We start from the raw sequence: 141,576 nt of genomic DNA on the forward strand, positions 1-141,576 counted from the left end.
TAGGCCTTATCGTCTGGGAAGACTTCTGATTCTAATTGGTACACCTGTTATCAACCGTCAAAGCGATCGTATAACCGTTATTGGCCACTTATCGGTGTCTTCTATCGGCTTTTACAATCGCCCAATTTTTGCAGAATCGTAATATCTGGGAACTGGAACCATTCCAAAACAACGATGACACATATAAACAAAACAAATATTTGCGACATGATTTCACATTCTTGAGTTGCTAGAATATAGAAGAGCCTTGGCTTATATAAAGTACAGTGGGTATTCGAGAGTATGAACTGATATTGATATAATCCATATTTTAGCTGGTATTATATTTCTCAATTTCAGGAATTCATTTGATTCAACGATTTTATCCATCTCAAGTATACTATCCAATCGAGTGTCTACTGTACCCTTAACTGATAAATTGAAAATGGGGTATATGACCTCAATTCGCCTTGGCTACTAATTCGACTTTACCACATGGCTATATTGTCTTCGGTTCAAGGCTTCAGCGAAAGTTCACAGGCTTATATAACTAACCCTGAGATAAGAGGTTAGTTTATAGCTCTTTATTGATGTTTTCAAGCAATATTCAGAGTTAATTGCCGGCAATGTCGATAAGTGAGCCATAACTGTATAACTGTGATTTCAGTATATGTATACAGATGTATAAGAAATCGTTATAGCTTTGCCCCAATTGCGGAGTCGCTTCATCATCTTCCCTTTGCATATATGACATTTATATATACCATAATTTAGCCAGAAAGAAAATTCTAGTCGGGGTGCCTGAGAAGGAAGCAGGTAACTAATGCAGTGGCATATACAATTACAAAGGCAACATAAATAATATTTAATGCTAATTAAGATTCGTAGAATATGGTAGAATGCTCGCATAGCAACATAGAAAACGGTCCATGCTTGTTTGAGTGTATGTGTGCACATGCACAAGGGAAACACTGCGTTTCTTTGCTTGTCGCCCTGATCAAGAATTTACATAAATATATCCTCTATGGGTCTGCCACGCCTCCTTCTATTAGTTCCATTACGTATAATAAGTATGTGATGAAAGAAACACATTCAAGATGCTCCCAGCAGCAGAGACTGTTCTGATTGGTCAATTAAAGCTCAACTGCTTGCAGCCGAGGTCTGCCTGTCTGATTATATGACTCTCTGTTTCTCTCTCTCTCTCTCTCTCTGCCTAACAACAGAAAGAGCTACAGAAGTATGCAGCAGTATTCATTTCGTATTTATATTCAAGTAAAACGAACGGCTTGTAGCCGCAGAGTGTTCCCATTGGTCACTTGTGGCTCGGCTGCAACGAGCCCTACCTGGGGTCGGGCTCAGCATTTGAACGCACCTCACTGTGTAAATGAGAGTAGCCCTATTTAAAGGGCAGCAGCTGCAGCATTTCTTCAGTCGCCCAGGCGCAGTGGTGGTCAGTTGTACAGTGCAGTAATGTGAGGTGCAGTAGTGTGTGTATATATTCAATGTCCATTCAGCTAAGCATTAAAGGAAATTTTCAGAGGAAACATTTAAGAAATACTTAATGGAAATACATTGAGGAAATATTTAGCAGAAATACTTGGAGAAAATAGAAGCAATAAATTCGTTTATACCATTTCCAATTTATATTCTGGTGTATGTCTTGGGTACCTGAAGAAACCAGCACATTTTGGTATAAATAAATAGTCAGGATATTCTATTCTGCTATTGCCTGAATTCATGATTGGTTTATGTCTTGGATAAGCCAAGAATGCAATATATTGCAATTTTGCTTGTAAAATAAAATTGTCCAAATAGAAATTTATAGGTTGGTGTGTGTCTTGGGTACGCGAGCTGCGAGCTAAATTCTAGGTATAAATAACGACAAATACGTCGAAGTATAATTTAATATTCCGGTTTGTGTCTTGGCTAATCATTTGATCTCTTAGGTATAAGCTTTAGGCTTGAATAAAATACCAACAAACAGGTACCAAAATGTACCAATTGATGTTTTGGTGCATGTCTTGGATAATCCGTTTATCAATTTAATTAGTTTGTGCTTATATATGTATATGTAGCCTAGCAAGGAACAACTTTGGTTTAATTGAATATTTGGCTTCGTTTCAGTTCAAAATGTTCAGGCCTCTTGGCTTTCACTCAAGCCTCTATGGAGTCGACCTCCACTGGCACGACAGGAACGGGAGCTGAACGTGCCATTTCCTTCAGCATGTTGCGGCCCCAGTAGATGCTCACATCGGCGCAGTTCTTGAAGGTCTCTTGGGGACCACAGCCCAAGGCGCCAGTGCCATTGCCACAGTTGCCCCAGTTGTTGGCTGCACAGATGTTAAATTGACATACATACATATATCTCTATGATATATCTGCAGCAGAGCAGCACACTTACCGCCTACGTAAGTCCAGCGGAGCACGCAGTGCTGACAGGTGAGACCCTCAGGCAGGATGACGGTCACATCGAACTCGCCAGCCTTGGTGCCGATCTCAAGCCGATCGCTGCCGTCGGGAAAGCGCAGGCGATGCTGATCGAAGCACTCCTCGGACTCCCCTCCAAAGGCATCCAAGTTGCACAGGTGGAACTCAAAGTGGCCCAGATGATTCGTGGTGATCTTAACGCCAACTGTGATGGCATTGGCGGCTATGTAGCTCTTGGTAATGACACCATTGCCACCAATCTGGCCGCCGATCTCGTTGGGGCGCGGTTGCGCAGCCGAGAAGTTGTCGCCGCACAGGCCGCATCTGCCGCCATTGTTTGCCTGGGTCTGCATGGCTGAAATGAAAATTGTATAAAGTGAGCTTTGGGCAGGGAGCATTTATCCGGCTGGTGGCGCGAGACCTACATATAAGCCACCGCAGAAGAGCTCGTTGTCATTGTAGTTCTGGGGCGCAGATCCATCGAAGCGCCAGCGCGAGGACCGACTCGGCGGGCTCAGCATCATGCCGTGCGCCTCGATCTGCTGCAGACCGATGGCCAGAAGGAGTACGCCGCTTAGCAGGTACTTCATCATATCGTCAATTTCACTTTCACTGTGTCCGTCCCAGGCCGTGCGCAGGCCTTATATTTCCCAGGCCGCACCATTATCTGGATCCCGATTATCGAACGGAGAGTTTTACGACAGCTCTTCAGCTGCCACCCGACGCACGTTATCATTTTGAGGGCAACACGCAGCCCATGTATACGCAAATAATAATAACATTAATTTGTTTATTTTGGCGACCACTGCGACGGGGCGTCTATGCCAGCGAAATCCGCTTAAAGCCCGAATAACCATCTCTAATTGGCATCGTAAAGAGCGCTCATAAAAATGTCAATTGTATGCAAAGAATTTGCCACATTTGTATTTATAAACATCTTTAAGTACTTTCTGGGGGGGCCTCAACAGATCAATTGGCTTATCAGAGATATATGTATGTACATAAATATGTATGCATGCGTATATATACATACATCTGTTGTTTTACTCATACTCTTATCAGTTATCAGATTTCAAAAGTATTTCTTGTATTTGCATTGACTTTTGTTTTTCTTGTGAATGAACTCTTCACATTCCCGATCAATAATTGCTTGAAAATGAATGAATGAATGAATGAATGACTGATAGAGTGACCTATTGAGCTTTAACAGAATTGGAGCTATACACAATTAGCCACCAACAGATTTTAGCATTGAGTCCTGATCTCTGAGTCTCTCATTTTCACACTCAATGTTTATTATATCAAATGTTTATTTATGTTACCGTTATATTTTCTGTGGAGCCTCAAGCAATCTCAAAGAAACTCAAGCTCGAATAGAGCACTCAAATTTGATATCTGGTTTTGTTTACCAGCCGCGGCCAATCTGCATCTGGCTTTGTTCAAGTGAGGATCGATCTAGAAATGTCCAATCTGGAGCAACATCTACAGTTAATGAACATCAAGTTTATAAATATTAATGCAAATCGAAGATCGTACACCCATCACTATGGCAGGCTACGTGATCAGTTTTATTCCATGCTAAAGCAGGAGGAGCCACTGGATAAATGGTTATGCGGACATAAGCTAGGTGGTTCGTGGTCTATAGAAACGTTTATCATCATTTCTCGATGATATGCTTGCCTTATCGTTAATCTTACGTCTCCCCTCTGTATCCTACACGCAGGAAGTTACGCAGATAAGCTGAAAGTGGCCAAGCCCGATGAGTTTGATTTGGTAATGCACTTGACGTTTCCAGAGAATGACAAGATTATTGTAAGAAAGGACAAGAATAATGCTGGCCATGTAATTCTGGACATGACGAATGTGCTGAAAGTGCTGCACAAGCAACGCCATAATAAAGTTGCCTTCGTACATTTAAAGAGCATCGTGAGTCGTCAAAATTTTCTGCTCGAGAACAAGTTGCAGGACTTGATAAACGGCGCTGTGACGCGAGCTCTGAATAGGATGAATAACCAAATCGAAGTCGACGGAAAAATGACGCCACTCGGCTATAGGCGATGTGGGCCGGCACATACGCTGTTCATTAATGACGGCAATATGAAGTATTCTGTGGACTTTGTGCCAGCCATCAGGCTCAGAGCAGAGCAAAATGTTTTAGCCCAAGAGCATTTGAAATACTTTCGAAATATCTCTCATTGGAACGCGATCCCGAAGCCCTCAAAGGGATCCCAGGACGCCAATGTGTCCTTTAGGACTTCCTACGATGAGGCCGAATGCGCCATGCTGAAGGGCAGATATAAACTAAAGGACGTTATCAGGTTTATGAAAAAGTTTCGCGACTCAAAGCAAAATATCAGCACCCTGAAGAGCTACTACATCAAGACCCTACTACTCTGGCAAATAGATGCCAGGCCAAAAAATTATTGGAAAACGAAACAACTCAACGAAATATTGATCGATGTGAGGATTATACACATATCACTAAATATACATTTGTATATATATTTTCCCATCAATTCAATCTTTTTCTGCAGATGTTCAGAGAGCTGGAGAATTGTTTGGCACCGAATGGCAAGAATGGAGAGCTTTTATATTTCTGGGACTCAAAACTGAATTTATTTTCAGATTTGACAATACATCAACGAAACGATATGTTGAATTGTATTTCAGCTGAGATCGCTAAACTTACCGCAGGAGCTAACAATTTAACAGATGCCATTCGTCAGGATATAACAAACTCTCTTAGTATGAACAATAAATAAAATTAATTATATGTATTACTTAATATTTATTCATTTTTATTTTTGTTTAGCCAATCGCTTGGAGCGGTCTGTAGAAGATAAAGAGGAGAGCGAGTAGACAACCAAATCGAAGCTACATCCGAATCAACAGTTATTAAAGTTAGGCAATTATTCTACGGATCCATTCGGCACCCAAAACTTATCTTACGATACAAGGCGCTGGACCAGTGTAAAGACTATAAAATATAATTTTCAAATTTTGGACATTTAACGGTTCACAAAATACATGCAAAATACACAAAATACATACATGCATACCTAAATATGTGCATACAAATACTAAGTTTGATTTTCAAATACGTCATGTTTAAATTCAAAAGGGAGATTTGTGTCACCGGCATATAGAAACAATCATCTAGTCGTCTCAGGTCATCAAAAATTACTCAGCTCATATTAAATCAATCTTTTGTTTGGAGCGGTTAGTGTTTTTAATTTTAATTTTAATTTTTATTTTTTAATACAAAGTTGGTTCGCTACTTCATTTTTTGTGTAAAACAACAAAGATTGGGCTGGCATGACAAATTAACTCCGTCTTGTCGTTCCGTCGTTGTCATACAACTAATTCGACATTTTTATGCTTTCAGGATGCAGCCACACCGATTGTGAAGGTAATCGATTCACTTGTACAATCGACATCCCACACGGCTAATAAATAAGCTATTCGAATTTTGTCTAAAAATCAATGAAATCGGTGAGAAATTAATGTAAGTATTTGCTACGTGGATGATTTATAGTAACCTTACTTCATATACAATATTCTTTGGTATTCATGTTGGTTACTTTATTGAATTTTCCACAAAACATGACGCATCTGCATTTGGATACGCCTTTCATTTATGCCGGACACACACGCACACACACACATACACCAAACAACATTTGTGAAACACTCGCACACGTAAACACGCAGTGCGTACTGCTCAGACACACACACACACACACACAAACCAACAAGCAGAAACAGGCATCAGCAGTCAAAATAGATACGAAATAGTCGCCACCAGCAGCAGCAGCAGTAGCAGCAGCAGCAGCAAGTGCACCTCCTACACAGTCGAACACACATTGGAGACATGGCGCACATAGTGGAAAATCAATTGTTTGCTGCGGCGCAAGCTATTGAGCAGCAGTTGGATCAGGAGATCGATCGTTTGGACAGCTTTGACTCGGATGATTTGAAAGCCCTGCGAGAGAAGCGCATACAGGAAATGAAAAAGTTAAACAATAAAAAGCAGGAGTGGTTAAGAAACGTGAGTCGTGAAGGAAGCCCATCTGTTTGTTTTTTAATTTTAATTATATGTTTCTTCTAGGGTCATGGCACCTATTCAGAATTAGCCGATGAGAAGGAGTTCTTCGAGGTTTCCAAGAAGTCGCCAAATATTGTGTGTCACTTTTATAGAGATAGCTCTGAGCGCAGTCGCATTGTTGACATGCATCTGAAAATACTCGCTGCCAAGCATATAGAGGCCAAATTCTGCAAGGTGAACGCCGAGAAGACTCCATTCTTGACACAGCGTCTACGCATCAAAGTACTGCCAACAATAGCTTTGGTTAAGGATAGTAAAACCAAGGACTTCATCGTAGGGTTCACCGATTTGGGTAACTGCGATGACTTTTCCACAGAGATGCTTGAATGGCGCATCGCCCACTCGGGTGCCATTGAGTACAAAGGTGATTTAATGCAGCCACCAGATGTTAAGCGCAAACCGTTCATAAATCGCGCTCAGAAGACAATACGCGGCGGCTATGACTCCGATGATTCCGATATTGATCTCGATGACTAACGTGGCGCCCACAACAAACGACAAAATATTAACAAACACAGCCACAGAGTAAACACTAGCTGCTTGGTACTTGGTTGCGCCGGGACAAAAACAATCAAAAAAAAAAAAAAAAAAAAACAAAAAAAAAATCAAAACCTAGCACATGAATGTAGGAATCCAATTAGGCATACTTTATCGTTATTTATTAAATTGTATAATTCCAATCGAGCTACTGCTACTAACCCTAACAACCCTCACCCAAACTCCTATTGGCATATAGATGGGCTCACTAAGAGCTTATGTGGTTGCCTTTCCTCCATTTATATTTAAACACACACTAGTGCCCAGCTAAAAGCCAGCCCTCCCTCTATATTATACGTTCTATAAAGGCCTTGAGGCCTTTGGCACAATATGAATAGTAGTACTTTTGCATGGCATTCGTCGCAAATGAATGTGTGAATATAAAAAAGACATAACTGGCCTACATACATACATATACATATATATATTTTTAAAAATATTTGACATTTGGCAGTGATGCATTTCCTATTGTAGAAATAACTAACTCACATGTACAAGTTTTTTACATTTATTTTTGTAATTCTACGAATACGTCAACATGAAATCGTCTTCACATTAAATGGCAAGTACGGAAATGAATTTCCAAATCGGGGTCTTTTTGTATGAACTGGGCAAGAGTGCTGTTGAGTAAGATATACCCATGCAGTTACATATCGATCGTTAATGTTATGTTGATCTTCTTTAAGGCGATGATTGGTTTAATGGGAGACTTGATCATCTAATCGTTGGCTTTGGACAGAAGATACAGAGGTCCAAAACTAATCTGCGACAAAAATATAGGACAAGTTTCGGGCCGAACGATTTTTCGTTGTAGGTCAAATAGAAACCGTTATTACCTGCTTGCAAATGTGGGTCATAAAACATGTAGTTAATCCCCGACAGCTTGCACGTCATAAACCCAAGCAGATGCAAGTTAAACTTAAATTTACCTGCAACTACAAACAGATATAAACATATATAAAGATGCCGCTGAGTCTGAAGCTAAGGCAGTTGATCTTTGATTTTGGCACAGCCAACAAGTCGCGATGGTGCTCGATACTGTGACGAGGAACATTGTAAAGTCATTGAAGGATAACTATAGCTACGAGGAAATCGCACAAATGCTGGAGTGCGATGTGGAGAGCGTGGTCAGCTGCATTACGGAGACGGAGCTAAGCAACAGCAAAATGCCAAAGCTAAAGCTGAGGCCGTTGCCGGAGTTACAGAATAGACGAGAGGTTGGACGGCCGAAGGTGTTCGAGAATCGCAAATTGGTGGAGCAGATGCTGAGAGAGCATCCACACTACACATCCATAGATGTGCAGCGCGAGCTAATAAGTCGATTTGGCATTGAGGTCAGTCGGCGCACTCTACAGCGGCGCATCAGTGAGATTAGGGCGCGCCAGTCTCCGGCAAGGAATGGGACCCTGAGTGCGACTGTTCGGCAACGGCGCTTGGAATGGGCGCGCGCTCATGCGGAGTGGACCGTGCAGGACTGGCGCAATATCTTCAATATGGACGATCACAAGTCTACGATGGGCACAATGCCCAAGGAAATATATGTGGACACATTGCTGGGACCGGACTGCGGTGATTGCAAAGATTTGAATCTGTTGGAGCAATTAATGAACATATTACAGCCCAAGATACAGGATCAGGCACCTCAGAATGTCAGCGAGTTTCGATCGGTGCTCTACGACATCTGGCACAGCGATCAGGAGCTGGTCAACAAGATTGAGCAGCTATACGAGACGATGGCATGGCGTGTGGAGGCGGTTCTCCAAAACGGCGGCGCAGAGATCGAATCTAGCTGAATAGATGCAGCGATTTGAGATACATTTTGTGATAACATAGATACATAAACCTTAATTAATAGGCGAATATATTTTATTAAATAGTTTAGCTTAGACTAGAGTTTAGTTTTATAAGACATAAGATTGACACATATTTGTATAGCGAAGCAGGTTTGCAGGCGTCATATATTGAATTTAAAATTAAACTATCTGCTGCGTGCACACACACATTGAAACGTACATATGTATGTATATTGGAATTATAAATAATTGTGATATAGGAAGTTACGTTCTACGTAGAAAGAATCGTCGAATTGCAGCTACGACTCCATTTACTAACACCTAACTACCCCTAACAAATTGAAATAAAGGCATTAGTCAACTCGTGTTAAACCATTTGGTTAACTGGATAATCTTTGGCGTTTGCTGGGCGACACGAGCACAGCTGCAGGCTGGTTCTGATGCGCACCAGAGATTGCGTCAAAAATGCTAGTCTCAGACCGCTGATATTCGCTGCCTATGTTCTCTAAATTAAGATCCGCATTCAGCACAAGAACCTAGAAAAATAGAAGCCATTTAGCAAGTCTTATGACAATGTGAATAGGTTCGTCACTAATTCACCTTGCACTGTTGTGGACGACGCTGGTGTATTAGCCAATCCTCGTGCAGCTCGTGCAATTCTTGTAAATACTTTAGGGGCACGCAGCTCTCTTCGGATCGTGCACGCTGTCGTATACGCTCGTATGCCACCTCAGGCGAAGTGCGCAAATAGATGATCAGATCAGCTTGCACGTGTATCGACTCGGCAATGAATTTGTACCACTCCTGCAGCGTATTGTACATGCCAAGCTCCAGGGATCCATTGCGATACATATTCTCAACGAAACAATACCTGCCACAACAAAATAAAGTTGGGTTAAAAATCCTACTTAGAGTTCGTCATTTACGGCATACCGTGAACTGAAAATGGAGCGTTCAATGATTTTCAATTTTTTGTCAGTGGCTGCCGTGTGGGCTTGAAGCATCGTTAGTGTGACGTATGACTGAAAGGGCATGGCCCATTTATGTGGATCATTGTACATTTTTTCGAGCAAATTAACACCGTTCACATTACGCCACTTCTCAACGGGCTCTGTGATAAGGCAGACGTCCTTGTCATATTTCTGAAAGTGATTCAAGAATGTCGTCTTGCCGCTCCCAATATTTCCCTCAATTAGCACTGTGAAAGGCTGCGTGCCCTCAGCGAACTTTCGGCCATTGGATGCGCTTGCTTTTGCTGTGGCCATCATCGCTGCCAAACTAGAATCTGTGCGTAAAAATGTAAGTATTCTATAAGTAAATCTAAATACAGATCTTTAAAAGTCGACGAGTCAATGGTGAAACTCGTGAAAATGCAAAAATGACGAAATGCAGTTGCAGTACAGTAAAACAGATTTCCCGAACTAACACGCCGCCGAGTGATCACGATCTGTGTCGAAAATGGTAAAAGAGCGGGAACTCTCTTTGAAATGGCGGAATTTTATAATGTTTGTTTTGGTTGTTGGTAACAGCTGTTCGATTAACAATTTGCATATTAAATAAGAATCGATAATTAATAAAAAAGAAATTACATATGTGCTTGATGACTTTATTTGACGCTATCATATTTTACAAGATTATCACATAAGCTAGGAAGTGCGATTTGTTATGTAGTATATTTTATTTTTAGCCACTTTGTTTTTATTTGAGCTGAGTAGGGTCGCAAACTGGAACGCAGAAAATACCGGACACATTCATAAGACTGCCCAACACTGGAAAGTAATGCGGTGTAAGTTGTTTGATATTAAATTCTTAATGTTTGCCTCTGGGTTCAAATTGTGTTCATGTTATTGATTTATAAGCTGTATAAACAAATTAATGTCAGAATGAAAAAGACTTAGTTGATAACGGCCCACTATCGATAAGTGGAAGTCGAAGTAAATAAGCTGCACCAGATAGATATTGATGTATGGCCACACTTTTTGTTATATTGCAGAAGGAGAAAAACGTAAATTGGCCTAATTTTGTATTAAAACTTTCCGTTTGCACTCCACACGGATCGTTTCCCCTTTGGATTAGCCCGTCATATCTGATAGTAAGGAAAACGGTAAGTTGATAAAAAACAAACGTCACTCTATCAATAAATCAAGCTCAAATTTTAAGACCCAGCTCTGGATTGAAGTCCACGAAGTTTCCCCACGAAGTTGATAAAAATATCCAATATCCACACAAAAACCTTGAAAATATGCATATGAGAGGAAATAATCTAATGAATGTTAATTAAATGGCATAAACAAACGTGGACATATTCCAAGGCAGTTCTTAGAAACTTTGTTTCTTTTTATCCTAAAATTTTCTTTGCCCACCTGACGCATTTGGCGACGAAATTTGTTGAAGGTCTTATATAAAGGTTTAAATACTTTAATTGCCACTTAAGCGCTACTGCTTACAGCAGTATTGCTTGTTGCTTTCGCCATATCTCACTCCACTTTCCTGCCCGCCCCGACCACTTTAAGTTTTCAACTAATAACAATACAGGTGCGAACATATATACACGTGTACTTGTATATATACATACGGATGAGACTAATTATATGCGGAACAAAGGTCGTATTACTGGGATATTTGTAAGATGTAAATTTTAGTGTGTTGATGACTTTTCAACTCTCGATTTAGAGTGATAGTGTAAATTTTAGATGTGTGCGTGTGTGTGTGTTCTGTGTATACGAATTTCTAATAAAAAAATTTCCATTTAAAATTTTGTCTTAAATTTTAATAATACCTATATTTGTATATATTATTCGTTCATTCAGCTCATTCGTTTAGAGGCCAAGACAATTGTGATGGAGTCCTCTGCAAATCTGCTGGAGCGCGTTAGCACTGGCAGCGATAAGGAGACGGCCAGCAACAGCATCAATCCCAGCGGCAACGATCAGGATTCGGGTGTGCCTTCGTCGGCAGAGATGGCGAATACACCTGTGGCGCAGAGCGCCGCTGGCGATGATGTGGATGAGGATATTTTCGAACAGGTGACAATGATACTACGCAAACGACGGGGCTGGGGACCACAGGACTCTCTCAGCCCCAGTGGCCTTGATCTAGATTTGCTCGAGGATGACGATGAGCTCGTTGAAGAAGATGATGCCGGTTGCCCGCTGCCCTCGACGCCAGAGGACACTCAGCTGATAGAGGCCGAGGTAAGTTGAATGTCACAGCCACAATCAGCTGTGTGCAAGACTAAATTGCCCCAGCACGCGCTCTGTTATCTCCGTCTGACCCAGTGGCCACTGTTGCCTATGCAAAATATATAATATATATCAATATTCATGTATACATTTGAACATTCGTATTGCAATCGATTGCTCGCACTTTGAGTGCCGCGACCGAGCTTATCATATCGTTGAACTCGCCAGGCAGCCACCTGTGTGTTCTCCTCAACGAAACACCCACCCACACCTGTATACACAGTTAACAAATATATATACATATATATATATATATGTATTTATAACTTATTACCGTCTGCACGCCTTGTCGGTTCAGGTGCGCATTGCGCTACGAGCGCTGGATTTGGGCGCTAGTTGCCGACAAGGCACAAAAAAAAAAAAACTAAAAGCAAATACGTAAAATTGCTATACAAAAACAAAGTGACGCAGATAAGAATTTTGCGTTCAACTATCAATTTTGCTCACTCTTATCTTATCGCGTGCCTCGTTCGCCTTTCTCTTGTTCCGTTTTAAGTTTGTACACAATATTAAAAAAACAGTAGGCGAGCGAGAAGCGCGTCAAAGTACAAACTTGCCTTTTTGTGCAAATTATATTCTATTTGTTATTTCGAATCAAATTTTATTGGTTGCCAAATGGCACAGTCGCGGGTTGAATTCGACGCTGTCATTAACGTGAGCGGAACTCAAGAATCTGAATCAATTGAGCAAGAACCCTATGAAGACTCAAATCAATTAAAATCAAGCGAAATCAATGTTAGTCGAATTGCTAAATGTATTTAATTTTAAGCCTTTTAATCAGTCTTCGATTGTGCTGCAACTTAATCACCTCCATTTATTTTTTAGATGACCGAAGTCTTAAAGGCAGGTGTACTATCGGATGAGATCGATCTGGGTGCGCTGGCACACAATGCCGCCGAGCAGGCCGAAGAGTTTGTGCGCAAGGTAAGCTGAAAGCTAAAGCAAATAAAAACTGGCTGTTTGTTTATCTTTTTTCATTTCATTTAAAATGTAAATTTTAATCATTTTGTATCTACACATGGAACTAAAGCATGCTCACCGTCTTTTTAAATAAATATACTTATATCTTAACAAATTGTTCTAATTTCTTTCAATCTCATTTGCCTAATAAGTATAAATCAATTATATAAATACAATTTATACAGATTTTCGTGATTCTCATAAACATTTTGCTTGTTCGCAGGTCTGGGAAGCCAGCTGGAAGGTTTGCCATTACAGGAACTTGCCCAAATGGCTGCAGGACAATGATTTCCTGCATCGCGGTCACCGTCCGCCGTTACCCTCGTTCCGCGCATGCTTCAAATCAATATTCCGTGTCCACACAGAGACTGGCAACATCTGGACACATCTGCTTGGTTGCATTGCTTTCATTGGCGTCGCACTCTACTTTGTGTCCCGTCCCACGGTTGAGATACAATTTCAAGAAAAATTGGTATTCGGCACATTCTTTATGGGCGCCATTATTTGCTTGGGATTCTCGTTCGCTTTTCATACATTAAGTTGCCATTCTGTAGAGATTGGAAGACTGTTTTCCAAGTAAGCCCCAGACACATTCGCTCTTATCTATTAATATTTATTAATTGAAATTTAATTTGTATTTTAAGACTGGACTATTGTGGAATTGCGTTACTCATAATGGGCTCCTTTGTACCGTGGCTTTACTATGGCTTTTATTGTCACTACCAGCCAAAGGTGATATACTTGTCTGTGGTTTGCGTGCTCGGCTGCTTGTCTATCATTGTCTCGCTGTGGGATAAGTTTTCGGAGCCCGCTTTGCGTCCGCTACGTGCTGGAGTATTCATGAGTTTTGGACTGTCTGGCGTCATTCCGGCCATTCACTATAGCATCATGGAGGGCTGGCTAAGTCAAATTAGCCGCGCTAGTCTTGGCTGGCTCATACTAATGGGTAAGTACTAGAAACGGTAATTTATTTATGAGTTTACTAAATTCTTTATTTGATTTCAGGCTTGCTTTATATACTGGGCGCATTATTGTATGCTCTTCGCGTCCCTGAGCGCTGGTTTCCCGGCAAGTTTGATATTTGGGTATGTGTGTTTGCTCTTCGCTTTTGTTTTATATTGTTAATGGATAGTTTCACGAATGAATTCCCTTTAACAGTTTCAGTCACATCAAATTTTCCATGTGCTCGTAATAGCGGCTGCCTTTGTGCATTACCATGGCATCTCGGAAATGGCTATGTATCGTGTCACAGTCGGCGAATGTACCGTGCCAATCGAGCCTATAACATTCTAAAGAATCTAGAAACTGCAAAAACTACAATCGTCACATACAATCATACACGAGCACTCGCGAGAAAACAAACCATTTGCACATACAGGCACCAAAAATGAGAAATGTAGCGCCGTTTGACAATGCAACCATTTTAGCGTTCGGTACGCCTTTGTTCTTTGTTAATTGGATTCATACAAAAGCCAACATTCATGATGGATGAAGAATAATCTATTTCCGGAATGGTGATTGCAAAACTTACGTTATTAAATACTTAGAAAAACCACATTTATTATAATCGAATGAAATCTGCAGTAGCTTAATATAATTATTTATAAAATTTATCTTTTACATATTTTTATTTAGAATTATACGACAATCTTTGAATATTTCGTAAACATTGCTGATAATGCTGTAATTTGCTATTTTATTTTATTTATTTACTTTTTTTTTTCAATTTGGAGTTATCGCAAAGGAAATTTAAGAAAGCATTTAAACATGCGTTGCGATCAGGGGTATAAATATTATAAACTATATACGGCCAAGCTAGCAATTTAACTTTAAGCCTTCAAATCCAGAAACTAAATAAAATCATATTTGAAGCAATAGTATTTCCGTGAATCAAAATATATAATAATAAATATTGTTATAAAAGGCTTTGCTTATTTATTATTTTTATCAATATATGCAGTGTCTGACTAGATTCTATTCCATGCCTTGTCTATTGTTTGTTGTCAATATAATTCGAATGGAAATATTGCGTTCTGCATGCATTAAAAGAGTTTTGGCTAAAAGCTGGTTCGCTTTGTTAGGTTTTGCTTCTAACTGAAGTCGCTTAGGCTCTCAAGGTGAAGTATGCCCTGAGATCACAACGGGCCAGAACGCAGGCGAGTTTCCTCATCTAATGCTGATGTTCTTAATTGATGCTCTTCATTACTTCAGTTTAGTGCGCATCTTGCAGCTTCGTCGTATCGAAATCTATCGCGGCAAGCGCGACCGGGTTACTAGTTTAGTTTGTTTATTTTGGTCTTGGGTTAGACAGCGAGGGCAACGCGCTGCTTGCTAATGACTGGCAAAAATTTGGCTCAAGAGTTGACTTTGACCCGACGGATCGACTCGATCGACTGCGTTAGATCTGACTTGCCTGTCTGTTATTATTCAGCTCTTTTTGGTTCTACTTCAAGTTTTTTGTCTTTCTTGACACTATGATAGATCATTAAGCATATACATATATTTTTTAAACACCATTCTTAATTATGCAATTATTATTGTCTTAGTAACAGCTACTTACATGTGTATCAAAGAATTTAGTTTGTATTTCTTTTATATTTCAAGTTCAGACTTTGAAAAGAAATAGAGAAAACAAATGCTGAAAGCTTATTCATACAGAGAGATTTGTATACAAACTACAGTTATTTCATCCGATTGAAATTTTTATTGCGAACGATTAGCCCCATTGATGCATAAAACATTTTCGTTTTGGGGCTTAGGTATTTCTTTTCGGTTTTACATACAGGTCAAACATGAAGTTAAATTTAGAGTCGTGTTTGATCTTATCTGGGACATCGCCTGCGGCGAAGGGCGAACATGTTCTCGGCCCCTTATAACTATAATAGTTATAGCTCAGCATTGTATTGTGAATCTCGTGCTGGTCCATGTTGTAAGTGGAACCGCGCTTAACACATTGCAATTTCCCAAAATTTTTGGGCTTTCACTTTCAACTAAGTTGTACGAGATATGCGTGAGCTATAATTTTGTTCATTATATTTAATGCGACAATCAAGTGGGACCATTATATAGACCTAAAATTGGGCAACAAGACTTAGTCATGCTGAATGCGTCTAACTTGAAAATGTGAATGGAATAAAATTTGATTCAAGAGGAATTCAGATGTGTCTGATTATCAAATGTATTAGCAGGTCTATTAGTAGCTCAATTAGCAGGTCTAGGCACACATGAATATCAATTTTCAATTAAATCATATCAATTTTCCCCAAATGATTTCCTTGCATCTTGTATGGGCTTTTACTCATTCAGAGCATGGCATATTCGTTGTGTTTAATTCTGATTATATTTTATATTGAATATGCTTTCTGAGCAACTCGGAAGCTGCACAGATCTTCAATGCGTAGTTCAATGTCGGTATCTGTGCATGGAGTTCAAGACCCTCTGATTTCATTGATTTTGTGATTTTATTAATGGGTTTTCTTCAGCCGATTTCATGCGTCTAAATCAATAATACAGACAGTCAGAGGCAACGGTAATCAACTTGTGTCTTTCAAGGTTTTTGGCGTATAAGTGTTATGGTCAAGGCTGAATAGACCCCAAAGTCGTTGCATGCGTGTACCCATGTGTGTGTGTGTGAGTGTGTGTGATTTCTAATCAGCGTGACAATTGCGAGTTGCTTTTTTTTTCTCTATTATTTTTTTCACTCCACTGAATCACGCCATTTAATGTGGCTCATAAATTGAGTTTTAATGTAAACTCAATTAGTGCGTTCATATTAGCAAATGGGAAACAAGAAGTAAAGCCAACAGAAGACAAACAAAGGGTACAGAATTTTTTTGTCGGCCGCCTAATGAGCAGATACTGTTGTGTTGATTCTTGCAAACAGCGGACATTGAATCCCAATCATTTTCATGCAAATTATGCTATCTTGCCAAGTTCAAAAACATTAAAAGCGTATAATAGACGGACGGAGCAGTAAAAAGAAAACGCCTCGGAGCTGCTTCGAGCTTGGCAGCTTGCAGACTGCCAATTTTTGTCCGATTCGATGTTTTGTAAAGATGCTATAAAATATATGGGTGTATACATATGTATGTGTGAGTGTCGGTGTTTATTTAAATAAACTAAAAAAAACTCACTAATCGTATGAGTCGTTATACCAGAGTACAAAAAACACATACACACACACACACACACACGCATGGAAGCTTGTACACAGGTTTGTGTCTTAAGTCTTTTGTTTCCAACGTGTGACATTGAGTTGAAAACTGATTTAATTGATGCTCGATTAGAGCACAACATATGCAAATGCTGTAAGCGATTTTCGATATTAAACCAACTCGAGTTGCCATAGACCAGTGTAGATGATTCAATCAGGCTTCTATGATATTATGATATTGGTCTAGTGATACTACTAGCGGCACACTTTTAACTTAGGCGCACTGATTAAGCAGCTGAGGCACGCGTCAAAATTCGTTCACCTATAAATGGTATTATGCGCACATTGACGACAAAAGTGTGACTAGCAGCTGTTTGGTAATTGAAATGAAATGCATGTACGACGCCAATGAATCGCCCCCGCCCTCTCTCTCCCTCTTTGAACTGGGCAAACGCACGATCATACACACACACACATGAGCAAAATAACACACACGCGCCAGGCATAATTAACTTGGGCTTCACCTTCAAAATTGCGGAAGCTGAAACGTAACCAAAATCGGATTTGGGCGCTGCTCAAAAAATCTGTGAATGAATCGTTAATGAAATCGAAATTAAAAGTAATGCATTCAAATTCTTGTTTGTGAAGTCGACACATCACATCAATCAGCAGCCGCTCTGAGCTCTCTGAGTTGTTAACACCAACGGGGACCAAGGCAGCTCCGGCAAGTGCCAAATTGCAGCATGCGCCGCATTGTGGCTGGTGGCAAATGCCAGCCAGCTTGTCAGCCCGCCTCTGGGCTCCATTGTGGACTTGTCTTTGTTTTTAGTGTGCTGGCTTCTAATGGGCAGGGCCCGAGCACTTCGAGTCGCAGTCATATTCATGCCAGCGCCTACATAATGACACCGTGGCCCAGCTTGATGATGACGTTGCTTAAAGTTGCAAGTGGCCACTGGAAGTTTTTGGATTGCCTTGTCTGCGGTTTCACCTAGTCGCCGTCAGTTTGGCTTGGTCTTGTGGTTGTGGCCTTTTGCTGCCATTAAATTGCACAATAATTTGCACACTCAGCTTCATATGGGTCGCCTGTGGGCGCTGCCTGGGCCACTCGACGGCAGCCCAAGAGTAGGGCTCGGAAGCTGGCTGCCGCTACTTTGTCAGCGAAGATATATGACAAAGTTATGCCATACCCAATCAGTCGAACGCCAGCAAAATTGCAATAAAATTATACGAAAAAACAAAAAAATAAAAAACAGACTCATTGAAGGCGTTGATAATTACAACGTTCGACAACAATAGATAGAAATTATTGCTTTCTAATAATAACTTATGTATGTGCATATACTTAACGCTAATCACCGATCGATAATTACCTTCTAATACTGTGTGCTGCTTAGGGTCTGATCGATTAATATTATAAAATCCTAGAACACATGCCCTCAAAAACATGCAATGCCAATAGCATAACCAAAGACAATCACACATACACACACACACACACTTACTCACTGGCTATTATACAATCATGCACACACACACACGCGAGCGATTACCTTATACAGAACTGACGCGATCGCCACATACATTCTTGTGGCTAAATTAACGAGCTGGTACAGATCGACGATCGGCGATCGGCTTCGGCCCTCGTCTCGTGTCCGATCGATCGAGTCTGTGTGTGCGTGTATTTGTGTGCACCTGTGTCTGTGTGTCGGTGTTTGCAGCGGCGCATAGAAGACGGCTTGTCGCGTCCGGATGTCGCTTAGTTTGTTGCCGGCGCTTTAACCGCAAAGTAAGCGCAAAAGCGTGAAGTTGGCCCCACTGGCAAAACTAATATCCCTCATATTGCTGCTGTTGTTGTGAAGCGCCGCGTGTTCCATAGAATTTAGAATAGATATAACAAATTTATATAGTATTGTGCGAGGATAACGAAAAGCGCGCTTAAGGATTTCCTGTGCTCTCAAATAGTGCCGTGTGCAGTGTCGTGCCACTATATACATATATCAATCGATACACATATATATTTATATAATACAAATCCGAATACAGCAAAAGGCAAGTGCAGAACTTACAAGAAAAACCTAAAATATTAATATTAATTTTGAAAATATGAATTTAATATGAATACGAGATGCGTTTAAATCGAAATTTCATATCAACAATGTTTCAAAACTGAGCCAGTTTTTTTTTCTTTGGTTCATTGCGAAAGAGTCGCGCGTGTTTGTGGACCAATTTCGAGCTCCCCTGAAAATGTATTGTATACAAAAGAGAAACACCAAAAATAACTCAGCTTGGGCATCTCCGAAACCAGATTACAACATGAACTAAAGTTTTAGCTGTAATACATATGTCGCAGAGGAGTATAGGTGGGCTGGCTTGGGGCCCGAGTCGTGAGCTGCAGCCGAGTCAATCACTGAAGTCAATCACTGATATGTAAATGATTTTCTTTTTCTCTCCGGTGATTGATCAACTGAAATGAGCTGCGCCAGATGATCGTTAATCGTCGATCGTCGACTGTTGACTTACCTCGATGCAGCCACGCAACAGTAACAACCTGATGTTAATGTTGTAAATACATACTTGGGCAGATGCCAATTTCCTTTCAATTCATTATATCATCGTGAAAAGCGACAATGAAATATATGTAGGCATACATCTTTCTTTTGGGAGCAATCTGGTCGAAGTTTGTGAAAAAGCGGCCAGCAAGTGCTAAACGGCAAGATACACTGTTTACTCAGTACGCAAATAACTGCGTGAATGTCTTGTCTGTACCCCCATATGAAATCGAAACTTTTGGGCCGGACTGTAACCAATTTCTCATATTTGTAAAATCGGCCGAGTGCCCTTCAGTTTCAGCTTCAGCTTCAGCTTCAGCTTCGGCTTCGGCTTCAGCCTCAGCGCTGACGTCGCGCTGGTAACGCATGCGCGCAATTTATTTATTTATGATTTTATAGCTGTTGTCTTGGCGTAAACAGCACGACCGCCAACCTGACGGGCTAGTTAAATTATCTTACTATCATGCAGGAAGGGAGAGGCAGAGGGAAAGACTCCCAGAGAGAGGGAGAGGGAGCTAGTGAAACCGAAAACTAAAACAAATAGCTAAAAACTAAGATCTGTGCTGCACATCCGTTCGCACGTTGGCCAAGTACAGCGCTGGGCGACATAGTTTCTTATGTGTAGCTTGTGGTCTTTTTGGTGACATCTGGCTCAGTCTCTGGCTCTGGCTCTGGCTCTGGCTCTGTGACATAGTATTTTTAATTTTGCGTCCAATTGGGGTCACATGCGTGGTCGGTCACACCTTCGCGCAGAAATCATCTGCATTTCAACTATGTTTGGGTTTCTCAATTTTGCTTTTTTTTTTTTTTTTATTTTGTTTGTGGCCGGCTGATTTTCAAATTCGACTTCATTTGCCTAAGTGGCCACGGTCGTCGCTCAACATTTTGATAATAATGGCAAGGTGAAACGCCCAAAGAGAGCAAGGGAAGCTCGCTGGGCAGAACGTCACGGCAACGATGACAGCGCCAAATATTGGAGGCCAGAAGTTTGGCTAATGTGAAAAGCACATATTAATATATATTTATTTATATATTGACATAATCCCGCCCACCCCCTCTCCCAAACCCATTCGATTTAACTACGTACTGCGCATGACTTGGTCAATCGCTACACCCTTGGTATTGAGCAAATGATTTGTCGAAATGCAACTGCAAAGCCCCAACCGCCAACTTAAACAATAATAATAATAACAATAATAGATAGAGTTGATGATGATGATGTCGCCAGCAGATAGATGACTGTTCATTAAAGCCAACTTTTGATTATGGCTGCGATGTGCCTTTGCATTCGCACTCCCTTTGGAGCAACTAATAATTGTGTTTTATTTTGATAGTTGCTTTAGGCACGGTTGTAGGTTCTAGATGTTTGCCTTTAGCTGTGTCGCAATTAACAGCTATTTACTGTTAACTTATGCAAATTGACAGCTAGCCAATATTAAACGAAAGACTGAGGCAACGAACTCTGAACTTGTTGAGAGTGCGCAATGTCCATAATGTTAATTATTTGGGCATTAATTAAACGCGTAATATATTCTTGAGAATAGAATGTTTTCAAATTTTAAGCAACAAATCAAGTAATGAAAATTTAAAAATAAAAGTGTTCTATAATTTTTAATATATAATATATAATATATTTTAATATATAATATAATATATGTATATTTTTTATGAATAGCGGGCATGAATTATTTTTATTTAACGGGGTTCACTTAATAAATTATTAGCACAAATTAACATCCTAATTCATTTTGAAGGTGACAAACAGTATTAACAAATTGATTCTAATTACAGCTAGGCACAAAGCAAGGGAGCAAAGATAAATCAACAAAATATAATAAAAATTTGGCAGGCTAAAGATTAGAGATCTCTAATAGGATTTGTGGAATTTCAAAAGATTTATGTAGATCAGTGGGTTAATAATTAAGCTAATTTAATGTACAACAAAAAAATATACGAGATTCGCTATTGATATTCATAAGATCTTGATAGGAGCATACATAAATTTCTGTAAAATATATTCTGTAAAATGTATGTATTGTAAAAACTGGATTTGTAGCTGATCGTTCGATTGACAGCTTTACGATATATGCTTCAAAGTAGCTTTTATAATAAACAGAATGGAAGGCGGAAGTGAGAACTCAATGTCGCCTGTCGATTGGAGGAATTTCGTCCGCTTCCTTGCATCAATTTCGGTTTTGGAGAGACGACAGCTAGCTGTAAAATTTAGCCAAATAAATAAAAGGCAAATTAGATTAGCCGGCAACAATAAAATCTTCGTTCTGCTGAAACAGCACTTAGTGAAACATAAATAACATATTTAAGCATTGACTGAGCAGCTGCGAGACCTTGCATCTATTAGGAATTTTTTCCAGCTCATTATAAATACCATTTAGAGCGCATGTAGTAGATACTTACTTGGCTAAAAAAATGCGATTAGATTGTTGCATTAACCCCACACGGAAGTGTTAACACTTGACATCGTTTATGGACTGATATATACTTAAATATGAGTGAAAGATATGTTGGTATTTGTTTAATTCATTATTATTTATTATACTAGTTTTAGCCAACGTATACGCACTAGTTCAAGGCGACGTCGGCGCGCTACAATGAAAAAAAAGGAGAAAAAACTAAGCTAATCTATATAGTAAATGCTATAAAAATCAAGTTTCAATAAGACGTCAATAATTTGCATAGAGCGTTGTCAATAAATTTGGATTCTCTTTGTAGGCTGCTGCTGGCCAATATGGCCCAAACGATGTTGTAAATCATATGTATGATAATGGTTAGAGGGAGATCTTAACGATGGAGGTATCTTTGGCAAAAGGCCGTTGGCCACACACCATCAAGGGGAGAGACATACGCCGATCAGTTTGTCTCGATTATGTTTTGTTTCCTCAAAATTGAACGACCTTGTCGATTTTTAGTGCGTTGCCATTGCTGGTGCGGCTGTTGATGTTGCTGCTGTTGCCCATAGCTAGCATTGGCAGCAGCAGCAGCAGCAGCACCAATCTTTGGCTGGCCTCTTGATCGTTTCATATGTTGCTGGTGCCCGACACTGACATTGTGTCTGTTGATTAATTTTATGCGTTGCACTTGTTCGTTTTGTTGATTGTTGTATTATACCCTGTACAAATGAAAAGCAGAGCGTATTGGTTGTATGTGCATTAAGTGTATAGCAGCATCTGTCATGTCTTCTCTGGCTAGTCAACAATGCTATGTTTCTTTCGATTCCTTGCACATCTTTAAAAATTCTTCACAATGTAAAACTTCAACTTCAATTCTAATTACTGGGTATCTTCAGTTGACTCTACTACTCTGTGTTGTTATTGTTAATTGTATTCAATCAACTCCCAATGACTTGACGAGATTTCGTATCAATAGAGAGCGACGCACGTAACAGATATGCAGCCTTCGCTTTAGCCTCTTATCAATTGAATGGCTCGAGCACTGGGCCGCCATCAGAGCTGAATGGCTGAAAGCCATGTGGCATGTGCGCCACTGCCAAAGCTGGAAGCACGCTTTGAGTGTACATAAAAGTCCGAGAAAACGAGGAAAAAATCAGAATATTAATATAGGTTTGGTTCTTTTGTGCGGATGCGTGTCTAGAATTTATCGCTCGGTCTCAAGCCCGGCTGATTATCGCATAATAAGAGACGTCGCTAATGACGTCAGCAGCCGCAGAGACAGTAGCGAAGGCGGGCAATTTGGTATCGAACAAAACTCCTATTTACTTACATTTTCAAGATTAGGCAATAGCCACGCTAATTGACGTACCCATCTCTAGGCCGCGATCACTTCGTGGCTTGTTTGCAGCATTATGCAAAGCACCTGCAAATATTTATAGAGCATCGTGTGGTGGGCGGGCTAGCGCATGTACCCTCGGCACCACCTTTCGAAAATGATCGGGATGAGCAAATTATTGAATTCATATGCAAAGCAGCAGCTTTGACTATTTTGAGGCGTTTAAGCATTCGGGATCGACGCACGCACACACACACGCACGTACACACACACTCATACATACAATGAAATTAATTTGCATGTGAACGTTGCTCAGGTTTAGGAAATTAATAGCTAAATAAATAAATATGCAAAATTTACAGCATAAGTTCTCGGAGGTGTTTGCCTAGAATGAGCCATCAGTCTGTGTATTTACCGACAAATGTGTGCAGTAAATATGTATACACACATATGTACCAGTATGTGGACAGGTTTAGAGTTGATTTATACAATGATGATAGCGTAGACGATGCCTTTGAAGAGCTGAACGACAAGACAAGACAGGTCCACTCCCGAAAGCAGTCAGCTTTGTCTTCTGCAAAATGGTAACGCCTAGAAGCTTTTGGCAATAAATGAGACTTATAGCTCTCGGCTTTATTGTGCAATCATTTTTTAACATTTATATTCAAATTGTCTGAAATATCAATACCTATTAGGGCAATTTATCGAGTAAATACTTTGAGCTGCTGATCATATGGGCAGCGCTCCCTTCACCAGCCTATATCTATATCATTCGAGCCAAGCTCTAATAATATTTGTTCCCTATATTTTTGCACTTCCTCTCTCTCTCTCTCTTTCTCTCTCTCTCTTGTTTGTTTGTTAAAGATATCATGGGGGAAACAAAAGTAACTCTGTATCTCACTATAGAAGCTAATAGAAAATAAAATGAAATAATTTGCTAAATTTCTAGAAAATAATTAACTTCATCGCACAGATGTGCAGTCTACACTAAGAGCACTTCACTTTTTTATTAGATTTTAGATAAAACAATTTTGGCAAAAGCTTAATGATTTATTATGATAGATAAATTAACATAAATAATACGCATTTCTGGATAATGAAATAATTAGTATATTTGTATCCTACTAATTGCCTACCTTATTTTATCATCCTACTAACCAACTAAAGATTCGCATTTACCTTAATTGGCAATCGTGAAATATTCATTTATTTTTTATTTTAAAAGATATTATAAACAGAAAACATAAACATACATATTTAGAAAACAAACTTAAATTGAGTAAAGCACCGTTTTAGAACAGTTAGCACCATTATTTAAGTTATGTTTTTACCTTACTTCTTCATTTCTTCAACTATTTCTTTCATTTTACTTCATTCCATTTGTTATTTTTAATTCAGTGAAATGAGCTAAAGATCAAATGTGACAACGCCTGTTTTTAATGTAGAACCAAAAAAATAGCTTGAAGACCATGTTTATCCGTATTCCGGTTTGGCCATGATATCACACATATTTCGCACTGACCAAAAAGTCGACAACTATAAATGGAATGGGGCATGCACTCTTGTGAGTGGGGATTTTCGCAACACTTAACTGATTATCGATTAACTCTTGCCAATATGATGTGAACTCTGGGGCTGCCTCAAGCTGCTTGCAGCGGATCAAATTCGATTAAGGCTGCCTAATTCTCTCGATATCCGATGGAAGACCAATCGCCTTTGTGGTAGCAGACAAAGTGCAGACACAATGCACGTGTCGGCTCGGGCTGATCGGGCGTACGCCAACAAAGTTCTCGCGGCTTGCCAAACAAACGATGACTGGCCACAAAAATGGGGGCCAACTCGTTTCGATTGGGCTACGGTCTGATACGTTTCAGTTAGTTCAGAATGACGGGCACATTTGCATGAGTCGCCCGCCGAGTGTCAAGAGCCGAATTGCAGGCGGCAAATGAGCGTGCCGCGTAATTAGAACGGCAAACGGCATTAGGCATTAGGCATCAGGCATCAGGCACCAGGCACTACTAGCATGATAATTTCTCAGCAAATATAATAGAGTTTTGTCACAACTGCTGTTTACCCATGATACATGGCAATTGTTGAGTGTGTGTGCAGCTCTTGCGCCATGGCATGGTATGCAAAGTGCGACTGCAAAGAACAAAAAAACCAAAACCAAAATGTGTAAACAGTTCAAGGCTGTGGTAAGCTCAATTTTGGTCGCCCGATTGCAGCTCTGCAGCGCCGCAAATTGCCCGGCTGGCCGCTAACCGCAGTGCGTGCAAAACTGCAGGCAATCAAAGCAGTTGAGTCAGCGAGACAAAGGACCTGTTTGAGCTCTTATCTTGCATCTAGCTAGCTTATAATTATCGTGCCCCTTCTGCCACATATAGATGTGCCACTAACAGGTTTCCCTATTCATCTCTCTCACTCTCGCTGGGAACAATGCCTCGAGCTTGTCTGCCCTTGAACTATCCTGCTCCTGACGGCAGCTTCTGCCACGATTCGCTGGGTTTTCTGGAATATCCCCAGCTTGCACAAAAACTAGATGACAATAAAAATCGACGTCCAGCGGCAACAATGATAATTTGGCATACGACTGCAAACCAGTTTCGAGCTCTATACATGAATATATATGTATATACCCAGTAGTAATGACAAAAGGGTTGAATGGTTCGCTGTCATGCCATTAATATTTTTCAACAACAGCAATAGTAATATATGAGTATTATAGTATTATATATATATATAGTATATATAGCAAGGAGTATTTATTATATTCATTACAACCACTCAAAGCTAGGGTATTAGCTCGTCACTCTGCCGCGTGTCATTCTATATTCTTTAATGTTTCATTGGTTTTGTGCAGCTTGCATTCCCGGCAGCGTGAAACTTTAGTCTTTAACCACAACCACAAAAAAGCTTTTAAACATTTTCATTGTATGGGAAAACAGAATTTCTGTATAATGCTGAGACAGACGTAGAGTGTAGAATTTATATAAAAAAAAAAATCAATTAAAAGGACTGATTAAGCATAAATCAAGTAAGGTTAATGCCACAAAACTCGGCTACGTTTTGCCTAATTTACATGTTCGTTTATTAGCTAGAAAATGTGCACTCAAGTGCATTGAACACATATTTATATATCATAAAACTTTATATGAATTTATATTTCCATGATGCTTATTTATAGTAAACATCCCATTAATAGCGCCGCATGGCTTAGGCGAGGGCGCGGCTTCGCCTTGGCTGTCAGACTTTTGTATACCTTTATGATTAACGTGCTAGTCAGCTGTATATCAGTTTATCAAACAGATTCAAAGACAGTTCAGGTGCTAATATTACAGCACTCGTTATTTGCATAAGTTAGCTAATCCTAAGCAGAATTGTCTGATGATATTTATTTTTCCCATATCGTACTTGCAGTTGGCAATATGTCGGTCAGACTGAACGAGACACAAACCATTGTTGACAAGATGGTCAACTTCTTCGTGGAGCACGAGGATCTGCGCACAAAGGTCTGTAGAAATCGTTAGTTGAATCAGCTGAACGCCTCAATATATAAATATATTCTTTTCATTTTATGCACAGAGCTGGTTCCTCTCGAATGCACCTGGACCGCTGTTCATGATTCTCGGCGCTTACCTGTACTTCTGCCTGTATGCGGGACCGCGCTATATGCGCGATCGCAAGCCGTTCGAGCTGAAGAACACGCTGCTCATCTACAATGCGGTCCAGGTGCTGCTCAGCTGGGTGCTCTTCTACGAGGGCTACAAGGGCGGCTGGGGCGGTCACTACAACTTCAAGTGCCAGCCCGTCACCTATGCCACGGATCCCATCTCCATGAGAGTAAGCTATCATTGAACTTGAATTGTTCACCTAGTTGTCATAGACTAATTCCTCGATTTCTATTTAGATGGCGCGCGCTGTCTGGCTGTACTACATTGCCAAGATCACGGAGCTGCTGGACACGGTGTTCTTTGTGCTGCGCAAGAAGGATCGTCAGATCTCGTTCCTCCATCTGTACCATCACACGCTGATGCCTGTGTGCGCTTTCATCGGCGTCAAGTACTTTGCCGGGGGCCACGGCACCTTGCTGGGCTTCATCAACTCCTTCATCCACATCATCATGTACGCCTATTATCTGCTCTCGGCCATGGGACCCAAAGTGCAGAAGTATCTGTGGTGGAAGAAGTACATCACCATTCTCCAGATTGTAAGCTAGACAGACAGCATTGGTTATATGTTTTATATATTGGATTAACCATTTTCTTTTCCTCCGCTCACCAGGTGCAATTCCTCATCATCTTTGTGCACACGCTGCAGATCCAGTTCCAGCCAAACTGCAACTTCCCCAAATCGATTGCGGCCCTACTGACCTTCAATGCCGGCCTCTTCACCTACATGTTCAGCTCCTTCTATGTGCACAACTACAAGAAGGAGGCCAAGCAGGCGGCACAGGCCAAGCTGGCGGCACAGGCCAAGTTGGCGGCCAAGCAGGAGTAGAGAAAGGATTACAGTTGATGCTTTTATTTTTTTGCCTTAATATCACGATCACCAAATGCGAATGCGGCAATCGTTAGTTAGGTTATAGCCTGTACACGTCTACTGTGAAGAGACCCATTTCAAGGGGCATAGCTCACACCCTTTTTAGGTATATCGTAGATCAAGTTGGGTGTCTGTACATTGGATATTACATTTTCTAGCTCTTAAGGTTCGTTTCGTAGTAGTATTTAAAGTCAAGTATGAGAGTGTGAACAGTCTTTGTACAGTCGCCATTGCGCAGTGCAAGCACAAGGCACGCGACGTATTGGCCAAGTATAATAGAACCAAATATTGTAGATTAGTTCATCGAAACGTATGTAGTTTTTATTTTATTGATTGGCGTGCAATAAAACTCTAAGACATACAGCGGATGGCAAAACACCAAATTGTCCTTATCAGCAATTATATTTGCCATTTCTTTAAAATAATATTATTATTGTAAATTGAGAAACTTTTTATTTGTGTAAAATGTGACAATATGTATAGATTTTAAAACAATAATAAAAAAATTTAATCAATTTGTGTGCATTTCTGCGTGCCTAAGAGTATGCTACAAGATCTTTCTTTATGTTGTGCAGCTAGTACTGACTATTCTCGATAGATGGCGTTTGCGTGTGCAGTCGAGCCAGCTCCATTAGCTGCTTTGAGTTTATGATGGGATATTTGAATATGTAATTAAATTTAATTTTCTGAGGAAAGCGCTTAATTTGGATACACAAATAAAAAGCGACATGTGGGCTTGTCAAGCATTAAATTTAAAATGTTTTTTTTTATTTACAGTGGAATTATACAGCAGGGGCTGCCCCGAAGACTTTTGGAGAAAAGGATTTTATAAAGAAAATTTAAATGTTAAGGCAATGGTGAAATTATTTTTATAGCATTAATCGTCGTTGGATTATATTTTAAAATCAGCTGACTATCCCAAGACATTGTCAGCATATTCTTAATTTACTAATCATCTAAATTATAATTAGAAGTTTATAAATGATAAGCAAGAATAAGAATATAGTTCCTAGATAATATAAATCATTGGTTATCATGAAGTATGTGATAAACAGGCAATACTATAATTGAAATTAATTGATTAATAGATTAATTATATTTGGATTTACATGTACATATTTCATAGCGAATCTATTTCATGGACAGACTAAAAGTATGCCAGCAAAATGATTTATCTGAATACATATGTATATGTGTGTGCTAAAGTATGTGGTAAGTATATGTATGTATCTACAATTGTACGTATCTATATGTATGTATGTTGAAGTTGCAGGCAAATTGTATTTCAAACTAAAACTCGCCTCGCAGTGTTGGCGAAAATGTGGTGAAGTACAGACGCGTCCCTTCCGCTCGTTGGCGCGTTGTCGTTTGCGTTTTGTTTGTTGTAAGTGACACAACGTTGTTGTTGTTGTTGTTGTTGCTATAACTATTGCTTTTGTTGTTGTTGTTGTTGATGTTGTTGCTGCTGCTGGTCTGGCTGCTGTTGCCAGGTAGTATATAGGTTTTCGTTTGGCTCAACTGTTGGCGTGCGCATTTTATTGTACTGTATTTAGGTTAAATTCGCGTTCGCGTTCGCGTGTGTGTTACAAAATGTTGGAAAGTGTGTGAAAAGTAAAACAAATTAAAAAAGAAACACACACCCACAGAGGCACACAGACACACACATGCTCACACCTGAAATAAAACCAAAACAAAAACATTGCTAACGAATTGCTTTGTATTGTTTTGGTGACGTTGGAACCAGTTAAATGAAATCTGTGCGAAAAAGAAAGCGCTTTTGTTGAAAAGAAAAGGAAAAATACCAACTCCAAAACAAATCAGCCCGTTCGTAAATGAATAAGTGCCTAAGTTTTGTTTATAAATAGATTTACTTAAATATATACTTGTATAAATTTTGTGTATTCATATAACGCGAATGATAAAGAAACGCTTACTCATGCACAAATGCACACATACATATAGTGAGTGAGACACACACATCCACACACACTCACATACATACACATCGGAGGAGTTTTCCCTCTGTCTCTGCTGGCAACCCTCCAGATGCAACCGTTGCAGAGTTTGCATAGCCGTCTCATCTGCTCATCTGGCGTTTCCTGTGATGCCGCCTGGCAACAGCCAGATCAAGCTGAGCTACACATATGGACGCTATACAAACGAAAACAAAAACATAAGCAAAAGCAAAAGCACAAACAAAATCAAAAGCAAAAGGCACGACGCTTGGTGTTTTGAGCTCAGCTGGTCGCCGCCAAGGGGCAGAAGCAGAAGCAGAAGCAGCAGCAGCGGCAGCAACAGCAGCACCTGAGTCCAAGTGTGCGAGTGCCGTTAAACGAGATCTGTCAGATACATTTGCACCAGTGTTAGCGAGCCACACACACACACTCACACACACACACCTTGACAATAGTATCTGTATTGAAATTACGAATAAATATCACAAAGAGAAATATATAAAGAAGCTCATACGCACACACAGACGCCCATTGTGTGTGTGTGTGTGTATGAGCATTGAAATGTGTGTGTGTGCGCGTACCTGAGTAGCGCGATTCGCAAGCTAGTTGTCAGCTACCTGTTGATGAGACATGAGACACTGAGCCCACTCGCTGCTGCTCGTGGTTTCGGCAATGCGAATCTCAGTGCAAATGTCGTGCTTAGCCAATGCACACCTCGCCCGCCGCACTGTCTGCCGTCTGTTTGCCGCCGTCCGGTGTCAGCATTGCACAAATGGCAAGTGCTAATTTACTTATCACAATTCTGATTTGATTAAATTTTATCTACTTACGGCGCACATGCACACACACACACACACACACTTCTCATCAAAAAGGTTCTCTCTCTCAGCAGCAAAGCAAAAGGTGCGATAAGCACAGCCAGAGACAGCGACAGAGGCAGAGCGAGCGAGCAACTTGGGGGAATGTTCAAGAAAACGCCAACTCGGTTTTATACCTGATCAGTTGAGCAGAGAAACGCGTCGTGAGCGCAACGTTGATATTCGTTTTGGCGTCGTTCAAAGCAAACACGCGCGATTTTTCACGAGGCGTACGATACGCGTTCCCATTCCCATTCCCGTTCCCGTGACTGCCCCGCCACACCCTTCGCTCATTTCCAATTGGATTTGATAGCCATACGTTACGATTGGCTCGGATTTATTTTTGTTTTGATATCGGCCTCTTCAACATATATTTATATGTGTATATACATTTATATATATCATAAATATTGCCAACACTTGACGTGACGTTGGCCAACAGCCACGCGAAGCGTATAAAAAAAAACAACAACAACAATAATAAGTAATAAAAAATAATAGTAGTAATAACAATTATAATTCTTATAGTAAAACTACAGTTGCTCGGTAGTCAAAGACATAGACCATATTAATCAAATCGAGATCAAGACAACAAAATAGTTGAACTGACGAAATCGAGCAAAATTAGTGAACAAGTGGACCACAAACTGCGCCGAGAGCTGTTCAGTGGGAATTCCCCAAACCAAAGAACTGCAAGATTTTGACATCTTAATAAAATAAATAAACAAACACACACACAAAGGCAAAATGCTGAAAACAAAAACAAGCGACGATAAGCTGGATACGCTGCTCTCGAGGTCTGCAGTGCCTATCATCGATCTGGCGCATTGCGGTAAGTGCGACTCACCCATGGCAATTATCCATGTACTTAAATTTCCAACGCGCTCTAATCATCTCCTCGAAATTTGTTGTTGCCAAGCACGCTCCAGCAGCTCCAACAATGAATGGCTTGTCCTCTGACTCACTGCTCATTGCGGGATAATTAGCAGCTGTTGTTACGGCTGAGATTCTTTCGTAATGATCTCTGTATCTTGTAATTGCAGTTGCTTAATTTGTTCAACGCATCTACCGATTGCAGTCAAGTTGAATTATTAACCTGAGCCACTGACACCTGACTGCAATCAAATCGAATGAAAATTCACAACAATTTATGCCGCATGTTAAGTCAATGTTGAAGCAACATAACATGACAAAATATTTAACATCAATATTTTGTTTTGTTGGAATGACTAATCTATATGTTATTCATAATTTTGTGAGTGTTTATCAGAAGGCGAGTGAGTGATAAAAGTGATAAAATAGTAAGTCCTAAAACCTTTATGGGGCACTAAAGCGGCTTTAGCATGTTAATGGCTCACAATTATTTTTATGTCATGGCTGGTGAATTTTGATAGTCGGTGATTAATGTGGACAACAAATAACATATTATCTCGGAATATTATCATAAATATGTAGCTCGTATATCATCCAACGGCTATACAATTACGATAATTTGTGTATAAATTTGATGCCAGCAAAAAGTTGTTTTTTTTTTTTTATCTCTCGAAAGAGATAAATGTACAATATATTGCTATTGCTAAAAAATATATCATGTATCAGTATTATATGTAGACATGGCGGGAGGACTGAATCGATGCCAGATGGCTGAATTTATATATTTTATAGGGTTTATCACGTCTCCTTCTACATCTTAATATACCCACTATACTCTGATTTCCCATTTTCAATGGGTTCAGTGTATAAAAATCAAATTAATCAAAGAGTAATTGACAAATATCAAGCTGACATCTCAAATGTTGTTTGACAGATAGTGATACAAAATTGATTTGATGCCTAATTGATGGAAGAAAACCGCCGCATATTTCGAATTCCAATAAGAAAAATGATATATATAAATATGCTTTATAGCTGGGTGTCACTTTTTACAGGTGGATCGCCCGCCAATTGGTATTGTTAACACAAAAGTTATCAGCTCGATTTGAGCATGTATTTAGCACATTGTGTGCCACTACGCCCAACGCACTCTTTGCTAGACAAATTGACAGCTTATGTGCTTGGGGGTGCTATACACGCAGCTCGCATCCGCGCCATGCCCAAGCGATGCCGAGTTGACCTTGGGCATAGCTCTTGACCTTCGCACGACGAAACATTTCAGCCATTGACCCCCAAAAAAAGCGAGTAAATAGTCAGTCGCAGCGCAGTTGTGTCAACGGAACTTAAATTGCTTTCGAGCTCGAGAGGTTTTTGAACTATGCACAAGACATATCAAGTACTCCCCATAGTTTAACCAATGCCAATGCAATCAAATTAAGCTTCGTTCGAACTGTGCGGAAACTCAAACAAGCTGCATCACAATATTTACATTCAAGTTTTATTACGATTTGATTTGGGAAACTTGATTTCTTTGGGTTTGTTTTTATTTATTTTTATTTATTAAGCACTTGTTGAGGGTACACAACTTTTGTCTCGCAGTGTGTCACACACATATGGAAAATATTTGTAAACAGCTAGCAAGTGTTTAGTTGAGCTGTGCTAATATACTGTATATAGTATTGATATCGTCATTATAATCAGCCAATTGCATCTGACAACTTCAAATATTTCTATACCTAACAATCTCAATTATTGTTTTCAAAATTATTTTTGTTTACAATTCAATCTCATTCAGCTTGCATAAAGTATTTATAAATAAGTTTATTATTATTCATACCCAATCATAATTCGAAAAATCAATAAATGAATAGTTTCTTATGGAAAGTTTTGCTATTTTTAAACTTATTTATCGGTTCTCGTAAGATTACAGCCTTATGATTCACCCAACACATTTAGAATGCTCAATACGTATTTTGATTAAAGTTTCCGTTCAACCTGATTCTCTTATCAGATTGCTAGCAAGCGTATTTGGCTTTCGACTTGGCAGTCGCTCAATTGATTATTTTCTGTTGACATATTTACATAGTATATAACTGAATGCGATTTCGCTGCATTTATTTACGGCCAGTGGGTAGGGACTGGGAGGGCAATCGTGCGGTCGTGCGGTCGAGCGGTCGGTGCAGCGGTTTGACAGCATTGTTTGAATTGTTGTTTAGACTGCTATATATTTACACAGTGCTCAAGACAAGCCGAGTAACAAACTGACAAACAAGCCCGCTGCTCGTTTCAAACGACGTCAGCGGAAAAGTGACGCATTTGGCAAGTGAATCCCCAGCTGCGTCACCAAGCCCGCGTCCACACTGTCCATTGTCAACTTAATTGAAACATGCGGCATCGTCACAACTGAGCTGAGTATCAGGCAAACACATCACAAGTAACACCAGCAACAGCAACAGCAACGACAACAACAGCAACAACAACAACAGCAACGATAATAAGAACAACAAACTGTTCCTTTTATTAACGCCGCGCTTCAAATCCAAATAAATCTAGCTTTAACCTGTATTTTCGACCAACTAGTCAACTTTATCTCCGTAGCCATTGGCCAGCTGTTAAATGTAATTTATTTCACTCTGGCCAATTGTTAAGCAGTTGTTGGCCGCACTTTCGCATAAACTAAGAAGGTTAATGAGCTGCACGACTTGAGCAAGTGATTTAGTTAATATTAAAAGACTTTCAGAATCGATCTAAATTTTTGAAAGTGACCCGCTTCGAAGCCCCTTTTAGATATTCCCATTCATAGAAAGGTCTAGTTCGGATGTACTTGCTGAGTAATGCAAAAAAATATTCTTTAATGGGGTATTTATCATATGACAGCAGCAGAATGTTATCAACAACGATAGATAAAATATCGCAAAGAATTCTGAAGAATTATGACAAAATGGGTTTTCCTGCAAAACAAAATAAAAGCTCGACAACATGCGAAAAATTCCTAAACAACTTTCGCTTGAATGTCGTATTTAGACATCCGACCTCTCTAAGAGATAAAAAATTGCTTGCAATGCAATAACCATATGTTGCCAAACAGATGGCAAAATGTTATATCAACGCTCGACATGACTTTGAAAGGCTTGGCATGGCTGTCTGTGTCTTATCTAACAATCAAATACATCAAAAATTCGATTTTATAATTTTGAAATGTTCGAAAATAGAATCTGTTTTTCGTTTTTATTGAAATATATTTTATGTATTTTTTTCTTCTTCAAATTTTCTACGCAGAATATTTTTTATGTTTGCTATTTCAGTGCTTTTAAGCAAACACTTTAAATATTTATGAGAAGTATCGATATTGGCAGTGCAGAAGATATTAAAAAATAATGCTCGAAATCCATTTGTTTTTTGCATTAATTAATTAAATAAATAATTGATCTAGTGATTGCATTGCATTATTTAGTGCATTTTGATTTAGTTCATTTTTCAGTGAATCAAAGCATAATAATTCATATAATTTTTTTGTACCCACTCGCGGCTATTTGGCCATCAATATTTAGACTAAACCAAACTTTTGTGTCCATTTAAATATTTTATAAGTATAGTCAATGTTGTGTGTATGTGGTTTTCCCCCTCGGCTGAATCGATTCTATTTAGCTGTGTGCAGACATGTGAGAGTGGTATACATATAAAATTGCGCTATATACAAGCATATATTTTTAATTAAATGCGTGCATTGAAAATAGACACGAAGCTAATCAATTTTTAGCTTTTAAACTGACCAAACGCCAGATACCCATTAAAGTGCTTGACATGAAAGACTTCAATGCGGATAAGCTAAGTAGATAAATATCTCATGTCTGACTCTTTAAGTACACAAATATAGATGATTTTATAATTATATAGATATATGTATGTACCCATTACTAAAGCGACCTGCAATGGGTATCTGTTAAAAGCATCAGGCGCGATGCCAATAGAAATTCCGAGTATAGAAAACAAAGCGAAACGCACCGACATTTGTTTACAGATCGAAGCGAATCGAAAGACCATAAATATCGAAAATGTTCATGGCATATAGCAATTTGTAAACACAAATAATTTGGCAATCGATCGAGCTCTAATGCCAGTCAAGTATTTAGAAATGGAAATTCAAAGCCAGCTAAATCAAGAAACAAAAAAAAACTTGCCTCATGTGGCAATGCGATGATCTTCAAGCGACTGTCGACTGCTGACTCAATTAATTAGCCTCAATATAGATAAATTAGCAGCCAGTAAGCTACTAGCATGTGAGCTGTACGAAATTGTAAAATTGCAAACAGCCAACAGCCGCAAATTGAAAAGCGGCTACAATACAGTTGGCGCCTAATTGAAGTGCATGCAAACAGCAAATGTCGGCCCCAGTGACTGTGTCGCTGCCTGCTCTCTATATATACTTATATATGTACATATGTATGTGTGTATCTACACGCCTGTACATCTAATCAAATGAAATCGAAAGGCATCGTTACGCTTCAATTGATTCCATTCAGCACGCTGCCTGCTTGACCTCTCGCATAGCTATCTCATCATGAATGTGAGTCGAACTGAATAAAAGTTCCATAGAATGTACTACAGTGTACTACGCTACGTATTTGTCGCCTGGTGACAGAAATCTGTTTTCTGCCAAAGTGAGGCACGACACGCACTGATAACTCTGCCGTACAACGTAATTACTATTAACCGTGAATTCTCCTGCTGGTTATCAGCTGAAAAACAGTGTGTCATGGTGTTGATTAGGGTGCTATGGGGCTTTACGTGTGGGGCTTAGGCCAGCTGGGTGGTCGAGCTGGTCGAGGTGGCTGGGTTGGTTGGGCTGTTCGGGTTGCCGAGTGGGCGGGCGGCGACGGCGCTGTGCGTTCAACTGAAATTGACAATTATTTATTTATAGATTGCTCATACGCCGTGTGCGCCAACGTGAACGTGTGGAAATGTATTCTCAATTGTTAATATTCATTCATGGCTGGCGCTGAATGAGCAATTAGCATATTACTGCATTACTCTCTCCCACTCTCTCTCTCTCTCTCCCTCTCACTATATATATGTACATAGAAATTTTAAAATTCAAAATATCTCCTCATATCTGATTGCTGTTGTTTCCTTTGTTATATGAGATAAGATTCGGCATTAACTTTGGACTCTAAGCTGCTTCACACTGTTTGCTCGAGTGCCTGGAAAGCTCTTGAGTTTATTCTCTTTATAAAATATCCTCTCTACTTGATTTCCGCTTGAGGAATTGCTCGTTTTTTATACCTTTTTGTCGGAGAAAACTGTTTTGTCACGTATTATGAGGGAGACTTCTAGAGCTAGCTGAAAATATATATTTATATGCAAGCTATACTCTATACTCTTTCTTTATAATATAAATGTAGAGAGAGCTTATGTCATGTTATCCATTATTCATAAATTAAGGTAGTTCTTAGAAAATTCTATATGGATTCATCGGAACTATTCTATTCATTTTGAACTGTTCTCCTATATTAACTTTCATATAATATAACATATAAAAGAGTATTAAAAAAATATTAAAGGGTATCTGGGCTTCGACGCGTCGCAAACATCTGCTCTTTCTTGTTATGAAAGGCAGTCTTTTTTCTCTATGATTTTCCGCCAGGAAAAACCAAGTCGCTGTCGCTGCAGCGGCATTGAAATTGATTGCATTTACCTTTATTGCATTTGCTCGCATTGCATTTGCTCGCATTGAGTCTGAACTATTCGTTCGATTGCTTGAATCGCATTTATATTATATTGATTCCATTATGCCAGCCGGCAGCCTTTCGTACGTTCTGTTTATCGCGCAGTAAGACTTAATTATAAATGCGAATTAGCGAATATTGTGCTGGCACGTGGATTGCTCGTTACTGGGCGTGTGGCACTTCGTAAAGGTATTTATTGCGGCTCGTCATATAGTCCAAATACGTTTGTTTTTTTTTTTTGTTCTTTAATGGTTGATCATAAAACCGACGGCGATGTGCGAGAATTTTATTTATGGTTATTGTCAGCAGATGGCCGAGACCAATCATCTAAAAATAAAGCCAACGAGTTAGTTCAGGGAAATGCAATTTCGCCCCCAATTCGTACACGCATTGAATACATGACTCTAATGGGATTTCCACAATTACAGGTACTGAGGAGGTGCCCGTCAAATCGGTGGTGAATCGCGTGGGCCATCAGCTGCAGAAGGCCTTGTCCGAGAAGGGCATGGCGCTGCTGGTCAACCATGGCATCTCGGACGAAAAGGTGGCTACAATTCTCAGTTGCTCCAGTCATGGTTAATCTGACTCTGTTTTTCTTTAGCTGAAAACCGCTTGGGACCACCTGGACGACTTTGTCGACCTGGAAGCGGATGTCAAGCAGCTCTACATACGCAGCGATGGCGACAATCACGGCTATGTGAGTCCGGGCAATGAGCGCTTCGATGGCAAAACACCGGAGCTGCGACATGCATTCAACATTTGCACGCTGAATGTCCAGAATCTGCCGGAGGAGCCGTTGCCCGGATTTACGGATCATATCAGTGCACTGGCCAACGATTTCAAGGCCCTGGCCAGCTTTATACTGCAGGCGCTGGCCGTCTCGCTGGACATTCCGCCCACCTTCTTCCTCGAAAAGCATTCGCGCATGATGTCCGGCGATCACGACAACATGACCACTCTGCGCATGCTCTACTACCCGCCGATTGTGGACGACGAGCCTGGCCATGGCCAGAACGAGGTCATCAAGGGCCGTTGCCAGTACAGCTACCAGCGTTGCTTATCAGATCAGCCAGACTTCCGGCCCGAGCGCAATCCCCTGGAGGACGAGCCGGACAATATGCAAACCAATGGCAAAGATGCCGAGATGTCTGAGCACAAGCTGCCCAACGGCGAGGTGATCCGGTGTGGCGCCCATGTCGACTACGGCACCTTCACGCTGCTGGCGCAGGACTCTGAGGGCGGCCTGGAGGTGAAGCTGCCGGGCAGCGAAAAGTGGACTCGTGTGGGTCACTTGCCGGGTGCCATATTAGTCAACTGTGGCGAGATCTTGTCCATATGGACAAGGGAACGATATCCCGCGCTGGTAAGCCAATAGCTCTGCACGAAAATGCCAGCTCAACTAAATGCTCCCTTTCGATTCCGATTGCAGCAACACCGCGTCGTCATACCCGAGCAGGAGCACATACGCTCCCGTGGACGACACTCGATAGCATTCTTCTGCCATCCAGATAATATTACAATGATATCTCCCAACGATCTGCCTCAAACCGATGCCGAGCAGAGCACGACGTGTCTCAAGCAGCGCAAGAAGTCCTTCAAGGCGGCGAAAGAGCGGTAAGCTTTGATCCCACTCGCAATCCCGTTGCTTGGGAAATTCAACTAAACTTTGATTTCTTTTATGGGTCCACATTAATTGGACTGTTATCACACTGTGCCTGGCCGTAAATCTATACCAATATATATATATAAAGTGTGTACAACGCGTATCAGCTAATACAGAAAAAGTTTAAGGAAACTTACACCAATGGCAATCACTCGTAATGACGTTGCGTCACGTAGTCGCCAGTCGCCAGTCGCCAGTCGCCACGATCATCATCTCTACTCCTGCCACTCTGTCATCCTCTCATCAGCCTGTGGGGAGAGCTAACATCGTACTTATAACAAAAGAGTTTTTGACGTCGACAACACGCTTGATGTTTTGAACTTTTTATTTTATTATCATATAATATACGATTGTAATTGCTTCATTTCTTTAGTTTGTATCATATGTATTTGATATACATACATAAATAATATTTATATACAAATACAATACATACACACAATGTTTTGCATTATCCGAGTATCAACATCAATTATACACTGAGAGAAACGCACGTTTATCTTACAGCTAGGCGCTAGACACTTACTTTCCATACCTTCTCCTATGCTTAACTAAAACTCGACCATATCGCAATTCACAAATTGACCGATGCTACTACACATATGAGACCAACTCCTGCTGCTCCTGTAAACATTTACAGACTCTATATGTATTTGACTTTGAGCTGATGTGGTAAGTTTCTCTGTTTGTTTGTGTTTCTTTTTACATGATTACGATATATGTTTACTGTTTCAATTATTTCAACATTTTTCATTTGCTCTGTTTTTTTTTATAAATTCTTCATATACATATACATACATATTCTGTTGTTTATCATCGATTCTGCACAATAAACACATTTAACAATTACATTTTATTTTGGTTTCTCTTTGTCTTTGGTAATTACATTACTTTTATTTTTATTTATTTTTTTTTAATCTATGCTGCACGTAAGCTATTGGACATTTACGAGTGTATTTGGCTTAATTTTCTTTCTTCGTATTCTCTTCTTTCTTTTTTTTTTTTTTTGTGTATGATTCCATTGCGCTTGACACTAACAGTATTTCAGGGTAATGGGACAGGGAAATTCCGTTTATAATTTGTCATGCATCAACCAAGCCACAGAGCTTCAAATGAACTCCCGCTGCCCTCGTAGCTGTGATAAACCAGCACGTGATCTTTGAGAAATTCTAGTTTAGCTTAAAATAATATTGATACTGATAATTATAATGAAAATGATAAGAACATATATATACAAATGTTAATCAATTTTAGGTAAAAAATGGAAAAAATATTAATATAGTTAACATAGAGCTTAACATAATTGTTTTTGAAAGCCAAGAAAAAGTTGCTTATCAATTGACTGACGGTGCGCATACTTTTTAGCCCCACTGTGATCGATTCACAGTGTCTGTGAGATGTATGTGTGTGTGTGTTTGTCATAACTCAGTTATTTGCCCTCATATTTGCACAAAATATTTTATTAATAACTGAAAGTCACATGCGCAACTGTCAGCTAACATGCCAACAAACAATAACAATAATATTGTTGTGACAGTTGTTGTTGTTGTTGTTGTTGTTGTTATCATTGTTGTTATTGCTGCTATAAACCAGCTGATTCGATCAATAGAATAAGAATAAGCACACGCATGTTTTACTCGCCTTTCTCCACGCAATCGACTTCGTCTTAGATTATGCAATTGCATTCATGCTCAGCGTATTACAGTGAATTCTCAGTTATGTGTCACTCAGAACGAGTTGTTGTTTGCTGTTGAATAACAGTTGGGTGTTTTGAGAGACGGAAACAAACATCTCTACTCATGCATGTGAATAATTAATGCACAGCGTTAGGTATACCCTCTACTCGAGCAAATTAATGATAGTCGGGTAATAAACGCTGACTACTCAAACTGGGCATTCATAAGGGCGTTTTAGTCACTCCTTCTCTCTCTCTCTCTCTCTCTGTGACAAAGCTTGTGAAATCAGCTTTTTAAATTTAAAGTGTTTGCCAATGCACTTGAGCGTCGAGAGTCCTCCTACTGTGTCCAAAGCAAATATAGGGGCAAATGTGTTAAATTTAAGGTCAGCAGCAGCAGCAGCAGCAGCAGCAGCAGCTGGTCTTCAAGAAATACGAAAAGAGTTTTTGGAGAAGTGGGATAATCAATAACTTTTTATATTATATAAAATATTTGCATATGCTGTGGGACTCAGATTGCTATTTCTTCTTCAAGTAAAGTGAATATAAATAATAATAGAGTACTGTTGTTGCAGGAAAAAGTAAAAGATAACAAAGCTGCTGAGCGCTTGAAGACCATCTTTGGACAGGCAGACAAAGGCAATAAATATACGTCACAAGTAGTGAGCGCTGCAGATAAATAAATAAAGTTGAAGAGCTGAAAAACTTAAGAGAGCTCATTAGAAGAGTAATTGTTTGCAGGCAAACAAAGGGACTAAATGGAAGTCATAAGTGGGGAGCGCAGCAGGATGCTATAATACATAGGTTTACTTCTGTGTTAGGGTAAATGAGTTGCTTAAGTGAGTAAATTTTAACTGCTGCCTTATTTTCATTTGCCATAAATCATAAAAGCATTTCGTCAAAGTTTTCTATATACATAAAAAATGATATTTAAGGCCATATTTTGGCACTGAGTGGATAAACATCTGCTGCGGTTGATTTATGCATAGTTACGCAATACAATAGTTAGGCAATACTTAGTCGATAGTTGGTTAATAATAGCTGCTGACGAGCTAATTAAATAAAATTTGCTATGATGTGGTTGCATTTTGGTAATTTGCAAATTGCAAATTATTATTTACGAGTACAAATCAATTTAAAATAATACGTGTAATAGATAAATCGTTAAAGCAATATGTTTTTCTAGCACTTCTAATTGAATTGACACCATTCAATTAGTCAGAGTTTGAATTTATTGTAAACATTTATTTAGCTGACGTTCGATTTAGTTTTGCAGCGAAATAACAGGTGGACTGGGTGGCTCTTTGTTTAATCAAAGTGTCAAAGTTAAATAAAATAAATATTGACTAAAATATTCAAACAGGCACGCGGACAGGCGGACAGAGAAGAGGGCGGGCGGGATGGATGGGAGACTCATTTGTCTATTGCGTTGAGCCGTTAATCTGGCGCTTTAGATAATGGCAATGATTTACCAAAGATACATATATACGATATATACGTGGGTATATACATTTGAATGTACATGCATTAGATCTATATAACACACCAACAACAATTTGGTATTTCTGGCAAACAAAGCGAATTTTTGATAAGCCTAACTGTGTAAATAATTGCTTTGCTTGGTCTAAGCGAACCGAAGGAGAAAAGAGAAAAGAAATGAAGTTTACAACCTTCTTAAATTTTGGTTGGTAATCTAAAATATATATAGATAAGATTGTCTGGGCATTGCAAATATTTTTCGATATAGAAGTGAACAAAAAATAAATATAAATAGATTATTAAAAATAAATTTAAATAATAAATCTAATAAAAATCAAAAAATTTTTAAATAATTTAAATATTTTCTATATAAAAAGATTATTAAAGATAAAGTTAAATAATAATAACTCTAAAAAAATATAAAAATAATTTTGAAATAATTGAAATAATTTAAATCATTTTTAAATATTAAATATAAATATTTCAGCAAATAAAAAAACAAAATTTATTGATTTAAATTTTCATATATTATAAACTATTTTATAAATTGTATATGTCTATAAAAATATTTTATTATTTAAAATGATAATTAAAAAATATATAATTAATAACGAAAGAATATTAAATAATACAAATAATTTATAAATATTTTTGTTGACATACGTAATATATTAAAAAAAAAAGTATTAGCACAGCTAAAGAAATTAGTTAATTTTATATACATCATTTTAGTTAAAGATATGAATTTTACGAGTAAATACGTAAGTTGATAGAAAATATTGCAGTAGAAAAAATTGCAATTAAGTGAATATTTGCAAATTACGTAAGAAACGAGTTGTTAAACAGAATGTAAATAGCCTTCAGTAGAGTGTCGACAGTTGTCTGCCGTCTGGTACTTATATACTTAACTGCTAAAGGTTTACTAATTTAGTATTTGAGCGCTACTATTCTACAACAATAAACTAATGCGCTCAAAAATGCGACATGCTCAAATATATATGTATGTGTATATATATTGTTTAACAGCTTTGTTTTGATGAGACTTTAAGTCACACTTTATATATATATATATTTGTTTTTGTTTTTGTTTTTGTCAGAAACTACAAGTACAGTGGCTAATAGACCCAGTGGATATGTTACTCATACAAATATGGTATTGTATACATATTTGTATATATACTTATGTATATCTGTATAGTTAGTACATGCTCTATCTCAATTTCAATATGTTTAAGCTTCACTTGGGAGAAATTAGTTAGCATCATGTACTATTAGAAGACGTTCTTCGCTTATATAATTCATTTTACACGTATGTATGTATGTATGTATCAATATTTATGGGACATCAAATAGCAATACGTATATCAAACATTCAATACACTATGTATGTATGTATATATGTATATATTTTTATTAAATAGGTAGGTAAACTATATATAAACACTGCACTAAATGCCAATCAAATGTTGCTCTTGAAATCGTTGCTGGCAATTCTAGGAATTTGCAATTCTTTTCTTTCAATGGTGTTGCCCAGCAATTTCGCTTTAAATTCAATTTGTAAATATTTCAATTTGTTGTCTTTATTGTACGTGTTCATATTTTATATTTCATATTCCTTTTAGTTTCTATATATCTATATATATTTGCACATCAATATTTCTTTTGTTTTGTTTTTTTCTTCTGAAGGCTCAATTTTTACTGTGGGATTGTCGTGTTCGTTTCGAACCCATTTTTACTGTAGCTTGGCGTGGTCATAGTTTTTGGGCATAGATAGCTTTATATATTAGTAATACATATACGGAATACCTATTTGCCTTTGGGCATGGATTGTGTTGAGCATCTGCACACGCACACACACAGCTGAAGAAGAGCTGAAAGAGCGAAAGGGGTTCGAATGCTTTAATTAGTGTAGAGCGGATGCAGCTGCAGCGGCTCCCCGCCGGTCGTTGTGGGCGTGCCAGCCGCATACTGTCGAGCACGCATCACGTTCATCTGTATCTCCGACGAGGCCGTTGAGTTCATACAGTTGGGCAGCTCAGCGGATCCGTTCCGGGCACCATTGGCTCTCCTCTGGCCGCCGCCTATACCGTGGCCGACTCCAGCTGCCCGGAAACTGGTGCGACAATTGATGAGCGCATTGGGGCAACAGCTCTGCAGGAAAAAAAGTAGAAAAAAGAGGAAGAAAAAACAACGGGCACATTTAAAAACAAGAGCCAAATGAGTGTAAATAGGCGTAGAGAGAATGCTGGCTACGTAGTCAAAGGTTAGGCATATTCAAACGACGACGGGGACAGAGACAGCGAGCGAGATAAATAGATAAAGACAGAGAGACAAAGTGGCACATACTTGGAGGCTGGGGTGGCTGGGGCTGTGGGGGCGTGTTCTGTTGTGGCTGTGGTCGGCTGGGCACATGTCTTTAGCAAGTTTATTTGCGGCAAACAAACGACAAAAAATAAAAAAAAAAAAAAATGCAAAAATACGAAAATAAAAAAAGGGAAAATTCCAAGTGATATACAAAATAAAATGGCGCATTCATTTAAAAAGTGGGACTCCCCGTGTGGATGTGAGTGCGAGTGTGTGCGCTGTTAAAGAGTAGTCTGTGAAATGCCGAAAAAAATGGAATGAAACAAAAAACCCACATTTTACCCAAAACAAACTCGGAGCATCAAAATATGTGCATTTGTAAGTGTTTGTTGTTGTTGTTTGTTTGGCGACCGTTTCGTAACAGGTGCTCTGTGTGGGTAGTGAGTGTGTATGTGTGTGTGTGTGTGTGTGTGAAAGAGTATGATACATACACATTCACATTTGGATATGTACATATTATGTATAATATACTTATATCAGCCAAAAGCTTTTCAATTTGAATATTACATTTTTGTTTGCATGTTTTTGTTCATTTTTTTATAGTTTTTTTTTATTTTGTATTTTGGCATTCTTAGCATTTGTTGAGCGTTAGGCAACGTTTTAGAAGGGCAAACGCCAGCTGTGCATGGAAAAGATGAATAGATGAGATTAGAGATAGAGAGATAGAAAACCAATTTACAATATATGTATGTACATTAGATACGTCCGAGAGACCAATAGAGAGATATGTATGTATGTATATATGGAATTGCTTGAAGAGAGATAGAAGACAGTTGAGAGAGCAGAGGGGCATACATAGATAGATAGCTCAGGCAAGCAGGTCGTGCATAGAAATCTTCATCAGGCATTATGTAATTTCGCAGCAATGAAAAAATGTGACATGGACATGGCAAGCAATAGCTGTTGCAATCGCAATTACAGTTGCAGTTGCAGTTGCAGTTGACAGTTTAAAGTTTAAAGTTGACCGTCGACTCAGTCAGCTAATATGTATGCTACGTTTTAGTTTTAGTTGCTCAAGCTACTGCTAAGGGGCACTAGTTGCCAATGCAGCTCCAAGTAAACTCATATAGCTACCAAAATATGCGCAGTCTGGCTTAAGTCTCTCTGAATGCTGGCGCTGTTATAGTTGCAGTTGCTGTTGCAGTTGCAGCTGTGTTTATTGTTGTTGCTGTTGCTGTTGCCGTTGCACTTGTGCTTCCCATTGCTGCCGTAGCTGATTTTCACTAAGTTTGGGCGAGGGGCGAAAGACGAAAGGCGAGCGGCGTTTGGGTATTGCGTTCGAAGGTTGATTTAAAAGCAATATGTATTGATAAGAGGTCTTACTTGACTATTGCCAACTAACAGAGAGCTCCCGCCCAATCAATATACAAACAGGACCCATTGCCCCCACCCCAGTGAGCTTACCTTGAGCGTCTTTTTGAAAGCGGCCCTGAAATCGCGATTGAAATATGCATAAATAATTGGATTCAGCGCCGAGTTGAAATAGCCAATCCAGAACAATATGCCGACCACGATACGCGGTGTTTTGCAGCTGTCGCAGAGACTAAATGTGATGTACCTGAAAAGGGAATACAAAATATATAAGAGATAATTCTACTTATGGGAAAACTTAAGAGTTTCTGCTCGCTGACCTTAAATGAAAATAATAAAGTTGTAAAGTAAAAGTTTATATAAAAAGAAAACTTGGCAGACGTAAATTAAAACAGCAACAACATGTGCCCTCTGGCCTTTGATATCTCATCTATTAGACGAATTCCTAGTAAAATTTCGTTGCCATCTGCAGCGATTCTCAATATAATTATTATTTATATAATTATTCGTGAAAGTTATTCTTTCATTTTGTATTATTCCATGTTAAGCAGGAATAATTTATATTCTGTTCGCAGAGCGCAGCAGCCAATGGTTTACACAGAAAGACACTCAGAGGGCATTTAATATGCATAGTGGACTCTTAGTTCCTTTCTTTTATCTTACAAGTTATTAAGTAACCTTGCCATGCCAATGGCCAGTTAGCTTATAATTGCGAACTCATGAAGCCGAAGCGAGCAACTTTTCTTGGCAACTTTTGCTCTGCAACTTTTCTTGACTTGGCTAAGAAGTGCGAGAAAAAAAACGTTGCATAAGTTTAGGCGAAACAGAAAAAGCAACACAGTTTTGGAGTCGCGTAACCTGAGGCAATGAGCACTTGAATTAAAAAAGTGTGTTGCAGGTGTAATTGCTGATTAGAAAGAGCTGTGGAGGACTTTGCATAAGGCTGGATATTTAATCTGTTTGTTTCGTTATATATATGTTTGTATGTATTAGTATTTGTCAAATCTTCGCAAGCTGCTGACATCCGGTACGCACCATAGGAAGAAGGGCAGCCAGCAGAGCAGAAAGGCGCTCATTATGATGCCCAGTGTGCGGGCCGCCTTCCGCTCGCGTCTCATTGTCGTTATGGTTGACTGCTCCACCTGTATGCTGGGCCGTGGCTTGGGTATTTGGCTAATCTGCAGGTGCTTCTCCAGCAGCAGGGCGGCTACTTTGGATCTGCGTGGAGCATGTAATTAGCGTTAATTGCGGCAAACACATTAATTGGTTTACCTGTACACCAGGCGCTCCTGCCGGTCGGCCTCCTGGTAAATGCGATAGTACATGGACAGCATGACAATTCCCGGTATCCAAAAGCTCATCGACGAGCTCACAATGGCGTAGGCCTTGTTCACTTTGAACTCGCATATCTGCAATTCAATTAGATTACGGTACGCCCATTGTTATTGAGTGCGGCAATTGAAATTCAAACGGTGTAATTTCATCAAATAAATCACATTAAATACATGGTTGAGCTCATAAAATAAAACAACGCCATCAAATTGATGGGGCTGCCATAGCCAGCAGCCATCAGCCGTCAGCAATTCGCACTAGAATCTATGTGATAATATGCAAAGTGCAGTCAATTAACTGTAAATGCAACTGCAACTGCGAGTGCAACGGCGACTGCAGCTGGAATGGCACAGACAATGGTAAAATTTGTGGCAACGTTGCGTATGCGTAATGCGATTATTGCACTGAAGCGAGAGCAATAAAAAGCAAAGCAATTACGGCATGCATTAAAGCTATCATATGACAGGCAGCCATGCCCCCCTGCCCCCCAGGCACTTAACGTTGTCTCAAGGCCATCTAATCAGATTTATGGTGAGAGTTGATGCGGTGCTGTCGCTGCCAGTTATGAAAAACAGCAACAACAACAGCAACAACAACCACCCACAACAACAGCAGCAACATCAACAAGCACAATGACAACCACATTAAGTTAAACTAATTAAAGCTCAACTTGAATGCCTAATGTATGCAAAGGGCTTTCAATGAGTCGACGCTTTGTGTGAAGTCGAAAATTATGCACAGGCGGCACAATCCCAAGCAGAGGCAGTGGCACTGGCTCTTGCTCAAGCACAAGCACAAGACCAAGACACCAGGACCAGGTACCGCAAACGCAAATATAATTACATTTATTTATACATCAGCATTTGTATTGCGCAATAACAACGCACAGCAGGAACAACAGCAGCAACAACAACAGCAGCAACATCAGCAGCTGGCAACAGTTGTTAGGCAGACGGCGCAGCAGCAGAAGGAGCAGCAGCAGCAGCAGGAACAGCGCCAGGTATTGAGCCACTTTCGTTTCACGTTCATGGCGCTGCTTGAGAACTTAACAAATATGTTAGCTGGTCCAGGACGTGCTCATGTCGCAAAATGGCCAATAAAGCAGACCCGGTAATAAATATGCCAACTGTCGGCTGAGCACCTAAAAAGGCGTAAAAACACCGCAGATGCCTTTGCTCCCCATACCCCCCATAAATCAATTTTCCTTGCAGTGACTTCCAGTCTCCTAGTTTCCTAGTCTAAGCCAACAGAGCTGGACGCCGTGTCGTGCCGTGTCTGGCGTGTAAATGTTATTTGAGTTGAATGTGAAACATTTGTGAGGCAAATAGAGTTACGCTCGAGTGAACCAGGTCCAGGTTCAGCTCATTTATAACTAAATACCTTGGCGGACAAGGATTAGAAGTGCCTTCGAAGGAAATAGATATGCTAAAAAAGTAGCTAGATTCCTGAACTGTCATTGATAAAGTGGTAGAAGAATATGGTAAGATTATAGTGGACTTAGACTAACAGGCTTTGATTACTAAATTACTAGAACTCCTACATGGGACACTTGATTATTCTAGTATATGGCTAATATTTTTTTTTGTATTGCAATAATATAAAGCATATAAGCTAAAGACAGATCCATACTGGGGCTAATGGCAAGTCTTTTATAATAGGTTGCTTTCAGTTTAATAAATAAAATAACCCGTATATGCAATACTCTCATATACATATATGTGTATGTCTACTACAGCAAGTGCTCTGCAGTTCAGCACGTAGATCTACATCTAACATTGCAATTTAAGAGCAAGAAATTGACTCAAGAGATTCTCTTTTTAAGATATTTATATATGTGAAGATATTGGGCTCACTCGTACCATATTCTCTCTCTATTTCTAATATTCGTATTTACTCTCAAAGCGCTTCAGTTAGATGTGAGTCTGAGACTTGAGTCGGTGCTCGTACTTGCTTGTGCATAGAATAAATTCTGAAATATTTTTACTAAACATTCATTTATTGTTCAGGGTTTCACTCAGAAAAGAGCTAAAAAACAACGACGGAGAAAAATATAAAACAAATTGTGCAAGAGATGAATAGAAAAACGCTACAAAAGAGTGTGAGAGTGAATTAATTGGCATGGGTTGAGAGGGTGGTTCGATGAAAAGGAGATAAAAATATAAACAATAGGCGTTTGTGTGGTTCAGGTAATGGAAGTATGCGATATGGCACAAGTGCAAGCTAGACTCTTTTAAGTGTGTACATATATGAAAGGAATGTGAAGATTATATTCATATATCAATATTTAGCTTAATCAAGGTATAAGTATTAATATGTGTGTATATGAATAAGTATATCCAACTAGCTGCATATATGAATAGGTATATGTATATCTAACTGGCTAACTGACTAACTAATTAGTATTAAACTGCTGCGCTTTGTCTCGTTCTAAGGAGATTTGGGCACGTGCTCAGCTCTAGTCTGGCGTCTAAACCAAAGTCAATGTGCCAGCTTCACTTGCAGCTGTTGGCACGAATTTATGGCACACCTTGTGGCCAATGTGTGGTAGAGGCAAGCAAACTGCATGTCTGGCATGCCAGCCCCTAGCAAACACGCACACACACATACACACATGCACGCACACCTAGATAGTGGAAACTGTTGAAATGTTGAATTGTGATGCAGTTGAAAATTAAGAAAATATATTGTCAGCTTACATGGGGATTGGACTTGAGATATTTCCAGTTCTCGTTCGTGGTATACCAGCCCGAGCAGATGGGTAGGAACGAGAGCAGCGCCGGTGACAGCCAGACCATTAGGAGCATGATGAAGACCCGACGATGCGTCATTATGAGTGGATAGTCCAGGGGCTGGACTATGGCATAGTACCTGAAATGAGTTGAGAATAATTTGGCGAATGTCTGCCAAATGATTTTTGACTGATTGCCGCCTCACCTGTCCACCGAAATGCAACAGAGATGCATGATGCTGGCCGTGGAGAAGTAGACATCAAAACTGTTCCAGATATCGCACATTACCGACCCGAACATCCATCTGCCAGATATCTCGACGGAAGCATTGAAAGTCATTGCACAAAGCGCAACGAGCATGTCGGCCACCGCCAGTGAAACCACAAAATAGTTGGTAATGATGCTGTAAATGAGAGATGAGCATGACTAACTTCAGCAGCGGATGCCAGCGGGAAATGTTGACAAATTTTTGAAAACTTTTGCAAATCATCGGCAAATCAGCCTGGCGCAGTGCACATTTATGTCGGTATTATTCACATGCCAGCTTATCGGCTTAATAGCTTGTCTGTGTGTGTCTATGAGACAGAAACTTTTACTCACACACACACACACACATATCTAGGCAGCATGCGAGTGCAGTCAGAGTTTAATGAATTAATTGATAATATGCTTTATTTGCGCCGTAATGGCACAAACTCTTCCCACCGACTCCAGGCTCAACTCAATTACGCACACATGGCGTATGCGCAACTCTAAAACTCCTTGCAGCTTTAATGGGCAGAACTTGAAGCGAGAGGCAATTACATTTTCATATCTCGCAATTTACACTAGGCCAATGAACCAGCCTCGCGCTCCAACCGGCACAAACTTAATTACAACCCACAGGAACCAGCCGCAGCCGTGATGCCAGAATTCGGAAGGCGGACGTCAGGGATGGCTGGGGCAGGACGACGGCAGTGCCATGGCAAGTAACGGACAGTTGTTGGCAAGCCTTAACTACCACAGAAATGTGCCAGGCCCGGCATAAGGCAAAAAGCATCAGCGTCAACAACAGAACTGAAAATATAAGTAGCAAAGAGAGGCGTCGCTTTAAATCCGATTAAAACCCACGAGCAGACGAGGGCAGCCCAGAAGAGTTGTAGGCGGAGCCATGTCGATTCCGATAGATGACAAGTTTAATTAGATTTATGGGCTTGTCAGAGCTTCACAACTTCAGCACTTTAACGTGGCTCTTTAAAATGCCAAAGTACACACTGTTAATGGCCATTAGCCCAACACAAATATTGATGGGGAATCTTGTTATGACTGCCAATGTCAACTAGCTTAGAGCCTGCTCATATTTTCCTTTCATATTGAGTTTATTGTTGATAATTTGAGAGCCATGAATGGCTTCATGCCAGAGGCAAGACTGCGACAAAGCAAACTGTATTGATTAGTGAAAGTAATTTATTTTAAGCTGCCAAACAATTATTTATAGAAATATTTAAGATTTTCTTTTAATGAATTGCTGAGATTATAGACATTAGGGACAACGAACTTATTTGCCAAAAATAATTGAGTTTGGTATTTGATTAGTAATAAATATTCAATTCAAATATTCACAAAAGATTGTGCATCATAGCAAACATTATTAGTAAATTTACTTTTTGCATTTTCGCACGCATATTCGGCATAAATTCTGCAGCACAGCCAGACCACGATTGTAATTAGAATATATGAGGGTGCGTTCTATCTTGGCGCTGCATATAACTTATATAGGTCTATTTCGACACACTGAACTTTTAGTTGGCTTCACCTTAATGGGCCGTGCGAAAGTTGCTTCAATTAGTGAACCGGATATTAAGTCAGCCGGGCGCGCACGCACAATCGTCCATCTATTTGGGGAGGGCTGAGCTACGGCCGGAGTCCGACACAGGTTGGGGCCGAGTTAAATGAGGCTCAAATTATCGCATGAAAATTTGCTTAATGCGAACCTTGAGTTGGACACACACCTGTGATTTGCACACATACGCACACACTCACACATTTACACTGGCGAGAGGATAAAGTAGGAATGCATGTCAAGCATAATTAGGCCTAATTTGCCGTAATGATTTAAACTGCGTAACGGCGCATAGCAGTTGAAATGGGTCATAGGCACAGCACAGCATCAGGGAAGGCACAAATTTTTATGCAGCTAGCAATAATAGTCATTCGGGAGCTTCGTTACCTTCATTCAGCACCAACACTTTTCGCCTGGCAACAGCATTTACGCAGCCTCGCAGGCTACGAAAGTTAAATGAGCCCCTTAAATGTCAGGTAGCTGTCTGTCTGTCTGTCTCTCTGTCCGTTTCTCTGTCTGTCGGCTTGGGCTGTCGCCAAGGTGAGCATTTTCTTGGGCAGCTTTAAAAGTTGTACGCCTTGACATTGAGCGCCCTGAGGCTTCTTCTTGTGTGGGCGTGGCCGTGAGCGTGACCGAGCGGTGGGTGTGCGACTGAGTGTGTGTGAGTGTGCGTGTGTGTGCGCTTCATGTAGCTTAAATGCCAGCCAAATACAGCATATGAATTTGCGCCTGAAACACGTACGAAATTATGAAGAACTGTCGTAGCACTCCCACGCAACCACACACTCACACCCACACACACACACACACAGGGCACAGGGTGACATCTTCAACTGTACAAGAGAGTGTTGAGTAAGTATTGTTGTTAAAATACCCTGATCTCAGTAAATGAGGAGACGAGAGGGTATATTGCGCTGCTTATTTAAAGTTACAAATATTTAATAAATATTTAATTTATTTATTAGACATTAAGCACTCGGTTCATTTAATAAATATATTTTGTGATTTTCCTTAATTTTCCATATAATTCAATTTATATTATCGTATATCATACGCAGAAGGAGATTTTAAATTTTCTGCAGTTATTTAGACTTGATCAAGTCCATTTACATAAAACTTAAGTAAAGTCTGCTGCATTTGGCAAAACTCTTAGTCGTCTACACTCTCCTTTTATTTATTGGGGCCTGTTGGAGCTGCCAGAAAAAAAAAAACCGAAATGTATATGGACCGTCGTAAATAAAATGCCAAACCCGGCCGCGTCTGTCTGAGCGCCCTTTTAAGAAGGCCACAATATTTAAATGCGTTCATCTTATTAACATATTCGATGTAATTACGCACGTTTTCGACATTTGACAGTGCCGCACAGAAGTATGCCAACGGGTGGGCGGTTAGGCTATAAAGCAGACACCAGCCAGCATATGGGCAAGGGCAATGGCAATGGCCATGCGAATGGCAATGGGAATGGAAATGGGTGCGAGCCATAGCAGAAAAGTTGACAAATTTCTTGACACGCGACGCAACGGCCCAAATATGATAAATGATGGCAAACTAATGGACGCTAAGGCGCATAGGATTAACGCGCCGGCGGCGGTCAAAGGCTGTGCGAAAAAGGCAACATAGACACAAATTCCTGGCCATGTCCTTGATACGCGCGCTGACAATGATGACAATGGCGCTTTGTGGCCAACAATTCAATAATAAACGTGCAAGCACGCTACAAGCGGGTGCAATCGACTCCGGCATACTCGTTCAAGTTTATTTCAGCTATAAAAGCGAACAGAACGTATTTTGTTTTCATATATATATTATATCGTATCTATAAATATGTATGTATCCCTTTTATTTGTAGCTCAGCACGCACAGAACAAAACGAATATACTCTGCTGGCTTCAAGCAAACGAGCATTGAAAAGCGCGCCTCGAGCTAGTCGACCCATTGAAAAAGGAAATAAATGAAACACGCTCGAGAATTGTTTGTATTGTTGCTGTTATTGTGCTACCCCAATTCACTCTTTGCAGAGGCAGTCGGACATTATACAATATAATAGATGCCAGGCTGGACAACACAGGCACAGTCGACCAGGCCACAAGTCTGTTAAGAGAGTGCAGGAGCTAAGGAATTAATATTAGCCATGGATTGACATATAGTTCAATTTATTTGTATATTGAAACAAAACTGTCTTAGAGATAGTCAATGCTGCTTAATTAGACCTGAAATCGAAATTGCCTCAATTATTATATTAATTATTATTATTAATTATAAGACGAGAATCAACTTAAAGATAATTTTAATAGGTGTCCTGTATAGCCAGAGAGGTACAATGAAAACAGAGCAGAGATGAAAAATTTATAGAGATATGTACATATAGACATATATTTTCGTTTCTTTTGTTCTAATATTGTGATACGACTGAAGGATTTCGAACAAAAATATGCAATATGCAATAATATGAAGTCCTTTGTCATTCGATTGATTTCATGTTGTCCTCATATACATATTCCGAATATTTCATGAAGATTGGTCAAAGTATACCGAAATTATTCAAATATTCATTACTTATAAGGCTGCGTATGTGGGTGTGTGTGTGCATGTATTAGTGCTTGTGTGCTGGAGTGTGTGTGTATGTAAGGTTGAAAGTAAACTGAATTTAATATTCTGACCAACTATTCGGTTGAACGGGTTCAATTCAATCACAATCAATTCAGGCAAGTCCGACCATTCTATTCAGGATTGCCATTCCATGCCCACATTTTGCAACTTTGACCTTTAATTCCATAATTTTAAGTTCTTCAAGGGAATACTCCTACTTCTGCTAGTCAGCCACCTACTTCACAGTACAGTGAACTCTATCAAAGTGCTGAGAGAGATTGCTGAGAGATTGTTGTTTACAGGACATACGAAATTAGAGTGCATCTATCAGACTTGTGGCTGCTATAACACCTGGCTATGGCTATGTGATTACAACTCACCGCAATTTCCTGTGCCGCATGACGGAGACAATCACCAGCATGTTGCCTAGTATGGCGGCCAGTATGATGAAACCAATAATGAAACACTTGACGATGACGAATGTCAGGTGCGCGCTGCCCGTTTCGGCGGCAGTCGCGGCCGAGCTGCCATTGTCCGGCGCCTGGCCGCCGGCAATATTTTCCAGGGAAACTGAGCTGCTGCCACTGTTGCCGGTGGCTTCGTCCACATCGATGAGACCATCGGCCACGAAATTCAAATAACTCGCATGGGAAGCCGCAGCAGCAGCGGCCGCTGCTGCCGCTGCCGCAGCCGCCGATGTTGATCTCGCTGCTGAGGGCAGCGTGGCCGTTGCCTCCAGGAGCAGCGGCATATAAACGGGCTGTGACTTCGTCCCCGCGCCCGCATCCTCGAGCAGCGTCCTTGCCGCCGTCGAAGCTGTTGCCGTTAGCCTGCGTATGAGTGTCATGGTGTGGGGCGAGTCGTTATTGTTGCTGTCGCCTGGCTGGTGTTGGGGCCGAGCTTAGTCCTTGGATGCAATGCAATTATTGGCCTGCCATTCACCGATGACTCGTTGCCCTATGGCATACACACAGTAAGGGGCGCTCGGTGCGCAGGACCTGCTGATTGTAACTGTCATTTGTCGTCGTTGCCTTTTATTGCCGACAGAGAGGTTCGCTTGGCAAGTCTGCAATTGAAATGATATCAACGATTTATTAGTGCTCATATTTCATTTCATTTATTTCCTCGGCGAATTCTCTATTTGTACTATCCTCATTCGATTTGTATCAATTTGGCATTTGTTGTGCCAGTTTAATGAAGCACATCGTGCCAGCAATTTATCTACCATACCATCTGCGGCCTGCGGGCCGCGCAGGGAACTTAGCGAGACGCCCACAATTTGTAGAAACATGCAAATGCTAAACCAGCCCCATAAACACCTTGTGCCTTTGATGGCATTGTATAAATTCCATAGCCCCTCGGGCATTTCTCTACCCAATTCGCACACAACAACAGCGACAACACGAGACGAAAAAGAGCAAAAAAAAAAAAAAAAGGAAAAAATACTTGAGCTGAGCCGAGCTGAGCCAATGAAATTCCTACCTACACAGAGATCTCAAATTGTCGAAGCTGGCGTGGTCTACAAGCGCCCAGCGTAATCTCTCTCAACTCAATTGGCTTAATTTGCCATAAATAGCGCCAATGTGTCTGCTGGCAGCAGCATTTTGTGTGGCGCCAGCACAAGCGACCAAATTTCACTTCCTTCCGCTTACCGACAGCTGTTGCCTGTCAATATTTTATCCTTATCATTAGCGTGCGTCAACTTTCAAATTATCTACAACACTCGTACCTCGACTCTCTGACTCGTATGTAAACTTTTACAATTTGCTTGTAATCAATTCAGCGAAAATTCTAAATTCCGCCAACGAATGGATGGCGAAATATGAACAATTTAATTTTGCCAGCATTTGCTACAAAATTGAAGAAAATATGAATGTGCTTGTTCTTCTATTTAGTGAGTAATTAACGGAACTGTGAATAAGTATGTAATGCAATTAAATTAAATGAAATTAGTTAAAGGTGCGAATTGTAGTAGATCATAAAACCAACTAACTACGCACGCACATTATTTTAATGCATAAAAAAGCAAAGGAATTAAACGCAATGGTTTTTATTTTATATTTTATATTTTATTTCTTATATTTGGTATTTTATATTTTAAATTTTATAATTTAAGTTTTATATATTTTATTTTTTATTTTATATCTTATATTTTGTATTTAATATTTAATATTTTATATGTAATGTTTTATATTTTATATCTTATATTTTATATTTTATTATATATATTTTATATTTCATATTTTATATTTTATATCTTCTATCTTATATTTTGTATTTTGTATTTTCGATTTTATATTTTGTATTTTATATTTTATATTTTATATTTTATATTTTATATTTTATATTTTATGATTTATATTTTATATTTTATGATTTATAATTTATAATTTATATTTTATATTTTAAATTTTATATTTTATATTTTATATTTTATATGTTATATTTTATATTTTATAGTTTATATTTTATATTTTATATTTTATATTTTATATTTTATATTTTATATTTTATATTTTATATTTTATATTTATTTTTTATATTTTATATTTTATATTTTATATTTTATATTTTATATTTTGTATTTTGTATTTTATATTTTATATTTTATATTTTATATTTTATATTTTATATTTTATATTTTGTATTTTGTATTTTACATTTTATATTTTATAATTCATATTTTTATAAAATTAATAATATAAGTTTCAGCCAACATCTGGATGTAATTCGAAAAATTTGACTAATATATGTATATTCAATTTGCGACTCAGCCTTTAAATTTAATGTAATGTGTTTTTGAAGCGATAAAATCGAGGGAATGCGTGATTTGTTTGTTGTTTTTAAATAAAACATACAAGAAAAGTTATTAGGGACTAAGAAGGCCTGCTTAGATAAATATCCTATTGCTCTTGGCTAAAGTGTTGCCATCTACAAAAGTGATGTAGTGCGTGCGTGTGTATGCGTGTGTGTGTGTGTGTTTTTGTGGGGTATCTTTTGATTTACTTCCGGTTAAACAAACATTTGTGGCTTTGACTTGGAACTCCCTGAAGTTTAACAAACAGGACACACTGCGTATATGTGTGTGTGTGTGTGTGTGCGTGTGTGAGTTAGCTAACAAAGTATAAAGCTGATGGGAATGCGTTATGTGTTTTGGGTGCTCGCTACCTTTAGGTAAATGAGTTTCGTGTCGACACGCATACAAGGACACTTGCACACAAAGGCGCGCGCGCACGCTTTTCATTTTCCATTTCCCATTTCCACATCTGAAGTGAACTTTAAATCAATAACAAAAAAAAAAAGCAAACAGAAAAAAAAAGTACCGAAATGAAAATCTTGAAATATGTCACGCGGTGGTGCTCTGTGGTTTGCCAAGTGCTTTTGTCAACCACATGACAATGCTTCACAACAATACGGGAAGAACAACATAATAGCTGCAGCTGCCTCAGAAGTGCCCAATGGATCTGGAGGAGAGGCGAGTTGTCGCCGGAGGAACGGAATATGTATGAAGTCGATTGGGATTGGTTGCCGTTCGCAGGCCCAGACCTGGGCATACAACACCAACATGAGTGCCCAAGGTGAGGATATTCCACAGTCACAGTTACCAGCTCGGCTCAGCCAACTCACTCCGTGGCCGTGGTCCCAGTCGCTGTCCCAGTCCTAGTCCAGATTGTTGGCCAACTCGCGAACGCTTTTTACGCTTTCTTTTCTATTCCTTTCTCTTTTCCATTCTTTCCCTTTTTTTTTTTACTTTTCGTCTTTTATTTGTTGTTAAAGTATCTGGGATTTGGCAGAGCTTGTTTGCTTTTGGGATTCATTCATTCTATGTATAGAAGGTCAACGTACAATGGCACAGATGAGTTTTTTTTAGTGCAGACTCTGAATAATATTAGCTACGTAGCTATAATGTTGTATAATATAAATAAATAGGTTTTTTTTTTCATAGTTAACATAAATGTGTGACCAAAGAATATTCTTAATTATGAAAATAAAATTACTTTTATTGCAACATCTAATAAATTTATCTGTGAGAAGAAAGACGTCTGCGTCAGAAGTAATACAATCACTAATATTATTATTACTATTAATTATTTTTTTTTTTTTTTAGGTATAGGAATCTCTATTATGCTTTAAATAATTAACTAAACATATTTGAATTATTCACGTTTTATTTTTAACGTTTAGTTTTACAACTAATCTAATGTTTTTGCCCCTAGTTTTGGGTTTTTCTTGAGTTTCTGAGCAGTGGTGGGTCAGTGGGTCGTTCACACGACGCTCCATTCATATTGTGACGGGATGTGATTCATTTCACTTGGGCTCCGACTGTGGCCTGGGCTGCCCATTGTTGTGGTGCAATGGAGAATGACTCTCTGGCTGGCCGAATGGCTGGCGGGCTGCCTGGCTGGCTGCCTGGGTGGGTACCTGCGTCACAATTGTTGGATATTCTTTTTCTTGTTGGCTTATAAGTTATTTATTCGTACTTATTCTTGCTTATTTGAATTTGCCGGTGTTTATTTACAGGTGAGCATTGGGCGGCAGCTGTTTGCGTTGGATATCAGACGCAATACACTTAAACACAAACACATAGACACACACACACACACACACACACACTCAAATACTGGCAGATCAACTCGCGAAATATTCAAAGATACTAAAATGCGGTTGGTCGGCTCTATATTAGGCTTTAATTACTTTCTTTGTGTCGGTGTCTTTGGGTTCCGAAAATACTTTTCGACAATTTTAATTAACTTTTTATTTATGCAGACCACAGGATTTTTGAGCAAATTTCCCATTTCACTTTTCTGATTTTGCTTACGCTAATTGATTTTACTCCAAAAGTGGGGCTTAGCTGACAGACCGATTTGGCAAAGTACCCAAGAACTGATCAAGCTGTGCGCCCCGAGCTCTCGAACTGGGGTCATTTATCACAGCTGAATTAGTGTGGGCGACAGCAAGAGGAGCGGGGACACACAAATTCAAATGTATGGCCCAAGTCTTTGTCCACATTCGAATTAATTGAGTGCTAAAAATGGCAAAGACAAAGGGCGAGGCCAGATAAAAGGACGAGCAGAAGGACGGATGAAATCAAGCGAACATTTTTGCTTACCAACGACAGCAAATCGAACCGAAAGCGTAAACAAATCGAATGCCAGCGAATCGAAACTAATTGGGCGCCTTGAAATATGCAAAGATAAAGCCGCTGTGGTCAGCGGACCGAAAGGTCGCGGCAGCCAAAGAGAACAAGTGGAAGAAAATTCGGTTTATGGCGACCATTTGATAAATCAAATTGAAAAGGGAACAGCAAGACTTGGGGCTGCCCATCAAATACAAGAATTACAGCACATGGCGTATGTGTTGCTCTGTATCTGTGTGTGTGTGTGTGTGTATGTGTGTGTGAGTGTGAGCCCCTTGACCTTGCGAGTGCTGCGAACTGGATCGGGCAATCAGCTGCCAGTGCGGAAGTAGCAGTTCAATTATTCATCTACCCACAAGCAATTTTTTTTTTTTATATTTTGTTTTGTGCTGCTTTGCATGATTATGACGGAGCCACATGCAACACGGGGCACGGCATCAACGGCACGCACACAAGCATGTAGATTGCTGACCAACTGCAAATTGGCCATCTCCTTGGCCTCGGGCATTTACATTTTAAATTGCAGCAATAGGTATATTTGCATTTGCCAGCAAAATGGCCTCAAATACGCGTTACAAATTTCTGAGTAACATTTTTTGTACACAATTTGAATGTAGTTTACATAACTCACACACACAAACACACATGCACACACATACAAATACACAGTGCTGAACAAGACATTGAGACATTTTGAGGCAAATATTTCAGTGGCTTAGCACTTTCGCATGTCTGATGACAACGATAGCAACACAAGGTCCTGCAGTTGAGTCCTGCTTCTCACTGTGACAGGAAGGCACAAAGGACAGCGTGTATGTATATAACAAATGTATTAAAAAACATATGTATGTATGTGTATTAAGCATAGAAAGCCCGACTACCTTTTCCAAGAGATTGTTTCTTTAGCTTAATACACATACATACATACATATATTTTAGTAATATGAGGCAGTTGACAAATCAAATGTCATCTGAGCATTAATGTATAATATGAAATATATTATATGGACTTTAGGAGAATCCTCTCCGCTGCAAAGGGCAAAACTTTTGCTGTGTCAGCCAACCCGTTTTGGCTTTAAGTTATTCTACGTATGATTGATTTCAGGCTCGACATTTATTGAAGGTAAAGTTCATTCGCAAGGCTAACGACGAATTCAAATCAGTTTCGCTCTACAGTTGGCAAATGTGTCTGTGAATGTGACATTTGAACTTGCTACGCATGAACGAGCCCACGTGTCGATGCTTAACAAGCATCACAGAACCAATCGCAAGTAAAAGAGGCTCTCAGCAAAAATAAATAAATTGAAACAAAAAGTCAGCAGGAACGTTGCAGTCGCACCCTATCGACTGCATAATGCTCGTTTAATGCTAAGCAAAATGATTCGAGGGCCAGAGGACTGAATAAACAAGATATTTAAAAGTGAGCATAAAAGAGAAACTCTTGAATTTAAATTGAAGAGCGAGAAATGAGCATAAGCTGAAAACTCTTGAATCTCGATTGAAGGGCGAGAGATGGGAGATGGGCAGATTACAGAAGAAGACTTCATGGTAGGCTATTCTAGTAATCTTTAATATTTGCTAATTAATTAATTGATTAATATATTAATATATGGCATATTACTGTCTATAACTAGCTAACTAACTTTTATTATACAACTACACTTTTTTGTCCATAGCTATGGAGTGCATAGCTATGCATAGCTCATAATTAATTTTTCTCATCATTTCTCATTTGAATATCTTTGTCAACATTAGTCATTAAAGGTTTAATGTCTCCATTCAAAATAAAATCTAAAATTAAATAGTGAAAAAAAAACATAAATAAAACAAAAAAAGAAATACATATATAAATTAATTAATTAATTAATACATGATTTAATAAATAAATTTAAAAAAAATAAATAAATATCATAGTAGATTAATTAATAAAAAATAAATAAATAAATAAAAAAATGAATTAATAAATAAATGAGTAATTAAATAACTACATTAAATAACTCTCCAACGACTAATTCAGTCGATCCAACTTTATTTGAATATTACTTTTTAAATAAAACTAATATACTCCTTTTACATTTTGAGCAAGTATAAGCATTGAGTACCACTTTTTATTTCTTTTAAAAGGCAGCCCGCCTAGTATTTAGCATAACAAATTGGATTTATTTATTTTATCGTCTATATGCACGATTGAAACGCATCAAAGAACAGCAACGACAGCCAGACTAAAATAAATAAAAATTTAAATATTTATAAACCACACACATATCTCGCATGACCACGAATTTTTATGGGTTATTCTTAAGAAATTAGCTGAGTAAGAATATTATCAATAAAAACGTTAAAATATTTGCAGCCGTATGAATCTAAAAGATATTTCTGTTTATAGGCCGCATTATTGCATGGGATAATAATTCAGCTCAAGGCTTAGCTGAGCTGACAGAAAATTGTTTACAGTCAAAGGTCTGACAATATTTAAACAAACACACTTATTTTATTTTCCATTTTTAATATAGCTCTGCAAAAGGACATGCGTGGTTGACCCACACTGTCCTTTTTAAACTAATATTAAATATTAAAGAAAATGCCACTTGTGCAATTTTTAATTAATATCGCCTGTTGCAGCCACACAAAAACAATTTGGGAGCCAACAGGGGCTAGAGATGAGCGCAGATTTCATATAAATGCGAGCAGGCGAAACAAGAAAACGTATTTTTCTACCCGAAAAAATAAATGTTAATTAAGTAAAAGTGAAAGTAAGGCAAGTTAGTAAAATATCGTGCACCATGTGCCGTGTAACGTGTGCCATCACAAACTTTGGCCAACTGTGGAAAATTGCGCATACGCCGCGTGTGCTCTGTCCGGGGCCGTTCGCTTTTTTCGTAGCATACTTTCGAGGGCGGCGTTTCTGTGCCAACGCGCAAGCTGTTGAATATTTCAGCTTGTTTGCAGTTTTTATGCCGAGTGTGTGGGTCCAGTACACTGGACAGCGCGAGCGCGTTTCCCAAAGCTGTTGGGCCACCTCAGTTTGTTGTCTCTTGTTTGCCATTGTAATTTGTATAATACATATTTAGCTGCCAGCGGCGGCATTCATAGTTTATTTGACAAATGTTAAAGTGCAAAGAAGTCGCCGCCGGACACTTTGTCAGGGGTACGTACAGGTGTTTATATACATTCCGTGTCATTGTTGGTGAGCCGTAATGCCAATGTTTAATTTAGTATTAGGGCTGCTCCTCTTCCTTTTTTATTGTTTGCATTTTGTTGTTGTTGCTGTTTTGGACAGCACGCTTCGTCTATGACCACAAAATTTACGCACGTACGCGCGCACGCACGAGTGTTTATTTTGTGAAATTTAATGCATAGGAAATTACTTGCATTAAATGATGATGAGCGCTGGAAATTATGATATTCAAGCGACTGCAGAAACGTGTTCCGCAGTGCTGTGTGCTCAGTGTGAATGCCTCGGAAATGTTTCAGCTGCAATCGGATGACGGATCATTTGGCCGCGTGAGGGTCACATCTGAATATTAACACGGATTCCCGAATGCTTGTACATATATATGTATGTACATATGTGCATTTACATACATACATATGTCAGACACACGGCCACAAGGGCAACAAAACAGCAGCTGGCCCCGCTCAATGTGTCCGCCACACTGGCTCTGCCTTCCGCATGATTTTGTATTTTTAAATGCACTGATGCAGTCAGCGGCGATGGGCGGCAGGGCGGCGGGGCGGCCAGGCGAGGCAGACCTGTTCGTACTTTAAAAGCCGCTGGGTTTGAATGTGAATACCAAAGAGAAAGCATTTTGTTTTAAATGCCATGCTAACAATAGAAAAGAAGCATCCGTATCAAGGACACAAACAATTGCAGAAGCGGCGGCGGCAGTCGCAGTCTCTGTTGCTCTTATTATGTGGGCGGATCTCTGGCAATGGCAGAGCAAAAACAGCTCCTAGGACAGGAAAGTACTTTTCTCAATTGTTGTTACTTTGCTGTTGATTGTGTGTGTACACGTGTGTGTGTCTGTGTGTGTCTGTGTAAGAGAGGTACATAGGTAGCGTATATAGAGGAAACCACGAGTGGTTGGTCTTGCTGCTGCTGCTGCTGCTGCAGACGGAATGCTTACCTGGCTGGCTGCAGCTGTGCCACCTGTGCCACGTGACCGAGAACGGGCGCCTATCAGGCGCACACACTTTTTGGCTTTTGTGTTGTTGCCCAAGACCACGACCTTCAGTGCCGGCGCTGCTTAGACGGTCTGCAGCTGATTGCAGTGCCTCAAAGTGTGCAATACAAACAAGAACTTTAACACACGCACAGCTACAGAATGCGCAGCTTCATTAGTGTTAATTGATTACATGCCCCAAAGAAGGAGAGCGCGAGGACAAAGTTACCACGACGACATTGACAAACGAAGCGAAAAATTGCAGACAGCCACAGAGGAGGCAAATAGTGCGGAGTGCTGGCTCGCCACATGGCTTGTCCTGGCTTGTTCCGGCTTCGCAAAACTTTGCTGAGCTGTTGATGCAGCTAAGCTACAGCGGCACTATGATTATCGAGCAATCACGTACACGAAACGGTCTGGATTTCGTTTCAGCTCAATCAGATGGCGGCAAGGGCACGCGACCTTCGGCTTCGATTGGGTTTGACATTGTTCCCTTGCCGGTCGAAAGGAATGTCAATTGCCATTTGCATTGCACATCAAATACGCTTATATATACTATATACTTACATATATATATGTTATAAATGTAAGTGGGCTGCCCCAACTTCTCTCCTGCCCCTCCACAAGAAAAACAAAAATAAAACGTATGCCCGGGAGCTTGGGAGCCCTTTTGTTCTTTCCGCAATGGCCTTTTTATGGCTGTTGCGGAACGTAGCCAAGTACACTCGAGTGTGTGAACTCCGGCACATTTTATGGCATTTTGATGCCTAATATGACTGCAATTTTATACTTATTTTATTTACTTACACGCGCACTCATATGAGCGCTCGCATATGCCAAGTATGTCGATATATGAATGTCTGATTGGAAGCTGATTTCCACGCCCTCACACTGCTTTACCTTTCTTTATTTTTATTTTTTTCTTCTTCTTGCTGCCGCCATTAGCGGCAATTACGTACTTTTCAGGGAATCGAATTTGATTACGGCTCTTTCGCTTCAATAAATATTTAATTTTTTATTCAAGCCCACTGGCAGCTAAATAGAAGCGCCTTTACGCCGCCTTCGACTATTTTGGCTCTGCCAAATTGAGCACATTATCGACTCGAGTACTTACATACCTATAAATACTAATATATATGCAGGTGTGTGTGTGTGTGCGCGCGCGTAAATATCTGTGTGCTCTTGATTATATTAGAGTGTGTTTCGTACTATGACCAGAGCCAATAAGCACTGCCCACGCAGTTTGCACGTAAATAGCATATTTAATAAGCCAAAAATGTTGACTAAGCAAAAGCAAAAACAGTAAAAAAGCCTGACCTAAACTGTATCTATTAAGTTTGAAATAGATGAGTTTTCCAAATAGCGTTTTCCATCCGCTATAAATGCTTAAATGCTCTTAATTGTTTTACTAGCCAATTCGTTTTCAAGTTATACAATTCATTATCAGAGAAGTGTTTAACCAATATAGAAATTCGAGAAGGAAATTCATATCTTTATATTTTAGTTCGCCCAGCTGAAATTTCAATGATTTTATTAACAAGAGATATTATTGACTATGTGAAAATAACAATGTGAATTTATTTATAAATGTAAATATGTATACTATAAATTTCTATTCATATACATATTCTTTAATATTTATCCTTTGCCTATCTAAATAAAAATCAAAGCTATGTCATACTTCTATATATAAATAAAGATTATTCAATTTCTACAAAATAATATCTCATACTTAAAAGCATAACGGCATCAACTGCACTGCGCTTTAGCAATAAAATAGCATAAATAAATAAAAACGGATTATTCTATCTCGATTTGTCTACTTGATTCTGGCTGAGACATGTGAGCTTACTGTCAAGCTATATCAAGCTATCAAGCTATAATAAACTTGTTTGCCATTGCAAGATTAAATGTTGATACAAATACAAATAAATACAAATGCGAATTGAATAATTTATAGAACAAATGAAAAGACTGTTTGGCTATATAATGATATAATATAAGCATAATAAATTATATTGCAGTACATTTATCAACTTCATCGAATATACTCAGCATTGAGCTGAAACCTTAAAAGATTGGATATATTTTTTGCTAATTTTCTGTCAGCAACTGTCTGAAAAAGTTTTATAGCTTTTTCATGATTTTTCTTGCGTTGTCGCTGTTGGATTTAATAGGTAAAAAGTTTTTCATTAAGCCAGTTTTTATTCTTTCGAAATTGAAGGTAATATGGTATATTAAATTTATATGATTTTCCTTTATCAATTTTAAAAATTTATAACCTACTCATGTTAATCATAATCTATATGTATACTAAATTTTATGTAATATGTAAGCGTTTTATGCAATTTTCCGTTACTATTCAAAAAGTTCTTCTCTTGCCTCTTTATTATATTAAAAGTAATCTAAAGCCAAACTTCTGCACTTGAAATCAATATTGAAATTTATACTAAGACTGTTGCCAAAATGTATATAGAAATTATTATACACTTTTGAGTTCTATTGGAATGCGCATGAGTCTATTCGATATGTATCAAAATATGGGCAGTTGCAATGCCATAAAGATTGAATAAATTCAATAAGCAAAGCAATTTCGGTGAGTTGAATTCTTTGTGTGGTCCGAGCGCAATCTAATTTGGTGTCCATTGTCCATGAGGGGAAAGCAATTTGAACTTTCGATATGTCCGATGCCCGGTGTTCGGTGTTCGGTAACTACCCTTTTCACGGCCCTGATGAAATATTAAGGACACAAATATGAAATCCCATATTGAATGCTCGGTATATGGCGCACAATTTAACTTTTATTGGCGCTCCGTATATGTATATAATATGATTCGGTCTCGGATTGTCAGCAAAGGTCATGCCTAACTTACTCCACCGCCTCACCCCTCACCGCCTCAGTCGCCCGCACTCTATTTGTTTCGACCTTGCAAGGTCTGGCAAGCATATTGAGCGCAGACAGAGCAGCATTTGTGCAAAATGCTTGTAAGAGGAAGATACATACATATTTGTTATTTGGCTGACGGGCCACGCTGATGGCTGATGGCAACGATGAGCTTCAAGAAAAAAATCACGCTATTCTCAGCTGCAGAGCGAACAATACACGTCAGTGCAAACATATATCAGACGAGCAGGAGACCCGCTGGGCTGATGGCTTTTCTCTGCTATTCGATTGGCGGTCTCTATTTCCTGTTACAAAATAAATCAAAACCGCAAATTGAGATATTGAAGTTCCCTCAAAGAAGCAGAAAGAGAAGAGCGTGGCGTAAAATGGCATTTGAAACTAAAGTGATTAAATTAATATTGAGAGAGGAAAAAGCGACAAGCAAAATGTGACCAACTGACTAAAAAGCAGATCAATGGGTCGCTCCATGGAGTTGAGCGACCGTTAGAGAGCAACGCACGCAGCGCTTGTAAAATGTTCGCAACACACGCGCCACACAATCAACGTATGTGTGTGTTAGTGCTCTTGTGTGTGTGTGTGTGTGTGTGTGTGTGTGTGCATGTGTGGAGTGTGGGCTGGGCAAACACCCGCTGTTTTGGCCACGCATCATAACATGTCAATATACTTTAACTCCCAGCGCCATTAAAGTCAAATGCTCCATGGGGAATTTCAAGGTAATGACTGTTGAGTTGGCCAAACGCCCGAGGACCAGGAGCTTGCCCCGCAACTATTACAATGAAATACCCTATAATTTCAATGCAAATTGCATACTCCATTTCCAGGAACAGTTCATTGAGCACACAATAGCCAAGTGTTGTGTTTTATTGATTAACAACTATGAGAAATATTTTAAAACTAAGTGAAATTAATATGTAAAGCTTGCCTTTAAGTTGACTCTTTACAGGGTATTTACAGATCTTGCGCAGCAGAGGCTGTCAACGGGCCATTAAGTATTTTGTTTTGAATTTCGGGTGCAGAGTGTAGCAAAATCAGATGATGGCACCATCCAGACAACAACAACAACAACAACAAAGACAACATGAGTAAAGTGGGGAAAAAAGCGGAAAAATATTGAAAATCGAATTTTCTCGCATCGCTTGTTTAGGTGAAGAAACAGGCAGCTCCCAGACATGCCATTGCTGTTGCTCCTGCTGCTGCTCCTGCTGCTGTTGCTGCTGCTGCTGTCGTTGCTGTTGATGGTATATTAAAGATGTTGTTTATATTTGCATGCAGGTGGGCGACATTTGTTTATATTTGTTTTCCTATTTGCATTTGTGTTTGTATTCAATCAGCGTCAAGCGAGGCGCCAAAACACAAAAAAAAATAAAATAAAAGACGAATAAAGCTGCAAAAAAAACTTGAACCAACGATTTAACAATAAAAGCCAAAAGCTGAGCAGCTGAGTCTGTGATATATGAGCGTGAATCAAATAAAATAAAGCACGAAAGGAACGGCAAAAATATATCACAAATACAGGCGATTGCAGGTGTGCGTGAGTGGGTGTGTGCATGTGTGACTGAATGCGCTGTCAGCCGTCATTTGAGCTGTCATTTGCCAATGTAGCCAAGGTGAGAAAAAGCTTTCAATTTGATGCTGTTGATGGCTGACTGCAAATACTTATGACATCGAAATTTCAATGGCAACAGAATACATATATAGACACACACACACACACACACACACACACCGACACACACCCACAAATCTATATATACATATGCAGACACATGAGGTAACGAACCCCATTTATGTTGACTGACAACTATAAGTATGGACTTATTATTTAATGAGTATTATTATTTGACTATTGGCGTGGCAGAGCAATTGGGGCTGAGGCTAAGCCTGATTACAATATCATTAGAATGTCATCAGCTTCATATCATACAGTGAAATGGGTATGCATGTCAGAGCTGGGATAAAACTATCTTGCTGTCATATTGCCAGCAATAACGGTGAAAATAAATAAACTGCCTAGTTACCAGAGTCGAGTCGTAGCCAGCCCCATTATAACAACAACAGCAACAACAACAACAACAGCCTGTCGAGAATGGCTGGCTGAGCTCAGCTACCTACGAAGGCTCGCTCCATTTGCTCGTTAAGTTCATCACAGCTGCCTTAATGAAGCTATAATTAGATAAGCGCAGCAGTAGGAGCGCCGCTGCTGTTGCTGCTAACCGCAGTCAGTCAGTCAGTCAGTCAGTCAGTCAGTTAGCCACTCAGTCAGTCTGTCAGTCAACCAGCTGCTACTCACAATGCGACAGCAGATCGCTGCTCTGGTTATCTCTTTGCACAGGCACGGTAGCCCGTCGAGCTATTCATTCATACGCCAGGTTGGCTACGATGATGAACATGTTGGCGCTATGGCCTTGTATTTTTAGCCAACAGCCAACAGCCAGCAGCTAGGACATCGACGCAAAAACCGAAACGTGCAGCAAATGTTGCAAAACGTTTGACTAACCAAATTCAAACTGGCAAGCCATTGGGTGCGCAGCCATTGGAGGCCATACGACACGGACGCCCATGGCGACACATCTACAATTGGGCCCGAGCATCGCATTGTTCACATTCTGTGTCTTCCCGACTCTCTGCTTATCATTCAGCCACTCCGTCGGCGACATTAGGAATGCGCACCGAAATGTCGTGGACTACCGTGCGTATGAGTTATGCGAAATGAGCTCTGAATTATGTATGTACTAAGAGCAGGATTTTGGCATGTGGGAACTTCGTCAGTTGTCTGATGAAAATGCAGAAATGACTGTTTTACTAATTAGCCAGCGAGCCCTCTAGCTGCCTTGATTGATACGCAATGCATTTTGAAAAATTATGTGCTTGGCTTAAGACTCTAGCTTAATACAGATATATTAGAGAAAATGATATGATTCGGTTTGTTTTTGTGTAGATTACTTGGCTTAAGCTTGGGATTCTTTACCAACAGAGCATTCTCTGGGAATTTGGGATATTTTGTAACAGGCATCAGAGCTCGCCCTTGGCTGAGTGTGACGCCCTTGTCCGTTCCTCTGTCCGTCTGCTCATAACGAACAGCACGTGAATGCTAAGTTTGCTTTTGCCTGATATTCATGAAAATCAATATAAAGCCCCAGCTAACGATTACTTGCACGTTTTACGGCAACATTTTGGAAACCCTTTTTTTTTTTGTCCTAAAAACATAAAATCAAAATTATATCTAAGGATATTATATTCTGCTTAGACTCAATGATCATTATACAGATTTTACGAGTTAAGATTTTCAATTTGGGTTTTCTCATTTATAAGCTAGAGTGCTTTATAAGTCCTACTCCTACCAACAATTATTTAGCTCACTTAGTAACAATTTAATATAATTGGACAATAAATAGGTTAATTAGGGCCAGAGAACGCAGCCTCTATGAACACCAGTCCAGTGCACTTGACTACTGAGGAATGTACGTTAACTATACGATGTATGTACGTACCGTACGATGTACTCTGTATGTTTATTGAATAAACATTTGTGTCTATTTATAGCCGGAGCATAATATTGAATTAAACGACGCACAAGTCCAACAATATGTGCAGAGCTCTGCCCCAAGTAACCTTGTTATCCTTGTCATAGTTTGCACTTGGCTCGGCCATCAATCAAAGAAGGGAGCACATTTATTGCAGCCACTGTTGGCTGCTGGCTGCTGGCTGCTTGTTACTCGGCCCTCCCTCTCCTGCCACTGCATATTTTACACTCATTGCAGTGCACACTTATCAAGGCTAATTTCGTTATGGGTCTTCTAATTGACCCTGGCACTTGCAGTCGACAGAGCACTTTATTCGTAAGTCCCCTGGATCGACAGCTTTAAGTTGTTTTTGCTGTTTTGCTGCTGGCTAATAGCTTTGTTAGAGCGCTTCCTCTTTCATGTTGTGGCCAATTAAAAACCCAAGCAAGACGAACTAATTACTAAATACTCGATACAATGAAAATCAAATCAGCAACTCGTGCTGACGTAGACATCCTCGTTTTCTGCTCGATTCGCCAGGGAATGACTGGCGAGTCGTCAATCAGCCAATCACTTAATTAACTACTTCAGAGCCAGCAATTGGTAGCAGCAACTCAAACAAATCCAGCTTAACTGGGCAGCCCATTCTGCTTCTTTCTTCTCATAATATCTTCATTAGTATGAAAAAAGGTGTCAGACAAAGTCAAATAGCTAACTTAAACTGTTTTTACAACAGCAAATAAAACTTGAATCTATGTTTAGTAAATTTTGCATTTAACTTATAAAAGAGTTTTCTTTTTAATCTCAACTCTGGCTACTACGCTATTACTCACTTTTCTTTACTTTAGAGCAATCAATAATACAGTATATATTTGAAGTTATTCGTGATTTACACAAAGAGTTTCGCCAAATATTTGATTAAATTGAACATTAAGCCCATAGAACAAATAGAGAAACAAATCATATATATTGATATACAATTTGTCAATAACAAAACATATATTAATAAATTTAAAAAAATCATAACATATTGATATTAACAGTCATAATACTTCTGAGCTCAACTGCTCACAAAAACGTAAAGAACCAAGCCGAAGTCTCTTGTTCAGCTCGAGAGTAAAGGAAAATGAATTTTTCGGACCATTTCATGAACAGAGCGTAAGGAATCAAACGGCCAGTTGAATTTTTCGAGCTATTTATTTATTTAACTACATTAATATAATATACATATTTTATATGAGCAGCATGGAAAAGAGATCAGATTTTTTAAATAGGACTGCTCAATTTCTCTTTTCTTCTTCATCTCATTGGCAGCAGCCGACATGCTTATAAGTAATCCTTAGGCAGCAACAGGCTCCACTATCGAAAATATTTTTCTTCTACGAGTTCGTGTAATATATGTAAGTTCTCAATTTTAATATACCTTAATACTTTAGCCTCAATTGATCTTTATTACAGTTGAAATAAAATCAATAAACAATTTGCAAAATGATTAATTGCATAAATATTCAAGATTTACGATATTAGTGACGATTAAGTGTCTTCTATTATTCATGCTTACAGTTTGAATATAATATGAAAATTTAACTTAATTTATTTTTGTATAAGAAAATTGGTATGCGGATTCTACACTTCAGAACATTTAAACGGATATTTCCTTTTCTATGAACGTTAGCCGAAAGAATAAATAAAATATATAAATCAAACTGGCAGCTCAATGCACACGTCACAGAGTGAGATAACCATCAAATATTTGTAAATATATATTTATATATTGTTAGAGCTCATTTAAATAAAATTCATATAAGTGGATGCAATTGGATGCTTGCTTGTTTGGATGCAATTGTCGGTAAATTTGCAAGTGGATAAACAAAATATTTTTTGCTTCAAACTTGAACTTTGGCCACCACAACCGAAACGTGTCAAATACATTTGCAGGTGCTCAGGTTGTTTAGCAGCAACAACAAATGTGGAGCGCGATTGCGGTAGAGAACGCAGACAGGTGGGCGAACCATTTTTCAGTCGAATTTCCCAGCTTGTGTACGTGTGTGCGAGTATGTGTGTGTGGATGTTTGCTGGGCTAAGCGGCAGTCAATTGCCCGAAAAACTACGAAGTTTGCTAAAGTTTTCAACAACCTTTTGGTCTCTCGATGAGCACAGGTAAATAACATTCAAATAAAATTCAATGAGTGTGAGAGAGAGAGAGAGAGAGAGAGAGAGAGAGAGAGGGAGAGGGAGAGGGAGAGAGAGGGATACGTGGAATTAGCGCACGTTGCTTACTCGTAATGCAAAATAAATCGAACGAAAGTGCAAAAATACTTTCCAGATTAATTAAAATGAAAAGTGCTAACGGAATGCTCACATACACACACACGCACGCAAGCAGCCAATTGAGACGTGATAAGCACGTCACACACTTCGGAGCGCATAAATAGAAGCGCTTAGTACGTAAATTACCAGAGCCGATTAGAGCAACGAAATCTGATTTAGACTTCCTTACAATGGGTATTATTTTGTGCTGGTAATGAAATATTAAGCGAGCACATGTTATATTATGTGTCTCGTTATATATGTGTATAAATATTTGTGTTTTTTAACTGCGTTCAGCGATTTCAGTAAAGAGCCCACATTAATTATAAATATATTTTTAAATACATTTTTTTGCGTAGGCAAATTATTAAAATTAATTATATGTAAATAAATATTTTCCAGTAGACACAAGTACTTTTTTTCAATATTTTTAAGTGACCACAGCAGGAGCTCAACTGCGTTCAAAGTGAGGCTCTTCATTTTAAGTGTAAAACATAATTAATTGTTCATTAATAAATATATTAGAATGGCTCTTAGTCTAAATTATTCTCTTCTCATCCTCAACTGTCTGTATTTCTAGCTTTAATTCCTTAAAATTTACTATGAATATTTTCTATACAGTTTTTATTATTAATTTTTTTAAATAATATTTATATAAATTTCGCTACCTACAAAATTAATAAAATCATAGTAATTTGTTGACAATTTAATATTTTTATTTACATAATAAAATGGAAAACAGATCTCCATTAAATCAACTTTATATATAATAAACTTTAATCATTACAAAAATGATTCGTGAAAGTAAACAAAGTTATCAAATTTAATTCATGTTCTCCGCCTTATCTGTTCCTTTGATTGCGCTCTGTGACCTATATATGTATGTATGTAAGTGTGGTTACACGTGTCTATTTTGGGCATTTTGAATTGGATATGCTTTATTTTTAAATTTCCATTCCATTTCAAGGATAAGTGCATGGCGTGTGCTATTTTTAGGCACCGGCCACAAAATAAATTTACTGACAGCTAAAGTGGGCAAGCTTCAAAGCAGACAGTACACAGAGCAAATAATGTAGACAGACAGACACACAGACACAAATAGAAAGAGAGAGAGAGAGATAAAGAGAGAGCCAGAGAGACTGACATTATGTTTGCGGGTCATTTAAAGCATGGGAAAACTATTAAAATTTATTGGTGGAAATGAGAAAGAACAACAGGAGCGGCACAATGAACGGAACTGCTTTGAAAGTGGAGAGACAGAGCGTGGATAGCGGCCTACACCCACGCACCGAGCACCAGGCGCTTAGCAAGGGAACATGTTAATGCTGTCGTCGCCGCAAGGTAGCAAGCAGGTGCCACAAGGTGACGCCTCGTGGAAGTCAGCTCGAATGCTTCGGAAGTTCCTTAAAGGCAGCAAATCGTTAGCTCGAGGGATGAATTTCACAAATCCTAACCACATACTTGAGTAGAGAGCACCAAAATAGATTTTAAGATTAGGCTGCAATCTATATACATACAAACAATATATATACATATATATTTAGATATGTATTTGCGAGCCATCAAACCGCACAGCGAAAACTTCTTTAAGTGCTTACACGCCGCGTTTTGTGTATCAAGTGTTTAATAAACGCTTAATATTTCATGTAAACAATGAACATTTGAAACCAAAAAGTTTTCAACAATTAAAGGGCTCTGGGCCAGAAGAAGAAGAACACTGAAATGCTTACCAAGATTTGTAGCGTGGCCGCAGGACACCGAACGGGGCAACTTAATGCCTTCAAGTTGTAAAACACTTAGCTGAGATTTTTTGTGTTTTTCTGCCCCTTCCTTCATGCAAAAAAACACTCGACACAGCAGCAGCAGCAGCAGCGGCAGCAGCAACAGAAGCAGCAGAGTCCGTGGGCAGAGGGCAGAGGGCAGAGGGCAACACACAACAACACTGAAACTTCGCGCGTGCCAAATTCGGTGCAGATAACTTCGAGCTGCGAGCAGTTTGGGTGCAAATTAAAAATGTCTTGTGCCGTGTGAGTAGCTGGCGGAGCAACAGCAGCTAGAGGCGCGCACAGGTGTGCGCGCTGGACGTGTCGCGCGTCCAAGTCAGCAAATTGGCGAGTAGTAGGCGCACCAGGCTACGGCCAAGCGCAACCGTGCACAACCGATAGGAGCAAAGGATAACGCACGACTGTGCCACACGAGCAGCGACAATGACGACGCCGACGAGAACGACGAGGACGACGACGGCGCCGATGAGGACGACGACGACGACGCCAACGTCAACGCCGACGCCGACGCCGACGCTGATGGTGACGAGCTAGAAAAGCCGAATACCGAAAGCATCAGCAAAGGCAGCAGCAGCAGAGACAGCAGCGACAGCAGCAGCAGCAGTTGCTTTATGGCCCATTGCCACAGCGTCGTTTGGCATTAGTTGAAAGTAAGTAAAAATATGAAAAAGAAGTAACAAAAATAGCAGCGGCTATGGCTGCGATGTCGACGTTGACTGCGATGGCAGCAACAAATAAATCGCTAGTAGATTATTCGTGCTGGCACCCAATGCCGCAGCCAGTCGGCTCACCGTCCCGCCACGCCCCCTGCAGCAGCGGCGCCCACTCCTTTTGAAGCGCGCCTGTGTGTATGCTACAAAAAATTGACAGCCAAAGCAAAGGGGACACATTTGTTGCTGGGCGGCCTCTTTTTGGGTAAGTAATTTTCGTTGTTTCTATTTAATTTATGACTCGTGTTTTTCTTCAGTTCTGTTTGTCGTGCTTTTGTTTTTGGGCTTTTGTGTATTTTTTTTTTTTATTTGGCTTTTATTAATTTGTTTATTTGCGCGTCGCGATGCTCCTTTCCACGCTGGTTTTTAAACGTTACTTTTTATGGGCTTTTAATACGAGCTCAGCATCCCATATCCCAACGAACAAAGTCACGAACACACACACACACACACACACAGGCAGATAGTCTTAGATAGACAGCTTTATGCACTGCGGCACGCATCCTAACCTATCCATTCACACACACATGGCTGTCTATATATACGTGAGTGTGAGTGTGTTTGTGTTTGTGTGATTGTTTGTCCTTGCGGCTTCCTGTTGCTTTAGCCCAATGTATATGAACAATTTCTTGCGCGTGCACTGTAAAAATTATCAAAGTACTATAAACCAAATTATCATAATGTAATCTATATAAAAAATGCTTGAAATTTCAAATAATAATACTCGATAAATGTAACATTTATACAGCGCATTTATCAACCTGTAAGTCTATATAACATATACTGTGACTATATTTTACTTTGTGAGTTTGTCCAATGTAGCCTTGGTATCTGTTGCTGCCACTGTTGCATGTCCTTTGGCTGCTGTGAGAGTCCTTCTTGTTTTTTTTTTTCCATAGCTATAACGAACTTCAGTTTATATTGCTTGCTTAAAGCTCATAAATCAGTTTGTTAGCACTTTGTGAAAGTTGAGCAGAAAATGTTATACGAACGCTTGTTGCACACTTGAGGCAACATAATGTGCTTCAAATAACCCATACACCGTGTGCTGCACAGGCCACAAAAAGATTATGCAGTACGCATTTTGATTTACTCTTGCGGCCCACTTAATTGACCGCAAAAGCTGCAAAACTCCGTAAAGCAAATGCTAAAAAAGAGAGACAGAGAAGGAGGGAAAAAGAAAGGACCATCAACGAGCAAATGGCCACAAATGACACGTTTGGTGTTAAATGGAGGTCGCCAATTGGGTGCTCGTATATATGAATATGTATGTGTGTGTGTGTGAGTGTGAGTGTGAGTGTGTTTGCTTGTATTTGAATGTCACAGTTACAGTAAATTGTTTGTACAACATGCATGTAGAGCAAACATAAATCCCATCCAGGCAACAGTGCCTGCCAGACGAATACGTTAACTAATCGTGCGACGCCGAACGAGACAGGCAGCACCAGCCTCCCACCCCTCTGGCGCAGTCAGTGCCTCAGCTTGCTCAGAGGCAGGGCAATTAAAGCCACTACGTGTATTGTTTGTTTGTGGCTTTGTGCGTGCGCGTGTGTGTGTTTGTGTTTCTGTGTGTGTGACAATGTGTCGCTGTGCACGTTTATGTGTGTGTGCGCTCGGCTTTAAGTTAACCGAAGGCTTTATCAACTCTTGCAGCTCTGCAGCTCACGCGGTTTGTACAGATCATTAACGCATTGTTGCTGTAACCAATGGAAAGCTACTTAATAACACTTTGTCCAGCTATTCATGTGTCCATATCTACATATGAATTCAGCGTATTGAATTCAATGCATACATATTCATGCACACATACATCTACATTGAACATAAGCATACATGAGTAATTACGTACTGTAAACACCACACACATACATACCTACATATATACACGCATATGCACAACAGTTTTCTGTTAATTTGACATGCATCAGGCATAACGCCTGCAATTATCATCTGCTACTTTATGTGTGCCTATGTATGTGTACTCATGTGGGTTCATAAATCACTCATTTGTTTGGGTGCCTCCACGAAAAACAATTTGTCACCACTGGAACGGCCTTAATGGTAGAGGACCACAGAGCTTAAACAACACAATGTCCTGACAGCATTTCACTCACAAAATCACGCTCTCTTTTTCGCTTCCTTTCCATCAGGCAATTAAGCAGAGCCAAATTAAGTTTTGGCTTTCAAATGCCCGTTACTAGGCTGTCCAGTTATGAATAGCAGAAGGGAGTGTAAGTGTGATTTGTGTTAAAAACTTAAAGCTCTTTCAAAGCAATTGTATCAGCCGTTGCAATTCAAGAGTTGCCAGATGCTGTTATTAACAAGAATTAGAGCTTTGCAATCCAAAAAGCATTATTGCGTGTAAGTGAAAAAAAATAAAATTATTTTATTTTATTCGTCATAGAAATTTAACGAATCCATTGAATTAACTAAACCATTTTAAGGAAAATCATCATTTACAGTGACATTGGAAAATACCATGCATAGTGATTCTGTAGCATTTTAACATGGCAGAATCCGCTAACATTTAGCTGTCCAATACAGTGTCAGTTGAGTAAAATGTCAAGTATAAAGAGTGCGGGCGAAAAAGGGATGTATCGATACTTTGCAATTCTACTTCCGTTTTAAATGCTTCAAAGCTGCAGAAGAAACATTGCGCGAATTAAATAATCTGTAATTTTTCAAAAAGTCAGAACATACATTTAAGCATTTAAAATAAAATATTGCTAATCATACAGTGTACAGTCCATATTCTATAATCTGTGCCCGTCGTGATAATTGCTTTCAATTTCATAAATAATAATTTTCGGGCACGCTTTAAGTGAACAACCGTTATAGAGGCCATATTTGTTTGCGTTTCTTTAATCGCCGATTGTCGAAAAAATCAGAAATTTCATTGTGGGTTGTGCACATTCTACAATTTCTGTCCATCGTGATATTTACTTCCAATTTCATTCATATATATACATATTTGTGTCACGTAAACTACCGTTATATCGGCCATATTCTGTTTCTACGTTTCTGTATTGACAGTGCTTGTCCCTTACTTTAGAAACGTTCTCTCTGTGCAGCGCGGGTACTCGCAACCATCATGGATACAGACAATAAACTGCTATGCACAATTTGCGGCATTTCTGCCAACTTAATGTGCCAACGTTGCGGAGAACCCTACTGCAACGACGTGTGCCAGCGCAAGGATTGGCAGAGTCATAAATATGTTTGCACCTTGATGCCGTAAGTTTAAAAAAAAAAATACATACATACAAATATACATATGTATTTACCCTGAAGCCGTAAGTTTAAAAAACAAAATACATATGTATGTATGCATGCAATTCTAGAAATGACAATCTTAATTACTTCTCTTGGAATAGCAAAGAAATGAAGAATTTGTATTTTTTGTTGAAAAATGTGACCAAAGCAAATTAGAAAAATTGTACCACACAAATTATTTCCCACAACTGCATATAAGCTCATACCACATTATTGAAATTTTAAAATAATTCAATGTTGAATCTCTAAACTAACGCTAAACTGCTAATTTTTTGTAGCGGTTTGGTGAGTATTAGACCCATCAAACCAATGCCGACTGTGTCGCACGATTTGGCTGCTGCCCACAACGTAACGATCACAAAGGAATATCCCACTGAAAAAATGACATCTATGGTAAGGAAATTGTCAATTGAGGAATCAAGCGGAAGTAACTGGAGTCAAGAATGGCGAAATTATATGATGCCGTCAACAATGGATTTTTTCGAGTGTCGCGTCACTTGCATGGAAGCTGAAGGGCCCATTTGGGTAATGGATGTGGCCAATATTGAGAGCGTTGAGCGTCTAACTAACAACATTGCGCGCAGCATGCAGCACCAGAAACCGTTCTCAATTCACGATCTATCTACAGGCATCTTGGTTGGCGCCGCTGTTGACCATAAAATGTATAGGGGCGAGGTGTTGAATGTGAATGTGTCCGCCGAATATGCTGACGTGCGCCTCATTGACTACGGCACAGTGGTTTCTTGCATGTCGCAAAACATTTATCGGGCAGTGCCGCGAATGTCGCAATACAAAGCTTATTCATTCCGGGTGAAACTGCCCAACAACACGGGCGTGCGGATCAACAAGAATCTGACTTTGCGCCTGCTAGGTAGCAAGACAGTCGATGGTGTAGAGCAGGCAGAACTGAAGAGATTGATTGTTCCCCTTTGTTTACCATATGAATTGCTGGTCATAGAACCGGCAGTGAGGGTCATAAAGATTTTGCAGAGTAACGAGGAACCGCAAGTAGGTTTAGTGCAACTCAAAGCGATAAGTAATTTAAATGATGAGCTAAACGCCAGCCTGAAGAATAAGCCTGGTACGCCATTTAAGGAAGACTTTTCACCGAACGTACCAACCGTCCATATGGCAGCTCGCACTAATCAAGGTTATCGGCGTGCTCTACTGATAGACTATATCGATGACCCTAGGTTGTTTTTGGTGTACGAGATGGACGAGGGACGCATTTCTTTGACTAGCGAGGTGTGCCGCATTCCCAATAAGTTTGTCGGCCTACCAATGCGCGTGTTTGCCGTCAGCCTTGAAGATGAGCAGGTTGGCACCTTAAAAGATCATTTGACGCAATACGGTCCGGATCTGTCTATTAAGTTTAACAAGGACAGCCTGACAGGAAGGGACAAAGACAAGCTGCGCGTTGCAAAGGCAGCGCTGTACTCAAACGAAAATCAGGTGTGCGCAGTGCTCGCAAGATCCTTCTTAGGTTCAATAAACCAAATCGGGCTCAAGTATTGGCGGCATCCCATTGAAAACGACGACTTGGTGTATATATCGCACATTGTTAACTACAAGGAGGTCTGCATTAGTTCCGTGCAGTGCAAGCAATACGGAAATATATTCAATTGGGTGGAGACCAAATGTATGCCAGTCGACGACTTTAAAGAGATTATCATTGGAGACATTGTACTTGTTGTATGCTCCAGTCGTGGCAACTACCGGGCCGAGGCAAGTTAAAAATAGATGAGATTTTCGGCTTGAATTCGATTCAACATTTCTATTATATATTGCAGGTTGTTTCTTTGGACAACAATAAGTTTGGCGTTCGAAACATCGACACTGGCTCCATGCATCTCGTGGTAGGCGCCAATCTACGCAGGCCATGTCGATTTGTTGAGAATCTACCTGTTAGCCACTGCCGCGTCCAAATAAAAACCATCTGCAACATACCGCCAGAAGCAGTGCCGCCGAATTCAGTTGCCATGCAGATCCTAAAGAGGCTGCATGAAAATAAAATGGATTTGCTTGTGAAATTTGATAGTTGCGATAGAAATATTGTTGATTTGCTTGATTTAACGGCCGAGCCGAATTCGTTGATGACTCGCATGCTTCCAGTGTTGTTTACTCCTATTGCAGTCGAGCTTAACCCGGCTGTGCCCTTACCTGGTTTATCCACTATAGAGCGAGACCTAAAGAAATCATCAGCCATTTTGAATGAGGACTTACCTGAGGTGTCTTCAATTGAGCGAGAGCTACTCAAATCGTCAGTTACTCAAAATGTTAGAAAGAATAGTCTACCTCCGTTGCCACCTTCACCACCAACTTCACCACCGAGTGAGAAGAGTGAGAAATCCTCTAAGCAGGTCCAACGATATTACTTCAATGACTTGGAACGTCGTCTCCTGCCACTGGGCGTGAATATGGAAGTTATAATTTTAAATGCTGTTGGACTGGAAAACTTAGGATACGTTACAGCTTGTTTCATCGACAACGAGGAGGAGGCTGAACATCTACAGAACTTTCTCAATCTTGTTGCCCAGCTTGGAAGTGACGATGATAAACTGCAGCCTGGCTTTTTACCTGAGTAAGTGATGCAATGTAGCAAGTTGATCAATTATTTCTATTGTGCTTTTTCGAACAGGGTTGGCGAGTTGTGTCTTACCTTGTATTCAGAAGACAATTCCTGGTACCGAGGTGTTTGCAAACAGGTTGCTGGGGAAAAAGTGTCTATTTTGTATTGTGACTTTGGAAACGTAGAATTGGTTCCCATGCAGCAGATCAAACCAATTTCAAGCCAACTGCTTCACTGTGTCTATGCTACAAAATGTTTTATCGATGGTAAATATAAAACGGGGACTTCGTTGCTATTAATATTCAATAATCCCGTTTAATACCGTTTATTTATAGGTTTCGATAAAAATAAACCATTTGTGCATCTTGAGAAGTATCTGGCTGATGCAAATAAGATTATGTGTGATGTGCTCGAAGGACCGGAGCCCAACTCACGCACGCTTAAAATTCCGACATTGAATCAAATATTGTCGAAGGAAAAGATTTAAACTGCTACGTATCTAACTATCTTAAAAACTGATCTACTAATGCTATGGAAGCTATGGAGAAGCCTTAATTATGTTGATAAGTAATTGAAAAGTATCGATACTTTCGTTTCTGAGAAACTTAAAATAAAAAATACATTTTTATTGTTTGACTATACAATTTTGCGTATTATTTATGTACATATGTCGTATGTACATCTATAGCATGGCTTAAAATATCATAAATAAATCAATAAATATATAGAATACGTTCAATCCACCAATTTAAGTGGGGACACATGTAGATTGTTTGAGATAAATGAAAAGCATTCGAGTTTTAGTTTTTGTAAGGTACAAACATCAACAGCTCAGTTACAACAACAATATCAAAGAGGACAAACATTGGTAACAACACTCAGTTCTCAGCAAATTTCTTAAGGATTTCATTTAAGATCGCTAAATCTCGCACGGCTATCAACCCATTTGAGTTACACTTCCAATCCGCGTCGGATTCTGATTTGTCGATGTAGTTTATTGGCACAGGTTGCTGCTGATTGACGCTGGCAACGTAGTCGAGCACATCGCCTCCAAGTGCGCGAAGAATCGCTTGGGGACCGCATGTATCCCAACGGAATGTGGAACCTTTGCTGAGCAGGTAGATGTCCGCTTCATTGGAGATCACTTTTAGCGCCTTGTGGCCAGCTCCTGCTGAAAAGGCCAGTTCATAATTTAGGTCGAGAAAATGCTGTAATATCTCGGCCTGCTCCGATGTGGAGAATATTCCTATTTTTCTATTTGCTCGACGTTCGCTTGAGTCTGACTTGCAGTTGTGGCACTTCAGAGTGGGCAAGCAGACTCCCCAATTTAAGGAGGAACTGTACACGTTTTCCTTTAACTTATGCCCAAATGGCTGAGAGACTATGCCAATTACAGGCACACCGCTGTCTCGTTCATAGACGCCAATTAATACGGTAACGCAGTCCAGGCCTGTGGAAGTGATGCCAGGGAAGTCAGTAAATATGGAATCGCCGGAAATGTATTCGGCAGTGGCATCTGGAATTGAACGATTGTTATCAACACCGGTGTAGCTAAAGTATTTACCATACCAATAGGATCTATCCAAATGCCTAAATTACTATAGTCGAGTGTTTCAGGTAGCTCCGGAAGATTTTCCAGAGTTGTATCGTAGTCGACGCTCCGATGCACCTCGGCCGCCAATGCTTCGGCTGCTTTCCTATGGCCATCGAGTACCGCCTCCAATCCTGCAGCAGTTTCCACTGCTGTGTCGCCCACAGCTATTGTTATTTCCTGGCCAAGTTTATTGGTGAAGTGTGTCGATTCTTCACCAAGAATTGATTCACGCATCTCTGGAAACAGTTTGCCAACCTCATGCCTTATAGTTTCCTGGATTAACACATCAGCCAGTGTCTTAAAATCATGCTCGAAACGTTGGTTGGCTTCTGCTCCAGTTTTCTCCTGAACGAGCAGCGCTAATAAATCTTCATTGGAGCGACAGACGCGGGCAATATTTGCCGCTTTTTCTGCACAGTTAATTAAAACTCGAAGCAAGTTGATATTCTCCGTCATCTCTATACATATCTTAATTATTATTGCATACTTTTATCGCTTTTGCTTCGTTTTTAAGGTTTCACTTCAGATGCAGACGTACAACTTGTAATTGTGGTATATCAGGCATCGACGGCCGCCACAGCGTGAAAATATATATCGATATCATGCGATGTTTTTGGTAGTGCCAACTCGTTGGTAACTTATTTGAATCTTAACTTTGTGAGTAAATAAATAAGTGCGAATGCATAAAAATAGTTGTATAAACATACACCATAAGATAAAATGATAATAATATGAATATTTTACGCAATGCAGTTTTAAATTCTGGAACTAAATATTCAGTTGTGCTCAAGGATCTGTCGCGGCAATCACATCTTTATTGAACCAGATTTTAATTGGCAATTAATAATTACGCACTCGCCGCCCCATTTAGCGAGTGCAGACAAATTTATAAATGATGTTTGGGGCGTAATAAGAAGAACGAGTACTACAACGACTGGTGCTGATGATGATGCTGCTGCCGCTGCACAATTTGCACCCGATCTTATCGCCGAGCACCGCTAATGATTCGCATTAATGATGCTCTGTCTCACTCGCTCACTCATTTCGCTATCATCTTATGAAATGGGATCATCAATCAGCTCTCGAGCCGCATCCCAGCGCCTGCATTGGCGCATTTGCATATAAATTGCTGCTAATGTCGCGCTATCAAAGTGACTGCATCAATGTGGCAACGACTACGCATTCTTGCAATGCCAGCTTCCCTTGCCCCATGCCACGCCCCGCTGCAACAGAATTGAATGCCCTACGGGCCAAGTTATTCGTGTATCGCTTGGCTTATGCTAATTTTCCCAGGCAGCAGCCGCATACAGCGTCCAGGCCGAGCAATTGATGTTTGGATAACGTTGACTTGATGACTTTGCATAATTTACGCCACGCAGCAACTGCAGCAGCAGCAGCCGAAGCAACAACAACAACAACAACATGGATTCTCTCTGAGCTAATTTTTCACTCAAACGCACGCGTTGCTTATAATGTGTTAATATTCATGCGGGTTGCTACAACAGCAACAACAACAACAATCGCTGCAACATATGTGTGTCGTTTTTCTTTTTGGACGACTTTTTAACTCTTTTTGACATTTCAATTTCTTTTCCTGCTTCAACTTTTTGGCAACCGATTTTTCAAGCCTTGTTCATTTCATACAGCTCAGAGCTGCAGTATTCGTCATCTTCAGGGACTTAACTCCCTATTAAGTTGGCTTGCTCAAAATAATAAACACCCTATACTTCTTATACAACATGTGTACATATCTTTATATTCGCCATATAGAGACTATAAAAGTACGTTTGATTTAGATGAGATGTCTGTGTAAAGAACTATGTATGTGAAAATCGCTCAGATCAAGTTAAGTCTAATGAAAACTTGTAAAGCAAACGATTTGTATTCCTTATGTATCTTAAATGAATCCTAATAATGTAATAATGAAATTCCTCAACATTTTTTAAAGATCCTTATCTACTTTAACTTGACTGTGAGCGATTTATAAGTATATATATATATATATATATAATATATAAATAAGACTCAAGCATAATGATAGTCTAACAGGCATTAAAAATATATAAAAAAAAAAAAGATTGCAAAAAGAATACAGAAATTCGGATATACAAATTCAATCTAGTCAATTTATAAAATTGTATTGCCATAAAAATAAAAACTCTAGGAAGAATTCAGCAATAATAAAATTAAGGAATTTACGAATCTAAGAAGCGTTCCAATAAAACTTTTAAGTTTTGATTTGCATACTGAATACTGAATACAAATACATATACTATATGCTATTAGCGAATTCAACATATTTCTCAATAGAGTTAAAAGGCTCTTGAGAAGGGTATAAACAAACAGATGTTAATATTGACGTTGCTGTAATTGTCGCAGCAAGTTTGTCGCCAAAGTCTTTTGTTTTGCTTATTCAAATAACGAAAGCGAATTTCAAACAAATTTATTCATTACGGCTGTCTGAGATATGCCACATATGTTTGGGGCCGTGGCTTTGTTCGAATGCTTTGTGTACCCTTTGCCAGGTCTAACAGCCTTTTAATTAATCGCTTGAGCTAAACAAATTCTTAATGAGTCTTTAATTAATCGCCAAAAACGAAATATAAGCCAGTCGTCGCATCTCGCGTTGTGTATAAATATTTAAATTAGTTGTGACTTGATTTCTGTTATGGCCACAATGCTGTTCGTTGCCTGAGCTGCGACGGCTCCTCCCCTGAGGTGTTTCAAACGAGTTTGAATAATTTTGTTTCTACAAGTTTGTTTTGCGTTGATCATCTCTGTGTGGTTTTCGCCTTGATGCTAACTGGATTATTAAATAGATGCCACAACAAAACTGACAATGCTTTTAATATCTCAATTTTGCGCCTCTCTGTATTGGGGGCGTTGCCAACTTAAGAGGCCAGCGAACTGAGCGACGTCTCCATTAATTAGCCAAGTAGTCTGCAACCTGCAAACCGCTTGGTGACAATAAAAAGTCTTGCTGGCCCACAAGTTAGCGCTGCATGCCAGAGCGAGAGAGCCAGACGGCACCTAGAGTCTGCTGCAAAATGTCTACCCATTGAACATAGAACTTGTCTTTACCAGTTTTCGATTGGCGCAATTGCCGACTGGCTCCCCATCTGATGGGAGCCCAGCACCCACTCACTATTGCAATGGAGAAAGGTTTCGTTGCTTCAATGATATTTGTAATTATGACTCTTGCTTGCCTCTGCTTATGGATTTTAATGATAACAATATAAAAGCCAAAATTTTGTAGGTTCAAATTGCATTTAAAGGATTGTAGTTTTTTGAATTGTTATCTTCTATAGCGTCGGTTAACATCCATGAGTTGTTATTTTATGCCACTACTTAATATCTGTAATAAGAAAGTTTGTATTCACTGATTGATTTTCTGAAAAATTACTATTTAGCGCTTGATAAAATTGAACGTAATTTTAGATAATTTCCGATATTTTTCTTTCAGTTTAAAAATAAAATATTTTATAATTTTCGAAATATAATACAAACAATTTATTAGAATGAAATGGACGAATTTACAATTTACATTTTAAGCAACAAGAAGAGTATTATATTAGCTCTTCCTCCCTACACTAATAAAACAAATTTCGTTTCTGTTAAGCCCGCAATTTAGAGAATTTAAGTCTTGGATTTAAGTTTCTAGGTTATGTTATATGGTTGAGTCTTTTAAATCCATTCATTTATTTATAGACCCTCTGCATTATAAGTCGACATTAATTTATAAATACAAAAGCTGCATGGTTCATGAGGCTGCCTCCCCCCCCCCCCCCCCCCCCCCCCCCTCTCCTTTTCTCACTCTTTCTCTCTCATAATTTTTCATACAAATCCAATCTTATACAGGTCAACTTTGTTTTTATAATATAATTACATATATTGAACTATATCTAAAACGATCCAATGAGTATCAACAAAATTTTAACGATAAACACTTACCTCTTAGCCGCATCATTCTCAATATATTTGACAGGCATAGAATTGAAATTAGTTTATGCTGCCGAGCCCTGGTGGTGTGCACTATCCTAACAGTTGATCGCATATCGAGCGGAAGTACAATCGTGTGGGGATACAAATGTGATTCTCGGGCGAGTGCATATAAATTTTATGGATTTTACGCAACGTTTGCCATTTTGCCACTTTAACATTATTGTTATGATGATAAGCGAGCGAACGTTGCACGGACCATGTCGAGCGTGCTGGGCTGAGGCTGCCCGTGGAGCGAGAGCAAGTTCAGGTCTCACCTCTGGCCAGAGTTGTGGATGCCTGGAGAGTGGAGAGAGGGGGGTCTGCGTTTGGGCTTGGGTTTGGGACTGGGTCTGGGTCTGGGTCTGGGGTCTGTGTGTCTGCCAATGCAGAGGCATGCTTAATGGCCTCTGGATGGGATTGTGGCTAGAACGCATCCTGCCTCCTTTTTTGACCATTGACGTTGTTGTACTGTTTGCTGATCTCGGCGCGATCAGCTTCATGACTCTGGCTTGTTTGGCTTTCCACCATATTTAAAACCATTTCATTTTCTGGGGGCCAGAGTGTGAATATAATTTAATATGTTTGTGTCTGTCTCTCTCATTCTCTCTCTCTATCTTTCTGTCTCTGTCTGCCTCTTGCTGTGTGTGAGTGCGATTTCCTGTCCCGCGCCCCACTTGGCCCACTCGCCGATATTATTTATTATGCTTGATTGGTTTTCAAGTGATCATAAAGTAAATGATCGTCGTTTTGGGTCGCAGACCTGGCCCCGGCCAGTCTGTGGCAATTGTGGCGCTGTCCGTTGCCATTGAGCCGGCTCCGGCTCCAGCTCCGCTGTGGCGTTAATATGTAGATTTCTGCATTGGGGAGGCGTTAGTTGAAGATTTACGCGCCGGCCAATGAATTGTGAATTGTGGCAGCCTTTCCATAGACAAGGCCCGGGGTCCTGACCCTGTCCATATGTGTACATGCGCATAAGGTATATTGCTGGAATGGCGATAGCTTCATTTGCTGCAGACACCTTGCATTCCAATGCCCATATCCTGCTCAACACCCACACGCAGCGCGCTTCTCCGATTTGGCATTAACATTTAATTGACATTGATGATTGCGGCAGCGGACAACTCTGAGAACGGCTGCCCGACTGCCCGGCTGCCCGGCTACCTGTGCAGCGTGCTCGGCATGGCAATGCGCTCCGCATGGCTAGAAATTATTAAAAATCATATCGGAGCACTGTGACAGGCGAGCTGCCTATGTCAAACCTACTCATCTAGTCCTTGTCGCTAGTTGCCAGCGGACTGACATGAAGAAGACATATAAATAAATTTGTGGCACTTGCAGACATCAGCAGTGGGTGACTTACAGCAGTCACTGTATAAAAGAGAGAGAGAGAGTGAGTGAGAGAGAGAGAGAGAGAGTGAGTGAGAGAGAAGAGTAGAGAGAGCTCTTGCGTCTCTAGCGCCAATCTCGCAAAGTAGCTCAAAGTAAATGCTGAGAGTCAGAGCCAAGTCAAGTCTTTGGGCGCTGCTTTCGATTCACATAAGCAACCGTGTCTCTGTGTGCGTGTGTGTGTGTGTGTGTGCGTGGCTTGTTTATTTGTTGGAGTGTGTTTTGTTTTCGCTGCTTTAAATGAACGTTATTAAGAGATGCTTATCTCTGAGTGATTTATTCATTAAAAAGGCATTTATTAGTCAGAAACAAGCCAATGCCAATGTGTGCGTGTGTATGAGTGTGTGTGTGTGTGCGTGCTGGCTACACTCACCTGCACACACGCGCACAGCGACACCTCCACATGGCCGACACACATTTGAGCCGCTGCGGCTCGTTTGCCATGCCCGCTCGTCGCCTCATTTGTATGGCATTAAAATGCAAAAGCGTGTTTGTTCCTGGAAAAACTGCAAGCACATATGGCCGATAAGCAGGGCGTAGGGTGCAGAGAGGGGGAGGTGGTGTGTAGATGTGGCCAAGTGGCCGTCTGTGTGTGTGTGTGTGTGAGTTTTATTGACTCGCATATTTCCATAATATGATGTCTGTGTGCGGTTTTAATCACTTAATTAGAGAGTTTTTTAATTGTCTTTAGTTGCAGTTATTGCAATTTATGCAAAAGGTGTTCGCAGTTTGCGCACTTTGCGTGCCGGGCAGGAAATGTGACTTGCGGGCCAAGTTCGTGTCTTAAGTCTTTTGTTGCAAGGTGCCTGAAAATGCGTGAGCAATAACAATCCTCTAGGCGCAGAGAAGCAGAACTTTACTTAACTGAGCGTATGAATATATACGATTGCTGATTGGGAGTAGTATTTAGACTCTGATATCAATTTGAGTATTGCATAAACATCGACAATGGCCAAGCCAATGAAATGTCAGAGAACTGAAGCAGGGAGACTCGAGGCACGAGGCGATGCCATAAATATGCGTTAGTTTCTCTGGCCAGGCGAAGAGTGGAGCTGCAGTCGTCTGTTAATCACCTGCTCGCCTAGCTGGGCAATTGGCTTGGCCACGCTGCTAGAGCCTGGTGGCTTCTTCGGTTTGGTGTCATAAGGAAGCGTCTAAATGATTCATAATTTATGCCTAGCTTTGTGGCTGTCCCTGCCATGGCCATGGCCATTCCCGTTCCCATACACATTGCCAGAGTCATTCAGTTGGTCATTCAATGCTTTCGTTACTTCATTTTTTTCAGCTTGGCGTACCGGCTTGTGCCTGCCTGCCTCGGTGCCTGCCTGAATCATGCCCCCAGCTCTGCCCCACCCTGGCTTGTAATGCGTTATGGCTGCCACAATGCGTGGCCGTCATCGTCGTCGTCGTCGTCGTTTGTCTGGGACGTTGATAGTTGAAAAAATTACTTACAAATTACATGCGTAGCTTATGCCCCCGTGCCGCCTTCAGCTTGTTTGCTTAATGTGCTTTGTGGCGGGCTACGACTGGGCTCATGTCCAGCCGGCCCGGTGTCCGTCGTCGCTGCTGGTATTAGTATTATGTCCCGTGGCTGGGTCGTAAATTGCTTTTCCTAATTGAATTCTGAGCACTGTCACGCCGAGTGACAGTCAAGTGGGTGTGGGCCTCTGCCTCGGCCGTGCAAGAATGGATTTCAGATGCAGCAGCAGCAGCTGTGAATGAATAATCATTATCAGTCAGTCGATTATAAAACCAAATATTAATGCGAATCGTTCTCATTAGCTGAAAAGTCTTAGCCATGTGAGTGCCTTCATCTCGCCCAGCTACAGTTTAATCTACATTCTTAATAGAGTGCCAATTACGCCTGTTAAATAATGCAATTTAGCCATAATAATAATTATAATTGAGTTAACAAGCCGCAGCGCAGGGGGCGACCGTTAAAGGGTCTATGTAGCTATGTATGTGGCTAGCTCGCTTTAAGGTTTTTGCGGAAATTTTCGCATGGTTTAAAATGCAGCACGAAGCCCGGCCATAAAGTGTAGTTGCGTTTGGCTTAGCCAAGTCGACAATTTAAAAAGCCAATTTGCACATAATACGGGAAACGTGAGCGAAAACCTTAAACAGAATTGTCCAGCCCAGCGATTCCGACGCATGTGTGCGCGAATAGACGCTAATGCAAATGCGAATGCGAATGCGAATGCGAATGCGAATGCGAATGCGAATGCAATGCCTGTTGCCTGTCGCTGTTTGCTGTTTGCTGTGGCTTGATCAGCTTATTAAGAAAGCATTAACTCGGCTTGACCCAAATTTCGGTTGGCATACAAATTTCGAGCTGGCGCGCGCTAACCAACACTGGACGAAAGCATGCAGTGTTGCCATGTTTTCCAGCATACAAAAAGCCAGATCTAGCTCGAAAGGCAAGCAAAAATAGCTAAATGGTTTTATGTAATAAATTCATATTAAATGAACATTTGTATGTTCATTAAACTATTTTTTGCTCGATTTCATTTAATTTTGTAATTAGTTTTAATTAATTGTAAACATACAGAATTTAAAAAAAGACTTGACTGAACTGAAATGTAGCATTTTCAATCCAGAAGGCTTGCCACCGTTTTCAAATTTTAGCTGCAGTCGAGCCTTAAGAAATCCAGATGAGAAAAAAGCTAAAAAATGCCTCAGTGCATGCGAGTCAGCGATCTGGCAACGCTTGCGCAGAGCAGAAGCCGGCGATACGCAATTAGATTCATGCAACGCGCAAGTTCAAGAAATGGGTCGCAAGAAAACCAAAGAGCCGAAGCAGATCAAAGTGGGCGACTTTGTGTTCGCGAAGGTGCGTGGGTTTCGCGCCTGGACGGCGCGTGTGCTGCAGGAGGACGGCAACATCTATCAGGTGTACTTCTACGGCACTTGCAACGTCGCCAAGGTGCGCGGCTCGCAGCTGTTCGACTTCGAGGCGAACAAAGTGCGCTTTGGCCAGATGAAGCAGAAGCAGTACGGTGGATTTCGGGAGGCCATGGAGGACGCAGAGAAGTCGCTGGCGCGACCACGTGAGGATGAGGGCTATTTCAAGGCGAAGGTGCAGAGCGCCCGTAGTCAAGTCGCCGCCTTCACCAGATCCAGGAAGAAGAAGGCGGATGAAGCGACTCTTCCCTTCATACATATAACCGGGGACTCGGACTAGAGCGTCCGAATTACGTTGTTTAAGTTTGCACAAAGTGGAAATGGAATTTATCAAATACATAAGATGGACATGTTTTTAAGTTTTTTTTTCTCGTTTCTTTTATGTTGTGGTTTTTTTTTTTGGTAATTGGCGCAGCTTCGTGGCAATCCGGCGTCACGTGGCAATTAAGGATTTCGGGGCTGTTGTGTTTATCGCGTGGGCGTGTTTGCGCCCGTAATGGCCGCTGCGTGACTCAAACAAAGAGAATATACGTGTGTGTGTGTATGCCGCACAGTTAATCAGAAAAGCGTCGGATACACGTTTCGATTGCCGCCCAAATGGCAACGCATTAAATTGCGCGCCATCAGCAAAGTCCGAGTCACCCTGTGGACAGGGGCTTCAGCCTGCAGAGCGGGCATAGTTTAGCTTAATGGCAATCGTAAAAAGTGCGCTGGCCATCAAACAGCCGGCTCCGTGCTGAATCGAAGGGGGAGGGGGAGCAGTAGCTGCTGGGATCTCGTTTAATATTAACAAATTATCTGAACCGCAGCAAATTAATCGCTGCGCAGTTGTTACATTGCCAGCATCTGTGGTGGCAGCCTCGCCAGATATTTATTTGGGTTAACAAGACGGATGCTGTGGCTGCAACGGCTGTTGCAGTTGACCACAAATCAGATTCACTAGCTCTGCAACGAGATTTGGCAGCAACAACAGATATGCCGTGGAGCTTTTAGGGCGTCCAACAGCTTGCATCATCTGCCTGCGATATCTTCGCAGCTAGCAGTTAGCAGCATCCTTGACAGCTGTCCAGTGTCGTTGCGGTCGGCCGCCTGGACAGATTTCTTAAGGAGTTGACTAGTTACGCATAATTCGTTCCACTCTCCCTTCGTTTGTTTTTGGTTGTGGATTTTCACTCACACGATCCCTTGGCCCACGTCCAGGGCAGTAAAATGTCAAATTAATGTTACGACATGTCCAACAACTTTTGATGGCATTTGACAATGTAGACTTGGAAATTCCTGCAGGTGACGCAGTGCCCCTGTAATTTGTTTGGCCGCACGTACGCTGGACATGATGGAGCATTGTCAGCTTGTGCCTGCCCAGCATAAACAAAAACAAAGCGCGCCAAGGGACCTGCAACTGTACAAAACTGGATGGCAGGTGGCTGACCACGGCGCGCCGGACGTGGAGCAGGAGTGCGCTGCCAGGGGCAGCCAGATCTGGCCACCAAAAGGTGTCAATGTGTGGGCATGTCGCACACGTGTGCCTTACAGCCCGAGGCCATAAATTTACTTTGTTTATTCGTTGCAACCGCACGGCGAGCACGGAAAACCAAAAGAAACGACACAAATGGCCAAAAGCTTTCGGCGGAAATTTGCTTAGGAAATCAAATTAAAATTTGCTAATTTATCAGACGTTTTCCAATAGCACCAGCGTGGACAGCTAATTGGAGTGAATATATGAAGGTACATACATACATATATATGTATGTATGCGTGTGTGTCTAGATATGTACATACATACATATGTACAAACAAATATTTGTTTTATCGCATAATTGGGTGGCTCGATAACCGATAGCAAAACAATAGCATTTTAATTAAAAGTCCCAAATGTCTGCAGGTTTATTTGGTCCTCGAACATTCATAAAATTTTGGCAATTAAATTTGCCTGGATTAGAGATCGCAGAATGCAGACTCTGGGGAAAAGAAACACGATAGCTAATTGGATAATGCAAGGTGGATTCGAAATATGAATTCTATATTAAAATTAACACTGGGCAGCATATAAAAATGTCTTCAAATAAAATTCAAAATACATTCAATGACAAAGTAAATATATATAATTAAAGTTAATCGATAGTCTTTAATATGCGATTATTGTCAGTCAACGATAGGCAAATTGAAAAGATTACACATCCCTATTTAATGCCGCCCTATGCAACACTGTAACACATCGTTTGCATATTGAGAACATTTAAAATCAGCTAATTTTCATCCAATCCCCTGTTTTGTTGTGCAGTGTAACCACACGCAGCATAATAAACTACAACAAATTTGATAGGTCAATCAGGGACTTAATTTTGCGCCTTTTTGACGGCCATTGTTAAGAGCTAGATGCACACATGCGATTATTAGCGGTTACACGAGGCCAACCCCTATTGGAAACGAATGGGGATCTATCTACCCTCCCCTGAGTGCCCATTGCTCGCTTGTTACAATTCATAACTGTCATGTAATGTGTCACAGACGCAATCGATTCCAAGTCGGGCCACATTGCAGTCGCAACGCATAATCAAGTCGTAAATTTCTATGGGTCAGCAGGTGAAAACGGCACGATTCGATGTCATCATTCATAATTGGATGTTTGCTTCAGCCAGAGGCTTGCCATCAAAAACATGCCACACCAGCGAGAAATAACGAATTCAATATGCAAAGCGGCTACGATTTTTATTTGCACTCGTGCGCACAGTGGGTGGCATCAACAATGGGACACAGTCTTTGTCCCATTCCCATTCCGTTGGATACTTTGCTGGCTGTAAACATTAATTGATTTGTGCCAAAAGCCGAACAACTTTTTAGGCCGTGCGTCGCGTCCCCCGTCCCCGCGGCTAATTAAGTTATGCCCCAAATGGCAAATTAACATAAAAGTTTGCAACATTAAAAATGATATTCACTTTATTATGCTCATATATTGACATTTGAGGTGCTCTTTTTTATGGTTACTTTGTGACAAAATTGATTAATGAACTCATTTATTTGTGTCGATAGCATATGGAGAATTTTTATGATACACTCAGAGAAATATCCGGAATTTTGCTTCCAAACTTGCGCAATTCATGTTTTTATAGTTCTGTTTTTATTTATTTATTTTTTTTATTATTTTATATTTTGGACTGACAGTGAAAGTGGTTTTTGTTAGTCATTAAATTTAGACCATAAATATTACAGTTTAGGCGGAGCTATTGTTTAACACTTTGGTATAAGGGCGGCATAATCGAAAACTTTTTATGATCGCACTCAAAACTCAACTCATAAAAGGGATTATCACAATAAAATAATAATATATTACTTAATTTCTTCAGTTTTTTTTTTAAATAATAATAATTTGTAAAATAATTTGCTTGAGTGATTAGACCTTATGGTAACTATAGATGTGTCTCTTACCTGTCTTACCTGTTAACGGTATTCACATGACTTCAGATCGTATTAATTCAGAACAACTATAATGGGCAATACCTGAATAGTTAACAGCAATCATTTGCGTGTTGAACACTCAATAGCATGGTCGTATAAACAAATGCATATATTATGGCTGAGTGCTATAAAATGCGTTGAAATATCTCTAATAACTAACATAAAACAGGTCGTAAAATGGCAATCGAATTATGGCCCGGGGCATCCAAAAACAGCCGTCTTAGAAAGTGGACATAAAAATTTGTGAATGTTAACAGCATTCTTAACAAATTCATTTCGGCACGCATTCGGCATTTCGGGTTTGGGTCTGTGACTGCGTCTGGGCCTGGGTTTGGTCAAGTCTTGACATGATAGATAGCTAGATGGATTTTCAAAGTTCAGTTGAGTCGAGTGAAACTGTTAACGTGACTGTCGCGTCTGATCCACCAATTAATTGATAGACCCATACAAAAATTGTGAAAGCCATCGCCTTGGTGTCTACAATGAACGCCTTCTATGCGCTTATAACTCTATTTATAATTTTGGACATTCAGTTTGTGTATGTGTCTCTCTCTCTCTCTCTCTCTCTTTCTCCCTGGTGGTTTGGTGTCAGCTCTCTTTGTGTTTGTGCATGGTATGTATCTTGTTAATGGCCGGTTTTAAAATGCCATAAAATCGCTTTATAAGCCCATGATATTAATATGCACAACAATATTGAACATTATTATAATATATTAGGGAGTATCTGGCGCAGACAAAGGCGACCCAAATGAGCCCTAGACCGATCCAATCTTTGATTTTGGTCAACACCAAACACCTATGCACGCCCTGTGGCGCACATTAACCAACTTCAAGACAATGGCAAGGCCATCGAAGTAGCCTGCAGAGCGGGCAGCCCCAAAAACATTTCAATTTGTACATTGATATTCTTAGTCTTGTTTCAGTTGCTGGAGTATTCTTATATTTGGGTATCGAATTGCTGGCATTTGTCAGGTCTTCCATAAATAAAGGGCTTGTTAGATAGTCGGTGAGTGTGTGGAACATCTGGGAACAAGTGCCGCTGATAAAACCGCTCAAGATTGCACGTTATCAAAGTCATCCACTGCCTCGTAACTAATTGTTGTCAGCTCCAATATCCTGGGAAACTGATAAGATGTTATGTGGTTGCATGCTCCTTAGGGATGTAGCATCTAATAAATACATGTTTATTTATTACTACAAATTGCCTGGGAATTGTTTTTGAAGATTTATAGATTTGGTCTAGATACATAAATACATACAACTCATACATGCATACATGCAATGTCTTTGCTTTTAATTTCTTAATTTCAACTTTATTTTTGTTCAATATTATTTTAATTATTAAATCTATAAATGATTAATTATTATATGTATATGAGAACTTGTATGTCTACCGATAGCTCGTGACTCGTCGCAAATATTTTTCTCTGTTTTCAGCTCTAGCAATTTAATGAATCACCCTGTGTTGCAGAAGTCATAAAATTATGTTTTCTCTTAAGCTGTGAGTCTCTTGTAAACTGCAACAAATAGAACTTCTTTATGAGCTCAGCTCATCAGCGGACAATGGAGGACTCTTGGAATATTCAAGAGGCCATGCTATCAGACGTTCTCGTGTCCAATGTCTACAATCAGTTTTTCCAGCAGAATCAAATACTCTTCAAGGATAAGGTCTTTCAAAGTCTTTTGAGCGAAAACAGTTCACATAGAAATTTACTCCTCAGATTGTGCTGGACGTGGGCTGTCGTAGTGGCCTGCTAAGCATCTTGGCCGTTGAGGCCGGTGCTGTGAAGGTCTTTGCCATTGGCAACATGCAAAGTGCCAAGAATATATCGAAAGTCTTGGAGAATGGAGAGAAAGCGGAGGTTTTTGAGCCGCTGCCTGGCTGCATTACCCAGGTCGTATTGCCCTGTGGACTGAGGAAAGTGGATATAATAGTCTCCGAGTGGATGGGGTAGGAATTCTCGTCTTATAGATATCAATTAGAGTTGTTTCAGCCATTATCTCTTGAAGGCATGCCCTATTCGCGGACTCCTTATTCTGCCAGGTGCTATACGCGCGTGATAAGTGGCTGGTGAAGAATGGCCTAATCTTTCCCAGTGTGGCCAATCTCTATATACAGGGCATTTCCCTAGATCAAGAGCTGGCCCTTGGAAAAAACATGCAATTGTGGGACGACTATGTGAATCAGACATCGTTGATGACAGAGAACTGCCTGGTGATATCTGTGGACCTCAACTCGATTCAAGACGATATTGAATTCCAGAGAGCCGAGATCAAGATGAAGGTCATTCAAAGTGGAAAGATGTCCGGGTGCGTGCTCTACTTTGATATATCCGCTAGAAATGCCAGGGGCCAGCTGCAGAAGCTGTTCTCGATTGGGCCAAACGCGCCCAGGACGTACATGATGCAAACAGTCCTGTTTCTGAAGGACGATGCCCTCGTGATCCAGGAACAACAGCTTCTGTTTGGACGCCTGGACGTGATCCTTGGCTACTTCGCACCACGCGGCGTCGAGTTCTCCCTGGGCATATGGGCGGCAAAGTAACGCACGTAAAACATTGTACTTAATAAAGGGTAAATACTGAGGCGAATACCGAAACTGATGTCTGATGCCCGATGCCCCGATGTCTGATGTCTGATGTATTCATGGCAATATTTGGGCGTTCTTTGGGCAGTTCGCATTAAGGGCCAACACGTCGATCTGGGTGAAGTCTGAACGAGCAGCGACGCTGCGCTCAACGATCGTTGAGCCAGATCACAATTTATGGCCGTGCTGCATCAATTAGGGCGGTAGCCCGACGACTGCCAACTCAGCGGACAATGGGCATTGCGATTTTGTTTTTTGCTGACCTGATCGGTGTTTAGCTTTGACGTCGCTACAACGATTTAAAATGATGTCGCGCATAATTCACCGATCGAGTACGAGATCGATTCAGTATTCAGCGATCAGCGTTCACGTTTTGCCAGACTTTGCGTCGTGCTAGGGCTCCAGTCTCTTATCTGGGCTCGCTTCGTTCGCTCTGTTCGCTCTGTTCGCTCTGTTCGCTGTGTCTGATCTGTGCCCTCGTTTACAGTTAAGTTCTTTTGTTCAAATCTCATAACTGATCGTCGATCGCACTTGGTTAACGCTCCATACAAGGCAGAGTACAATGGGATATCAGCTTGTCCGGCTCGCTGCGAACACAAATTCGCCTTTTAAATGATATCCCTTGGAGAATCGATCCACTGACCGCTCTCAGCTCGCATGCTTAAGTGACATTTTGCGGGACGTGGGTCTGTGATGGATTAGCATCATTTTGCCGTGAGGATAATGTGTCGTCTGCAATGATTTTGGTTGACATGTTTTGGTTTTTGTCTCTTCTCTTCTTATTTTTTTTTCTCTCTTTTGGCAGAGGCTGTTCTCGGAAATAATTATGCTGCTTTTGCGCAAAAGTAACAGCATTTTTGTACAAATTGCATAAAAATTTAAATTGGCCAGCAAAAGTTTTTGATTTTCGCGGCGAGCCCAGAAAATTGCTTAATAATGAAATGCCAATGGATTAAGCGCAATTTGTGCGGTATGCGGCATTCCGCATGGGGCATGCAGCGGGTCGCACTGATCCGTGCCACTCACCGAATTCCACACAAAAGTTCCCTTTTATTTTTTGTCTACCTTCTTCTTCTTCTCTTCGTTTTGGTTAAACAATTGCCCGCCCATCCCCCCTTCAGCAACTTGATTTGCTGAAATTTTATTTTATTTTACACCTACCCTGACCGCCATAAAACGCCCGTCTCATTCTAGCACAGGTGAGCTGCCACTCTCTCTCTCTCTCCCTCTCTCTTCTTGTGCTTTGGGGTTTCAGCCTTTCGCACGCTCGCCTTGCAGCGTTTTCATTAAATTCGCTTAATAGCGCAATATAATTTAAACAAGTAGTAACATAAAATAAAACTCACAGCAACGCATTGAAAGGCATAAGGCATAAAAATAAAAAAAGAGCCAAATGCTGCCAGGGCAGAGTTGGCCTGGTCGGCTTGGCGTTGGTCCGGTTCCTTGGCTCCGGCGCATGGGCGAGACGCCCGGCATGGGCCGCAAGTGCAATAAGTTCGCTTAACGAGGGTTTAATTTATGATTTGTTATGTTTCCGGTTCGTGTTCTTGCGGCCGATGCTAAAAATTATTGGCAATAAAGCCAAGGTGTGGATTATAGTTGGCTGGTAGCTTAGCCAGTTGGCCACTGCGACTATCGAGTGATGGAGATGCTTTGTGACTAAGCGAATTAATACTACACATATAGATAGAAGCTGATCAGATCAGATTAGATAAGATTAGATGTGGTCATCTAGAACTGAGATTTCAGCTGGATTTTAACTGCAGTTGCCCAATTTCGCATACGCCACAGTTTTGTCTTTACCACTAATAATCGCTAATCCTTTCACGCTCACTGTGCATTTGCACAGGCCGAGACCGAGGCTCAGCCTGCCCGGCCAGCCCAGTCAGTCAGCCAGGCATGAAGAATGGCATCTGCATCGGGAGCGGGAGTGGGTAACGAGGGACGTCGCATTGCGTTGAAAATCGATTTGTTTGGGTTGCGCCTGCGCAAACAACGCGGCCCCTGGATAAGAACGGATAAGAAAATAAGCAAAGACACCAAAAGGGACACAGACGCTGGGCAGGAGGACAGGGAACAGGGAACAGGGACAGAGACAGGCGCTGAGGCACGACGGCGAAATGGTTCAAGCCAACGCCAACGAGTATCTGCTGGAACATAAATTACGCGACTAACAAGCAGCGCCCCGTGCAGCCAGCCAATGCCAAGTTGGCCGAGAGCTAAAAAAGATACAAAGCTCAAGCTCAGCCAGAGTCCGAGTGGCTCGGCTGTGCACTTGGGAACTGGCTGGCTGCATGGGCCGTGCACTGCAGAGCTCAGCTCAACTCTGGTCAAAGTGAGTTGCAGAAAATTATAAATGAAAGCGGGTGTTGGACGCCGTTCACAGGCGAACAGCATCGCGACGTGGCAGCACAGCATCCGAGCAGCATCCCAGCAGCATCCACGTCCACGATTAGGTGTAGCAATTTGGACGGGCTGCCTGTGATTGAGACCGAGGCAGTGTTCGAAACGAAGTTAAAAATCAAATTAGCGAATGTGTTGAAAATTAAAAACAAATTCACGGATAAATTGCATCTGCCAGATACGCAATTATTATGAGGGCAGACAGGGCCAGGCGCAGGGCGAGAGAAACGTGCACTGCCCCTGACTTATGGACTGTCCAGTCAGTCCAGCTCTGCCTGCGGACGGCTGGACTGGCTGCTGCTGCTGCGGTTGCTGCTGTTCTGGTTCTGGGCATTCGGCTTGGGCTTAGCTCTGACTGAGGCCTCTGACTGTGGCTTTAGCTCTGCGCTGTTTTTGCCCTCGAGGTGTTGCAATTTGACGTTTTTTACGCGCGTTTTTATTCCATGAAATCCACATAAGCTTCGCATAAGGATGCAGCAGCAGCCGCAGCAGCCGCAGCAGCAGCAGCAGCAGCCGCACGCAGTGCAAATACTTGGCCCTAAATGGTTTTTGGCGAAAAACATGTCGAATTAACACGCTCAGATGCTGTTGCTGTGCATGTGGATGTGAGGCAGCTGCGATCGCTCGGTCAGTGAATGTGGATTAACAGCAACATCAACCTTATGGGGCAGTCACATGCACGGCTAAGCGCTGTTTGTATTTAAATGCTTGGCAAATTAGCTGAAATTTCTTTTAGCTCAGCACAATTTGCATTTGATGTATGTATATATGCATGCAAGCATGTATGAGTGTGTGTTGGAGAGTGCAAAACATATAATTACTGTTGAGTTTTTGTGGTAAGCGTAAGCCCCTACCGGACTAAAGGGGCTCAGCTGGCGCCGTCTGCGGCTGGCAAATAAATCGCGCTGCTGTTGAACTTTCAGTGCCTCCGGGTTGGAGGAGCGGAGGTTGGGCAGAATGGCCAGAGCGAATGGCACTGCCAAGAGCTGACAGAGTTGGACTTGAGAGTCGATTGCGAGACACGCCCCTTGGTGTCCTGGGCAATTGCTGGCAAGCTCTCAAGCTCCTAAGCTACAGAGCGCAGAGTCCAGTGGAGATCGAGGTCGCAGCCGAGAGCCGAGAGCTCAGAGCCGCCCGTCTGCCAGCACCGTAAAAAGGGCGCAAATTTTATGAGCGCATCGTTTAACAAATGAATTTACAACCGTGCAACGCCCAAATGTCTGGCGTTCAAATTCAAATTCCTCGCGCAGCAGACATGGCCCGAAAACGAAACGAAACGCAACTTGGCACTGGCCGTGAGTTACGTGGCACATGGAGGCGTATGCACCATATTCGGGCATGAAATATGCCTGGCATTTGGCCAAATGATTTAAAACAAATAGCAGACAGTCCTCGATATCCACATCCCCATCTCGAACCAGAGCTCACCCGTGTATGTGGATTCTGATATTCATATCTCTGCCATCGCATCAGTCAGGCTGAATTAACGCTTTCATTAGCCCAGTTTGTGCTTCGTGGGCCACCCTTATTATTTTATTTTTGGTTTTTTTCTGAACTGCACTTTAGCGTTCATAAATCGAAGTCATTGTCAATTACCAACCGGCAACTGGCAATTGCCAGCACGTTGCCTCACTCGTTAAATGCAGTTTAATGAGCTACCCGAACCCAAGAGAAACATCCAGCTTCTCGGTGCGTGCTCGCCAACGGGCTCGGCCAGCTCTTTGAGTAATTGTAATTGCGTCGGCCTGTCAATAAGTTTTCATGGACTTCAATAAGGGAAAGCTTCGCCTGCTCGCAGTTATAATTCGGTTTCGAGCCTAATTTGTGTAATGTATTTACCGACACGATCCCAAATGATTGCCACGAGAAACAGGTATTTTGGCCAGACGTGAGCAAAGGCATAATATATGTATATATGTAAGCATTTATTCTCAAAATCATTTCTTGAAAGGGTTTTTACATTGGATCTTCCTATAGGATTCTATCTATAGTACTTGATTTATTTTTGTAAATATTGTAAATAATAAAGCTTCTGCATATACTAAATATTAATTCTAAATATTGTAAAAATGTTACCTTTTTAATAAATGAAATATTTATTATTTTATATTAAGTAAATCAGAACATTTGATCAATATATTATAGAAATTTATACAAATAAAATTAAATAAAAAGAAAATATAAAAAAAAGTAGTGAAACAAAAATAATTACGCTTAGGAAAAATAAAAGATAATATTTAAATAAAATTTAATAAAACTAATCACGCTTCAATAATTATTAAAAAGTCTCAAAAAAATAAACTTGCTTAAAAAATAAAACATTTTTCATTCAACAACAAAACAAACTAAAAAAAAAATAATAATAATATATACAAAAATATAATTAAATAAAAAATAATATTAATCTTTTTTTAAGAAACTTTAAAAAATTTAAATTTAAAATATTAAAAATAAATAATAAATAAAAATATATATGTAAATAAAGCTAATGATAAATTGCTGAAAAAAAATCACAAATTCAGAATATAAAATTCCAAACATAAAAATAATAAAAATTCTTGAAAACAATTCTTTTGTATAGTTTATTAAGATTTATTGAGGTGGAGTTCTTAATCTAAGAGTTACTCTTGTTAACCTCTTGTGCATAACACTTGAACATACCTGAAATTCAGTTTATCTCTCAATTGTCAGACAAAATAGTGCCACAAATTTCACACTTCTAGGCTAAACTATATTTAAATACCTCAATAGATCCCATTGAATATGCTCGACTGCTGCTGCTCAGCTGCTGTTGCTGTCGAGGAACTTGTTAAGAGTCCTAGGGCTAGCGGCTGGCATTGGCATTGGCATTGGGAATGGCACTTGGGTTCGCATTGTTTGCTTAATAAATGAGTGGCCATTGTCGTTGGGTATAAATGTCAAAAGGTTGCCTTTGACACCCCAGCCATGGGACGAGCAGCGGTCAAGCGGCGACAAGCCGACAATAACTGAAGTGTGCAGCACAATGAAATGGAAATAGGCTCTTTTTGCTCTCGATTGTCAGCTCACTTGGCCAGTTTTGCAAATGCAACGATGCAACCCCTCAGCGGACAGACACGATGATCATTTAAGTGTCATTAAGGCAGCCAAGGAGAGTGAGTGAGAGAGGGAGCTATATGCATAGAGAGAGAGAGAGAGACAAAGGGAGAGGGAGAGGGAGAACAGCAGCTGGCAGTTGGCAACAGCTTCTGGCCCATTCTATAACACTTGGAGGCAGTGCGGGCGCAGCTTGAGCCCGTCACTCGGCTGGCTAATGGAGCTAGGATGCCGCCCATAGCGCCAGATATTCCCGATCTGCCAAAGATGTGTATCACTGTGTGTCTGTGTGTGTGGAGATGATAAAGTTGTTGCGACGATCGTCGACAATCAGCGATCAGCGATCGAGGATCGAGTGGGCCAATTTGTTTGCAACTCGTTTGACGTGTTTGTCAATTAAAATCAAATTCGTTGCCATCTTAGAGCCAACGAGCCAAACGGCCAGCGATGGTCATGGCTTTATCGCTTAACGTTGTTGTTGTTGCTGTTGTCGTTGTCGTTGTAGTGCATCGGTTAAGATTTCCGATGGACGCTTATGCCTATCATTAACCACTTAGGCGCGAGTGCAATAACATTTAATTAACCAATAAATTTGGTGCAATTTATCAAAAAATCCAAAACGCTGCCCAGACCAAAATCTTGTTTTTCCAAATTGCCTCTAATAACCGCAATCGATCGTTATTTTTTGTGGTTATTAATGCGGAGGCCGCGCATTGCAACGGGAACCAGGACTCGGGTGGAAGTCTGGCACTGCTAGTGCGTGTCTGGCTCTGGCTCTGGCTCTGGCTCTGTGAAGATCGTGGCTCTGGCCAGGTCTGGCAACGGCTTCTCAAGTAGTTCACAAGTAACTGCAAATTGCTGCCGTCGATAAAACTCAAATTGGTGGCAGCAGCCGCGCAGCAGCATTCGCGACGCATCCGCGTTGCTGCCGCAAGACCACAATCGATCGCTGAATTTGCCTAATGGCGACGGCCACTCAACACAAACGCTGATCGCTTGCTGCGCTCCTGCTCCGCTCGACTGGACGCATTTTGATCTTCAATCTGGTCTGGCTGATTGACTGAGAGACGATCTGTGGTCCAAGGCCTCTCTCTGTCTCCTTCTCTGTCTGCCACCGATCCTGCCTCCAGCTTCAGTCTACTGCCGCTTGCCTCCTGCCTCCCCCCCGTCTCCTCTACCTGGTCGCGCTGTTTACGCGCACATTTAGCATGTTGTAAAAGTCTGATGGCGTCCATTATAATCAATTGGCCGGGCTCGTAAAATTAAATGATCCCACAGGAGAATTAAGCGCCAATTACGCGCAGCAAAGGAAAAAATATGTTGCCGTTGCCATTGGCGCAGCAAACTCTCAAATTTGGGACGCGATCAGAAAGAAGAAGCAGACCAAAAGGCAACAACAAAAAATATACACAAAAAACGCTGGTCCCACTTAATTGCAGCATTTAAGTTGTCTTATTGATCATAATAACTCCATAATGGCGGAACATGTGCGTACAATATAATAATCAGACGGGCAGCGAGTGAAAATTGCGAACGGGAAATGCGTTTGGGGGAAAGCGGAGTTGGAGACGAGGTTGGAGCTGGAAGCTGTCGCAACAGGTAGACAGAAAGAGGAAGAAAAGAGTGAGATAGAAAGAGAGAGAGAGAGAGAGAGAGAGAGTGAGAGAGGTAGAGGCGATTGCTAGGGCTGCACTCAAAAGTGGAGCAGGCACTTGATCTGGATCTTGAACTGCCGTTCGCTCTTCTGCTGCTGCTGCTGCTGCTGCTGCTACTCCTGCTGCTGCTGCTGCTGCTGTTGTTGTTGTAATAAGAGTGTGAAAGCAAACAAGCAGTAAAATTAAAGCGATGCGGCGCTCGCTCCTCGTCCCCTTGGTGCTCCAAGTGCCACAGTCTGAACAAAAACTGATCAACTTGTAATGGGGAAATGTGCTCGAAAACTCAACTCAATCAGCTTAATGGCCTGACAACTTGTAACTTGGTAACTTGTTGCCCGTTGCCGTTGCCAATGGGGAAATGAGCCACGGCGATCTGGCGGGGATTTGCTCGAAGACACGCCAGTTGTTTTCGGCCTACCCGCCAGGTGCGTTCCGTTCCGTTGCTGAAACATTGTAAGGAAATTGGCGCATTCGCGCTTAATGATATTGCAGATAACGTGCCCGATGCCCGATGCCCAATGAAAAGAAATCCAAGGTCTGGTATTAGGGGCTGTGGCAATTATAAATTGATCGTTGCGTTCCTTTGGATAAAGTTTGATTATGGCAATATAATCACCTAAGAGTATGAGAATACAAAATTGTAATAAAATAAGGATATAAGAATATAAGAACGGAAGATTATAAGAATATAATAAAAAAGGAATATAAGAACACAAGCATAAGAATATAAGTATAAAAATACAAGAATGGATGAATATAAGACTTTATGAATACCAGAGTATACGAATAGAAAAAATATAAGAATATAGGAATATTAGAATACAAGAATATGGCAATGTAAGAGTATAAGAATATGAAAATAATATAGGAATATTAGATTATAGGAATATACGATTATTAAAGTGTATAGAAGACTCTAAAAATATAATATAAGAGTTGCTGTGAGTATACAGAAAACGCTTTTGGATAATTAATTGCCAAGGCAATTTAAAGAATGTATTTATTGTATAGAAATTATTATGATTATGTTTCTTGGACCTTAAGAAAATGATAGGTCATTTAAAATAATATAAAATTCTTTAAACAGTAAATTATTATTTATCATAAGCGATTGCCACAGCTAAGAGTTGGAGTTGCAGTTCTGAGAGCGGGAGTGCTGTTTACCCTATGATAGGTCACCGTATGATAGCGCTCACTCATATAAAATAAACTGAACCAATTGCGTTTTATTAAATTGTAGACTCAGAGTGAGATTTTAATCTTTTTCATATAAAAATAAGACAATAATTTAGTAAGTGTAATACAAATTTATAAAATAATATATAAATAAGTTACACGAATTAGCTTTACCTTGTGAATCATCTCTATATCTTAAAGTTTCATTCGCTAACCAATACACCAATGCACATATTTAAATGCTTAGCTTTCTATCAAAATGTATTTGTTTGCATAGTGTTAGATCAAGAGTTCATAAGTAAATCTAACATTTTATATTTTAAAATATTACTCCTTGCAACAGGTCTTATTAAACGTTCTGTTTAGGGAAAGAATCAAAAGGGAGTTCTATTCATTGTCGCCGTTGGCTCCAAACTGGTTTGCTGCCCTCTGCTTAGCACAGTAGTCAGGTGTTTGGTATATTCAGCTTATCAAGTGCGGCACAGGTATATAAATTTGTTAATTAATCAGACAGTTGGACACAGAGACTCACGCGAGCCCCAAGTGACATGCTGCAGGAGTATCACACGAATGCCGCAGCCGAATCGTATTACAATTGGATTACTCGTCGCCTCCCTCGGCTCAGTTCTTTTTCTGTTCATTTTTGGCAAACGGAAAAGCAAACATAATAAATGAAGTCATTTAACAGAATTTCGCTACCAGAGCGAGCTCGATGCGACGATGGCAACAGCTGCTAAACGAGGGGACAGAACGCATGTGCCAAATGCAGACGCAGAGGCGATGGCAATCCTGGTCATATTGCGAGGGAGCACACATGGCATGGCACGGCATGGCTCGGCACGGCATGGCTCGGCATGACAATGGACAATGGAGCGTGTGGGTGCAATCAACATCTGAAGTGGGTAATTTACAGCGCTGCAGTTGCGCAGACGCAGTTGCAGTTGCAGTTCGATTCCTCTCTGTGTGTGCGTGCGTGTGTGTGTGTGTGTGAGTGAATAGCGCAACTAATTTTCAATGGAGGCCCAACAAAAGTGCAATAAACGATGTCCACTTAGCCGAACAATGGCGGCCAACAAAGGCTCAACAATGCGACAACTGTGGGCGTGGCACGCAACCAGCACCGCTCTATGCCCAATAAAGTTGACTCGCTTTAATTAATGGAAATGCAATGACTTCTTACCTTCTGTGCTATCCGTGTTTGGGATCTCGTCTCGACTCCTGCAGCTGCCATCGCTGGCTAAGGAGCAGTGGCCTGCATTGTCTGGCTGCCGCTTGACAAATTTATAACAAATATTCACGCGTGCTTTGGCAGGCGGCCCTTTGTCCACGGCTCCTCCTGCTGCTGACTATATCTCAATTATTGCCTTGCCATTGCCACCTTTTTTTTGTGGTACCTCGCTTTGATTTCACACGAAAAATCGAAAATGACAAAAAGAAGTGAAAAAGAGCGAAAACCCTGGCAGGCTCATGCTCATCCTCAGTGCTTGAGCTCTTTGTTTGGTTCGCTGGAAGCGAGCTGACGGCTTTGGTTTCGCACATTTTGTTTGGCGCGTCAACAAAAAACCAACTGAAGAAAAACACTCGCATAATAGCTAAACAATTAAAACAAATTTTCGAATTGAATGCCTCGCCATTGTCCTGCCAAATGATCCTGTTTGCCAGCCTGTGCTGGTGCTCGTCCTCATTGTTTCGCTGCTCGGGGTGCGATTTCTATGGAATTAAAGCGTCAAATGCGCCAGTCATAACAAGCCGCACTCACAAAAGTCAATAGGGTTTCCATTGCCCTGCCCCTACCCCTCTCTCTCCCTCTCACTCACTTTGTTGCTCTCTGTATAGAGACAAAGTCAATTGGCAAAATTGATTTGCACGCCCTGGCCATGGCTGCGAAATGGCTAAATATATGCTGCTAAAACTGCCGGACAGGGCGTTAATTTCATTTGGATTTGCATGCCAGAGAGCTATATGTATATATGTGCGTATGCATTGTGAAACTGGTTCTGCCCCCGACCCCTCGACTGCCACCGCCACCAACTATGTATAATGTTTCAGCGAAATCTTGCGATAAAATGCATAACAACTTCATTCACAGCGGGCGATGCCATAAAAGTGTTTTAAATCGTGTTAATAATTTTGTGCAGCGTTTGCCTGGCCAAACTCTGAATTGCGAAGAGTCCTGCTGTGACCGGCATGTCGTCCACACTCGCCTCAGCATCAGCATCAGCCTCAGCTCCCCAGCCCCCAGCTCAACGGGCTGGACAGTTGCATGTTTTGTATACAACGTATTTGCCATTTCATTTTTCTCATTTTTTTTGTCTTAAAGCATTTTCTGGCGTTTGTTGCACTTTTCGTCTGGCAGGCAGGCAGCCTCCAGCCGAATCCTGCAACTGGCTGCCCTGCGGTCGTGGCGTGGTCTATTCACACCTGCAGTCCAGGCATAAATTGCGCCTGCTGAAATGTGTCTGCAGGCTGCTCGAGCTCCATCTCGTGATCAATGCAATTAATTATAATTTGTCGTCAATAAACAGCAAAAAGCAGAAAGACGCAAAATCCAACCGAGAAGCATAAAATTTCAGCAGCCGAATTAGACTTTGCGTGCCTCAAGTGGAAGGTCTTCAAATTATGTATGCGAATACACCATGGGCCATTTAAATATGCTCAAGTCTGGCGCGTTTTTTGTCTCTTTTTGGAGTCTGTCTGGCCAGAGTGTGGAAATGTTGATGGCCAAGCAATGATTGACATGGGAGCTACCAAAGCAAACGCTTTAGATTCAATAAATTGATGTCAACACTGGCTGCCATGGATGTGGAAAGCTATAAAGCTATACATATGCAAGGCTTAGGCAGGGAAGGTAAACAAATGTACTATAAAATTGTAAATATAATAGGTCTTATAAAAATGTAAAAAAATGCGAAGAGAATAATGTGTGAATGAAATAAAAATATATATATTTGTTTTAAATTTATGCTGCTATATGTATTAATGGTCTCCACTAAAATACCCCCATCGGGTTGGTGATACTTTTGTAATTATTTTCTGTACTTTTTTAGGCAGTTTAATTTTAGTTTTATTTGACTCTAGTTTTGTCAATATTTTTAAATAAAATAAAAATAAATAAACATACGTATATTAAGTCACAGATGAAAGCAATTATAGTATTCATTCGCATGTGATTCACATGCACATTGTAATATACAGGGGCGTAGCCAGACTATTTATAATGGGGTGATTCTTATATAACTGCCGATTTACCTCGTGGGCTTGGCGATGATATGAAGACTTTGCAAATAAATTATGAACATTAAAATAAATAAAAAAGTGTTGGCATAAATTAAAAAATTAAATTAATTAAAATTATAAAAAAAGAATAAATAAATAAAATAAAAAGCTGCTGCTGATTTGCCAATTTACAATTTTATGCTTAGTAGTATGTATAGTAAATCTTACTTCTGTATATCTATGAGCATCATCACAATTAACTCTAAAATTAGTTAGGGCAAGCTTTAAATCTGTATCCATCAGATTATTGGGGAATCCCATGCCCAGAGTATTGGCGTTTTCCATAGTTATTATATCAAGTATATTTTTTTCAGTTTAATCATCATGCAAGTCTTATGCAGTGTAATTTATTCAAAAGGTCACATAAAGTAGAATCATTTCACTTTAGTTCCATATGAACACTATTTTGCCTTGACACTGATATTTAGATTGTTTGGTCTACCCACCTACTAAAGCTCTTTTCAGCTTCTCAATAAATATCCCAGAGAGTACAATTTCTCTGCTACGATATGTGTTATACATAATTTTGCCTCCTTTAACATAGTTGGCTCCATTGTCTCTTGCTGTTTTGCATGTGGTTTTAGCGTTAGTTTACTTTTAGTTTAATGAGAGCCACTGGGTAGGGAAAGTATGCCACATCGTTAACCCTAACTACATTGCTTTAGCTCTCTATCTTTGCTCAGCCAACTCGCATACTCATATTTCATCTAATTTTTGGGCGGAACTGGCGTTTATCGTGCTGCCATAAAGTCGCAATAGACGAAGCTCTTCCTGTCCCGCCGCTGCTGCTGCTGCTGCTGGTGCTGGTGCTGTCTATGAATAATTTATATGGCCGTAATGTGATAATAAGCATGCGCTGATATCCTGCGGAAATTTTGCAGCCCAGAACCGAATTTCGGATCAGGCGGAGAGTGGTCCAAGTGGTCCAAGTGGACCAAGTGGTGCTGTGGCTAGGTTCAAATGTTAAGACGCTTTTCGTGTTGCAACTCAATTGCTCAATTATTAGGTGCAGACGAGGAGCGACATGGACATGGACGTGGATGTGGATGTGGACGAGCAGGCGGGCGAGTAGCTCCCCAAAATTATACAGCTGCGTTGGGCGAGTGAAATAAAAGTCCATTACAAATGGAATCAACAACTCATTGCTCATCGACATGCGGTGCTGGCCGACCAGGGCTGTGTGTGTGTGTTAGAGAGAGAGAGGTTCCCAAGCAACATTATTATCAGCCACATCTAACAGTTCGAGTGGCAGAGATGAGCCAGCGAGGAGAACGAGGAGGGAGCTGAGCATCGAGAGCACTGTTCCCAATTCCCGGATAGCTTGTTCAGCCAGTACTTGGCGATAAGCAGCAATTTTCCTGAAGTGAACCCCATTAAAATATGATAAATTGCGTCTATTTTACGGAGTTGATTTTAACAAGACAATTTAACAAGCGTAATTTAATATTTGACAGAGCGCAGCATAGAGACGGCATGCTTGCTCGCTCTCTCTTTCGCTCTCTCTCTCTCCCTCTCTCTCTCTAACCGCAACAACAAAATGGAAGCGACCATGAAAATGATGTAAAGTCGTTCTCGTTGCTATTGTTGTTGTTATTGCTGCTGATGCTGATGCTGCTGCTGTTGTTGTTGTTACCGACGAAAATGTATCTCACCCTGGGGAACACTTAAACGCCAACCGAAAAATTGCCTGGGTAGAACGGAGTCGAAGGCAGAGGCAGGGGTAGGACTGAGGCAGAGGCGCTGACTTTAGCCGTTAATCTCGGCCAGCGCCGATGGTGGTGGTAGGAATGCTTGGTGGTATTCGCTGTGAACCACAAATATGCAGCCAACAGGGTGGATTTCCCAGGTATGGATGGGACATTGGGCTGGCATTGCGGCGCATTCATGTTAAACATTCTAAATTAAGTGCTGCGCTGCCGATAAGGTAATTGGGGTGAAATGTGAGTGGAGTGGAGTGGGTCGGGGTGGACTGGAGTGGGTTGGGGTGAGTTAGCAGCTTGTTGATGTGATGTGATGTGGGGGAGGCTGTCGCCGGATCCGTGGTTGTAGCCGCAGACAAATGCTAATCACATTTATATGACTCTCTATGAATCTGTGATGATGCAGAGGTCGCCGGGATCGGCATGGTTAATTAAGTGATTTATGCGCCTATTGCATGAGTTCCCATTGTAAAGTTGATTAACTAAATTAAGCAATTATCACAAATCATTCACGAACCGCACAAAAATAACTTATAGCCATCCATTTTGATGGCCAACTATACTTTTGCTGTCGAAGCGATCTCAAATTGAATGTTTTTTGTCTCTTTTTTTTCGACTCAGTTAATGGCCAGCTGAAGCTGAAGCTGCAGCTTGGGGTAACTAATTAACCTGATCCACATAAGCCAGACTTTGAGCGGACAGATCCATGGCCAGATCGAGATGAACTCCAATATCAAATTTATGGCTTGCCCGAGGGCAGCCAACTAAATGGCCACAAATCAAAACAGTTTTTGACTAATGAATCGATTTTGGCTCTTAACCAATATGCAAGGATGAGATCGTGCCCAGATCGGAGATCCTATCGAATTTGCCAGCAATTAGCGCTAATTTTCGAATAAAATGCATAATTAAATAAGCGATTTTTATTGCTCATTTGTATGGTATGTCGAGCGGAAATGTATATGTATATTACTATAAGATATGCATATATATAAATATATGTATAATATAGTTAAATTTGATTGTTTTTTTTTTTTTAATTTGAATGAAAGAATGAATGATTGACACAAATTGCGGAAATACGCGATTTTATCGTTTGTAGATAATTCTAATTGAAATGCTTAATTTCAACTAATAATAATAATACGAATAATAATAATAAGAGTAGTAGAAATAAATAATAATTATAATACCTTATAAGCATATATATTTATTTATAAATTAAAGTAATTAGATTATGTAACATGGATGATACCAGCTTAACTCTTTTAGAATTCCATGCATAGCACACAACAAAATGGAAACGACCATGAACATTATGTAAAGATGTAAGACAAGCAATAAAGCACAAAATATTATAGAAATATTAGATTTAAAAAATAAAAATCATATAAATAAAACCATTAAATACTAATTATTAATCTCTCAGTCAATGAAACGCGATCATATATTTTATATACTCAATACATTAATTAAAATATTTTTCAAAATTTAATATGTAGCTATACAAGATATAATTACCATAAGAAATCATGTTTAATAAAATACGAAGATAATTAAAGTAACAAGTAATACTATTAATAATAAGTAAATATTAATTCTTATTATGACTCTAGCCTAATCTCCTCTCACGACTCTATCAGACCTCACAACGTGTCCTCAATTGCTGCAGCAAAGTACAGTTGATTTCAAGTGGTTTGTTTCATTGGAAGTGCGTGCAAGTGGTGTGAGAGTGGCTCTTGAATTGTTAACAGATAAAAGTTCAGCGAACCGCAAAAACCCAGCCAATGGGCTGGCATTGTTTAATGGCCGCCATATCGGCGCAATTATTTTCAAATTGTCTCGTTTGTTTTCGAAATGCACAGCAATTACAATTACCCGCAAGATACTCGAACTGAACCACTTGGAGTTACGCATCAACACACACACACACACACACACACACACAGGAAGTGCGCACTTAAGTAGACTTTGAATAGTTTCTAATTAACGGCGACAATCGGCGTAACGGGGTTGACTGATGAATCGAGTGAATCGAGTGAATCGAGTGCCTAAGCCGATGCAGTCTGGCCACGAGGCACTCTCCATCAATCGGAAAGGGGTGGCAGCTGAGTGGAATGCCACACAATCATACACACAGTAAGGTATTATCAGCTCACCACTGATGCTCGATGCTCGATTCGAACTTGAACTTGTTTCAGTCAAAGATGCCTCACATGCGTTCCATTAAGATGCAAATTACGCTCGGGATGGTCGCATTTAAACGACGAGATGTTTTCAATATGGGTGGCTCGCTAGCATTTGGATAATCCAGCGCACCGCACACGTTGCGACGGCTGCCGTAAGCCGCATTTGAGGCGTCCGAGTTGAAATTCTTTAAAATGCCATTATCGGAGCTTAACGATTCGATACAACGCGAGCTGTAAACGAACTGTAAGGCTACTGTTCGGCCAATCACTTGAATTGGAATCTGCATTAGAATTGAAGTGGACTCAAATGCCGAGCTGCCATAAATTAAAGGTGTTAGAAATGGGAGCTCTACCTCTCATGCCAGATGCCATATGGCATGGGCCTTCTGCTTTATGCTTTGTGGCAGCTCGACTTTTAGTTGGGCCTGTGGAACTGGCGGACGTCATAAGCCGAGCGTTTGATTTATAGCGAAATTATAACGCATTAAGATCAAAATATATACAGAGAGTGTGGCAAAGCCGCGGCGGCTGCTGTGGCTTACCAGTTGAGCCGAGCTGAAAAGCGAACCAACTAGTTTCTGACATTTTAATAAATCGCTCGAAACACAACGAAGCGGAGCGGCGACAATGTCCAAAGCCGATAATATTATTAACTCTGTGAGTTAAATCGAACGTTTTGTATGTTTTGAAGCCGTTTATCAGACGCTTAAGTGTCGCAGCTTCCGACATTCCAACATGGACATGGCCACATATCATTTAAATTATGGCCACATTTGAATCGACTTGCTTTTTGTTGTATTATAATTGAAAAGCGACTTGCGATCGGGCGTCGAGCTGTAATTTGACCCAGCTCCACCCAGCGGCGGCCAAAGTAGTTGGGCCTCCGTTGATTTCGGTTAATTACATAAACGCACACAGTTAATGGTTAGCTAGGTGCTCCAGTGCGTCCGTAATGATACCTTCAGGCATCGTGCAATTATTAAATGAGCGCAAAACCGAGCACTTGCCATACATAAATTAATGGACCCCATTGACGCACCCGATTCGGCGACACAGTTCTCTCTAAGCTGGAGGAGAGGAGCAGTGGCGCAGTGGCGCAGGGGAGGGACAGGTTGTCTTCGCATGCGCTGGAATATGCGATACAACTCGCATCGGGCACCGCCCCTCGTGCTGTCTCAGCTGGGAAGTTGAGCTAATCGTGCTGTGGATGCTGTGCTCGGAGGCTGCGCACTGCAGCCATATACAGAGGCTGTATATATGTATATGGATGGATATTATGTACTCCACTATATACCAGGATGATTTCCATTGCCTCCTGCTGAACAATGTGTGGCTGTTAGCTAATGAATTGCTAAGAGTTTGCTTTCGTCTCGCACACTCCAGAGAGATGTGGATGATGTGGAAATGAAATTCAACCCGTTGCTGATTGCGCTGGCACCACAAAGCAGCCGACGCTCTGCCTTCTTTATGAGCCATAAAATTGTATTTTTAATTTGGCATAAAATTTAAATATCCTTCAGCGTTGCGTAAAGGACACACACACACACGCACACATGGCGTGCGCGCCACTTGAACAGGAGCAGCAGCAGCAGCTACGTTTCTCATTTGAGGCTAGCATGGCAAAATACGCATAATTACGTAAGGATCGCCTTGCCGAGCTACTTGTTTGGCTGGACTCTTTCGATGGGAACTCGAGGGCCACTCTCAAGTGCTGGGGACCACACAGCGAAAGAAGTGATAAACTAATTGCTCGGTCGGCGCAGTCGCTGGGCATGGATGCCAGCTCGTAAAGTATTCAAATGCCACCAGCAGCTGCGTCGCATTCTCATTCTCATTGATTTTAATGGCACATTAAGCATACGCCTCGTTGCCATACAAATTTGCCCAGATTCGATCCGCTTAGAGCGGAGACAGCGCGTCAAGCGAGCGTTTACGACTCTTTGTCGCAGTCTCATTTACATACACATACATACATAGGTGGGGAAATACACTCAAATACTGTCCAATAAAGAAATAACGCCACAATAGAGAGAAATGAGAGGAAAACAAAACAAACACACGCACACACTAAGCCAATTTTTATTGCAGCTTAAGAATCGGACGAGTTTTTGGGGCCTCAGAACGCGTTTTAAAGCTGTCAACTGGGCGGAACCGATTCTGTTAATGATGCCCGAAATGAAAACGAAATGACCTGAAATTGTTATAAAACGCAATTTTATTGTTGCTTTTGTTTGATTTTTATGGAACAACGCATAGAGAGCATTTTCGATTAATTTCGGGCTGCGTTAGCCGTTAGCTGTGCCTTGTTTTAGCCATGGCCGTCGGCCCTCAATCATGCCTGAAACATGATCTAAAACGCTCGCCTTCCCCATTGTCGCGGCTCACAATGCACTCTTAATAGCACCAATTAATTCTGAAGGCCTTTTGTTTCATTCTCATTCCAATCTGCATACGATGAGCCATTGTGCAGATTTATCGCATAAATCAAACGAATATTATTTATATACAGCTTTTAGCTAAACACTTTCGGGCCAGGGGCGTGGGCGCCTTTGTATTTGTTTTTTATTTCTATGCGCCTCTCGTAAATCATCCTAATTATACGAGACGTTCAACAGTTCCGAAAAGGTGTCTAGAATTTCAATGGGGTGTGGCAAATCCAACGGGGAATACTCTCAAAAATGTACAAATATATGTATATGATATAATTTAGTTTTAAATGAGTCGCGATAATTGTGAATCTGCTGTGTGAGTATATAAGAATGTATATAGATATATAATAATGTATATATGATATATATATAATAATATAGTGTATATAGTCATGCCTTCGATTATATAGGCATTCTATAATTTCCTCAATCCATGCCAACAATGTACTTAATGCTGCCTGGCAGCCCCAATTCGCCCCTTCCCACCATCCGCCCATCCTCTCAGCCGTCGAGTCGCAAATGCACAACGACAGCTAAACAAACATTAGTCACAAAATTGCCTGCCAACAGCGAAATGAACAATATCTATACGCCATAAATATCCCTGGGGTATGCTGCCGCCCGTCCTGTGAGCTGCTCTCCACACAATCCCTGGCAGCATCCTCACACACCATCTCCCATCATGGGCTGATGACGACCCGGCTGTTTACTTTCAAAACCGTTTGCCATGCGTAAATGACAAACGATTTTGCAAAATTATTATTGCCATTGTCATCGTCGTTCGGTTGGCTGGCTGCGTCTCTGACCCCAAAGTTCCAAGCACTTTCTCAATTTCTGTGTGTTGCTGTCGTTGTTGTTGTTGTTGTTGTTGCTGTCGCACTTTACGCTGCTCAATTTAGCAAACAGTCAGCCGTTGACGTTATCCTTCCGCTGGCGCAGCAGCCAAAACCAATAAGCCACCAGCAGCAGAGGCAGAGACAGCGGCAGCAGCAGCAGAGGCAGCGGCAGCAGCAGCAGAGGCAGAGACAGCAGCAGAGGCAGAGACAGCGGCAGCAGCAGCAGCCACCATCATCCAGCCGCTAAATCCCACAGCAATTGCTGCTGGCAATGCGCACTAATCCACCCAGCCATTTACCACTTCACGCTCCAGCCCCACAGCGTTGTGGCTGCGCCTGGGTTGGGCGCCCCACGCACATCCGGACACGCCCTCTCAACGCTCGGGCCGCCGCCCTCGTAGTGTATTTATTTTATAACATTGCCAATCAAGATGGCTGCGCAAACATAATCGCAATGGGGACACGGATATTGACACAGACAGCGACGCAGGACACCAAGGACCCTTCAGCCCGGCCAGGTCCTGCTCCTGCTCCTGCTCCTGGCTCTGGCTCTGGCTCTGGCCCTGTCTCTGGCTCTGATGTGCTGCTTGTTTGCATTTCAGCAGCTTTGCGCCCAACTCACATCCAGCCAGAGGATCAATAACACTTTTGACTCAATTCCGGAACAGCCCTGGCCCAGGACTCTGACTCTCAGCCTTTTGTTGTTGTTTATTTGTTTTGCAAGCAATTTCAGCATTTTGTGTGCCCTCATGGCCGTCGCTTACAATCAGCGAGTGAATCTGTTTGTGTGTGCGAGTGCTTTATCCCAGACCCATTCCAATCCATACCAGACCATTTCATACACACACACACACACATGTATTGCTGGCTGTGTACATGTGTTGTGCTTATGTCCTTTTCAATTTGTTCAATGATTCGCAAGCAAATTGATTCCCATTCAATTTCGCGCCGTTTCGCCTGCGACAATTTCGATTTTTATTGGCTTTCTCTTCATGCCCATTTCGACCATTTTCTTCTGTGTGCATGTGTGTGTGTGTGCTGTGTATCTGCTCCCTGCGAAAATATAATAAAATTGTAAATTGGTTTCTGTTCATTTATAGCTAGTTGCTGTGTATCCCAGCCGATATTGTTATTGGTCAGCGTTTGCGGGCTCTGGCAAATGCCAACAATGCCCGCTCCACTGCGTACATACATACACACATATGTATGTATGTATGTATGTCCTATCGACGCCTATCGTCCTGCGTAAGCAAAACTGAGATTGGCTTGCGGATTTGCCATGAAGCCATGAAGTAAACGAATTGGCAATTCAATTCAAGTGTTTTGTTTCTGTATCGCAATTATTTAATTTATGTATTATATGTGAGAAAAGGCAAACAAAAGCAAAAGGCAAATGAATTTAAAATATATATTTTATAGAACCAATTTCCAGTTAACTGATGTATATATTATGGGGTGTTAAGGCTTATGAAATTAATGTAAAAGCAGGAAGATGATTAAGTTGGCTTAGAATTGAACGACACGAAGACAAAGATGAGAAGTTAATATGATTTTAAACTACAAATTATTTCGAGCAATATGATGATCCAATGATGAAGAAATAATGGAAGCTAAATTATGAATTATATGATGTGAATGTGAATCATTAATCTACATAATATCTTTTTAGTCTTCATATTTATAGTTGGTTAGTTCAAAAAAGAAGAAGAGAATTGACATGGATTGGTATGAGAATTGCGTCTACACTTCTTTCTTTAATGGAGTAGCTGTGAATGATGAATGTATATGACGTATTTCAGTCCTTGTAATTAGAATAGCTTACAACAACTGTTTAAACTCTTTATCAGTTCTATTTATATACTAAGATTAAAGGAATGAATAAAGAATTAAGTTTATTTGATAAGTTTTAATAATTTCGACTCTCCTCTTTTAAGCCATAATTACAGTGTTAATTTTAACATTTTTTTTAACCTAATAAACCTACTTAAGTTTCGTGCAAAAAGTTTTAAGTAAAAAACAAAAAAAAAAAAAAAACATTAAAAAAAAAGATAAATGAAGAAAACCAAGAACTTCATTGGGATCTGTGGGTTGTGGAGCATATAAGTTAAATGCAATTACTGTGCTCCCGCTGCAATTGAAACTAATCACCAACTAATCACATCTACCAACTTTGTACATGCTCATAAACCACTCTCGACTAGCCACTTAATGGCAACTGGCCGGCTGATCTGTGGAGCTGCATGCATCGGTATCTGCATTTGTATCTGTTGGCAGGATCCGTGTCTGTGTGAACGGTGCGAGTGCTCGGTCAGAAGCGTCCGACGGCCAAGAATGTTTGTCACAATACATCAAATGGCAGCGGAATGACACAAAACATGAACGCGTCACTTTCCATCACTCCAAAGTGGCGGCCCGACGAAAGCTCCGACTGGTGAGTGCGAGAAATGCCAGCCAAGTGGTCGGCTAACAAGCCAACAAGCCAACAGCCAGGCAGCCAAGAAGCCAACCAAACAACCAACCAACCAACCAGCCAGACAGTGTGACGCAGCCTCATCCGCAGATAGGCCGAACCTCAGATTAACTGCGCGCATGCGCAACTATTTGTGCACATTTTAAATGGGCCGCGATGCGGTGCTCAAAGCGTGGACCCGGGTACAATGCACCTTTGGAGTGGCTGGAGTCGGGCAGCGGCGGGTGCTGGGGAGGCTTGGTGACACTCAACAGACGTCGCTGGGTCTGGCCAGGCAGCAGCAGCAACAGCAGCAACAGTTGCTGCCTTAATCCGCCAAGCAATGTGGCACACACAGCTCCAATAATGATCATCATGATGACGATGATGATGATGACGACGATCGGGCGATTATTTGTGAGGCTGCTGCGCCCTCAGATACAAAACACACACACACACACACGGAGAGATTTTTTTGTCGTCGCAGCAATCTCGTTTGACCAAAAGCGACTAACGAGCTGAGTGAGTTGGCCAAAGGTAAAGGCAGAAGCTGAGCGACTGCCACAGTTGATATTGTCGACTGGCTTGGGCTCTCGGCCTGAATCTGAATCAGTTGGCATCATTAATCCTTAGCAGCTCCATGTGCAAAAGGCACACACACGCACACACACACATTCGCACACAAATGCACGCATACGGTGCTGGCAACGCCTTGTTTGCCGATGCCGCCGCCGCGTAAGTTGTCATGTTTTTGTCGCTTTATGGACTTCTAATCGTTCAATTCTATCAAAAAGCTTACGCACTAACAAACACCCAAATCCAGTTGAGCATTTCAGTTCCATTTCAGTTTCGGTTTCAGCCACATTTACAGCCAGAGTCGCAGGCAGCCACAGCCAGGTACCAGATTAAGATATTTAGATTGGGCTCACGACTCTGGGACGGACGGACCTGCTGCCGCTGCTGCCGCTGCTGCTGCTCGATAGCAACTTTATTTAGCACCTTTGCCGGCCCACGGGTCCCCAGCGCTCGAGGTGACAATAAGCCGCAGCCTGTGCACAGAAATTGGGTACAATTTTCGCATTTTCGCCTTTTTTGTGCACGAGCCTCGCTTGATAGAGCAGTCCAAGTGGACTTGTCCCTGGTGCCCTGCTCCTTGTGGCATTTGATGTGCGAATTTGTTATTTAACTTGGCCAGCACGCAACTCTCTGCCCGAAGGTGTGAGTTGTGCATAAATTTTGTGCAAACGAGGTTCGAACCTTTGCCTAGATACCTTTCCTATCAGCTGCTCCACATTGAGGCCGATTCGGAGCGGAATTGAATTCGATGTGGATGTGGAGTCGGCCATTCGGCTATTTGTTAAATTGTTTTCCAACTACCGTTTTGGGCTTCGAGTGGCTCTTGATTAGACGGGGCTGCCTTTAGTGGCATGTAATACAATACCCCAGGTGAAGGGTGCTTGGCTCATTTGCCCGTTTGCTCATTTGCATTTGCGTGGACTTTCAAAATGCGGAGATGATCGGCCGGTCAGATCTATGCAGTCACACAAATATATGTATGAGTTATTGTAATTAATGCCAAATTGGCCATAAAACACAACATTTGCATGTCAAACAGATCAGCGAATTTCGTAAGCCACGTTTTGTCATGTTTGCTGGGCGCATAAATTTCATTTGATTATTCGTTCGCTTTCGGGCGGAAGTTTTCGTTGTGCGCTCGACTGAAATAATTAAATATTAAATATGATTAAGTTTTTTTCTTTCATATACATGCATATATATACATATAAATATCTCTTTTGTATATTGTTTGTCTTGTTGTTGTTGCTGTTGCGCTACGACCCACGCAGAGCCATAAACTATGGACTTATGGAGCTGGGCAATGCTAAACGGCATTCAAATATAAATAAATGTCAAATTGTGCACGCTTCGCCATAATCATATGGGGCCTCTGTCAGGGGCCCAGTCTCAGACATTGTCTCTCTCTCTCTCTCTCTCTCTCTCTTTTACTCTGTCCGCCTCTCTCGCTCAATGAAGACAAACTAAAAACTGCTAAATGCAAATTAAAGCTCATTAATCGCGCAGATATTTCGAACAGCGGGACATTAATGTGATTCGCACTTGGCCAAGAACCAAAAAGAAAGAGAGAGAGAGAAAAAACGAAGACAGAAAGAAAGAAAACATGCGATTCCGATTCCCAACTCGTTTTGCATAGAAAGTGAGCCGAGTCACAGACTTTGTGTGGAGTTGTGTCTTAGGCAGGGGGCTTGCGGGGCATATCAGTGCGAGTGCTCGTAAAACATGCTATGATTACTTTATTAAGCCAAATGTTTCATAAACAATCGCCATGTCGTACATAAAACCGAATCCGATACTCATGCGTCTGCGCGGGCGTTTCTCCGTCTCAGAGACCCAAATCCCGACTCAGCCTGAGACGGAGACGTTGACGGAGACAGAGACGGGCACTGAGACAAAGTCAAAGTCTCTCGGGCCCCAGATGGTGACGAGCGGGGCGTAATCAAGCGCTCAGCGCTTTGCTTAGATAAGTCACTTAAGATAAATCGCTGACTGTGCGTGTGTAGTCGTTTAGAAATTATGGGTTTCAGATATTGAAACTCAGATACAATACAATATACAATACACTGGCTGCCACATACAACGCACAATGTGTTTGTCTCTCTGTTTCTGTTTCTGTTTCTCTTGCTGTCGTTTGGTTCCTGTTTAAAAATTCAAATTTTTATCGCTCGTCGCGCTGAGAGTTTAACTAATTTTGTTAAATTGAACATTTGTTAAATTTTGCTCAAATTTAAATTCGATTAGGAGATCATTTTGCATCGATAACACATTCGCAATTAAGTGGAAGAAGTTTTACATAATTAATTTCGATATCGATTCCAGTTGGCTCCATGGCTCGATGGGAACTTTTCGTAAACCAATGACTGTAATCAGGGAAGTCTAATCAGAGATCGAATTGTGAATAATAAAAGACTGTCTCTTGCTAAATATTTTATTGAAATTGCTTTCAATTATTGTCCCACTATCTATACACCTGACAGCACTCACGTATTGTCCAACTATGTTTTCTTTCTTTCTTTTTTATGTGTGATGATTGACGATCCGTTGCTTTGCTTATTCAATTAGCACATTTTATGCGTTTCGGCCAAGTTGCTGTCTAATTATGGTCGGGCCCACCACGCAGCGTTCGATTTTATGTCTTTTAACCATAAAATTAACCACTAACTGACAAATTATAGGCGATATTTGTTGTTTAGCTGTAATACAGACATCGTCAAACGTCGATCGTCGATCGTCGATCGTCTTTGGCATCGCCAGTCATCACTTCCTTTCTCATTGATAGGCACACGAAAATGTTTGTTGTCTCTGCAGTTGTTGTTGTTGTTGTTGTCGCTGTTCCCTGTTGCCTGAACGTCTGCTTTATTTTATTATCGTGTTCCGCCATCTGCTACAGCAACAGCAACAGCAACAGCAACAGCAACAGCAACAACAACGTCAGCAGCAGCGTTGAATTCGCTACGCTCATTGTCGCCATTGTGGCCAACATGGTCGTGTCTAGCGACAAATTTAATGACTTACTTAACCTCATTGAGAGTTTCATAGGTAGGCTAACACACACAGACGCACAAACACACACATGGAGAGTCATGGGCGACAGGGTCTCCCCCCTTTCGCTTCCACTCGGCGACTTGGCCCGGTAACTTAGCATTTTTTAATGACTTAATTTACGTTCGCAATAGGTTCCACCTTCCATGTTTATTGTTTTGACTAAGTACACACAGACACACTCACACACACACAGAGTCACTGACACATGCAGACTTTGCTGACTTTATATGATGGCTTTATAGTTGGTCGTAGAGCGTGCGACGCCCTCGAAACTCAATTCGCGCCTTATCGTCCGCTCGCATCGTCGTCGTCGTCGTCGCTGCCTCAAATCTTGCCCGGTTTCCTCTTCAACGTGGGCTGCGAATTTGTGGCCAGCTGCTCCAGAGGAATGGCCTCCATTTGTCTCAGCTCGCTGCTGCAGCAGGCGGTCGGTCCACACTCACACATCCACATACATACGAGTGCAGAGCAGAGCGCACGATAGAGCTTCGTTTATTGTTGATTTAATTGGGCAATTCCATGAAGGTGTTGCTGGTTTTGTTTGCTTTGGCTAAGTAACTGCCAGCGTGCCGGGGGCAATCGGAAAATTTGTTTCCAGATACGAGGGCCATTGCATTAAGCTGAAAAGTGTTTATTTGAGAGATATCACAAATGTGACAGACCTTTCCATTTATACATGATAAATTCTTTGCTCCGTCTTAATTGATGAGTATTTGATTTAAGTGCTTTATATATGGCTGAACAAAATATGCATTATTCCAAGTGCAACTGAGTGCAAGTTCTCTAAGAGATTGAATTATTAGTCAGTTTAAAAATCTTCAAAAATTATTAAAAATTTCTTCAAAAACTTCTAAATCTAAAAATCTTTGCAAAATAATAATATTTAAAATTTTTGTTCTCTTATTCTATATTCTTTAAAAACGAAAAATCAGGGTAGAATGGTTTTGTTAACACATATGTGGTCCCATAAAGTATTTGTTGTTGATCAGGAAAACAGTTTGACTCATTCGATCTAAGCCTGTTCTGTCCTATATAAAGGCACAAACTCAATTTCTGTTAAATATCGATAATATTCACGTTTCAATGTTATGGATCATAGAAAATCATATATTAAATTATGTAACACCTCTAGAGGTGAAGTATCCAATATTATTGCAATATATCTTATGTTATGTTGAGCTCGAGTTTCTGGGAGAGCATTTGAAAATAATGTTATATGAAAAGCTTAATTATTCAATTAAATCTTGTATGTGTATAAGGATAAAGTTTAAAAATATTATCCTTAGTATTATAAAATATGTACATGGGTATATTTTACATAATTTTGATTTTTTATATTTTAGTTTTCGTCTAACAATTCTGATAGACAATACTATACATTTAAGTGCCGTTGCAAATATAGCTAAATCTAAAAGACATTTCCATTTTACTGAATATATTCAATATGAATATGGAACTAATATGATGAAAGTTGCACTGAAATCGGCAAATTTCCACAGAAGTTGTTAAGCAAAATGATTGATAAATTGAATAAAGAACGTGGAAGAGTGAGTCAATTATACGCATATTTTATACATTTATTTATATTTATTTCTGCATGCATATTCGACCTGTTTTATTTGCTCAACTATTTATTAACAAAAATTCAGCTTAACTGTTTTTGTTTTCGTCTGCCAACTGCTATTATAATATCGTTTAGCAATTAACATGGAATGTCCATTGTGCGCTGATCGATAATATATTTAATATGCTCGTGTGCATCTCAATGACAATTTGTTGCTTTGGTTCCGCAACGCGTCGGCGTGGGCTTACGCGGCGTATGAGTTATGCGGTGTGTGTTTGGCGACAGTCGAACAGCGTCACGGGTTGAACAAACGGCGAGAGTGCGAGACTTGCTACTCGCTCTGTCGGCGGGCTTTGAAGTGAGCCCAATTGCTGCTCGCATAAGTATTGACAGCTAACACGGTGCTAAATTAGATGGCACTCTCTTATATGGAGCGGCTTTAAGTTGTTTGCAAATTAAGCAGTGACAACAACAACAACAGCAACAACAGCAACAACAGCAACAACAATATCGTCTTTGAGACTGGTCCCGTTGACATTTCAAGTTCAATGTCACATCTGTGTGTGTGTGTGTGTGTGTGTGTGTGTGTGTGTGTGTGCACACGCTGCGTCGTCTAAGAAATTTTGTTAAACACGCTTATTAAATTCCACGCCCGTTTGCCTGGAGCTGGGCTGAGTCTTGGGCCGGGATGCGCTGGGAATTGGGGAGTGGAGTGGGGATACCGAAAAAGCGTGTCGCAAGTCATGTTATGCGCATGTAAAGCAATCTAAAGACGAATCTCTCCACTCTCTGGTATGTGTGTGTGTGTGCGTGTGTGTGTTTTATTGGGCCAGTCAAACAAACAAAATGCATTTAAAAGCTACAAAACTACATTTCAGATGGCCAGGCATTGGCCCAGGGCCTTGTGTACTGTGCGGAGCAAACATGACTTGACAACTCATCGAACATTGAACACGTTGTAATGTGATACTTAAATGCTTGATTGGCTCGTAAATATTTTCACTATGCGGCCAAGTCGGGAGAGATCCGATGCCCCGCGCAGCCCCGCCAAACCCCCGCCAGCCTCGACCCCATGGCCCCATGGCCGCCGGCCGAGCCAAGGCTGTCGATTCTGTTGTTAACAATCATTTCTACAAAGTATCACTGGGCTCACCTTGCCCGGCCCCTGTGTTCTTTGCTTTGGTTTGGGTTTTTGCGCACCCTTGCGGCTGTTTGACAAAAGCGCCAAATCTTGCACTAAAAACACACCAAATACGACTTCAAAGCTATCGCTGCGATCGATCGCCATTGGCGCGTTGACAGTACAAGCCGAGCCGTGCTGGGTCTTAGGACAACTTCCAGACACACAATTGTAATTGTTCTGCCCAGGCCAAGTCGAGTCAAGCCAGGCCAAGCCAAGCCAAGCCGTGCGGGCCTGGGCCACACAAACTTCTCTGGTGCTCGTTCTGATTCTCGTTGTTGTCCTCGTCCTCGTCCACGTCCTCGGCCACATCATAATGTTAATGTAAATGCATTTTAAATGGACTTGCGTACAACATTTTTTTGTTCTCTCCCAAGAGCTGAGGTCTGTGCATTGTTGTTGTCGCGCTTTTGTGTGGACAGTTCGACAAGCTGCAACACGATGCGGGCCTAGCGCAAAATCATAAAAAACCAAAAGCCAAACGCGTACACACACACACACCAACACACACACACACACACACTATATGGCCATATGCGATCGCATGTCTGGCGTAAAATGCGACTTTGTGGCATTGGCAGCGAACAAAACGTTTTTAGTGTCTTACAAATGAAATGTGACAGTTTCGACTTCAAAATAACAACAACAACAACAACAACAAATAAATAAAAATAAAATAAGAAGAAAAAAATTAACATAATTTAATCAACACTAATTCGCGCTTTCAGTTTTTATACACACACGAGTTTTGTCAATCTCTGAGATTGACAGCTCGCAGTGAATGATGTGGGCGCCCTTAAGGCAGCTAGTTAGGAGCCCTCTAGTATAGCCGATTGTCTCTGATATGTTGTTGTTTTTCTGCCTCTGCTAGGGTTAGGAGCTGCGTCGAGCTGTGCTGTCGGCGGATAACATTTCCGCTTCGCTAATTGTCAGCCAGAGTTTCGTAGCTGCCTGCCGACTCATTAATATTCCACATACGTCGCCTCTAGTCTGTCTCAGTCGGAGTCTCAGGAAACAGGATGCTGCCTATCAATAGCAATCTGGCTGGGCTGGGCTGGAGCTGCACTTTATGAATGAAAGCAGCAAAGATCCAAGTGTCAAAAAGAAAACAAACCCCTAACAATTTGGAAACAAGTTCATTAAGGAATTTACTCTCTGCTCGCCTTGTTGAGCGAGTTGATTTTAATCGATCTTTCTGCGTAAATAAAAACAGGGAAAAGTGTGAATGAAGTCAATTACGAGAGGCAGGAAAGTCAATTCAATGGAATAGGCCAGACAATAAAATCACAGACAGGGGCGTGGCATGCTTAGCAGTGAGAGGGGGCTCGATAAAGCAATAGATAAGGAAAATGTTTATAAATTAAGTGGAATTTGAAAATGAAGTTGGAAAGGGAAATATGAAGATTTATTTTTTATCATTTCATAATAATGGTTTTAAATTAATGAAATTATTTTTGTATATTTTAAAATAGAGCTTTCAATATAGTGCAAGTCATAGCTTTATGTTTATAATAATATTAATTTTTTATAATTTTCTTCTATGCCCATTTAAAATGGGAATTGCCCAGTGTATTAATGATATTATTATTTGAATCTTTAAGCAGTCTTATTTAAACTGTAAACTGATGTTCGCTAGTGTGGTTAGAGCACCCATGTTTCAGTATTTGTATTTATATGAATACCTTACAATATCATTATATTAGAGTATTCATGTTAGAATATTTGTACCTATACGAATACCCTATAATGCCCTACCATATAACAGTTATTCCTAAAGCTATTGATTCCCTGTTCATTCCGATAGGTGTTTAGCTGTAAGAGTATTAATGTTATAGTGCTGATACTTATATGAATACCCTGTAATAATAAAAGATTAGTATTCATAGTATTTATACATAAAGAATACTCTATAATATCCTATTCTATAATATCATAATATATCATAATATATATAATATATATAATATATAATATATTGAGCTCTCTTGAGTCCATTTAGCCCCCTTTTCTATAAATTTCCATCGACGACACTGCGCTAACCTGCAACTGCTATTTCTGTGGGCAAGAATGGTAGGCTAGGTAGGGGGACATATTTTTTGTGGGCTCCCCCCATGTCACGTACGCACGAGATTCTGTTTAAATACAGCCACATGCACGACATATTAAGCAGGCACGGGCTCTCCTCAGCGCCAGCTCCGATTTGGTTAGCCCGTTAGCGAGCCACACGAGCGCACCAAATTGGTTTATGACTTCCTTCTAACCGCTTCACTTCGCGTCGCGTCGCGTCGCGTTGCGTCGCATGATGGCCAGAGATAGGTGGTGCAGCAGCGCTCCTAATGGTAAGCAACTGATTTAAGACCTAATGCCTGCCTCCGACTCCATCTCGCTCCGGGCAGCCGATCGCAGTCGCTACTTAGAGCCAAGGCCAACATAAATATCGACCAGGTTGTTGCAGCGGTATCGCTCGGGACAGCTGCGATAAGATCAATTATGTTAAGTCACTTGGCGTTAAAATTATGTTGACGCATGTTTCCAAAATGTTAAAACATTCGTATGTACATGTTTAAACGATCTCGGTCACATCTATTTCTTGGTCCACGTCCAGGGAGCAATTATGCAAATCTCTTGACAATCACTTAAAGCTTTTAAAGCGCATTAAGTATGCGAAATGTCCGGACGGCGTAGGGGCCAAGAGTGGAATGCTATACAATACAAAGCTCCAATGGCTCCAATAGCGCCAACAGCGCTATACGAACGCACCTCTAACCCAATTTATAACGACTTATCGACAGTAATAAAAACAAAATACAAAACACATCGAACTTAAATTTATACACATGTTGCGATCGATAACGCCAACGCCTCATTTGCATGCTGACGCAAAGGCGTGGCGGGCCACAGCAGAGGGGTGACGAGAGACGAAGAGAGAGAGAGAGAGAGAGAGAGGGTATTGATGGGACATTTGGGAAAGATAGCCCGCGTGTTTATCAGCGACATTTGACATTGTCAAATCGCAGCTTAATTAAGCAATCGATCTTTGGCTGGCCAATCGATGCTCGTTGCTAATTTGCAGCGCCGACTGGCATGTGGGAAAGTTGGCGATGACAACGACTCTCAGCTGGTAGTGAACTTTGCATGCGCCTTGGTTACCGGCCGAGCGAAGTTCAGCTGGGCTTTGTCTCAAGGCAGAGGCCGTGGGGCCAACCGTTATGGGGCCTAATGAGTGGCATTTATCTCGGCCGCATATCGAAAATGGTTTTGTGAAAGAAATTTTACAAAAATACATACATGTATGTGTGTGTGTTTGTGTTTGTGTGTGGAGCCCGCACTCTTGTGGCTGGTGTTTTTGGCGCTGTGAGTCAGGCACACACTGATTTGGGGCTGCGCATAAATCATGCCGACTCTGTGACACTATCACACTAATAAAATCGCATGCAAAAGCCGCCAAGTCGCCAACAGCCGATCGACAGCAACAGCAACAACAACAGCAACAATAACAAATGAATTGAGAGACATTTAAAGAAAAAAACACGCAGCTGAATGACAGCAACAAATGATGCCCAACGCTTTTGTGGACATAAATGTTTGACATTAATTGAAATGAATATTAATTTCATATTTATTGTAATGCCGGTTAATGGCCAACATGGATGCTGTATTGCTGTATTGCTACAGTGCTGTGGGGGCGTCGCATGGGCGTCTCCCAGCTATGGTCACGCTTGATGAACGCATATGCACCAGCCGCTGCATGCTGCGCCCAACCGGTGCTGGCTGCCTCTTGCCACATGCCGCATGCCATTTGGCACTTGCAACTGGCGCATGTGCTCACAGTCCGGCTCAGCATGGGGATTCGCCCGAGTGTTCGAGCCAATAACTTAATTTGTAATCGCGTTGCATTAGAATTTAACTAACGCGTAATTAATGTTGCAAGTCATGGATGAGGCTGGGGCAGGGCGAGGGGCGGGTGCAGCTGCAGGTGGGGGAAGGGTGCATTGGGTACGTGAGTCTTATTTATTGGGATCTAAGTGATTCCCGATGAGATTCCGACTGGCTAGCAGCAAATACTGCGATTGAGGCATCAACTCACAGCAGGTGGCAGCAGCTCACAGAGAGAGAGAGAGAGAGAGAGAGAGAGGGGGGGAGCTAAAGCGAGAGCGCGAGAGTGAGATAATGTCGGGGTCGCGGTCGAGGCTCGAACTCCTGTTGTGTATGGCCTGGCGCATCAGGTGAGAAGCGTTCAGCATCAAGCGGGGTTTCACTTTCCTTACACAGACACACACACACACGCATGAGCACTGCTTGGGTATTTTGGGTGTGATATCATTAGCTCCCCTGAAGTCAGCTGGAAACTCGTTTCATTGCATGTCTCTGTCTACCTGCTCGAGTGCTCCCCGATGCCCGATGCCCGACGACCGATGCCCCCACCTCATCTCAATCCCAGCGAGTCGCTTTAATATTAAATTTATATTATTAGCGTGAATAAAAATTGCTGCTGCCGATATTTGCGGATCATTAAAGCCATCAAATGAAGCCAATTAAAAGTAAATAAATAATACATTTTATGAAAGCAATCAAATCTCGGCAGTTCCCTTCCCTTCAACCTCTCCACCCTCTGTCCCTCGCTCCATCCATCTCCCGCTCTCTTTGAGTGGCCTTAGCTCTTTAGCTAAATTATGCGCAGCGAAAATTATAAAGCTTTGTTCAAACTTAATTAGGCGCTGGCGCGAAGACAACACGAAAATCCGTTGAACCGTTCGGGATCTGCGGATCGGCAATTGGGCTTCGTCTGCTTTATTTGTTGTTATTGTTGTTGCTGTTGTTGTTCGAGGCGGTTCATTAATAAATTAACAGCACATAAAGAGCAGACAAAAGAACAAATTTATGGGGCATCAACCAAAAGAAGAAGAAGCAGAAGAGGCTCTGCAGTGAAATATTTGTATAAAGAGAACACAAACCACTGAAAGGTCAGCATTGAAGGAAATAGTGTTCCAAATGAATTTGGCAAGCGTTTTAAAATCAATAAAACTTGATAAGCAATCGCCGATGCTGAGGCTTTGTTTTCTTTCTTTAATAATATGCACAAAGTATGCGAATATTATTAGATATTTTAGAACATTTTGGCCAAGTATTTGAATAAACAAATTAATATTCAATAAGATATCTATTTTTGCACTAATTATAATTTTTAATAATTTTTGATTAGATAAATAAATTATAATTTGAATAAAATTAAAAAAAATTAATAATTGACTAAATTATTTAACATTAATAATGCGTTACTAATATAATAAAATATATACTATAAGTAAATACTAATTACATTTTGTTTTTGCATTAAATGTCAAAAATATTTTTTAAAAAGTCATATATGAATAAATTAACAAATAAATTTCATAATTGACAAAATTATTTAATAAAATTAATAATGCTTTAATAATGAATGTATTTAAATATATATTATAAGCAAATGACGAATACAAATTGCTTTCGATTTAAATATGCAGCATTATAAAAAAAAAAAATTATTTAAGCAATTTTTTAAATAATTAATTATTGATTATGAGACTTTTTAAATGAAATTAACAATGGATTAATAATATATTAATGTATATACTATAAGGAGATGATGCATTCAAATTGATTTTGAATTAAATGTGGAAAGTATTAATTAATTCTTAATTTGAATAAATTGTTAAATTATTAATAATTGATATATAATTATTGAATAGCATTAATAATGTGTGAATAAGTGAGTAAATGTATATAGATGTATATAAACAGTCGATGCATACATTTGGGACAGTTATATGAGTCAGAGAAGAAAGCGTAGTTCAACTGGTGAGCAAGATTTTTTCCCAGACTCTATATATACACATATTGATCACTGAGTGTACCGAGTACACATTTCTAATATATGCAAAGATTTTTGGGTGTTATGCGTCCTTAAAGAAACTTGCTCTATGTATTTTGTTTCTAGATATTCTCTCTGCTCATTTACTATAGTTGAAATTCAAATAAATTTAAAATACTTTTAACTCAAGGGCGCTAGATCCTTGGCATGCCGTTGGTAATGCTGGTCATATGATTGAAGGAGCAGGAGAACCTGTGGCATATGTCAGAAGTGATTGGATCTGTTAGTCACTTAATCAGGCAGCGTCTTAAGTTCGCTAACTGTTGCGTTCTATCAGCTGCCCAGTGGCCTGGGCTGGGCAGGGCTGCGATCCCGCATCGCTTGAGTCAGTGCACCCACCCGCTGGGTTATTTAAGTGCCACATCTCACATGAGCAACTTTTAAAATTATTTACATGCAGCAACACGGCAAGCAGCACAAAGTGAGCCCAAGGTGAGGCGGGCACACGAGCAGCGCCTTCTCTCCAGCATCCGCTCGCAGCGCCCAGGTGGGGATGCTGTTGCCGTGTGCTGCCTGAAGAGCTGTGCAGATAATTAATTGATTAAAATGTTTTTGCATATTATGGCCCGTATCATATTTCACATAAATGAGCGCATTCAACACGCTAAAGTGCCAAAGATTGTCTGTAGCCGGGCTGGCAGAGATTAGAGCGAGGTGTCCATCAGGGAAAGAGATAGAAGAGCCAAGAGAGAGAGACAGCGTATGATGCGAGGCACTTGTTGCCACAACTTACCACCTAGGGTAACCGAATGCGCCATCATGATGTTCCGCATGCTGATCATGATGATGATGAGCATCATCTGATGATGCTGGTCGAAAGTCTACAGCTCGGTCTAGCCAAGCGCCGCATGGGGCAGCGGGGCGATTGCAGCAGACTCCAAACACCGAACAGGGTGTTTATGGTGATTTAGTCAGTTATGTGGATCGTAAACATTTTTGATAGCTAAATTTAAATAAACGACAGATATTTGTTGCTGGCTGCTTTATGAGCGAGGTTACAGCTGGAGATGGAGTTGGAGCTGGAGCTTCGTTCAGTTCGAGTTGGTGTCGTAAGGCGAAGGCGCTTAGTCATGTGGTATGTGTGTGTGTGTGTGTGTGTGTGTGTGTGTGTGTGTGTGTGTGTGTGTGTGTGTGTGTGCGTGTGTGTTAGCCAAGTCGAGAATTTAAATTAATTTTATTGCATTGAAGGTTTTGTGTAGTTGGCGCGCGCGGCGAGAGAAAATATCAAATTACTGCGGTAATATATTTGAGATTAATGTCAGATCTCTGGGCCAACAGATTTTGTTACGTTTTACTTTTATTCAGTTGGTAAATTGGCTATAAAAGCGCTCCAACAATGTGGGCAAACGCTCACAGATGAATGCGGCGATAAACAGGTAAGGAAAACGATGAAAACGAGGAAAAGCGAGCAAAGAAAGCGGTTAACTGCCAGCTCTCCATCAAGCGAGGGCCAACTGAAAGAAAATTCGTCTCGTCTCGTCGCGTCGCTGCTCAGCCAAAACATAAACATCAACATAAACAAAACAAATATTTTGTTTAAATTTGTTCGCTGACATGCGTTTCAGATGTCAGGCCAGCCATAATTGGCTCTCGATTTTGGCAATCAAACTGTGTTTATTTATTTGGGAAATTGCCCCGATCGGAGCATGTAAGTAGGCTGCTTACCTGCCAACTGCCTGTTGCCTCCTGCCCATAGAAATCGAGCTGAGAGAGTCAGCGGGATTTTCGCAGTGTGTGTGTATGTGTGTGTGTGTGTGTTGGGCTAAGCTGAATCCGGTTGCAGCTCAATCTGCCTCTCTCTAACAGGATTAGATCAGCCCGACTCTCGCTAAGCCCACAACATGCACTTGTGGCTTAACTTTGGCAATCCTGTTAGGCTGTCGCAGTTGTTGTGTAGCTGGACTCGCTGAGCTCGCTCTGTGTCTCGGCCGGCAGGCATTTCTTTCAATGAACCTAATCCTCGACTGCAGTTGCTGTGTTTTCAGCTTGTCATTGTTTGTAGTCGAGTTAGGTGCTGGGCAGCATCGGCAGCAGCGGCAGGAGCAGCCGAAAGGGTTGGCCGGCACGCCCACGCATATTTGCATGCCTAGCGTTGACTTATGCCTTTTGTCACAAGCCCAAGCCACAAGTCAACTGGCCGGCCTGTGCCCGCTCCGGCCAGGCTCAGAAATTCATATTTAATAAGCACATAATGGCAATAATCATAATTTTACAGCGAACTTCGGAACGCAGCTCTGTCAGCGGGATGCCCCTAAAGGGTTTCCATGGCATGAGCTCTGATACAATGCGCAGAGAGAAAGAGAGAGAGAGAGAGAGCTATGGCTACAGAAACAGATACTGAAGCTGGGAGGCGTTGCGCACATTTAATTAATACGTTTGCTGCTTGCTTAGTTATTGGCCCCGGAATTCGGAGCTGGCCCTGAGCCGTGGCTTGCCAACGGTGGGCGTAACAACAGATGATTAGATTTTCTTAAAATTTCAACTAAAGGACTCTGTGTGCCATGCTATGGTATAGTGTGTCATTTGCCTGACTTATTGTTTCAGTTTTGATCGCAGGCAAAGCTTCGTTTAGACCCGACTCCGGTACGAACCCGGCGGCCGGGGGGTTTTTGTCTCTCATTGAATTTCAACGGAAGCCAATGGCCATACTAAGTGCTGCATTTGGGTTTGTGATGTTTACGAAATGAGTTTTAAGCGGGGTTTTCGCTGGGTATTGCCCTCCGCTGTCTTCTCTGTTTAATATAAAACAAAAGACTTGGACAACAAACTTGCTGCCTAAAGAAATGTTTGCAGGAGATGGTCGAAGCGATTCAGCAGGATTGTACAATAAATGAAAGTAAATAAAACCATGTTTTATATACTTTGACAGATTTCTATCTCGTTTCTATCTGATATTGTCTTATTACCTATATCGATATCTTGCCTCTTCATTTCATTAGTTCTCGATTTTCCTGGTAATTAGATGTAGCAAAATTGCATTGTTCCCACCAAAATCACTGGCCTGGACAGCTCTAACGGTTTCAGCTCGTAAAAAATCAAGCAGACAATTGAGTAAACAATACGCATCACCACAACAATTGCCGTTCAAGTGCCCTGGGGCAAATCACGCAAAACCATAAGAGGAATAATGGGTCTTAACCTCAACCTCAACTCCAGGCCGGTCTGGGCCATTTGTTTAATTTCCAATTAAAAAGAGCAAACACACAGAGAGCACTACGCACACAACAAACACACACCTACGCCTACGCACAGCAGGTCAGGGTCCGAGTGTGAGTCCGAGTGCGAGTCCGAGTCCAAGTCAGATCGCCTGGCATTATCATCATTGACATCACGACAAGGCTGGTGTTGTTGGTGGCTGCTTGACAACTGTTTTACCGGCTCAGGTAGAGCCCGAGGAGGCGAAAGGATCTCGGGCACTGCGTGTGCACAGACGCCTGACACTTGGCTGGCTGGCCGGCCAGTTGTGCGTGGGCCCCGTTGAAATGAGTGCGATGATGATGATGATGAAGTGAGGTTTCGGTCGCTTCCCGGAAAATGCCACTTGTCAATAGGCCAATGCCCGTCCCATTGTAGCTGTTATCTAAATTACGCCAAACAAAACAGCAGTTGCCGTAACGAGCACAAATCGAAGGGGCATCGCAATGGCATAGACCTAGGCCCAGCCAAGCCCTAGCTGAATGTTTTGGCTGTTTGGCCATTCCACTGTCAGGGGTGGGCCCTGCTAATGTTTTAATTTGATTTTAAAATGATGTTAATCTAATATCCGTGGAAAATGTCAAAATACAGCGAGAGGTGCAGCAACAGTGCAGCCATCTCGCTCGCTCACCCAGCGGACGATTGATTAATTAAAAGTCTAAATATGGCTTCCATGCGGCTAATTGAAATGCACTTGCCGTGCTGCTCAATTTCAATGAATTTTCCATTTTATTACGAAATACGCTGTCAAAATTGTATTGGATCGCTGCTGCTGCTGCTGCTGCTGCTCGGAGGCTCTTGATAATCTATGAGCATTATGTTGACAATATTTTCCTGTGAATTTCATGTATGTGGTTTCAATGATCGTAACTTATATGGAATGCCAACATCAATGCTGCTTGGCTGCCACTCACGCATTGGGGCGTGAATACCACAAATTTATATTTAATTGTTTGATTGCCAGCCCCGTTGACTGTATAATTTCTCAATAATTTCCCTGTCCACGTTGTTGCTGCTGCTGCTGCTGCTGCTGCTGCTGCTTTGGTGTGGATGGAAATTATTGAAAATTGCTGTGACAAATGTTAGGCGCTGACTGCATTCATTAATTTCGGGGCATTAGGCGACAGTCCCCAACGGAGTGTGAATCGATGAGTGCGACTCCGGGATGCGTGTGGGTGCGCATTAGTTACCAAGTAGCCAGCTGTGTGACGAATCGCTTGTTGCTGTAAATAAGACGTCTCCAATATGGCTCGAGAAAGGCTTACAAATTAATGGGCGAAGGCACAAAAGCCTTATGAAGGATACAAATGACTTAGGCAACAAACTTGCAGCGCACTCAAATGGAGACATTAGCTTATTATATATCTATATTTAACCACATTCTTTCTTGGTATTTCCTTACACTAGGCATCCACTGCAGACCTTCTCCCATTTGATTTTACGAGCTCCAATTACTCAGCGAGCGTATCATTAGCCGTAGCTCAATTGATTCGCCAGCTTTTTAATTATAGCTCAAGGTTGTGTTTTACTCGAATATTGCTCATTTCACATCCACTCAGCTGGGCCACATTCACGTGCTGCCCGCTGACGCAGCTCTATTAATAATTCGCCTGCTTATTAAGCTAAACTGTTTAATGGAAATAAACAAGAAAATATTTCCCGGTTCAGCTTTAGCTTTAGCTTTAGCTTTCAGTTGTCGTTCCGCCGCCCCCACCCGGGTATATAATTTAAATAAGCTCGCATGGCATCGCCGATGCACATTTGTTTACGATTCTAAAGCGTATAGCAATTTTCATAATGAATATTCTAATTGGTTTTTAATTATACAAAGAGCATTTCGTGTCTTGGCCCCTATGGCGATGCGAAATGGGTTAATTGCTGTTGGTAATTGCAATATTAGACGCCCCGCCCGAGCGGAGCATGTGCGGTGCAACAGGCGGCGTCAAATGGAGGTGCATTAATGGCGAACCCACAATTAATATGGATAGCCGCAGCTACTCTATCCAATATCGCATTCGCTGCATGGGAATGGCCACACGCAATAGACGCATTTGGCAAGACTTGACAGGGCCGGGAGCAGGGCAGCCAGGAGCCCAAAGGGGCTGGCACCGCCAGTCTATAATAATTCAATAACGGTATGCATAATTCAACTGTGGCTCTAGCTGTGGCTGCGGCTGCGGCTGACGGTAATTGATTGTTCATTCAGCTACATTCTGCCTAGGCAGGGGATTCTCCAATACCCTTTGAATAATGCATTGCGGACGGGGTCGATCATGCGGCGAACAAGCCCTCGTCTGTTCGCCCAAAACAAACAATCAAACACGGCGTGGATGCTCATAAAATAACAGAGAAACAAACTGAAGAAGATGAGAATAGTCGGGCAGGCATCAGGTCGCCTCATAAAGTTGGCATATTTATGCGACTAATTTGATATGAAACATAAAAGATATAAAACTCACCAAATAATATTAAGAGTCTTGATTCGGGATGCCACAAGAGTGAGATGCATATCAACAATTAGAAGCCAGACCAGGCGCCCCATCGTGACGAGAGAATCGAGAAATTTGACGCTTTTACGAGCGCTCCACACTCCGCAGACAGGCAGCATAATGTCTCTCTTTGATATACCAAATTAAAGCAATGGACAGTGGACAGTGGACAGTGGACTCTGGACAGTGGATAGTGGATTGCTGGAATCTGGTGATACGAGTACTTTGCATATGAATGAGCTGGCGCGTCGTCAGGTCAGGCTAGAGCTGGCGCCGCAAAGAGCCGAGCAGTTGAGCGCGGCTACAACATAATTGAGGCAATTAGAAAACATCAAAATATTGGGCCTGGCCACAGAAAATTGTTAAATAAATAAATGCTAACAAATTTTGATCTTAATTAAGCACTTGAGCGCTTAGCTGAATGTTTATGTAAAGTCTGGATAGACAACAGTAAATACACACACAGACACACACACACACAAATACATTTGAGGCCAGGGCATAATGCAATTAAAGCCAACTCTCAAGCACTGAGCAATGACAAAGCGCTTTTCAATTCAGAGCTCTGAGTTTGTTGTGCGAGTCCAAAGGGAGCTGGAACGAACGCCCACATTATAATCATTCAATTAAAACGCTTAGGAATTATTATTATGACAAACAAATGTCGAGAGGTTCAAAATTGATGCCAATCTTTTGGGCTAACTGCAGGAAGTCGCCAACGGGCAACGGCCAACGGGCAACGGGCAATGGGCGAAAGCCAAAAGGCGGCTCGAAATTACAAGCAATTGAAAGAATGCGATCCATATCGCTGGCCAACTGGCGGAAGTGAATTGAAAAGTTAACTGGCGTGGCGTGGCGTGGCTGAGTGAAAGAATGGCCGCCAGTTCGTTGCCTAAGTCTTTCGTTTTCGTTTAGACAAATGCCTCAACATGGACTTTAAATTAATTACTTAATTTAACACAACACATGGTCCAGCGACACCTTCGATGACATCCCAAATGTTGACAACAACAACAACTGTTGTGTTCAGTCCACAACAGCACAAAGCACTAACATTGACAACTCGGCCAGCAGGCGAAACCTGTTGGAGATCGAAGCAACAGTCCTACGGCCCGTGGACTGGGCAGATGGGCAGATGGGGGCATAACAGATTAGTTAGCATATCCCATATCAGGGTAATTATTGTTAAATGAGATAACGATCTTGTACTGCGTTGACATTTATTTATTTTCCTTAATTTCGCTGTATTAATCTTCCTGGAAACACACATTAAACACACAACACAAACACTCTGCAGCAGGGCGAAAAGCACAGCAGAAATCGGACAGAAAACGAAGATGAAACACACACAAATACACACACACACACACACTCAGTCGGTTCGCTGTGGCACGTCCCGGTCTGTTGAGTGTGCCCGTAATGATCATTAGCGGACCATGAAAATCAACAGCATCAATTTGACTTTATTGGCATTGCATTGGCAATGGAACGAGCATGGGGCACTGGGCACTCGCAGCGCTTGGCGAAACGTCTTTTGACAATTTGCATCAGGCAGGCAATCGATCAATGAGCCACGAGAGAGCTGGCTAATTAATATATTATATCGTTACTATCGGCAAGCTCATCGAAATCAAAATGGTTGGCAATTAAGCGAACATGTGAACAACAACAGCGGCAGAAGAAACACACACACATATTCGAGATACCTGTAACAAAACTCAATTAAAATCAACAACAACTTTGGGCAGCTGCCACAGAAATCGAGGGAGAAGCAAAGGGGAGAGGTAAAGAGAGGAAAAAGAGAGAAGAAATCCCCCAACAACCAAAAAAGACGCAGCTAATTTAACCAAATTGGATTACTTAATAAGTTTATTGGATAAATAACTTCGCCGCAACAACAATAGCGAGACACACAAAAGCATAAAGTGAATGTTTTGTTGTTGTTGTTGCTGTTGGGGCGCGCCAAAGGCGCACAAACCTTTTGTGGCAGCAGACACAAAATCAGCCACGGGGCAAAGCAAGTTGTATATAAAAATTGTTGAGCTAATTTCTGAGAATTACCAAAACAACAACATAAATATGCCCTCTCTCGCTCACACTCACTGCCATAGTTTCTGCCTCTCTCTCTTTCTCTCTCCATATGCCTCTCTAATGTGTTTTTGTTCTACAGAAACATTTGAAATGATATCGTCAGGCCAAGCGGAGCTGCAGCTAAGCCCCCAATCAAGTGGGCGTCGTAATTTATTATTAATTATAATCAACTTTTTGATAGACAAACAGTCAGCACAGCAAAACAACGAGGCAGAGCACCTATCTAGGCATCGCATGTGCGTGCCTCTAGACAAACAAGACTCGGCTCGGTCAATGGATGTTTAGCCAGAGCCAAGCACTTCATTTGTGCTGTCTGTGTGCTTTATGCGTAACTGCGATATATATCAGAGACTCCCTCTCTCTCTCTCCCTCCCTCTCTCTCTTTGTGGGCTCTGTAATTGACTCTAAGGGTTTGATTTGTTGTGCTTCTGACACTGATTTATGCATGAGCCTGATTTACATTGTTTACTCGGCTTTGGCTTTAGTTGTGCAACCAAATCATAGACCAGACGCCTTCTGACAGCCGGCCGCAATTTAGTGCTGTTAACAGCTAGTAATTAGCAATTAGACTCGATTTTCCCATTAATTAGCCATATCAATGACTCGGCCAGCGGATCTGCACTGCAGTTTCGATTGCATATTCATGGGAAACGCTGCGAGCTGCACGTTTATCGATCTGTCCCATAAATTGTGCGCTAATGAACATAAATTTTGATTTAGAAATCATTAGCACACCTCGAGTCAAAAAATGCCGCGTTGTCAATTCCAGCCAACTCGTTTCAGATATATATATAAGTATATATATATATGTGTGTGTGTGTAAGCTACACCTCCACCACACCCACCTGCATCGCCTGCACCGCCCCTACGTACTCGTCTCTTTGATCTCACTTGCGCTCAATTAAATTCTACAGTAAAACACGATTTGCATTTCAAATTGTGCAATTAAAATGCTTATGAAATCTATAAAGAATCGCTAAATGCATTTTATGAACACCAGCACAGCGCAGTGCTAAGGCAAAAGCAACTACAACAACACCAGCAACAACAACAACAACAACAAAGTAATGCTAAATGTCACACGTTAATTAATTACTAGCGCATAATTAAAAGTAGTCAGTGTGTAAATCTGTCTCTGGCTTTATATATGACCTCTTCATATTTCTGCCGTTGTTGTTGCTGTTGTTGTTGTTGTTGTTGGCTGGCGCCTTTCTAAGTAAAAGCTGCAGCTTTGCGAAAGTTTAAGGAAACTTTTTCTTAATTTTGTTAAGTGCCAATTTGGTCTGGGAGCCCCTCACTTTTATCTCGAATTGCTTGGGATCGTAGTTATATTGTTGTAGATTATGTAAATCTCTGTGTTTTGTGTAGATGAAAAACAAGCTGATTGAAAACAATTTGATTGAGTTGCTTAAACTGTGTGCGACTGGCTTAGCCCAGGTCGACTCTCCAAGCCAGCGATGAACAATACCAGAGCAGATAATAAACTATATATTGTGTGAGGGAAAAATCGAATAATTTATGCCAATTGCAAAATAGCTTTGATTGATTTTCCCAGGTATTCATTGATGTTTACCTCTTACATTGCTCAACTTTTCGCTCCCAACTGCTCCACCCGAATTAAATTCATTTAATTTGTTTTATATGTATTTTTGTTCTTGCATAAGAATATTTGATATATTTATGTATATTTTTTTAAGCATTTTTTATATGTCTTTTCTTAACAATTACAACTAAAGTAACTAAAAGCTTAAGTTCTATCGTAAGCTGGAAAATGAATGCCCGATTTGTTCGCTTAGTGCTAAATATAAATACAATTATTAACATAAGTCTAGTGATAAATAAATGCTAAATAGATTTACAGGAATTTTCAAATACGAGTGAAAATGTGCAAGAAATTCGCTAATTAAAATTAATTTTTGTATCGCACGCATTTTTTGTTTGTTCTTCATCATATTTACACGCTTAAGCAATTAATTTAATTTGTACAATTGTTTCTCTCTCTCTCTCTCTTTCTCTTCAACTATTTCAAAGTGATTTTTTAGCTTTTTTTTGCATTTTCTTTTGCTTTTTCTTTGAGCTCAACTCAACTCGTCACGAAGTTCGCCCGCCGCCGCCTTTGATTTTGGCACTGTTTGGGGGCGTGGCCAGTGGACGCTCTTCGCAACGTTCTTAATACTTTTGCAGGGAGTGCTATAGATGAGAGTTTCAGGTTTTCTATATACACTAAGCCTAGCGCTTTTCATTTTAAGAATATATCACAAATAATTAAATTTAAGATTTGCACTCACACACACACTCACACTCACATGCACATTCACACTCATTCGCACACTCACGCACAACGCTCAGCAATGTGGGCGGCGTTTCTTTAGTAAGGAACTCACGGATGGGACAAGATGGAGGCGTGGCCACCTAATGACTCGCATCCAGATCATGCTCATCATCGCTGGCACAATCGTCCATCTCCATGTCGATGAGCTCGTCGTCGTCCTCGTCGCCGCTGCCGTTGTGCATGTTGCGCTCGGAGCCGGAGCCGGAGCCGCCGCCCTTCTCGTCCTCCTGCTGCATGCGCTTGTGCTTGGTGCGACGGTTCTGGAACCATACCTTGACCTGCGTCTCCGACAGGTTGAGTGACTGTGCGAGTGCCTTGCGCTCGGCTCCCACCACATACTGATTGCTCTCGAAGGCGTGCTCCAGCTTCAGCAGCTGTGACGGCGAGAAGGCGGTGCGAATGCGCTTCGGCTTGCGGAAAGGCTGCAGAAGGAAGTCTGGAAGGAGCAGAAAGAGAAGCGAGTTGGTTAGTCGAAGCTCGCAAGGCAGAGGCTGGGCATTGTTACTTACTTCCAGGGAAACGGTGTGGAAAGATGCGTCCGTGGCGACTGACAAGCCACGGGTAGAGCGGGTAGCTCTCGCGTGGCATGCCCGGATTGCCCATGAAGGAGGCGGCGGCGTGCGGGGGCAGGCCAGCCGCTGCGGCGGCAGCTGCTGCTGGACCCAGCACATGGCCGGCCTGCAGGGCTGCGGCCATTTGGAACTGCGCGGCGGCAATCAGATGCGGATTGTGCTGGGGCGCCAGCTCCGGCGGCGTGTTGATGTACGGCGGCAGTGCCTTGATGTCGGGCATGCCCGGCTGGCCTTGCGGCGGCGGTGGACCGCCTGGGCCCATCGGGAACGGACGCACTAAGCCCGCTGGCGGCATGCCTGGCAGCATGAGCGGATTGGGGCCGGGGCCAGCGGGGCCTGGGCCGGCGGACGAATGTATTACAGGTGTCTTGGGGTAGCTGGGCGGCTGCTGCTGCTGCTGCTGCTGCTGCTGTTGCTGTTGTTGCTGCTGCTGCTGGTGCTGCTGAGGTGGAGTATTGTGCGGACTGCTGACCAGCAATGTGGGCGATGAGGAGGGCTGCGACGATTGCGGCGACACCGACTTGGGCGGCGTGTGTGGCGGCTGAATGCGTTGCGCTGGGTTCTCGAGCTGCTCCGAGCCGGGCGGTGCTGGCGAGCGCTCACGCTTCAGGGAGACGGCAACTGGTGTGGAGTGGACATCGCCGAGCGGGGAGAGGCGCGTCTGGAGCGGACTGAGGCTGTTGGCGACGGCGGCGTTGTGATGCAGGCGCTGCAGCAGCTCCTGGATATCGTGATGTGACTTTGGTGTGCCCTGCTGCTGCTGATGGAGCA

At 41.0% G+C, this 141,576-nt stretch overlaps 15 protein-coding genes across 23 annotated transcripts in view; 9 read left to right on the top strand and 6 right to left on the bottom strand.

Annotated features, from left to right (window-relative positions):
• Positions 1–2,017: 2,017 nt before the first annotated feature.
• Positions 2,018–3,363, bottom strand: LOC115563522 (uncharacterized). The gene is made up of 3 exons (XM_030386629.2): positions 2,832–3,363; positions 2,381–2,753; positions 2,018–2,309 (listed from the first exon to the last, which is right to left on the bottom strand). Exons 1-3 carry the CDS (start codon positions 2,997–2,999, stop codon positions 2,134–2,136), a joined length of 717 nt encoding a protein of 238 aa, XP_030242489.1. The 5' UTR covers positions 3,000–3,363; the 3' UTR covers positions 2,018–2,133.
• A 436-nt stretch (positions 3,364–3,799) lies between these two features.
• Positions 3,800–6,314, top strand: LOC115563519 (cyclic GMP-AMP synthase-like receptor 1). 2 transcript variants are annotated; one of them, XM_089262676.1, is made up of 6 exons: positions 3,800–4,036; positions 4,130–4,866; positions 4,941–5,151; positions 5,219–5,625; positions 5,792–5,911; positions 6,118–6,314. In XM_089262676.1, the coding sequence occupies exons 1-4, from the start codon at positions 3,868–3,870 to the stop codon at positions 5,263–5,265; spliced, it is 1,164 nt and encodes a 387-aa protein (XP_089118802.1). In that variant the 5' UTR covers positions 3,800–3,867; the 3' UTR covers positions 5,266–5,625; positions 5,792–5,911; positions 6,118–6,314. The 2 variants fall into 2 exon arrangements, with proteins under 2 accessions (XP_089118802.1, XP_030242483.2); XM_030386623.2 differs by having other exon boundaries at positions 6,132–6,314.
• LOC108658463 (phosducin-like protein 3) lies at positions 6,185–7,627 on the top strand. The gene is made up of 2 exons (XM_018111131.3): positions 6,185–6,454; positions 6,515–7,627. The coding sequence occupies exons 1-2, from the start codon at positions 6,278–6,280 to the stop codon at positions 6,986–6,988; spliced, it is 651 nt and encodes a 216-aa protein (XP_017966620.1). The 5' UTR covers positions 6,185–6,277; the 3' UTR covers positions 6,989–7,627.
• A 232-nt stretch (positions 7,628–7,859) lies between these two features.
• Positions 7,860–8,896, top strand: LOC115563520 (uncharacterized). The gene has a single exon (XM_030386627.2). The coding sequence runs from the start codon at positions 8,074–8,076 to the stop codon at positions 8,839–8,841; it is 768 nt and encodes a 255-aa protein (XP_030242487.1). The 5' UTR covers positions 7,860–8,073; the 3' UTR covers positions 8,842–8,896.
• On the bottom strand, positions 8,897–10,586 carry dnk (deoxynucleoside kinase). The gene is made up of 4 exons (XM_030386625.2): positions 10,431–10,586; positions 9,775–10,126; positions 9,442–9,712; positions 8,897–9,377 (listed from the first exon to the last, which is right to left on the bottom strand). Exons 1-4 carry the CDS (start codon positions 10,462–10,464, stop codon positions 9,222–9,224), a joined length of 813 nt encoding a protein of 270 aa, XP_030242485.1. The 5' UTR covers positions 10,465–10,586; the 3' UTR covers positions 8,897–9,221.
• Positions 10,587–10,785: 199 nt separating this feature from the next.
• Positions 10,786–14,656, top strand: AdipoR (adiponectin receptor). Of its 2 annotated transcripts, XM_030386620.2 has the most exons (7): positions 10,786–10,945; positions 11,652–12,035; positions 12,909–13,007; positions 13,267–13,619; positions 13,688–13,989; positions 14,049–14,128; positions 14,202–14,656. In XM_030386620.2, exons 1-7 carry the CDS (start codon positions 10,808–10,810, stop codon positions 14,334–14,336), a joined length of 1,491 nt encoding a protein of 496 aa, XP_030242480.2. In that variant the 5' UTR covers positions 10,786–10,807; the 3' UTR covers positions 14,337–14,656. The 2 variants fall into 2 exon arrangements, with proteins under 2 accessions (XP_030242480.2, XP_030242481.2); XM_030386621.2 differs by lacking the exon at positions 12,909–13,007.
• Positions 14,657–18,943: 4,287 nt separating this feature from the next.
• LOC115563514 (very long chain fatty acid elongase AAEL008004) lies at positions 18,944–28,393 on the top strand. The gene is made up of 5 exons (XM_089264210.1): positions 18,944–19,245; positions 26,907–26,998; positions 27,072–27,329; positions 27,397–27,696; positions 27,771–28,393. The coding sequence occupies exons 2-5, from the start codon at positions 26,915–26,917 to the stop codon at positions 27,984–27,986; spliced, it is 858 nt and encodes a 285-aa protein (XP_089120336.1). The 5' UTR covers positions 18,944–19,245; positions 26,907–26,914; the 3' UTR covers positions 27,987–28,393.
• Positions 28,394–29,265: 872 nt separating this feature from the next.
• On the top strand, positions 29,266–39,544 carry LOC108659772 (uncharacterized). 7 transcript variants are annotated; one of them, XM_030386600.2, is made up of 6 exons: positions 29,325–29,412; positions 31,369–31,672; positions 37,868–37,983; positions 38,041–38,802; positions 38,869–39,053; positions 39,191–39,544. In XM_030386600.2, the coding sequence occupies exons 2-6, from the start codon at positions 31,588–31,590 to the stop codon at positions 39,258–39,260; spliced, it is 1,218 nt and encodes a 405-aa protein (XP_030242460.1). In that variant the 5' UTR covers positions 29,325–29,412; positions 31,369–31,587; the 3' UTR covers positions 39,261–39,544. The 7 variants fall into 7 exon arrangements, with proteins under 7 accessions (XP_030242458.2, XP_030242460.1, XP_089115583.1 ...); XM_089259447.1 differs by having other exon boundaries at positions 29,329–29,518; XM_089259451.1 differs by having other exon boundaries at positions 29,334–29,412; positions 31,345–31,672.
• A 4,372-nt stretch (positions 39,545–43,916) lies between these two features.
• Positions 43,917–74,607, bottom strand: Octbeta1R (Octopamine beta1 receptor). The gene is made up of 8 exons (XM_030386597.2): positions 74,152–74,607; positions 54,784–55,469; positions 50,198–50,395; positions 49,960–50,131; positions 47,204–47,340; positions 46,967–47,149; positions 46,025–46,178; positions 43,917–44,407 (listed from the first exon to the last, which is right to left on the bottom strand). The coding sequence occupies exons 2-8, from the start codon at positions 55,248–55,250 to the stop codon at positions 44,156–44,158; spliced, it is 1,563 nt and encodes a 520-aa protein (XP_030242457.1). The 5' UTR covers positions 55,251–55,469; positions 74,152–74,607; the 3' UTR covers positions 43,917–44,155.
• Positions 74,608–77,576: 2,969 nt separating this feature from the next.
• On the top strand, positions 77,577–81,401 carry Kots (Kotsubu). Its single transcript, XM_030386603.2, has 5 exons — positions 77,577–78,149; positions 78,467–79,913; positions 79,979–80,769; positions 80,827–81,023; positions 81,093–81,401. The coding sequence occupies exons 1-5, from the start codon at positions 78,007–78,009 to the stop codon at positions 81,242–81,244; spliced, it is 2,730 nt and encodes a 909-aa protein (XP_030242463.1). The 5' UTR covers positions 77,577–78,006; the 3' UTR covers positions 81,245–81,401.
• Ipp (inositol polyphosphate 1-phosphatase) lies at positions 81,343–82,915 on the bottom strand. Its single transcript, XM_030386604.2, has 2 exons — positions 82,327–82,915; positions 81,343–82,273 (listed from the first exon to the last, which is right to left on the bottom strand). The coding sequence occupies exons 1-2, from the start codon at positions 82,805–82,807 to the stop codon at positions 81,636–81,638; spliced, it is 1,119 nt and encodes a 372-aa protein (XP_030242464.1). The 5' UTR covers positions 82,808–82,915; the 3' UTR covers positions 81,343–81,635.
• Positions 82,916–90,446: 7,531 nt separating this feature from the next.
• LOC115563517 (hepatoma-derived growth factor) lies at positions 90,447–90,982 on the top strand. The gene has a single exon (XM_030386606.2). The coding sequence runs from the start codon at positions 90,486–90,488 to the stop codon at positions 90,897–90,899; it is 414 nt and encodes a 137-aa protein (XP_030242466.2). The 5' UTR covers positions 90,447–90,485; the 3' UTR covers positions 90,900–90,982.
• A 731-nt stretch (positions 90,983–91,713) lies between these two features.
• LOC115563515 (uncharacterized) lies at positions 91,714–92,982 on the bottom strand. The gene is given in 3 exon segments (XM_089256734.1): positions 91,714–91,886; positions 91,888–92,098; positions 92,966–92,982. Coding segments are annotated over 3 exon segments (381 nt in total). The 3' UTR covers positions 91,714–91,733.
• Positions 92,983–95,589: 2,607 nt separating this feature from the next.
• On the top strand, positions 95,590–96,674 carry Art9 (Arginine methyltransferase 9). Its single transcript, XM_089256524.1, has 3 exons — positions 95,590–95,743; positions 95,797–96,026; positions 96,086–96,674. Exons 1-3 carry the CDS (start codon positions 95,615–95,617, stop codon positions 96,618–96,620), a joined length of 894 nt encoding a protein of 297 aa, XP_089112650.1. The 5' UTR covers positions 95,590–95,614; the 3' UTR covers positions 96,621–96,674.
• A 42,864-nt stretch (positions 96,675–139,538) lies between these two features.
• The window catches only part of ems (empty spiracles), a 2,773-nt gene continuing 735 nt past the window's right edge, over positions 139,539–141,576 (bottom strand). The window contains exons 1-2 of the mRNA XM_030386607.2: positions 140,743–141,576; positions 139,539–140,669 (exon numbers count right to left, since the gene is read on the bottom strand). The exon at positions 140,743–141,576 is cut by the window's right edge and continues 735 nt beyond it. Coding sequence (XP_030242467.1) covers positions 140,314–140,669; positions 140,743–141,576 — 1,190 coding nt within the window. The 3' untranslated portion in view covers positions 139,539–140,313. The remainder of the gene's footprint in view (positions 140,670–140,742) is intronic.

Source organism: Drosophila navojoa, chromosome 2 (genome assembly GCF_054131105.1).
Source record: "Drosophila navojoa isolate 15081-1374.11 chromosome 2, UAZ_NAV_1.0, whole genome shotgun sequence".
In the NCBI taxonomy this organism is placed as follows: Eukaryota; Metazoa; Arthropoda; class Insecta; order Diptera; family Drosophilidae; genus Drosophila; species Drosophila navojoa.

What these genes read in the sequence shown, in the direction of transcription:
- LOC115563522 (XM_030386629.2), bottom strand. Translation starts at nt 2,999, where the DNA reads ATGATGAAGTACCTGCTAAGCGGCGTACTCCTTCTGGCCATCGGTCTG. An exon ending in TCTTCTGCGGTGGCTTATAT is followed by an intron (nt 2,754 to 2,831) that starts GTAGGTCTCGCG and finishes TCAGCCATGCAG; the next exon opens with ACCCAGGCAAACAATGGCGG. An exon ending in CCGCTGGACTTACGTAGGCG is followed by an intron (nt 2,310 to 2,380) that starts GTAAGTGTGCTG and finishes ACATCTGTGCAG; the next exon opens with CCAACAACTGGGGCAACTGT.
- dnk (XM_030386625.2), bottom strand. Translation starts at nt 10,464, where the DNA reads ATGATAGCGTCAAATAAAGTCATCAAGCACATAT. An exon ending in TAAAGTCATCAAGCACATAT is followed by an intron (nt 10,127 to 10,430) that starts GTAATTTCTTTT and finishes TTTTACGCACAG; the next exon opens with ATTCTAGTTTGGCAGCGATG. An exon ending in CGCTCCATTTTCAGTTCACG is followed by an intron (nt 9,713 to 9,774) that starts GTATGCCGTAAA and finishes TTGTTGTGGCAG; the next exon opens with GTATTGTTTCGTTGAGAATA.
- LOC115563517 (XM_030386606.2), top strand. Translation starts at nt 90,486, where the DNA reads ATGGGTCGCAAGAAAACCAAAGAGCCGAAGCAGATCAAAGTGGGCGAC.
- Octbeta1R (XM_030386597.2), bottom strand. Translation starts at nt 55,250, where the DNA reads ATGACACTCATACGCAGGCTAACGGCAACAGCTTCGACGGCGGCAAGG. An exon ending in CAGGAGCGCCTGGTGTACAG is followed by an intron (nt 47,150 to 47,203) that starts GTAAACCAATTA and finishes TGCTCCACGCAG; the next exon opens with ATCCAAAGTAGCCGCCCTGC. An exon ending in TGGCTGCCCTTCTTCCTATG is followed by an intron (nt 46,179 to 46,966) that starts GTGCGTACCGGA and finishes TTCCCTTTTCAG; the next exon opens with GTACATCACATTTAGTCTCT.
- Ipp (XM_030386604.2), bottom strand. Translation starts at nt 82,807, where the DNA reads ATGACGGAGAATATCAACTTGCTTCGAGTTTTAATTAACTGTGCAGAA. An exon ending in CATTTGGATAGATCCTATTG is followed by an intron (nt 82,274 to 82,326) that starts GTATGGTAAATA and finishes GTTCAATTCCAG; the next exon opens with ATGCCACTGCCGAATACATT.
- LOC108658463 (XM_018111131.3), top strand. Translation starts at nt 6,278, where the DNA reads ATGGCGCACATAGTGGAAAATCAATTGTTTGCTGCGGCGCAAGCTATT. An exon ending in AGCAGGAGTGGTTAAGAAAC is followed by an intron (nt 6,455 to 6,514) that starts GTGAGTCGTGAA and finishes TGTTTCTTCTAG; the next exon opens with GGTCATGGCACCTATTCAGA.
- LOC108659772 (XM_030386598.2), top strand. Translation starts at nt 29,283, where the DNA reads ATGTATGTTGAAGTTGCAGGCAAATTGTATTTCAAACTAAAACTCGCC. An exon ending in GGGAACGATATCCCGCGCTG is followed by an intron (nt 38,803 to 38,868) that starts GTAAGCCAATAG and finishes TTCCGATTGCAG; the next exon opens with CAACACCGCGTCGTCATACC. An exon ending in TTCAAGGCGGCGAAAGAGCG is followed by an intron (nt 39,054 to 39,190) that starts GTAAGCTTTGAT and finishes ATATATATAAAG; the next exon opens with TGTGTACAACGCGTATCAGC.
- Art9 (XM_089256524.1), top strand. Translation starts at nt 95,615, where the DNA reads ATGAGCTCAGCTCATCAGCGGACAATGGAGGACTCTTGGAATATTCAA. An exon ending in AAATACTCTTCAAGGATAAG is followed by an intron (nt 95,744 to 95,796) that starts GTCTTTCAAAGT and finishes TTTACTCCTCAG; the next exon opens with ATTGTGCTGGACGTGGGCTG. An exon ending in ATAGTCTCCGAGTGGATGGG is followed by an intron (nt 96,027 to 96,085) that starts GTAGGAATTCTC and finishes TATCTCTTGAAG; the next exon opens with GCATGCCCTATTCGCGGACT.
- LOC115563520 (XM_030386627.2), top strand. Translation starts at nt 8,074, where the DNA reads ATGGTGCTCGATACTGTGACGAGGAACATTGTAAAGTCATTGAAGGAT.
- LOC115563519 (XM_089262676.1), top strand. Translation starts at nt 3,868, where the DNA reads ATGTCCAATCTGGAGCAACATCTACAGTTAATGAACATCAAGTTTATA. An exon ending in TCAACGAAATATTGATCGAT is followed by an intron (nt 4,867 to 4,940) that starts GTGAGGATTATA and finishes CTTTTTCTGCAG; the next exon opens with ATGTTCAGAGAGCTGGAGAA. An exon ending in GGATATAACAAACTCTCTTA is followed by an intron (nt 5,152 to 5,218) that starts GTATGAACAATA and finishes ATTTTTGTTTAG; the next exon opens with CCAATCGCTTGGAGCGGTCT.
- LOC115563514 (XM_089264210.1), top strand. Translation starts at nt 26,915, where the DNA reads ATGTCGGTCAGACTGAACGAGACACAAACCATTGTTGACAAGATGGTC. An exon ending in ACGAGGATCTGCGCACAAAG is followed by an intron (nt 26,999 to 27,071) that starts GTCTGTAGAAAT and finishes TTTTATGCACAG; the next exon opens with AGCTGGTTCCTCTCGAATGC. An exon ending in CGGATCCCATCTCCATGAGA is followed by an intron (nt 27,330 to 27,396) that starts GTAAGCTATCAT and finishes ATTTCTATTTAG; the next exon opens with ATGGCGCGCGCTGTCTGGCT.
- Kots (XM_030386603.2), top strand. Translation starts at nt 78,007, where the DNA reads ATGGATACAGACAATAAACTGCTATGCACAATTTGCGGCATTTCTGCC. An exon ending in CAGCCTGGCTTTTTACCTGA is followed by an intron (nt 80,770 to 80,826) that starts GTAAGTGATGCA and finishes TTTTTCGAACAG; the next exon opens with GGTTGGCGAGTTGTGTCTTA. An exon ending in TACAAAATGTTTTATCGATG is followed by an intron (nt 81,024 to 81,092) that starts GTAAATATAAAA and finishes GTTTATTTATAG; the next exon opens with GTTTCGATAAAAATAAACCA.
- AdipoR (XM_030386620.2), top strand. Translation starts at nt 10,808, where the DNA reads ATGGCCACACTTTTTGTTATATTGCAGAAGGAGAAAAACGTAAATTGG. An exon ending in CTCAGCTGATAGAGGCCGAG is followed by an intron (nt 12,036 to 12,908) that starts GTAAGTTGAATG and finishes TTTATTTTTTAG; the next exon opens with ATGACCGAAGTCTTAAAGGC. An exon ending in TGGCTGGCTCATACTAATGG is followed by an intron (nt 13,990 to 14,048) that starts GTAAGTACTAGA and finishes ATTTGATTTCAG; the next exon opens with GCTTGCTTTATATACTGGGC.